At 40.9% G+C, this 110,073-nt stretch overlaps 3 protein-coding genes across 7 annotated transcripts; 2 read left to right on the plus strand and 1 right to left on the minus strand.

Moving 5' to 3' along the window:
* Nucleotides 1-29,999: 29,999 nt before the first annotated feature.
* Nucleotides 30,000-30,862, plus strand: LOC139480319 (dynein light chain Tctex-type 5-like). The gene has a single exon (XM_071263373.1). The coding sequence runs from the start codon at nucleotides 30,052-30,054 to the stop codon at nucleotides 30,571-30,573; it is 522 nt and encodes a 173-aa protein (XP_071119474.1). The 5' UTR covers nucleotides 30,000-30,051; the 3' UTR covers nucleotides 30,574-30,862.
* An 11,370-nt stretch (nucleotides 30,863-42,232) lies between these two features.
* Nucleotides 42,233-79,805, minus strand: LOC139478219 (terminal uridylyltransferase 4-like). Of its 5 annotated transcripts, none has more exons than XM_071260614.1 (27): nucleotides 79,701-79,805; nucleotides 76,954-77,570; nucleotides 76,554-76,624; nucleotides 74,619-74,735; nucleotides 73,599-73,776; nucleotides 72,340-72,480; nucleotides 71,115-71,314; nucleotides 69,013-69,126; nucleotides 67,287-67,349; nucleotides 66,160-66,331; nucleotides 64,964-65,736; nucleotides 63,917-64,064; nucleotides 63,030-63,116; nucleotides 62,760-62,860; nucleotides 62,357-62,518; nucleotides 61,593-61,682; nucleotides 60,309-60,422; nucleotides 59,932-60,009; nucleotides 58,953-59,130; nucleotides 58,713-58,760; nucleotides 57,702-57,799; nucleotides 57,122-57,246; nucleotides 54,987-55,132; nucleotides 54,197-54,336; nucleotides 49,997-50,146; nucleotides 48,663-48,768; nucleotides 42,233-48,102 (listed from the first exon to the last, which is right to left on the minus strand). In XM_071260614.1, exons 2-27 carry the CDS (start codon nucleotides 77,561-77,563, stop codon nucleotides 48,050-48,052), a joined length of 4,263 nt encoding a protein of 1,420 aa, XP_071116715.1. In that variant the 5' UTR covers nucleotides 77,564-77,570; nucleotides 79,701-79,805; the 3' UTR covers nucleotides 42,233-48,049. The 5 variants fall into 5 exon arrangements, with proteins under 5 accessions (XP_071116715.1, XP_071116714.1, XP_071116713.1 ...); XM_071260613.1 differs by having other exon boundaries at nucleotides 49,997-50,365; XM_071260612.1 differs by having other exon boundaries at nucleotides 49,997-50,368.
* A 229-nt stretch (nucleotides 79,806-80,034) lies between these two features.
* LOC139478640 (RNA exonuclease 1 homolog) lies at nucleotides 80,035-97,073 on the plus strand. Its single transcript, XM_071261200.1, has 13 exons — nucleotides 80,035-80,182; nucleotides 81,352-83,285; nucleotides 84,940-85,011; nucleotides 86,334-86,471; nucleotides 87,298-87,474; nucleotides 87,906-88,290; nucleotides 88,894-89,037; nucleotides 89,894-90,007; nucleotides 91,515-91,588; nucleotides 92,308-92,421; nucleotides 92,871-93,125; nucleotides 93,946-94,066; nucleotides 95,295-97,073. Exons 1-13 carry the CDS (start codon nucleotides 80,071-80,073, stop codon nucleotides 95,390-95,392), a joined length of 3,738 nt encoding a protein of 1,245 aa, XP_071117301.1. The 5' UTR covers nucleotides 80,035-80,070; the 3' UTR covers nucleotides 95,393-97,073.
* Nucleotides 97,074-110,073: the final 13,000 nt, after the last annotated feature.

Below are 110,073 nucleotides of genomic sequence, written 5' to 3' on the forward strand. Positions count from 1 at the left end.
GATTGCTGTTGAGAATCATGATTACTACATGCAATAAGAAATAAGGAAGAGAATTTATGGATGTCAACTTCTTTATTATGAGGAACACACACACACAAAAAGAAAAAGAAATCTATTCTTTTGTTCCTCATAATAAAGAAGTTGACATCCATAAATTCTCTTCCTTATTTCTTATTGCATGTAGTAATCATGACTCTCAACAGCAATCTGTAATCCCTCGCAAGATGCGGGTCCACGTTGATAACATTAATTCTCTTCTTGATGTGTATCACTTCTAAATGCCTTTCAAAGTCGTCATAAGAAATGCTATGTTGTGTATAATGCATAGCTCCCGGTAGGCACTGCGGGCATAACCCCATGAGTCGACTAATGAGAATCTGGTGGTTGACTTACCTTGCCTTTACATGTGTTTGTGACGTGCCACCGATGGGTCAGGATACACTTACCTTTTCGCTTATATCTGGTGTCATTACTAGTTGGTAGTGATTCATAAACACATGAAGTAGTCGGAATCGTGAAACTGACACTACTTTTTGCAGAGATTTCTCATGACTTGAGACTCGCGGAGATCCGGGTAGAGAATAGATCTTCAGCACACCATGCTTGTTGTAAGAGGCGACTAACGACTAACTCGTTGACTTGGTTGATGCTTGTCATCGTATACCAATTGCGTGGATCGATGCTCGTGATGTCAATCACTGGATTGTCGATTATTTACAGACCGCTGACAAATGGCAGGAATATTATTGAGTGCGGTGTTAAACAAAAAACAAAGCCAAAAGATATTCTCTGGTAAACACCTAGTTTGCAAGGACGCTCGCTTAGAATATAAAAAACGGTTATTATAAGTAACTGAGTGAAAAGGGTTTCGATGCTGCTTTGACAGCGTTTAAACATAGTCCACCATTTCTGTGAAGATAGATATACAACTTTAGTGAATGATGAAGGGTACATACATGACAACGGACCTTCACACAGAAGGAAACATACAAACACAACACAGTCTTTCACGTTGTACATTTATTATCAAACGAAATGGCGAGTGAGGAGAGAGAGAGAGAGAGAGAGAGAGAGAGAAGGAGAGAGAGACAGCGACAGACAGACAGAGACAGAGAGGGAGCGAGGGAATATAGAAGTAGAAAGTGACGAGAGACAGACAGAGAGAGAGAGAGAGAGGGAGAGAGAGAGAGAGAGAGAGCAAGAGAGAGAGGGAGAGAGAGAGACCATACAGGTACGGAGGCATCCGCTGTACAAAACAACATAAAAAATAGTAAGTAGGTGAGTGAGTGAGTTTAACAGTTTTCCAGTTATATCACGGCGTGTCAGCTTAATATGGGAGGAAAGCGGTGAAACCCACGAGCACGGGTATGGTGCTGACAAACCTAGACACATAACATAAGAAACATAAGCTATAAAAATATTATAATAATTGCAAAACAATGTATTAATGCGCCAGAGGACGGATACGGGTATCTGGTGACTATATACCAGAATATAGCAACCAACACAGTGAGAGAGAGAGAGAGAGAGAGAGAGAGAGAGAGAGAGAGAGAGAGAGAGAGAGAGAGAGAGAGAGACAGAGAGAGAGAGAGAGAGAGAGAGAGAGTGAGAGAGAGAGAGAGGGGGGGAGCGATACCACAAACACACACACACGCACACGCACACACGCACGCACACACACATTTATACGCGTATATACTGACTAAGATTTCACTTTAATTGTCACTGATCTACTTAGCCCTTCATACGTCAGACATAACGGTTTATTCAAATGTTAAATTATGGATTCCAAATGCCGATATGTGTTATATAAGGCACGTTTGTTGAATTAGATAACCCTGAAACATTTTACGTAACGTGAACCTCAACATATATACTACATTAGAAGTGGGGCTTGTTTTGTTCTTTCATTGCTTGACATGTCCTGGCTCTCTTGTGTCGTAGTCATTGGCGATGTCACAGACACTGCAAAGTAAATGTCCCCAGTGTTCTTACTGCCGCCATGTACGCGACATGCGAAAAACCGCAACGCCCCTTAATCCGAGGATCAATATCTTGCCCACGTACATGTGCAGTGAGCCACAGAACCCTTCCTATTGTACTACGCAGTGCTTCGTGAGACCCTTCAGTCTTAGCAAACCAGCAAACGGAGATTCATTTATACATGATTACCCACTAAGTTATGTTTATTTCTGTAAACACGGGATCGGGAACAAAGAATTCGCATATTTTTCAATATATTCCTAGTCTGCACATATTTATCTAAGTAACAGTCTGTTCATTCATTGACGGAAAATGATTAATATAATTAAATGTAAAACTTGTTCAAGACGTGAGTGAGTTGGGTTTAATGCATTATTTCTGTAATAACAAGGCGTGTCAAGGCGAGTGACGCAGGGGCGCATATGGTAGAAGTTTACCGCCCTAGTGAAACTCACGAGCACGGGTGTGATGCTGACAAAGATTCAGGTGCAGGGTGAACCTGAAATAATACCATAATAAAGCGCCTAAGGGACGCAACTCCGCACAACGAATCGGCGTTTGGGGAAAGTGGGCCAATCGTGCACCCCACTATTTGTGGAATACCAAGAAATACATCATTTGATTTAGGTCCAAACCATTTCACCACCATGGTACTTTATTGTGTACATGTATTCACCTAATGCTACAAAGTCTGTAATAGATAAATCACTGGAATCTGTTCATTCCGGAAGTTTGTTTGTTTGTTTTACGCCGCACTCAGCAATATTCCAGCTATATGACGGCGGTCTGTAAATAATCCAGTCTGGACCAGACAATCCAGTGATTGACATCATGAAAATCGATCCACGCAATTGGGATTGATGACATGCATCAACCAAGTCAGCGAGCCTGACCACCCGATCCCGTTAGTCGCCTTTTACTACAAGCAGAGTCGCCTTTTACGGCATGCATGGGTTGCTGAAGACCTATTCTAGCAGAAGCACTGTATGGAGGGTCCATGGTTGGGGACTCAGTTGGGATAGTACTCGCTATGTTTCTTCACATTTTCCTTCTAGTGTGATTATGTGGGTTATTTTGTAGTATTCATGGCTTATCGTGATGAAACGACAGACATGGCAACAAAACGTGATATTCCAGCTGATAGACGTGTTTCATTTTTTAAATGTCCAAATGAAAATACTGCTTCCATGTTTGCTGTACAACGAAGTGTTCAAGCTTTATGTAAATCACGGCGGATGACAACGATTTTACAACAAAAAAAGAAAGACAAAAAGTTGACAATCTTAGTAGTTATTATTACAAATGAAATGAAAGCAGGGTATATGAGTCTTCCTTAATATACGCTGAGTAAATTGATGTATTTACTTCATTATTTGTTGAATATTTCAAGTGATAGGTGACAGTTGTAATAATAATAACTGTAGTTAATCGGGTTTTGCATATTCATATTTTTGTTTATATCATAAGATTTGTTTTGTTTTTAGGGACCCAGGAATTCCTTATGAGTTCTCGTCTCCACCCACGGTCCCCAGGGAGAAAGGGGAAGACATTCTCGTGAAGATCCAAGCTGTCAGTTCCAACAACCCATGTCTGTTTGTCAAGACATACAGACTATATTCAAAGGCATCTGTCCGTGACGTCAGAAGTAAAGTCCAGCAAGATTTTGATCAAATATTTCGAAATGGATTCGTTTTCCTTTGCAAGAACACAGAAGTAATCACAGCAAGGGAGAAAACTCTGACACTGAGTGACATCCTACCGAAAGCAGGACAAGGGCGATCTCAAAACCAATGTTTCCAGTATTCACCAGATGTCACATACAAGAAGGTAGTTCTATATAATTATTTTACAAAAACAATTTTGATGTGAATAGTCTTAGATCCTCTCCTCGAATTGCATATAGTCACAAAATGAAAGACAAGTAAATGCTCACATATTTATTGACTACCTTCCAGCTACCTTTCGAAAGGGACGGGCGGCGTTACTTGGTGACGTGTATAGGACTGCTGTTCCTCTGTGATGCAAGTGGAGTGAGTCACTGGAATCTTGATGCCCTCCGACAGAGGCTGGACGCACGGGGCATGACCGGCTTCTCATTCATACCATCAGACATCACGTCAGCCCGACCTGATGTTAATGGTGAGCTATATTAACGCCACGAAAGGGAATAACCAATTAGCGTATCTATCCTTTATATATTGCACCATGGTAACTTGTATGACTGAACATAGTAGGCACATGTTTAATCTCCTACATCATTTTTGAAGCCAGGAACACATGGCATGATATATTTTCACACTAAATGTAAAAGTATGTTAATAAAGCGACAAAACCCTTTCCGACTACATAATGAGTTTGAGTTTATGAATCACTATAAAATAGTAATGATACCAGGTGTTCGCGAAAAGGTGAGCTTATCCTGCCCAACCGGTGGCATCCGTCACAAACACATGCAAAGGCAAGTCAATTGTTCACCTGAAAAAAAACCATGGGAACATATGGTACAAGTAAAAACAGGGAATTGCATCAGACATAATTTTTGTCACTGATGCGTCAAATTTGGAACTGTCCTCCACATGTCTACCATAAAACTTTTTCAAAGCTTTACTGAGCCTTGAATGTTGTAACCTTGATCAAACAACTTCTTAGCAAGAGTCGTCTGAAACTCTTTGAAATCTTGGTAGAAAGAGCATGCTCGATTGTATCTCAAAAGTTACGAAATGTAAACACCAAAGGCTGAAGTTCCTGGAATATTGCTCGACATGATGGGAATGTTGACTATTGAAAAGTAGAAGTCTTCCCTCTTGTCATACAGACTAGTTTTAAATAATATTCCGTGGTCATCTAGGTATTTTACTGTCCTTTGTTGACAGGCCGTTATTGTTTAAATATATATATTATGTATAACTTTTGGTAGTCACGATATGGCTGAAATACTGCCGATGTGACTATAAATTTTAACTCACTCACTCATGTCATACAGTCATGTGGAGGGTGTTTTGTCACTCTGAATCCTTATGTATAGATCTAAATATAAAACAGATGAGGCGGTCTCACTGGTCTCCTGCATTTCTAGTTCAGGTGGGCAAATCAGTGGAAGGAAATTGGCTGTTTGATTGTTATTGAACGATATCAGATCATCGATATACCTGAAGCATAAGTTAAATTTTTTGGCCAAATTACCTTGTTTTGACTTTGCCAATCCGAACAGAAATTCCGATTCAAATGTATAAAGAAACCGATCCGCCGAAGAGGAGCACAATTGGTGTCCATGGGGATGCCTAAATGTCTTTTCATTCTGGCTTTTCAGACTCGGTGATTGAGGAACTAAATCAGTACGCTTCAGTTGCAAGGACTGAAACAGGTTTGTACGCAGCCTGTGCGGACAAAGAAAACAATTATTATGGCATTTACAAGGAAAAGATTGAGACTTTGCTAAGAGGTGCAGAACTTTCAGAAGAGAAGTTAAAAGATCAGCGGCTGGCCACACCTCTTCACTATGCAGCACAAGGGGGGCACCTGAGCATGTGCCAGTTTCTCTGCATGCGCCTGGACAAGTACAAACTGATGTATGAGAAAGATATTAATGGTCGGACACCACTGCACTGTGCCCTCTATCAGCATGGAATCAAGTCCAACAGGGAACATCTGAAAGTAGCTGCATATCTGCTGTCATTCCAACCTGACCTGGATTCCCCTGACGTGAATGGGATGAGCTGTTACTACATGATCCTAAGCCTGAAGAAGGAAGACACTGTCTACCTAATGACGCAACTTGATCCAGATATCATTGATCAGAAACTGGTGCTCCATTTTACATGCTGTGCTCTTCAGTATAAAGAGCTCCAATATGCTCTCAGGTTCTGTGAGGTGGTGCCAACGGTTGAACCCACATTCCTGCGACCACCTCTACATCTTGCTGCAGAATTTGGCAACCTTAAAATCATCCAGAATCTCTTAAATGGTGGTCATAGTATTCTGGACAGAGATCCAGATGGCCATCTGCCCTTCCACTATGCTTGTCAACATGACAGGACGGAATTTGTGACACTTCTTGTTGACAAGAAAATGAACGGAGCAGATGTTGCTAAAGGCATACGTCTGGCATGCTACAACAGGAACTTAGAGGTAATATCCAAAATTTCTGATCTTGACTTAGACATTGATCTTGACCCTGATTTCTGTCAGACGTTGATAAAGGAAACACATAAAAATATCAAGACATTTGCAAAGCCTCTGCTAGGATGTTTAAAGAAATACCCGGAGCTTCTTGCTCCATTTGTTGGCCAGGCTGCATATCTTGGACTCACAGATTTGCTTGAGTGGTTGCTAAGCATCTGTTCACCAGATACACGGGATGTCATGATGAGAGCACCATTGCATGATGCTGTTCAAGGAGCCATGAGTTGCTCACCTGTGAAGGAAGAGAGGGGAAAAAACTGCTTAGATGCATTCAAGAATCTTGTCATTACTACCAACAACCTGAATGTTGTAGACTGGAGGAATTCAACCCCCCTACACTACGCCTGTATGGATGGCAATCTTGAATTTGTGAAGTTCATGCTTTCCCAACAGGATCTGAGTTTTGCATCAGTGAGAGATTCCATGGGTCGGACTCCTTTGTTGCTTGCTGCACATCATAAGAAAGGTAGAAAGGTCCTGGATTATATGATAAATCATCATCTGGAGCACTTGGATCCTTATGCCATGGATGCGTGTGGGAAAAACATACTACATTATGTTGGATATATGAAAGTTGGATTGATAGATGCACTTTTGAGGAAACTGAAGAAGTTGCCATTCATCTCCGCTGAGCCATACAAAGTTCAGCATGGATTTTCATTAAAACAAGGCGATCAATTTTCCAATAAGACACCAAATGAGATTGGGTATCTGAAAGAAATGGACGATGGTAACTGGACATGTCGCTATTGTGAGATAAAGATGGAACACAATGGGTAAGTTGAATGAGTACTGAAATGTTCATTTATACTTCAGGATTGGTAAATATTTTCATTGCACAAAATCACAATTGATAAAAGCTGTGAAGCTCATTTGTAGATTGATATTTTACAACATTGCTTATGTTTTTTTCAAAGAGTTTTCTTCTGATAAAGGAAAAGAATCAATGTATATATAATCAAGTTTTTGTCATTTTTTTTTCTAGAACTCACTTCTGCCAGTTCCTCTTTCAATCTCTTCCACCATGTACAAGCCCATCGCCGCTTGAAACGCTCATCATCATGAACAAACCAGAAATACTGAAAAGACTTGTGAAAGAAATGCCCAAGTTACTGGAAGGTGATGGTGGTGTGAAAGCTAGGTTCTGTGCAGTGAGACTGTGGAGATACAAGTGTGCTGACGTGTTGATTTCAAAAGCTCCAGATCAGGATCAGTATCTTGACAAGTATCTCTTGGCAGCTCTGGAGATGAAGCCCACAGATGTGTGGTGTGGGGAAGAAAAACAAAAGAAACGTTCTTCCAAATGTCGCCTATCATCTTTGAAAGTGAAAGCAGATGAAAAGGAAACACAAAATCAATACCTCATGGTGGAATACCTGATGAAGAAAGGAGCTGATCCGTATTTTATACCAATACAGGGTGGTTACAAAGTTGATCCCAGAGACAAATTTTGCTTCTTTCAAAGGAAGAATTCGTATGAGGTGATGTCCCCACCTCTCAAGAACAGTGATGTGCCATTATCCTTGAGAAGATTCTGCACTGCTTTGGAGAGAGCAGTTATTATTGGCAATGAGCAGTTAATAGACCTTTTATTAAAACGTTCTAACTCACAGATCAGGGAATCATTTGCTATCCATCTTGCAGCCAAATCAGGGAATGTGGCTCTTTTGCGGAGACTTTTACAAATCTTCAAGACAGAAAAGAAGGTTCATATGGAAAATACTGATCTTTCTTTTGTCAGCAGCTTACCGAATGGAATTTTGGGATCTGCATGTGTTTCGGAAAACCCTTCTTTTGAACTATTTGAAACAATTCATCAAAATGCACCTGAGGTGTTCAAGGGTACAAAACTAGTGACAGCTAAACTCTTAGTCAACTCTAGACCTCCTATGCTTGAGATCCTCCGGATTCATGACATCCTGCCTTTAGTTCTATTCATGCAAAAATGGCAACAACATCTCAGAGCAGAGGTGAAAGAGGCAATTGTTTGCTTCATTCTACAAAATGGGTCGTATCCGTTTGAGTTGAGGATAAAGAAGAAATCATTTATTCATCCTGTGTGCGATCTTTTCAAAACTGCTCAAGCAAAGAAAATGTGGAAAGTGTTAGCAATTTTACTGAAACAATCAGGATCAACTCTTTGGAAATGTCTTCTGGGTGTAAATGACGAGAAAATGAAATGTCATGAGTGCGTATACAACAAATTTGGCAGAGTGGGTTCTATACTTGAGCATGCCCTTGGCCGCTACAAGTCTTCTCCAATTGAAGTCATTAGCATGCTGACCCAAAGTGGGTTGAGAACTATTACTTCATTGGATCGGTGCGTGAAGGAACAGATCATGGAGACCTACCTCTCCAAGCTGCTACCATTCAATGCTTTGAACTCAAATAGTTCAGAAGCATCTGATGAAGACGGACCTGGAAATGACACTGGGGCTGAAAAACAGATACAACAGTTGTTTCAGTCATGGTTATTCCCAAGGCTATGGAATCTCCCACTATGGAAACTGAAACGAAGTGATCGGAATAAGAGGAAAGAGTATTCATTCCAATATCTCGAAAAACAAGTCTGGATGCCAGATACAGTGGATTGTGATACCATGAATGTTGAACAGTTGGGCCAACTAGTTGGTAAAGCACCTGTCTTGCATGAACTTATCAATGTCCGAAAAAATGCAATGTTCCAGCAAAAGCGAGCAAAGTACAGAGCCTTGGAAAAAAAGCTAGTAAATATTTGGCTGTTTGGGATTCAACTTGGTTCTGTTCTGGGGACTGTATCAGTTTCTGGAGATGTTGAATTAATGGAGTATTTGCTCAAAAAGGGCAACAAAGTAAATTTGAAAGCAAATGACATGGAATTACATCCATTGGATATTGCTGCTCTAAGAGGTGACCTTCCCATGGTAAAGCTACTGATGCAGTTTGGAGCAATACCAACTGAATCAACATTTGCCTGTGCATGTCTTGGTAGGTTGATAAGTTAGTGTTCAGACCCTTGTAGATCCCGGTTAGAATAGGTCTTCAGCAACCAATGATTGCCTTAACAGGTGACTTACTCGGCGACTCGTGTGGTCAGGCTCGCTGATGCATGTCATTGATCCAAATTGTGTGGATCGATGCACATGATATCAATCACTGGATTGTCTGGTCCAGACTCAATTATTTACAGACCGCCATATAGATGGAATATTGCGTGTGGCGTTAAACAACAAACAAACAAAAAGTCTTCATCACAAAATATGATATCCTCAGAATTATTAACCAACCTACTGAGTTTGCATCATATGGGTGTAGTGTTTGAATTGGAACTAATTGTTGCTGGTATTCACACAACATACATACATACATGTATATGATATGGTTTTGTATTTGCATGCTGTTCATTGATATAATAAATGAAAACTATATGTCCCGAACAGATCACAGAACTCAGCTAAAAAGATCATTTTTGTGGAAGCAGAATATGTGGATGCAGGATGACATTCACGTTCGCATCCTCAATGTGGCAGAGAAACGCAGGAATAACATGTTTGAAGTAATCAAGTTCATGTTCGAGAGGTATGTTGTTTAAGTTGATCAGCCTTGTTGTTCATTCACTGACTATTTCGTTTCGATTTGATACACTTAAAGTTAATAATAATTATTCTAAATATGTTTTATTAATTCTTTATGATAATTTATGTTTGATGTTTAGGGAATTGGTAGGCAAGTTGTTATTTCGCTTTGAAGACTTGTGTCCCATATAAGTGCCAGAAACCTATAATTGCAGGTTTTAATCATTGATTTAAATTGTTGTGTTTCAAGGCTGCTTTTATTGATGAAGCACCTAGGGTAGTATCAGTGACAACACTGTTAAAGTAAACAACCTGAGATATATTGTTTCATTTGATTTCACGTGCAATGCATTATATATATTATATATATAGTCACTCCATTTCAGCTCATGTGAGGATGATTCATCAACTAAGTACAACACAATGATCCAAATAGCAGCAATGCAGCACGACTGGACTCTTATTGATTACCTTCTTGACAAGGGAGCCCCGATTCTCCAGATGCCAGACCGATGGAAGTTTACTGAACAGCAGGATGGATCAGATCTATCTGATTTGTCTGAGGCAGTCACATTTGCTTGGTGAGTCTTATGAATCGTTATAAGTCGTCAATGCCAGAAAATAATTAGTCTCAATTATCGGCCGAAACAGATTGCATTGGGCGTAAAAGGCAATATAGTGTGAAATTGATCTGAATGGATCACTGAAAATCAGTTAAGACACCAGGTGTTCGCGAAAAGGGTAAGCATGTCCTGACCTACCGGTAACACACTTGCCTAAAATTGTAAGTGTTTGTTGCCACTGCACACCCGTACCTCTGCAATGCAACAGTGGATTGGAAACAAATGTGACAATCAAGTGACGGACCAGAAATCATGCGACAAGGTAGCGCAATTGCTGATTTTGTTGAAACGAAATATGATATGTTTAGTTTTAATAACAACAGAGATTCTGCTGCTTATAATTCAAGATTTATGTTCCTTTTGCAAAAAAATGAAGGTGTCTCGACCAAAACATTTTAGTGTTACTTTGACTGGTGTTGCTTTTGTGGACCCAGCAGACACTCTCATTTTATGAATCAGTAACCTCTGACAACACAGTATGAGAAATTAAATTCTGATCACAAACCATCATAGTAGATTTTGTCCATGTCTTGTTGAGATTTACAGATTGTAATACCATGGCAATATAAGTTTAATGTTCAATGTGTACTTGTATTGTTTCAGCAAAGGTCTTATGGATATTATTTTACATGGTCCTCAAGACCTGGCCCTGAAGGCCTTAGGAAGGACGCACAATGTGGACTGGGAGAAGCAATCAATTCATATGTGCATGTGTGCAGCTGCGAGTTCTGGCAATACTTATGTGATTGGACACTTGTGTAGAGAAGTGTTGTTTCAAACACCATCACTTCTTGACACATCAGAAGATGCACAAGATATTTTGTGTAAGCAATCGAAAACGACTCCATGCACTACAGGCGTCCTTCACATACTGTGCAAAAATGGCGACGTGGAAAATGTACATCTAATACTGAAATATTTGGCAAAAAGAAATGTTCATTTTCTGGATACCCTAGACAAGACTCGTTTCACTCCTTTATGGTATGCTTTAGCGCATCAGCACTGGGACATGGCAGAACTACTTCTGATGAATGGTGCATCTCCCGCTTTGCACAGGGCTGTTCCAGACTTAGATAGGAAAAAGACATGCTATGATGTGCCCGAAAGGAAAACAAAAGTCACAACCAAAAGAAAATTTCCTGGAATACTTAACAATTCAAAAGGCGTTGCTGTTGCATTAGAGTTCAAAAGCATATTAACTCTGAAACAAGAATCAGAGCCAAAGTTTAGAAAAACCTCAATGCCATTCCCTCGCATTAAAGCACCAGGATGTGACACCAAGGAGGCAGCCAAAAAAGATGACATGTTGAAAAGAGTCCAGTATCTGATGGGCTTGGCACGTCTTGGAAAGTCCATGGAAGGTACCATCTTCCATGGAGCTGTTATTGAAGGTGATATCCAGTTGATGAAGGAGATAATGACACAGCCAATGTTTACAAACATGATGGAGAAGGCCCCGGGGCCATCTCCCCTTCTATTAGCGCTGGTTAACCGAAACGCAAAAGCAATAACACTTTGTAAAACATCTTTCGAATTCATGGGAGACCCAGTTACAATTGCAGAAAGATCCAGTCAAGCAATTATATCCTTGTCACAAAACACTGACATTGTCCTAGAAAAGCTGAGAAATCTAAAAAAGACAGCACGAGGTACACAGCTCGGCCAGCATGTTCATGTTTTATTTGAAAACATCAGAGCGTCTTATCTTAAAGGAAAACAGTTACAGCATTTCCATACAGCTGTACAATGCTCTCTTCAAGAACTTACAAAGGGTGTTTTGGACATTGTTCCAACAGCTGAAAAAATTCCACATGTTCTCCTGGTGGCAATGGCACTGCTAAATAATTCTGAAATTTTCACCCACCTCCATGAAAGAGTAAAGAGAAGCCAAGAGGACAGGGATATCTTATCTCGAAGTGTTCTGATGGGTTACACAATCACTGATATTCTAATCGTGCTCACAAGCCAGAGAGGAAATGCTGAACTTTACAATTCCCTGAAGGTTCTGAGCAGAATCGACACACTGGAAATACGGGATCACATCCTCATGTTTTTAGTCAAGATGAATATGAGACCAGAACTACGAATAATCGCCGAAAACAACTTAAAGAAAGCCCCTGAGAGGATGTTGTCCCGGCCATGGCTTGATGTGTTCACATATGCTGCTACAAAGGGTGACGCGCAACTACTAAAGACGATGTTAAAGCTCTTCAAGAGAAAGAAACCTAAGACAATCAATGACATCATCAGCAGGGCTCTTGAGGCCTCTTGCTCAAAGGGATACATTGACCCTGTGGAGGCGCTACTAACGTTCACCATAAAATCTGGATCAGGAAAGGCACTGGATATACTACCTGCTCTACAGATGGCAGCTAGGCATGGAAGGACCACAGTCTTAAAGCAATTACTAAAATTCTGCAACAGGACCCAGTGCTTTAACATTGACATGGTGACAAAAGTTTTGCATTCAACAAGTTTCAGTGGTTCCCTGTCTTCATTTAAGGCCATTTATACTTTAGGGGAAGACACCTTCAGGAAGAATAAAGATGTCATCATCAATGCTGTGCCCACTGTCTTCATGCATGCCATTAAAAGAGGACATGAACAATTCTGCTTGTATATATTAGAGAATATTCCAAGTGTTGACCTTACTGTTACTGACCAAATGCAAGAAACGTCTTTACACTTTGCATGCAAATGGGGTGCCAAGCAACTTGTGATGAAGATGCTTGAGAAGAACATTGAATTAATGGAAAATGAAGACAAAGATGGAAGAAAACCTATTCACTATGCACAAGCAATGGGACAGGTTGGAGTCTTGATGGTACTGTCTGAGAAATATGACTTGAGGCCGACATTACAGTTGAGTGATGAAATCCTACACTGTGGATGGCTGAGATGGATGGATAGAAACATCAAGCGAACAAATAGAAAGCACACTGATACATTGCACCCTGCAATGACACCTGCAAATCGCCATGGAACATGGACAATTGAGTATGCTATGTCTGTAGGAAATGAAGAAGCTGCCCTTGCGATGTTCAATGCAGCAGAAGGTCCAATTGCAGCTGCCGTTAACCAAACTAATCTCACAGGGTTTCTGATTCACATAGCTGCAAAATTTGGTTGCTTTAAAATGATAGCTGTGTTGTTGAAAGCTCTGGAAAGGGAAGAAAGGATATTGAGAAATATCTTGCTGACTGAATTTGAAGGACATATTCCCTTGGCTTTGGCAGTGCGGTATAAACATACAGAGTGTGTAAGGTTGCTCGTTCAGAAAGAGGACACTACAAACTGGATGTCATCGACAACAAAAGAAACTGTGTTTCACATTGTTGCCATATCAGGAGACGTGGCAATGCTTCAGACACTGCTGAAGATGACAAATCCTGAAAAGATCCACATAAGAAACAACCATGGGATGGAAGCAAGTTTATACAGCATTGCTTTGGGCCATCACCACATGTCATCATTGTTCTTTGAAATGGGATTTCCAAACTATCGAGGTCACCTGGCACACAAAGTGACTGATTACACATGTCATCATTGTCTACTGGACTTATGCATTGGGTGGTCAAATCTTTACCTCAGTAGAAAGCACATAAGTGGTCCAAGAAGAGATATTGCAGAAAGACGAAAATCAGCAGCAGGCTATGTTTTGATGCTGGGTAAAGGAATGACTCACACATTAGAATGGCTGTTGGAGTTAGTGAGGGTCTCAAGGCACACAAGTTTGGTTGAAAGAGCACTTACGTGTATGGGTTACACTGGGAGTGTTGATGTTGCAAGGCTATTCCTCCTTCAAAGCAAAGGATTGAGCAACTTCTCAAACATTTCGATTTGCTTATCCAAAGGATGGCAGAGAACAGCTATTGATATACTTCATGCTACTGGTAAAACTGAAACAGAGGACTTTTATTGCAAGGTTTTGGAAATGACTATCACCAACCATTGTGTTGAAGTATTTCAGCATCTGATCAAGACACAACCACAACTTCTGAACAGACCACTTGTGGACTTTACACCTTTTGAAATAGCCATATCACTACAAAGATATGACATCTGCGAGGAAATTGTGTTAAACACACAGTCTTCTGATGTCAACCCCAAAGTCTCTGAAAATCTGAAAGACATTAAGGAGTCCATTCCCCTTGTAGTTCGGTGGATGACTGAAATATCCCATCCAGGAGATAAGGGATGGGCCCAGTCAATTGAGACTGCAAGACTCGCGGATGCAAATTGCCTGATGTTGCATAGACAAAACTCAAACCTCATAGCAAAGATACATGCAACCAGCAGCCTGGACTCAATATTTCCTGACAATGTTCTCAACAAAACTCTTCTGGTTGACATGGACAGCTTCAAGCGTGGGACTCATGTTTCAGATGTATCAGATGCCTGGCTTATGGCTATGGTTGCCAGTCACCTTCAAACATTGACGTCAGTTTTGCAGGAAGCACACAGGATGGAGATTGTGGATGTAGTAGAGGTTTCATGCCTGCCTTCCAGCAGTGTAGCACCTTTCATGGAACTGAGTGGGAGACGTTTGAGAGATCGTGTCAAGCTTGAAACGATAGGATCCAGTGCCAGTGAACCTATCCATTACATCAATGCTTCTGAAAGACTTCCCAACAAACTTCATGAAGATGCATACTTGAAAAAACTTGTTGAAACTGAGGTGATCCCAATAGCTGAGGAACTGGTAAGGTTTAACAATAGTGAATTAAGTAAAATTACAATGCTTTCTGTGTGTCATTTAGTATCTGAACTGATTTTCACTTAAGCAATTGGTTACAAGGTATTTACATATATGATTTTGTTGTACTCAGCTGTTATCATCAACACATTTCCTTAAAATAATTGGAAGAAGTTATTAGTGATAGTTTCTTACCTTATCTTTCTCAGGCTGGAAAAGTAGCTGGACACAAGGTGAAGGTTAAAGTGGACTGGTCCTCATTTAATGCAGAACATTCAGATGAAACACGAACAACAGTCTACAGATTGCTGGCTGGAAAGGACCTTAAACCTGAACTTGGTGGACTTATAGATATTCTTCAACGGTGCAAGTATTTGTGTGATGATGTTCATGATCTTTGTGGCTATGCAACCATGACCTCTATTCAACATTTGCTTCTACCCTTAAAGGAGATTGTAGTGAAACAGTCCAGTAGTTTCACAGCAGCACATCATATAATGGTGTGTCTATCAGATCAGTCAATACCATGGTCAGTCAGTTGTAAAGGTGGTAGATTATCAAAAACATCTTATGCCTTTCCTCTCTACAGTATTATTAGAGCATGTCATTCTGTGTGTGTTAATATATCCAGTGGTCTGTATGAATTGAACAGCGAGGTTGAAAACAGGTCACAATCAGAGTGCACCATTGAACAGAAGAGACTCTCAAGGAAAGCGCATCCCGAATTAGAAGTTTATATTGACTGGACATCTTTTGGATGTGTTGGAGACACAGATGCTCTGTCTACATTGGGAAGAAATGGCATGAGATTAGAGATGCATCGGTTGGCTGCTGGGCTGAAAAATCTTCTGTGGTACAAAGTCGAGCCAAAACAGCTTATTCTGAGGAATGTTGCACTTGCATCTGAAACATCCCTGTCAATTAAGAATGATAGCATAATACTTGCTATGCATGCCTCACATTCTAACATTGGTTGGATGACCAGAGGCCTTGATATTTACACACAGTTTCAGGAAATCGAGGTCAGACACATACTAGAAATGGGAATTGAAGCTGAACCTGACTTCAGACATGATGAGGTATGCCTTCAAATATCCGGATTTAAACTATGTTTGTCCATGGAGAGAGTGAAATGGCTTGAATATTTTGCACGACATGCGAGTCGACAAATGGTCAGTCCCCTAAACCTACTAAAGACCTGTGTTTCACATTTCAAGGACATTGAACGTATGCTGACTCATGAAATTGAGCAAGCCTTGATTCTCTGTTCTGGAGTCTGGCCAGTAGAAAGGATACAGTCAGACCTGAAAATAACCTCTGGAATGTGGTGCTGGGTCACCACAGCTGAGCTAGGCAATGGCATATCTCATGACACATTTTTGGTGAGGTTCAGGGGGACAGCTAAAAGAAAGGATGTGTTTAGCATAATGTCCAAAAGAAATGCCCAAGCTTTAAAGCAACCTGATGTTGGTGGTTTTTGGTACTATCAACCATTTGACATGAAAAGTGATCTGAAAACAATTCGACGACTTCAGCTGATAAGCTTTGAGAATAAACTATATCACATTACAGATCCTTTCACAATTCAAACACTGCTGCTAAATATCCCATCACAAATCAAAATGGGATCACCAAATATTGGTTATGGCAACAAAGACGAGAAAACACTGTTGCTACCTTTTGAGCCATGGCCTGCACATCTAATCATGTACAGGCATCTCAAACAAAGCACTGACAGGGTGTATGTTGATAGTGAAGCTCTTCATGATTGCTGGAAGAAAGGTTTGGAAATGGGAATCAACGTTGTCATTGACACAGAAGACTTAAGAAGATATGGAGCTTATGTGGTGGAACAGATTGCTGTGGGAGTAGCAAGAAGCCTTGAATTGTTCACTCAACAGAATGATAGTTTAACGCAACGTCTGTTTAGGAACAGTCTGTCATCACAGGGAGTTCTTCTGGTTGGCTGTGCAGACGTCATGAAGGATGAGAGGGCCCCTTGGATTGCTGAAGGAACATCGTATGATGACAGGTACTTTTCAATCAGTCCACTTTCAGAAAATGATATCTTCGTGAGTTGTGAAAGAGCTCTTGAAGTTCTCAAAGAAAATGTTGAGAAAGAGGATCGGAACAAAGTTGATGTGTATATGAGATTTCCCAAAGTACTTACCCTTGCCTTTGGTTACAAGTTTGTGCAAACTTCGTGTAGAAGGTTATCATATATGTTGCATGATCTATGTGATCGGAGGGGCGCATTAGTGACAGTTTCGTTTCTTGAACCAACACCAGACAAGACATTTCTTCCAAAATCCAAGAAAGTGTTTGAAACCATCACAGAGGTATTCAAACTAGCAAACACTGTATACGAACTAAAGGAACTGTTCACCAAAGGCCTGAGAAAAGTCCAGTTTGAAGAAACAAACAACGATGAGTCCAGTGTTGTGAAATATGACAATGAGGTGCTTACTGTTCAAGGCGCAAACAAAGGAATCCCAATTGCTGCACAAGATATAATCAAAGCTTTGTTCACAAGATTTGGGGTCACTGAGAATTCCTTGAATACTGATGCTGATGGTTTTAGTAAGCCAGATGTCCTTGATTCCCTATTGAAGTTCATAAGGAGTAACTTACATGGAAGGCGTTTCTCCAGCGATGGAGAAGTGGAAAAACTACAACAAAGGTCAAATGAACAAATGGTATTGATTCGCAAAGACAATCCAATATTCTTCTTGTATCCACACCACGAAGATGCATGTTTAACTTCTCCTGCATTTCCCCAAGATAACCATCTAAAGCATGGGAAGTGTGTCGAACATGTTGACTTTTCCGGGTTTACATTTGAAGTTACCTACACACCCCAATTTGGAACAAAGGAAATGAAAGCCAAATGGTACACCATGAACTATGAGTCAGCAGCAGAAAGTTTGTTTTCTTTCAAAATGGTTCATCCAAGACCCAAGGTTTTCATACGAGCAAGATGTAGGCAGTGCAAAGCTTTCATTGAACTATATACCAAATATGGTAAAGCAAATTCTGGAGAACACTTAGAAGTAGCGTTTGTTCCGGGTGGTAACATGTGAAGGAAAGCTTTGGACATCTATCATCTGTATCCTTGTGGTTGTGTTTATCTATGTCTCAGAGTCTAGACTAGAGGGTGGTATACTTTTAAGGTTCGGATCAAGAACAAGTCAAGTTAATGATTTGTTACTGTTCTAGATGAACAATGTAAACGCAACTTACAGAACTCATACAAGTGTTGCATATTTGTCTATGTCGAGTTTTTGATGTAGAGAAGATGTTGATTATTTGATACGGCATATGGTTGTAGTCTCACTATGTGCTGTAGTGACGTTTTAATGTACACTTACGATCTATTTTGTAATATACTCTCCCAAACTGGAATATGACAAAGTGGATCATTAAGATTAGAGTTACTTCCCTTTATCCACACGCATCATGGTGGGAGTTCGTGTCGGGGTATCTTGTGTTATCACACACACACACACACACACACACACACACACACACACACACACACACACACACACACACACACACACACACTCTCTCTCTCTCTCTCTCTCTCTCTCTATATATATATATATATGTGAGAGAGAGAGGGAGAGAGAAAGAGATTGTGCATACACACATATATGTGTGAGAGAGAGAGAGAAAGAGAGAGAGAGAGAGATTGTGCATACACACATATATATGTGTGTGTGTGTGTGTGAGAGAGAGAGAGAGAGAGAGTGGGGAGTGCATAAATCCGTGTTTATTTGTTTGGAGCTTGTGTTTGATCGAAAAATCCCTTGCTTATATTTTGGTTGTATGTGTATAATACCTCTATTTTCAAGGTTTCCCTTTCACAGGTCAATATAGGCTGTTCATAGTTTGAGCATAGTTTGTAAATATGTACATCAGTTTGGGCGATACCAGTGCATGGAGATTTTTCATCGTTTGTAAATACATGTATGCATTTCAAAATTGACCGTACCGGTCCTTAATCTTGTAGTGTGTTTATCGTTTGTAAATATGCATTTGTTCATCTTCTTTAAATATGCACATCAGTATGAGCTGTTTGAGGTTTATATAGTGTGCACATCAACATAGTGTGTTTTAGGTGTATATGGTTTGTTCATCGTCTTTAAATTTGCACATTAGTAAGAGCTGTTTAGGTGTATAAATTTTGTTCATCGTTTGTAAATATGCACATCAATATGGGCTGTTTGAGGTGTATAAATTTTGTTCATCGTTTGTAAATATGCACATCAATATGAGCTGTTTGAGGTGTATATATTTTGTTCATCGTTTGTAAATATGCACATCAATATGGGCTGTTTGAGGTGTATATATGTTGTTCATCGTTTGTAAATATGCACATCAATATGAGCTGTTTGAGGTGTATATATGTTGTTCATCGTTTGTAAATATGCACATCAATATGGGCTGTTTGAGATGTATATATTTTGTTCATCGTTTGTAAATATGCACATCAATATGAGCTGTTTGAGGTGTATATATTTTGTTCGTCGTTTGTAAATATGCACATCAATATGATCTATTTGAGGTGTATATATTTTGCTCATCGTTTGTACATATGCACATCAATATGAGCTGTTTGAGGTGTATATATTTTGTTCGTTGTTTGTAAATATGCACATCAATATGGGCTGTTTGAGGTGTCTATAGTTTTGTTCTTTTATCGTTTGTAAATATGCACATCAATATGGGCTGTTTGGGTCGTATATATATAAAAAAGATTCATCGTTTGTAAATATGCACATCAATATGGGCGAATACCATACATTTTGGTTAATATATGAAGAATTACTCATATTCAAGATGGGACACTGGTGGCCCAGTCGTCTAAGGCACCGCGATTCGCTGTGCAGAGTTGCGTCCCTTGGACACGCCAGAAACCTATGATTGTGGTTTCGAATCCCGGTTCGTGCCGATTATGTTTCTAGGTTTGTCAGCACCATACCCGTGCTCGTGGGTTTCACCGAAGTGGTAAACGTCTAAGACCTGCATCACTTTGGGCTTTCCTCCCACATTAAGCTGACACGCCGTGATATAACTGGAATACTGTTAAAAGCGGCTTTAAATCCAACTCACTCACTCACTCATATTCAAGATATTAGATTGGTTCGATTCACAAACGATCATACTGTTATGTTGTGTGAACCGACGTTCATGAACGCATCACACGTGACGTCATAGATGACTCGAGATGCACCATTTGTCTTGTGCAGGATTAGCGTGTAAAGTTTGGAAATCACGTGCAGCATATCGTGATAAGAAAATGGCACTCTGTGGTAACAATTGACTGATTGTTAGTGTTTTCATTAAATGGTACACATTGGAAACATCTCAACGTACACACTTCTCTATATGTTTCTATGGTTCGCTTTTCTTTTGATGGTGATTGTATAATTAGCTTGTTTCTCGTATATTAATACACATATCAATGTAGCCTGTGGTCTGTAAACATTATGTGAATAGGCATATTAGTGTTGGATGTAGTGGTGTATATATCTTGTTCATTGTTAGCAAATATACATCTCGGTGTGGTTTGTGGAGGTGTATATAGTTGATTCACTTTATGTCAATATACATGATGATAATATACAGCTGCATGTGGTTTAAACATCATATTTGAATGTCAAGTTTAGTTAGAGAATCAGATACAACGTAAATGTGTTACGAAAACAGTCGAATTGTGCATTACCTATATATCGATAATGCAAAGTAAATGAACATACTTTTTTACTTTTACCTGTCCTCCGTGGCACTGTCAGACTCAAAACCATGCATAAACTCACAAATGGGATGATTCAACTCCGCTAAATGATCTTAACCACAGACTGACGATAGTGGAGATGAATTAGATCTTGTCTGTGGGCTTGTGTCCGGGTGTGCGTTAGAACATTTCCCGTGTCCTGAGCTGTATGTGCGAGCCTCCGTGTGCGTGGGTGAGTACACCGTTCGGTGTGACAGAGGATTGTGCGTGAGGACACATTCTTATGATGTAGTATTGTACAATGGTACAATGGACTCTGCTTTTAGCACAGATTTCCGGAAATGGTTTTGTGACTTTATAATGTATATTTATATGTTTATTATTGAAAGAGTTTTGTCACTGTGTGTGTGTGTGTGTGTGTGTGTGTGTGTGTGTGTGTGTGTGTGTGTGTGTGTGTGTGTGTGTGTGTGTGAGAGTGAAAAGATCGTGATTTTATTACATAAGGCAACTATGGTTGGATTTAAAAGTTATTAATATACAATCTACGCAAACGTAACTCAAAACGTGAGAGGTTGATCTCCGTTTAACCTCAATGCTTTAGCCATGACACAGAGTGATGGACTTTGGTGACGGCATTATATAGACGAACTCCACAAATGACTTAGATTTACAGCAGAAGGCATGTTGTTCTTTTCTGCACCAGGTTTATTCGGTAAGAAGTAATCAAACGCCCAGATGACTAACGGTCGAATTTAATACTCATTCCTCAGACTTGCGTTTACGTCAAAGCTTTATCATTGGGAAAGCGTCATTTTTGAGGCAAGCAAGAGCAATTTCGTGGCCTTCGCGATAAATCGGCCGCATATCAAAACTAAGCCATGGGATTCCATACTTCTGACTGTCCAACTGTATTATTCCAAAACAAATTATGATCATTTACAACATCTAAACGGATAAAACTGAAAATCTTGATGGTGCATAATTATTATAGTCAAAAAGCAAGAACGGAAATGTCAACAGAAATAAGTAGCATTGCCTAATTGAACCGTTACATTTCGCTGACAAATATGATGAAAACATAATATATAAATTAGAAGAGTTCAAAATCATCACAGGAATACATACTATATATTTGAAATATAAATAGAAACATATAAGTAGAAACATTTGAATATGGACGTTCAGGCTTCAGCATTAAAAGTATTTTATTCGTTTTAAGCAAAACTAATGGCATGATACAACCTCTTCGAATCCCCCCAACGAGCATAAAATAGAAACAGATCCTCTCTCCATTTTTACATTTGAGTACAGTGGTGTGGTTCAACATGTTTCGCGTGATAATTTGAATGTACATTCTGTAGCGTGTAGTTATAAACGTATTATTGCTGATATTCAGTGACTATTACACAGTGCTTTTACTCAACAGTTGCATGACATTTTTGCCATGCCTACATCTTATATTTGTAGAAATTCATGATTTTATTATGTATACATTGCCATGTATTTTGTATGATTTATATTCATGCCACTGATTATTTAAGAAATAAGCGACGAGTGGGAGTTGCCACGAGTCGTTTATTTCTCATATGAGATATTAACATTTTGTACAGCCTTTTTGAGAGGGGTTAAGTTGGGTATTCTCACAGTTTTCACGTCGATTATCTGCACCTTTTCTCCCGATACCGATTGTCATATCTCTCCCACTATTGGGTACGATCATTCCGACATTGCGTTCAAATGCGCTGTCCAGCTACATCTATGGGGAACAACTCACCAGACACTTCCCTCTCAAAAGTAACGTCATCCAATTTAGGACGTCATCAGGTTACGAGCGCATGTTCAGAAATGGCGTCATGATAGATCAATGTTTTATCTCATATGTCACGTGTTAAATCTCATTTAGACGAAGCACGTTTGAACCTACCTTTCTGCTCCCAGTATCTCGCAATGATCAATTTAAAGGTTCCTGGAGCGGGGAATGATAGAATTTATGAAATACTTATTTTTTTGTATAAACATTTAGCGTGACAAGGTTGACACAATTTATGGATAACAACTTCTTTGATTATTGCGAAGGCAGTTGTTATCCATAAATTGTGTCTACTTTGTCATCCGTCAACTTCTAAGTAATGCCTATCAAACAAAACATTTAGCGTGTACAGAAGTATTCATCTACACCATATTGATATATCTGTACATGTATAACCTTTTCAAATCGTGTTTTTAATGATATATTGTAAATATTGTCTTCAGAGTCACCAGGAATGTCATTTAAATCATGAAAAGGAGATATGGTGATATACCCTAAGCAGATAACCCCAAACATTGTCATTTTGTGTACATATCGTCTTATTCATAGTTATAAGTTTGTTAGCACCATACCTGTACTTGTGGGTTTCACCAAAGTGGTAAACGTCTAGGACATGCATCACTCCGGTCTTTCCTCCCACATTAAAAGAAAGATGAATGGATGAATTGAAGCATGGGTGGATATAGGATATATTAATGGAGAAAATATATATATGTACGTAGACAAATATATGAAGGGCAGATGGATAAATGAAATTCTGCATGGATGGATAAAGAGAAGAAAGATGGATGGATGAATTGAAGCATGGGTGGATATAGGATATATCAATGGAGAAAATATATATATGTACATAGACAAATATATGAAGGGCAGATGGATAAATGAAATTCTGCATGGATGGATAAAGGGAAGAAAGATGAATGGATGAATTGAAGCATGGGTGGATATAGGATATATTAATGGAGAAAATATATATATGTACGTAGACAAATATATGAAGGGCAGATGGATAAATGAAATTCTGCATGGATGGATAAAGAGAAGAAAGATGGATGGATGAATTGAAGCATGGGTGGATATAGGATATATCAATGGAGAAAATATATATATATGTACATAGACAAATATATGAAGGGCAGATGGATAAATGAAATTCTGCATGGATGGATAAAGGGAAGAAAGATGAATGGATGAAATGAAGCATGGATGGATTTAGGATATATCAATGGAGAAAATACATATATGTACATAGACAAATATATGAAGGGCAGATGGATAAATGAAATTCTGCATGGATGGATAAAGAGAAGAAAGATGAATGGATGAATTGAAGCATGGGTGGATATAGGATATATTAATGGAGAAAATATATATATATGTACGTAGACAAATATATGAAGGGCAGATGGATAATTGAAATTCTGCATGGATGGATAAAGAGAAGAAAGATGGATGGATGAATTGAAGCACGGGTGGATATAGGATATATCAATGGAGAAAATATATATATGTACATAGACAAATATATGAAGGGCAGATGGATAAATGAAATTCTGCATGGATGGATAAAGAGAAGAAAGATGGATGGATGAATTGAAGCATTGATGAATATAGGATATATTAATTGAGAAAATACATATATGTACACAGACAAATATATGAGAGGCAGATGGATAAATAAAATTCTGCATGGATGGATAAAGAGAAGAAAGATGGATGGATTAATTGAAGCATGGGTGGATATAGGATATATCAATGGTGAAAATGCATATATGTACACAGACAAATATATGAAGGGCAGATGGATAAATGAAATTCTGCATGGATGGATAAAGAGAAGAAAGATGGATGGATGAATTGAAGCATGGGTGGATATAGGATATATCAATGGAGAATATTTTTTTTATTTATGTAGATTGCCAAATATGGAGAAAACAGCATACATGTGGATGAATTAATGGGAACAAGCATGGTCGAATAAACCGCTAAGTTAAGGTGAAGTAAATCATAACTGGATTTGGAAGGTTTGGCATGACATATTATGTAAGGATTTAAATAGGATTATATTATGAATAGAATGAAGCACAAATTGTTCCTGAAGAAATAAGGTCGGTTGGAGGGAGGGAGTGATGGGTGGATGGATGAATTCAATGATAGATGAACATAATGAATATAAATATCAGGATGAGACTGCTAATGTCATGTTATGTTGTGTTTATTGTCATATATTATCTACTGAGTGCTGAATATAATTATTTTTTTCTGTGTTCAGTCAATTTACAAATCTGCCCTATATCATGAAGTATGAACATGCGTTTTGTATAGTTCAAATTTACTTTTGTTTTAAGCTTATGTAGCGTTTAGTTAGAGCCTGAATGTACTCGTGCCAACTAACTTATACTTCACTCACCAATTGTAGACTGATCACACGTGCTATTTATTCGGATTGCACCATTGTTACAAGAAACGTCATCACACCTTACGTGATAATTGAGCTAACTGTGATAGTACAATGTGTTTTCGGTGAGTAACAGTCACACAATGGGCCCCTGTTATGACATCCCCTTCTCTCAAATAAATGATTTAAAACCGATCCACACACTGGATTCAGTGACATAGCTGCCTACTGGGTTTTGCTCTATTGGAGTTAAATGATGATGGACTGAGGCGATGTTTATTTATGGATAATATTCCAACATTTGGTGTTCAATTCCAGTCTTGGTTTTCAGTCATTAGCGTCATGTGTCAAAATGAAAAATTATCTCTTTTTAATAAGGCACTCATTAACTGATTGATTAGTATAGATTAAAACATTAGAGTTAGCAGACTCAAGAAGTTGCTTTTTAAATAACTTGGATCAAATTTGCTGGGACTGCACAGTCTCCCAAGCCTAGTCACTTTTTTTACTTCATTTGTCACGTGACACGCTTGTTGAAACACTCGGCATGACGGGGGGCCATTGTCCTTTAATGATGTGCTGTGATAATAAATTCTTTAACATCAACATGTATTGTCTGTTATTTGTTGCTCTGTTCATTGTGCCGCTCGGGGAGCTAAGAATGCAGTATAACTGGACATTGATCCGCCGACCCGAGTAATAAAATACCACACGCTGTGAGCATGCGCCTGTATGGAGTCTGGGGTCAGATTACCACATAACAAACTGGATCAGTGCGTTGTTTAACGCCGCACTCAGCAATATTCCAGCTATATGGCGGCGGTCTGTAAATAATCAAGTTTGAACCGGACCTCATGAGCATCGCTCTACACAATTAGTATACGATGACATACACCAACCATGTCAGCGAGCCTGCCCACCCGATCCCGTTAGTCGCCTCTTGCGACACGCATGGTTTGCTGAAGACCAAATCCAACCCGAGTCTTCAAAAGGCTAAAAATGGATTAACGCTCATGTGAGCATTCGTATCACAGGGTCGGCTTATTGTGGGAGGAAATGCTAGGGTGACGAACTTGTAGACATTTCGGAGAATCACGAGCGTTTTCACGGTGCGTAATTGTCAACTTATTATAGCAGAGAGGGTTCGGACCAACGATCAGCTATTTTCTGGTGAGTGAGTGAGTTGGGTTTAATGCCGCTTTTAACAGTATTCCAGTTATATCACGGCGTGTCAGTTTAATGTGGGAGGAAAGCCCGAAGTGATGCAGGTCTCAGACGTTTACCACTTCTGTGAAACCCACGAGCACGGGTATGGTGCTGACAAACCTAGAAACATAATCGGGGCAAACCGGGATTCGAACCCACAATCATAGGTTTCTGGCGTGTCCAAGGGACGCAGCTCTGCACAGTGAATCGCGGCGCCTTAGACGACTGGGCCACCCGTGACCTCTCAGCTATTTTCCGGTACGGCTAAGGCTAACTTCGGGAAAATCTGACGTAAACCGAAGTCATCATTTTCTCTGACACTCTTTTCTTCTTCGTTAATCGGGTTTAACGTCGCGTTCAATGTTATTGCACTTATATAGCGACGTGCATGCATGTGTGTGTGTGTGTGTGTGTGTGTGTGTGTGTGTGTGTGCGTGTGTTAGTGTGTGTTAGTGTGTGTGTGTGTGTGTGCGTGCGTACGTGCGCGTGTGTGTGTGGCTGTTAGTCCAGACTAATGCCGATTTTATAGTACTAGCTAACTGAGATACCATGCCGCAGTTTAACATGAATACTCCACACAGTATACTGACTCCGAGCCGATCAGTCCTTGTTTTAGCCCTTTAATGCCGAGCGCCAGGCAGGGTAACAACAAGTACCATATTTTAACCTCTTTTGGTATGACGCGGCCGAAGATCGAACCCCGGACCTTCCGCTCTCCGGGCGGACGCTCTACCACTAGACCACGGAGGCGGTCCCCCTAACGCACAAGCCACACAAGAGACCAATAATACATCAAGAAGCCCTGCTTTCATCCAACTTTTTTATCAGATATCATATTCTTTTTAAAGCCAAAGTTAAGTTGTTTTGTCTCTAGATGTTCAAAATGGTCACCATGTCCCATACACCCAACCACACACATCTACACATGTGCGCACACAAGCGTGGATACACGCAAACACTCTCAGACATGCGCACACACACCGTTTTTTTATTATTTGTTTCTTGTTTGTCAGAAATATTCCACCTATGTGACGGAGGTCTGTAAATATGAACACACAATAAGTCTGTAAATAATCGACTAGACAATCCAGTGACTGACATCATGAGCATCGATCCCCGCATTTGGAATACGATGACATGCATCAACCAAGTCAGCGAGCCAGATCACCCGATCCCGTTAGTCACCTCTTACGACAAGCATGGGTTCCTGAAGGCCAATTTTAAGCCAGGTGTTCACGGGTCTTGTCTCTTTATTTGTATAGAATTACGAATTGGCTACCAGATAACAAACCAAATACACATTGATTATTCCCGGTGTGTGTTTTGATGTAAAGATCGTTGTGTCTGTATAGACTCTGATTTAAGTACAGGTCAGGACAATACCGTGACTGTCTGGAAACAAACAGCGACAATCGCTCTGTCACTGACAGTAGACCTCTCACAAACTGCATATGTGTGATACACCCGCATGCAAGCCGTATTCGCTGAACCCAAGTTTGACTCGCGTTGATGTTTCCTGATAACGTTGATTATCATATTCTACTAAAAAAAGTATTGCTGTAGCTAATCTTTCATGGCATTCATTCAGAGCAATAGAATCTACCTTCCAAGACAGTCCTGGACCCACTTGCACAAAACGATCTTAGCGCTAAGACTATTGTAAGCCTATGTTAAAGTATGGGAGTTAAGATCATCTTAGCGCTAAGATCACTTTGTGCAATTGGGCCCTGGTCTCCGTGACCCGCTCACTGCTGTCTAATGCTGAAGTTTATCATTTACGTCAGTTGTTTTCACAACTAAATAAATCACAGATATGTAATCTCAATGCGACGGTCGTCAAAGCAAAACCATTGTTAATATTACCGCATTGTCTCTGATAATTGCTAATTAGAATGCGTGAGTGAGAGACTTTGGTTTAACGCGGCTTTGAACAGAATGTCAGTTATATCACGGCAGGGCAGGTTGATGTTGGAGCAAATCACGAAGTGATGCAGCTCTTAGGCGTGTACCACTTTAGTGGAACCCACGAGAACGGGCATGGAGCTGATAAACCAAGAAACATAATCAGGACAAAACTGAGATTCGAACCCACGATCTTGACTTTCTGGTGCGTCATAGGACACAACTCTAGACAGCAAATTGTTCTCCTTAGACGACTTGGCCACCCGTAGCACTGATAATTAGAGACGCCGGTTTCTACAAAAAGTCGACACTGAATGAAATGTACACTCCGTTAATCATATACATGTATGTTATACAATTTTAGCTGAATCTGTTTTGGGGATTTTGTTTAAAACCTGCAAGTTTTATTTTTTCATCAATGTTCATATAAACATATGAAATAACGCAGTGTATGCAATATCCTGAATGAATATATGGAGAGACGTAGATTCCGTACATCAGAACTGTACGGATGGAGGCATGTAGTGAGTGCTTTATCCTGACTGTGCATCAGGACCAGGAGCTAGCATGAGGGGGGAAATCACAACGCAGCACATTCCGTATTCGGCAGGTCTGAAACTTGGTCATGCCTGGGTAATGTCTGAAGATCATTTTGAGACCTGTTCTACAAACAACTATGGTATTAGTTTTTTTAATACAGGTTAATGTTTGAAATGGGTGTTTATAGAGGAATGTAGTTTTTTCATTAAGCTGAATTTATGCATTACGTTTCATGGGTGTTTGCAGCGTGGTTCCCTGGGTATGCGCAGCTGCTACAGTGAAGCGCCAGCGCAGCATATCCAGGGAACCAGGCCGGAGTGTATGAGGTTTCATAGTATATGCATGTGGGTAAAATCTGAAGATTGTTCGTATCATCAAGAGACGAGGCTTAACGTGATAATATTAAAATACTTTCGCTGACGTTCACATCTCATTAACGTTTAAATGACCTGGTTTATGTATTAAATAAACGTCGTAGTCTCTTTGTCATGAAGTTGATTGTGTTGTAGATCTTGTATATTCTTTTGTAAAATTATTGATGTCATTATTAAGCCTTAAACAAACAGAAATGACACTTGACACGCCCGTGATGCGATTAGTTCAACGCCCATTGTCCAGTTCATGTGATTGGTTGGTTGGTTTGTTGTTTAACCACACTAAAGCATAACGGGAAGAATGAAGGGTAATGAAAATAAGTTTAGATATTTATCCCGGTAACCATTAACATATCCTACCATTAACCGAGGATATAATCGGGGGTCAACGGCACCCATTAAAACCGCCGTGTTTGAAATACCGATTTAAGTTCTACATGTTCATTGCTGGAAGAAACACGATCGTCCAAAGCTGATTCCCCTATGCTTGAAAGCAAACTTTCTGTTGTGAGGTCTTAGTTTAGTTCACACTATAGTGATGTCATTCATGAGTGGTCCTTCTTCGCCCGTCCGCCGTGACATATGAAACGCTTGTCTTATTAGTCGACGGTTGGCAGGAGGGCATTTGTTTACACTGAGTACAGCCTATGCTACTTGAATACACCTGTCTAAGGGTCGTATGAATTTTTATTCAAGGATGAACGAGCTTGCTAATTGACTCCTGAGATCAATTTCTGCTACCGCTTGGTGATCGGGGAACGGCAAGCACAATAAAATCAATCGCATTGGAGAGACATACTCCAGTCGGCAGACAGACTGAAGGATATAAGAATTGCCAACGGAGCCTTATCTTGGAAACCTTAACTTCCTCACAAAGCACTGTGATCACACAAACTTTTTAAGACCTGGTCGATGTGTGTGTGTTAAGTTATTTGATCGCGTTCCTATCATCTTGACGTCCGAAGCTTGCGGGATCAATTTAAATCGATTAAGGGTAATTCTTGTCTTACTGGATAAAGGATTAGACTGAAAGTATTAGAAAAATGAGCACGGCAGTTAGACGCCAGTCAACGGACACTGGACGGGTCAATCTTCGACGACAGTCCGTCGACGTCAATAGGATCGCCAGCAACATCGGTAGATCTTCAATGGACGGGACTAGAGCTGCCATGATTTTGACGTCTGCTCAAAGCCGTCCGCCTCAAGGACCCCGGATGGAGAATTCATACAGACTCGAGCCCGAGAAAGCGTTTCCAAGTGTTTCCGTGAAAAAGATAATTCAGAGTGTATTTGAGGAGATGATAGGTGACAAGGAATATGACCCTGCAGAGAGCACGCTTTTGGCGGGAAAGCTGGCAGACGTTATCAAGCACCGCGTGAAAGAGCTCGGGCACCCCAGATACAAGATTGTTGCAACCGTAGCTTTAGGTCCAGCCGTGATGTCCTCCGTTGCCATGGTGAGCAGGTGTGTGTGGAACCCAAGTATGGACACGTTCGCTGAGTATGCTCACAAAAATGGAAAGATGTACGCCTGTGGGCTTGTGTACGGGTTGTACCTGGAATGATGGTTGTGAACCTAGTTGCATAAGGAGAGACTATACCATTAAGCAAGTGAATTGTGCTAAGGACTAGGATGTGGAACATGTGGAAGGATGCTCACGAATAGTGGACAATGTAGTTCGTTTAAGAGTGATGATTATACCAATAGGGACATTTGTCCAGAAACAACGTATTCTTCAATTACGGATTGGGAACCATTATTGGGATAGAGGCAGATATGTGGTGAGGATGTTTCAGGATCTAATGTCGAACTATGAAGCGTTATGATATGTGTGGCTCATTCTGTCATGTCAAACTGAAGCAACTGTCCTCTATGTTTTAAACTGCTCAGAATCTATGATATAATCAGTGGTCGAAGTCTTTATGTGTGCCTCTTGTGACTCAAAGTCAATACGGTTATGTGCGTCTATGTAAAGTAAACTTGGCGTAACAACACGTTTTACAAATGCTTTGCGATGTAACGCAGGAGGACAAATTCGGTGGTCGGAGGATGGGGTGGGGAGGTGGCTTTTCAGAAAATAATGACCTTGGTTTGGGAAGGGTCTTCTTTTTGTAAAGTCCTGAATGTGAACTGTCCGTCCCTACCCCGTAATGAATGACCTGTGCTAATCAGAAGCAAGTGTAGGGAAGTATGGCTTGGGGTGAACATAATTGACTATTTGCTATACCCGACTTCGTTGTATACGGTGTTGACCGTGTGTTTTTCGTGACAATGCGGGTTCGTTAGTGACTCTGACCAGCCAGTTGGTTGTACAGTTCAACTCTACCATTGGCTCCTGCGTTTAGCTACTTGATGCACAAACAAACCCAAGGTCATACCATACCTACATGTACTCCGCCCTATGGTGGCCCCATACACCTCCACCCCCAACCCCCCACCCCCCACCCCCCACCCCATCCCTCAGACGGAGTAACATCCGGCTTGGTTTTACATTTCGTTATACAAAATACTTTTTCTATAAATAGTCCATCTCAGACTTCACATAATACGTACATCGATGGAGACTGTGGAGAGCGTCAAATATATATATATATATATGTTTATGTTAATTTATCAGGTTTTCAATAAAAAAAACAACATAAAACGTATTCTGTTTTATTTTTACTTACATGGAGACAGTTTAACTGTGGGAAGACACGACACCATTAAGAATTCATCTTCTCTGACCTGTGCCAACAGCTTATACATGTGTACCTGTATAGGTGAGGTGAGGTGAGGTGAAATGGGGTTTAACGTCGCGTCCAAGATTATTGCACTTATATAGCGACGTGCATGCACGTGTGTGTGTGTTTGTGTGGCTGCTTGTACTAGTCCGGACTGATGCCGATTTATAGTGCTAGCTCACTGAGACACCATGCCGCAGTTTAACATGAATACCCCACTCAGACACAGTATACTGACTCCGAGCCGACCAGTCCTTGTTTTAGCCCTTTAATGCCGAGAGCCAGACAGGGTAACAACAAGTACCATCTTTTAACGTCTTTTGGTATGATCGAACCCCGGACCTTCCGCTCTCCGGGCGGACGCTCTACCACTAGACCACGGAGGCGGTCGTACCTGTAAAGTGATGGGCATTTTAATTATTTGTCATTCGACTGATCATCATCTCTTCTACGGCAATCTGTCTCCCAGACGACAGAGAATAAATTGAAAAATGACCCCAATTCAAGTCTAGAATGATTTGGTACGTCTAGATTCCCCCACCTCTAGGAATTAATCATTGTTCTAGGCTCCATTTGGTTTCTATTTTCTATTTTAAAATAAGATAACTTTTTTTACTTGGACTATGTTGTGTTATATCCATACAACGCCAATTTACTTCATAAATACGTTTTAAAGAATTAATGAATGAACGTATTTCGCAGTTTCATCTAACATTTCGGGTAACATAAGTGAAGATATTAATGTTTGTTTGTTGTTTAACGCCGCACTCAGCAATATTCAAGCTTAATGACGGCGGTCTGTAAATAATCGAGTCTGGACCAGACAATCCAGTGATTGACATCATGAGCATCGATCCATGCAATTGGAATACTATGACATGCATTAACCAAGTCAGCGAGCCTGACCACCCGATCCCTTTAGTCGCCTCTTACAACAAGCATAGACGCCTCTAACGACAAGCATTGGTTCCTGAGGTCCTATTCTAACCCGGATCTTCACGGGTCGAAGATACAACTGAACGGGCAGTTATAACGGGTATTGTTGTAGTGTAAGATAAAGGCGTTGGATTTAACGTTGTATAACGGTATGTTGATTATGTTATGGCTGTCAACTTAATGCTGGGGGCGGTGGTGAAGCCTAGTGATCATAACATTCTCTCATCACGTGGAAGGCCGGGGCTCTATTCCCCAAATGGGTACAATGTGTAAAACCCAATTCTGGTTTTCTCCGTCGTGATATTACTGGAACATTGCTGAGCGGCACAAAACCATATTCACTCACTCACTTGACGCTTGACGAGTGAGTGAGTGAGTGAGTATGGTTTTACGCCGCTTTTAGCAATATTCCAGCAATATCACGGCGGGGGACACCACAAATGGGCTTCACACATTGTACCCATGTCGGGAATCGAACCCGGGTCTTCGGCGTGACGAGCGAACGCTTAAACCACAAGGCTACCCGACCGCCCCTGATGGGGCTGGACGAAAGCCTGTGACGCAGGTTGTACACGTCAACTACTTCGGTGAAACCCACGAGCACGGGTAAAGGCTGACAAACCAAAGTTCATAATCGGAGTCACAACAACCAGCGGATCCTGGTAGCAGATAGGGGACGCAACTCTGCACAACGACTTGCGGCGCCTCAGAAAATTTGGTCCTCCGTGTCCACAAATCATAATGCAGATTGGTAGAGTTGAAGCAATTACTAGTATTTCAAAAATTAATTTGCCCAACCCCCTGTGTGAAACATCGCTGAATAAACGGGAGCTACAGCAGTCAACATAGTCAACATCTTCTTTATCTTAATCAATAAGAACATATCGACAGAAGCAACTATCTTTAGTTGCGCGGACACTGATATTTTACTATCGTGTTGAGAATAAAGCTAAATCTTCACTTCAGACCAAATTGAAACATGTATACTGAGTCAAATTAAAAACTTCACATTTTTAAAAGTAATCCCATATATGATATACAACGGACAAATGTATCAGAGAAGGTAATTTTTAATGATTAATGTCCAAAGAAGGATTTTAATTAACGTTGGTAACCATAATTTGTTCCAAGCACCTACGGTATTCGGTAATAACATCAACAGTTTATATCATAAGTCCCAAGTACGAGAATCTAATAATGATGGCACACAAGTTCAGTAGCCTCCGCATGGACCTTGTGATGCTTGTGAACACATGATTGGGAAGACGACGCCATTGTTGCTGCAAAATGGTGCCAAGATCTTGCAAATTCTGTGGTTGGTTCTGGAGAGTGCGCAGACTTCTGCCAAGAGCATCCCAGACGTGATCGATGGGATTGAGGTCGGGAGACCTTGACGGCCAGTCCATGACGTTGACTCCCGCATTCTGAAGGAAATTTATTGTCAAAATTGGTATGTGGGGTCTGCCATTGTCGTGTTGGAAGATCAAACCGGGTCCATGTGCTGCCATAAAAGGCAGAAGTTTTGGTGCCAGTACCTGGTCGCGGTAAGCAGCAGCGTTGAGGTTGCCACGGATGACAAGAAGCCTGGAACGTGCATTGCCACAGAAAGCACCCCACACCATGACACTTCCGCCTCGAAATCTGTCAACTTCCTGTACACAACACTGGGCGTAACGTTCATGACGGCGCCTCTACACCCTCGCCCTACCATCGCAAATCGAAGATTAAATCGGGATTCATCACTGAAGACGACTTGATTCCAATTACTCTGAGTTCATCGTAAGTGTCCCTGTGCCCACAATGGACGTTGACGTCTGTGTAATTGAGTCAGAATCGGCCCGCAGTATGGCCGTCGTGCTTGAAGGTGAGCAGTTCTCAGACGGTTTCGAACAGTTTGCGCACTCAGTCTACCCCTAAACATTTCATTTCTAGTTGATGTAGCCGTAAAAAATCGGTTACGGGGGTGACGTAAGACAATCTGACGATCCTCTGCATGTGACGTCACACGTGGTCGACCAGGCCGAGGGCGATCAGCGGGGGTACCCGTTTGCTGTAGACGCGTCGACTACAACCCATCGTCCTTGCGACTTCAGCTACGGACTTTCCCGTCTGCAAATTGCCGATGGTACGTTCACGTTGCACAATTGAAAGGCGTGGCATGACAAATGGCCGTAAAGACTTTTGTTTTCTTGTGTTTTTCTTTTTTTGTTAATGACTGCTAACAAGTATGGCTGAAAACACGTGCGGTATTATGGCCACGTGACCAGTTGCACGTGAAAAAACACTTTTGCCACTATAGTGCTGTGCACATGATTTTGATCGATTCACCTGCACAAAAACGGGTGTTATCTGAAGACAATACGTGGCCATTTAGGATTGTGAATTTTAGGATTGCTAAGTTTTTAATTTGGTTCAGTATATTATATCAGAGACCTTATGATAGATTATATGGTCTCTGATTATAGTCATGTTGTTTTATCATAGTTATTCCTATATCGGTAGCTACCCCTGTGGGAGTAGAAAAGATCCTCGGTGCCGTTTGCTTGAAGTGAAAACCCACTTTTGAGCTTTGTTGTGTTTGTTTGTTGTTGTTTTACGCCGCACTCAGAATTCCAGACATATGACGGCGGTCAGTGATTGACATCATAAGCATCGATCTACGCAATTGGGATACGATAACATGCATCAACCAAGTCACAGAGCCTGACCAGCCGATCCCGTTAGTCGCCTCTTACGACAAGCATGGGTTGCTGAAGACTAGTTCTAACTTGGCTCTTCACGGGTCGCCGACTTATGAGAGGAATGGGTGGTCAGTGTGTGGCCTGGTTAGTTGATTTTTACTGGTGCTGTAAACCACTGGTTTGCTTCCTCAATTATGTGCAGGCCGTCTTTCTATAACTGTGTGTAAAATAGCATTCACTCTCTCACTCGTCAACAAACTCCAATAACACATGTATTATTTTAAACATGCACTTTTTACGAGGCAGAAAATATAACGTTGTCATTAACATTGTGCAACATGTGGGAATACAGAATATAAAACAAATACGCCCAAACAAGTATGATCGTCCCTTTGAGAGGAGCAATATAGCCCCGACTCACTTGTACAAAGCGATCTTAGCGTTATTACTATTGTAAGCCAATGTTAAATTGCAGAACTTAACAGTATTACCAATCAATCAATCAATGTTTTATTCCAACAAACCACCATAGGTGGTACAGGAACAATACAAATAAAGTTATAACATAAACAATAAATTGTAGTGATCACTTGGTAGATTATAGTGTTGTACTCATCTTCTGACAGCATTATTAATAATTCTTATATTATTTGAGGTAAACAAAACTTTGAACTTTGCGAGATTCGGCCATTTACAAAGATGTGATATATAATGTGATCTCATTGTAAGTCTTTGTTAAAGTATAGGACTTAATGATATTATTTATTTGTAAACCTATGTTAAAGTATGGGACTTAATGATATTATTGTTTTGTAAACCTGTGTTAAAGTAAGGGACTTAACGCTTTAAACAAGTGACGTAACGCTACGACGGCTTCATGCATACGTGCCCTGATTTGATATATTGGACGTGTACACAGAACGGGATAACATATGATCCCATAAACTAAGTGCGTCGGTTCTATTAAAGCACATGTCACAACACTCATAGCTAATTCATACGACGCCCGACACACACCAGTCCAAAGGGGGTATCATAAATATCTCCAGTGTATTGACTAGTTTGAAACCCCCCCAACGTTAATCCCAACACAACAAGTACTTTAACTTGAAATCCCCACACTCCGGGAGCAGTCTGTAACGAAACAACGCTTGCTTCATGGCGCTATATCAAACCCGTCCACGGTAACCTAGGAATACGGAAGATGAAGGCATTGAAGTCTGGGCACTTATGCTTTAAGTGGGACTCTTACATTTCACGTTAACACGACCTCACTTGTTCAAGATAAGATTTGAGACTGTATAAATTGTTGAGCAATTCACTTGTGAATCAATTTTGCATTTTTTATTGATATGATTTTAAGATTTAAGTAGCAATTTTGTTTTCAAGTACGCGAGAACATGTGGGTATATATCTACCCCATGCAAAGAAAATCATACTTACTATGACACGTAGAATGGGCGTGTTTATTGTAGGCATGGCACGGTCGTCACTTGAGGGAATAATAGGTAGCACATGGTCGTCACGACTGAATTATATAGACGGGACATGTTCGTCACATGATTGATGTATGTGGACAATACATGTGTGTGACATGATTGATTTTTAGACAGGACATGCCCGTCACATGACTGAATTATATAGACGGGACATGTTCGTCACATGATTGATTTATATAGACGGAACATGCTTGTCACATGATTGATTAATATAGAAAGGACACGTTCGTCACAAGATTGATCGATATGGTCAATACATGTTTGTGACATGATTGATTTATAGACAGGACATGCCCGTCATGGTCGTCACCTGATTGCATTATAGACAGGGCATGATAGTCACATGATTGAATTATATACAGGACGGGATCTTCACATGATTGAATGGGATCGTCACATGATTGAATGGGATCGTCACGTGATTGAATTATAGACAGGACATGCTCGTCACATGATTGAATCATCGACAGGACGTGAAGTAATGTGTGTTCATAGGCACAAGAGCAATCACTAGTGTTGCCATCATCTTCTTATATATAACATGTCAAATTCAAAAGCATTCCTATTGTATTCCCACCATCTCTTAAAATGTGTCCTAATATATCTTGATGTAGTAAATCGGATAAAATATGTGTCGCTGATGTCAACAGAAACAATTCCTTTGTGGGATCTACGATAATCCATAAGCTAAAAGTTGTAAAATGGATTATTACTGTCAGAAAAAAACCCATTGTCCTTATTCAAAACCACGTGAGTTAAAGGGGAACCCTCTTCGACTGTTGCAGCAGAGTTCTGTGGACTAAACTCAGTAGTTCGAGACAGACAAATCAGTCAGTTTGAGGCTGACCCAGACTTGATTTTTAATGTTTCTTGTGATTAATAACTTTTGAAAATACGGCACAGTTTCTTAAAACGGCCGATCGTCATTCTGATTATTCTTTCAAATGATCTGAATATGTGTGTGTGCAAATATTGGATAGATTGTATCACTACTTTATTAATATGTGTGATAAAGTGACAGCATTATCTTATAAGTGTTAAAATATAATAAATATAATTTAAATAAATCATTACTTCACATAAGTAAGTTACTCATGCTGTCACGCGTACATAACAAATCCTGAGTGAGTGAGTGCGTGAGTATGGTTTTACGCCGCTTTTAGCAATATTCCAGCAATATCACGGCGAGGGACACCAGAAATGGGCTTCACACATTGTACCCATGTCGGGATTCGAACTCGGGTCTTCGGCGTGACGAGCGGACGCTTTAACCACTAGGCTACCCGACCGCCCTAACAGATACTGAGAGCAAATAAAAACTTATATAACAAAATCTCCACATGGCTTGAACATGTGGCTGAGCGGGACGGGCATCTTGGTTACGACTTGTTGACTATTCTCGTCAGTAATTAATCCACCTGTTATGAATTAACCACAGAAGTGTTCAATGACAGGAGGACGTGACGTTAACGATACAGGCGTCTTATCACATACACAGCAATTCAAACTAATCTTGATCACCATGTCATAAACTCGATCAGTTCTGTTATTTACCACCGCAAAGATTTTGAGAAATAATACATTAGGGCCAGAGGGTTAAACCGGTGTTTGCAGGGAATTGTGACTACACACACTCGTGCCAGTCTATGGTACCAGTCTCGGCTTAGCACTATCGGGAATACCATCAGATCGAGGCACCGGGCCATGTGACGGGTTGGCTGATAATCCTAATGCGGCATTGTTGTTAGAAATGGCGACGGGTAGGGTCAGTGAACGCCGTGGGTTCTGGTTCTTGAACTGGCGTTGGTACGAGATTTTAAACCAGCGTCCGAGGATATTAAAAAAATTATGGGAAAGGGTTTTATCCAACTTATTAATCTCTATTCATCATTATTTAAACCGCGATGTGTCGAAGTTACGGTTGTCTCGAAGTCATACTTCCAGCACAATGTTATTCTTATAAGTAGACATTTAATTAATTTTCTAGTTGTTTTGTGTTATTCATTCTTCAGACCAATCGGTAATTGTATGCCGAGTTCATTTTTTTATTGTGTCGAACCTCGGAAAACTCGAAATATGTACGTAGGTCCCTTAAACTTCGACACAACGTTGTTTGACTGTACTTTATAAACGATTAGAATTTATGTAAACATTTTCTTAAAAGAGTGAGTGAATGAGTATGGTTTTAGGCCGCTTTAAGCAATATTCCCGCAATATCACGGCGGTGGACACCAGAAATGGGCTTAATACATTGAACTAATGTGGGGAATCGAACCCGGGGCTTCGGCGTGACGAGCTAACGCATTAACCACTAGGCTACCCGAGCATAACGGTCGCTCGAGCACAATGGTTAATGGAATGATGAATCATAATAGCTGGTTTCAAGTCTTATGTTAAGATGCTTCAACATGAGAAACACAAAAATGACTTAAAAACAAAACGTTGTCTTAAGAATGTCTTTTCCAATGTCCGCGCATTCAAGGCGTGTGTTTATTCATAGATTTACACACTGGCTTTTCTCCACAAATAATCCGTTCTTTTGAACTCTTATACAACAGTAGAGATATCTCGCCGCTACTGTAATGAAACCCAGAATTGGCCCGTAGGAGATACAGTACCAAACGATCAATAGTAAGATAGAGTAAAGTCGTTATGGTGTGGATCACGTGTGATTAATCCAGTATCAGCCCAAACAACAGCCAGGGTTCGGCTTTCCTCGGCTGAAGACGGCGGCCACCCGGGGTGTGGACATACTCTACTGTAACGGGACTTGCAGGGACACTCACCCCGCGCGGGAAGACGTGTCAGCCCACACATGAGTCATCAGGGATCGTTGCCTCTATACAGATCTATTGAACGGATATCGCACTTGTTGATGGAATTACCTCTACAGAGATCGCTAAGATGGTTGCTTCGCATGTGACTGGGCTATAAAAAACAGTAACTTATTGGCGGAACATTAGGTTTATTATCTCGGGTATAGTACCCGTGCTGAAAGACCTGCGCTGTTTATTGAATGACGTATAGGCCTGTGTGGTGTTCGTTACCTGGTTGACATATACCCTGGTATATCATGATCCCTGCTTAGAAACGCTGTCCGCGTGTTCAGTGGTTACCGTTTTTTTTATAGAAAATATTAAATAGATAGGATTTATACACAGATACAGTTATCGTCACGGGCAATTGTCGTCAGACAAGAAGATCCTGTGATCCAGTATTTGGTTGTATTTTTGACTAAGTGAGAGAATGTTGTGTAATGCCAGTCTGCATTATGACCTTGAAAAATCAGTGGTTGAAAAATGACAAGCATGGGTTTCCGGGTATTTTTACCGAGTACCTACAGTGTTGTGGTGGGTCCTTCACCATGTCCTACAGTGTTGTGGTGGGTCCTTCCCCATGTCCTACAGTGTTGTGGTGGGTCATCCCCCATGCCCTACAGTGTTGTGGTGGGTCCTTCCCCATGCCCTACAGTGTTGTGGTGGGTCATCCCCCATGTCCTACAGTGTTCTGTTAGGTCCTTCCCCATGCCCTACAGTGTTGTGGTGGGTCCTCCCCCATGTCCTACAGTGTTGTGGTGGGTCATCCCCCATGTCCTACAGTGTTGTGTTAGGTCCTCCCCCATGTCCTACAGTGTTGTGGTGGGTCCTTCCCTATGTCCTACAGTGTTGTGGTGGGTCCTTCCCCCATGCCCTACAGTGTTGTGGTGGGTCCTCCCCCCATGTCCTACAGTGTTGTGGTGGGTCCTTCCCCATGTCCTACAGTGTTGTGGTGGGTACTTCCCCATGTCCTACAGTCTTGTGTTAGGTCCTCCCCCCATGTCCTACAGTCTTGTGTTAGGTCCTCCCCCCATGTCCTACAGTGTTGTGGTCGGTCCTTCACCATGTCCTACAGTGTTGTGGTGGGTCCTCCCCCCATGTCCTACAGTGTTGTGGTGGGTCCTTCCCCATGTCCTACAGTGTTGTGGTGGGTCCTCCCCCCATGCCCTAGAGTGTTGTGGTGGGTCATCACCATGTCCTACAGTGTTGTGTTAGGTCCTCCCCCCATGTCCTACAGTGTTGTGGTGGGTCCTTCCCCATGCCCTACAGTGTTGTGTTAGGTCCTCCCCCATGTCCTACAGTGTTGTGTTATGTCCTTACCCATGCCCTACAGTGTTGTGTTAGGTCCTCCCCCATGTCCTACAGTGTTGTGGTGGGTCCTCCCCCATGTCGTACAGTGTTGTGGTGGGTCCTTCCCCATGCCCTACAGTGTTGTGGTGGGTCCTCCCCCATGCCCTACAGTGATGTGGTGGGTCCTTCCCCATGTCGTACAGTGTTGTGGTGGGTCCTTCCCCATGCCCTACAGTGTTGTGGTGGGTCCTTCCCCATGCCCTACAGTGTTGTGGTGGGTCCTTCCCCATGTCGTACAGTGTTGTGGTGGGTCCTTCCCCATGCCCTACAGTGTTGTGGTGGGTCCTCCCCCATGCCCTACAGTGATGTGGTGGGTCCTTCCCCATGCCCTACAGTGTTGTGGTGGGTCCTCCCCCATGTCGTACAGTGTTGTGGTGGGTCCTTCCCCATGCCCTACAGTGTTGTGGTGGGTCCTCCCCCATGTCCTACAGTGTTGTGGTGGGTCCTTCCCCATGTCCTACAGTGTTGTGGTGGGTCCTTCCCCATGTCCTACAGTGTTGTGGTGGGTCCTCCATCATGCCATACAGTGTTGTGGTGGGTCCTTCCCCATGTCCTACAGTGTTGTGGTGGGTCCTCCATCATGCCATACAGTGTTGTGGTGGGTCCTCCCCCTCCCTACAGTGTTGTGGTGGGTCCTCCCCCATGTCCTACAGTGTTGTGGTGGGTCCTCCATCATGCCATACAGTGTTGTGGTGGGTCCTCCCCCTCCCTACAGTGTTGTGGTGGGTCCTTCCCCATGTCCTACAGTGTTGTGGTGGGTCCTTCCCCATGCCCTACAGTGTTGTGGTGGGTCCTCCCCCATGTCCTACAGTGTTGTGGTGGGTCCTCCATCATGCCATACAGTGTTGTGGTGGGTCCTCCCCCTCCCTACAGTGTTGTGGTGGGTCCTTCCCCATGTCCTACAGTGTTGTGGTGGGTCCTCCATCATGCCATACAGTGTTGTGGTGGGTCCTCCCCCTCCCTACAGTGTTGTGGTGGGTCCTCCCCCCCCTCCAAACCCCCCATGTCCTACACTGTTGTTGTCATCCCCTGTGACACAACAATGGAGTACCCATCACAACACTTAAGGACAGGGGACTTGCCCACAACAGTGGTGGACATATGGAGCACTAACATGAAGACTGGAGGACACAGAGGAAGAGGTCTCATATTGAGGTCATAAGGCTTCAGTTTCTGCAGGCCTTGCAGACACAATTAACTAACAACAAAGACTTTGTTCTTTCGGTTTTATTTTTTCACCATTTTAAATTAAATTCAAATCGGTTCCATTTTCAATTGCGTCATGTATTTCTACTCTCAAAATTAAGATGCTTATCTAAAACCACTTGACCACCACTTTCACCAATATCCTTCTTCAATATTAGTTTCTGATAAAACAAAGGTACAATCCTAATATCACTACTGCTGTCTTATATCATCAATGTTTCTCTGTTTCTCTGTTTCGCTGTTGTCTTTTCTCCTACACCTAATAGAAAAGAAAGTCCCGGTATACACATACTTCATTTCTCTTTCCTCACGGGTGTGTCACGCTGGTCCATAACACTGTAACATGCTAACAGTGCTAATGCCAATCAGGGCATCGCACTTAATGCATGAGAACTACTAACCTTCAAACTGTCCCAATGTCACTGACAGGGTAAGCCGCTGAGGATTTGAGTCGACCACAACTCTGGAACTATTAAGTAGTTAAAATGAATGGGTACTCATATACCACATGAATAAGTTCTTCGTCAGAACAGTTACCATGGTTACCAGTGTTTTACAAAATGACTTAGAAACAGAAAATCCTAAAGGCAGCCTAACATACTCAAGTTGAGTTTAATGATGAAATATGTACAAGGTCCAATGGTAATTAAAACACATCAACCATATTTACAAACTTTACACACAATATACAAATAACAGCAGAATACAACAACAGTCGAAGCTTTGCCTGATTTCTACAAGAAAGACGGTTAAGAAATTGCCAAATTGGGAGAATATCGTCATTCTCCAACCACAGTGTGAGTTAGGGTTTCGTAAGAAACCAAGAACATGTTCCATCAAAATATGTTGAAAATATAACACTTCATAACAAATGGACCAGTGTATTACAGCTGACTTATAGATGTAGATTGACTGTGAAATAAGCAAATACATTGTTCAGCAGTTGTCAATCATCGCTTGCTGATATGAATAGGTGTCAATTACATTAATGGGCATATCAATGAAGTCTGATTCAAAATAGAATTCCACAAAAAAACCTGAACATTCTGATTTTATTAAAACATTCCTGAGTCAGTGAGTATGTTTTTTACTCCGCTTTTAGCAATATTCCAGCAATGTCACGGCGTAAAACATTCCTGACTCACACTTACAACTAACAAAGATGGTTTTAAGAAACTGTACACAGATTTACAGCTTACATGTTGTTTTCAAGTGAAAAATATGTTTGTAAAACACACTATAATCTTCTCCACACATACGCCCTGCCAGAATATAAAATGATCGGTCCCTTACTAGCATGTCCAATGTCACATTGTAACCATTCTGGATATAAGATTAAACATGGATTTGAAAAGCAATATAAGTACATAATTAATATGATGAGACATAGCAAGGTAATAAAAAAATATAAAAAGATATTTTCACAGAATACTTGAAAGATAAACAGAAAAGAAAGATCATTATATGCAGCTTGTACGGATAGCTGCCATTTTCACTTTCTATGTTTGAACATACAATTTTACAACAGAGAGTTTTGTATTAAAAAAAAAATTGAACAGAAAACTCATAAGATGTTAAAGAACAGCCAATGGTCATACGACAAAAGTTAAACTGTCATGGCTGGTGGTATCGCAACACACAACCTTCTAAATCTGGGTGTTCCTTAACTTGATTTGAGTAGTATATCATTTAACTCACGATGTATCAGTCTGGAACAATTACATCAGATTTATATATAACAACAAGCTTGGCTTTCTGTCAATGTAGCATTAAAACAAATGTGGTTCAATGAGTCAGCACAAAAAGGACGACTATCATCGTAAAAATTTCACAGATTTGTATGTACTCTACATTCCTCTATCACATGGGAATGCATACTGCCTCTATGTAGTACAGTAGTGACGTGTATCGATCTTAATGAAATAAGGCTGTTTATATCTCATGGACGTCAAATGAGTGAGTGAGTGAGTGAGTGAGTGAGTGGGTGAGTGAGTGAGTTGGGTTTAACACCGCTTTTAACAGTATTCCAGTTATATCGCTTAATGTGGGAGGAAAGCCCGAAATGATGCAAGTCTCAGACGTTTACTACTTCAGTGAAACCCAGGAGCACGGGTATGGTGCTGACGAACCTAGAAACATAATCAGGTCGAACCGGGATTCGAACCCACAATCATAGGTTTCTGGCGTGCCCAAGGGACGCAACTCTGCACAGCGAATCGAAGCACCTTAAACGACTGGGCCACTCATGGCCCCTGGAAGTCAAATGAACCTACTGTGCATAAGCCTTGTGAAACCCTATAATTACTGGATTTTGAAGCAATGAGTAGAGAAGATGGCCGCAAAGCTGTGGCACAATTTCCATGAGAAATATCACAGTTTGTGAGATGTAATCTGAGAGATGATTGGAAAGATGTTTGTTTGTTTGTTTGTTTGTTTGTTGTTTAACGCCACACTCAGCAATATTCCAGCTATATGACGGCGGTCTGTAAATTATCAAGTCAGGACCAGACAATCCTGTGATTGACATAATGAGCATCAAGCCATGCAATTGGGATCGATGACATGCATCAACCAAATCAGTGAGCCTGACCACCCGATCCCATTAGTCGCCTCTTACGACAAGCATAGTCGCCTTTTACGGCAAGCATGGGTTGCTGAAGACTGATTCGTAAGACACTGGCTGGTTCTCACTATAACCAGGCCACGGCTTGATTCGTTAGTTAAAATACTGACTACACCTGCATATGATCAATAGTGTGTATTCCCAGGTGATGGAGGAACAATGTGTACAAATCTGGGAAGTAGTGTTCATGCTATAATAGATGTATTCTCCTGACCTAGATCAAACCTGGGAAGTAGTGTTCATGCTATAATAGATGTATTCTCCTGACCTAGATCAAACCTGGGAAGTAGTGTTCATGCTATAATAGACGTATTCTCCTGACCTAGATCAAACCTGGGAAGTAGTGTTCATGCTATAATAGATGTATTCTCCTGACCTAGATCAAACCTGGGAAGTAGTGTTCATGCTATAATAGATGTGTTCTTCCGACCTAGATCAAACCTGGGAAGTAGTGTTCATGCTATAATAGATGTGTTCTCCTGACCTAGATCAAACCTGGGAAGTAGTGTTCATGCTATAATAGATGTGTTCTGCCGACCTAGATCAAACCTGGGAAGTAGTGTTCATGACTATAACAGATGTGTTCTGCCGACCTCAATCTATATCATTTCCTGAAAAGGTGAAAACGACAAACAAAGAATAAGAACAGAAAACTTCACCAAAAATAATACATATTTCAGATTATCAAATGTTTCATACACTATCCATGGTTTACCCATTCAAATTCATAACATAATTATTTCATTACTTAAAACTTGACATAAATCATATATATTTGGGTTTCATTAAACATCAAGATGTTTCTTTTTCTGGGAGAATCAAAGATTTATGACACAGATTAATTGTTCTAAAAATATCAGAAAATAATGAAGGCTATGTACTGTATTTCTTTTGACAACATATTCAAGCTGAGAGTCATTATGAATGAAAGGTATGCAATATCTAAGGCTTTGAGCCCACAAAAAGGTATTCAAACAGATGCTAAAATGAAAATCAACACAATAGAAAAAATTCTAAAAATGTTTCTTTAAAATTTGAATTTAAACAAAATAAATGACTTTGGAATGGACAAGAAAACAAGAACTATCTATCCACAATAAATATATGTGCAAAGAAACATCCCTTGAGTACTGAATCTTTACTATTTACAAGTAAAACCTATATTAAAAATCACAATAAGGTTTTGTTATCATGATTATCAGTGGAAAGTCCATAAGTTACAGCTGTGATAGCTTGTTGCTTGAAAAATGAATAAAAAGTTACCATGATTAACAAAATTTCATTTATGTCATCCACTGAAAATAGGAAATATCTCTATATACAACATGACCTTCTTTGATGAAGTGAGTTTGATTTAACACAGCTTTGAGTGAGTGAGTGAGTTAGTTGGGTTTAACACCGATTTGAACAGTATTCTGGGTATATCACGGCGTGTCAGCTTAATGTGGGAGGAAAGCCGAAGTGATGCAGGTATCAGACGTTTACCACTTCAGTGAAACACACGAGCACGGGTTCGGTGCTGACAAACCTAGAATCATAATCTGGGCGAACAGGGATTCTCACCCACAATCTTAGGTTCCTGACATGCCCAAGGGACGCAACTCTGCACAGCGAATTGCGGCACCTTAGACAACTGGGCCACAAACACCGCTTTGAACATCTATGATGAAACTTCACAATATCATATCAAAGATACTTCAAATAAATATTATACATTTAGGTTTAGAAAAATGTTACATTTCAGCACTTGATTGTATGATTAGCAGTAAGTGAGGGGGTCTGTTTAAATGGAAATTGTGAGTGAGTTGTGTGCTAAGAGGCATCATTTCTTTTCTCTCAAGTTGTACAGTCCTCTCAGTTGAAACTCAAATATAACTAAGTACAAAAGTGTCCTAATAAGTATTTTGAACATTTTGAACATTTTGAATGAAATATGTCACAGGGTCTTTAAGTTTTAGCCAAAAGATTCATATCAAAGAACAGAAAGTCATCAATATCAAGGAGTTTCAGTAATAAGTTTCTTTCTTGTTTAACACTCAGCAATATTCCTGTTACATGACAGCGGCCCGATCGAATCTGGACCAGATAATCCAGTGATCGATATTGTGAGCAATGATCCTCGCCATTGGGATACCAGGACACGCTATCAACTAAGTCAGCAGGCCTGACCACCCGAACCATTTGATGCGTTGTGCGACCAGCATAGCTTGCTGGGGTCCTTTTGTAATCTTTTGTTTACATCAAGATAACTGAAGCCTGTCTCCAGTACAGCTCGAGAAACAACCAGTAAGCCTATCAAGTATATCATACTCATAATATAAGGTGTTGTCACCTTTGAAGTGGCCAATGTAGACATTTTCAAAGGTGCTAAATACCCAGGCACCATTTCAGCTCATGGATGATGGGTGCAAAATGTCACAAGAATACCTTGAGAGAGTAATATTATCACCATACAGGGAACTTGTTAAGACCAAAAGTATCCTTTGAGAAGATCAGAATTTCGAGATAACTAGGACTGACTGACAGTAGGCGGCTACAAAACATCTGGAGTATTCCTCAAACTGTGTTGGATGAGGGGCGGATGACTTGTCCCATCTGATGCTATTTCCATGCAGAATAACCATACAATAAGATACAGTCCAAACTAAGCCCAGAAAGTTTCCAGCCTTCGAGTGAGTGAGTGAGTGAGTGAGTGAGGGAGTTGGGTTTAACGCCGCTTTTAACAGTAGTCCAGTTATATCGCGGCGTGTCAGCTTAATGTGGGAGGAAAGCCTGAAGTGATGCAGGTCTCAGATGTTTACCACTTCGGTGAAACCCACGAGCACGGGTATGGTGCTGACAAACCTAGAAACATAATTGGGGCGAACCGGGATTGGAACCCACAATCATAGGTTTCTGGCGTGTCCAAGGGACGCAACTCTGCACAGCGAATCGCGGCGCCTTAGACAACTGGGCCACCCCTGCCCCCTACTTATATAATGAATTCTTAGTCTTCTAAGTTCTGAATATACTGATATGGTTAATTAAAATGAAGATATGTAAAATCCTATTGTTCATAGTCATAGAAACTTGTCCCATCTGTTTTATATGAGGGTATAGAACTAGTCTCCTTAGTCTTTGTTGAGGGGCAGATGACTTGTCCCATCTGTGTTGGATGAGGGGCAGATGACTTGTCCCATCTGTGTTGGATGAGGGTGAGAGGACTGCTATTGCTGGGGGTGGTTGTAATTGTTATACATCTCATTAGGGACAGTGATGTCTGGAAGAAAGTGAGGGAGTATCAAGGTCACAGAACGGAGGGTCTGCTTAAGTCAATAATCTGGGAGGAAGCTAAAGTGTCATAGGTTTTAGACAGGAAACAGACATATATCACATATCACAGTTATAGAGATTATCATGCTTGTGTGTTTTGTAATAGAAAATATCCTGTATTAGGAATAAATACTATACATTTAGCAAACTTCTACCTCTGTTGTAACATAAATAGCATAATACACACAATGTATTTCCAAATAAAAAATTCTGAAATTACCAACTCCTGACTCCATGTCAGTGATATTAGTGAAATGATTATGGTGTAACACTACTTCTACCAATATCATTGCGGGGAACACCAGAAATAGGCTTCAAAAGTTGTACCCATGTGGAGAATCGAACCCAAGTTGTCGGCATGACGAGCGACTGCTTTAACCACTAGGCTATCCCACATCCCAATTTAAAAATATTGAAATAAATCTTTTTCAGAAACTTTGTAAAATGCAATTCTAATAAACAACTTTCAAGCTCATAGAGATTGCACATGTGTCATTAACTACTCACTGAGGACTAGATTTCCGCCTTGTTGCGGGGAGTGAGAGACCTGCCTCATGGATGCTGCTGCTGCTGCTGCTGCTGCACTCCGCGACCCTGGGGCCTGCACGAAGCCCTGCTGAGGGGAAAGGAGGAGAGTACATCAGTACGGGCTCACAAGCTGGGTTAGATCAACTCAATGGAATGTTTCATTTAACACCAGAAAGGTACGATTCAGTATGAGGTCAACACTTCAATATGGAGGAAATTGGTCATCTCGCCCCAATCATAGAGAACTGCTCTGGGTTCATGACATATCTGACATTCACTACCGTGTAATACTTAGGTCTTTAAATAAAATAATTTGTTTAAAAACATCTACAATTTTAGGTCCAAAATATGTAAACTAACTAAGACAAGGGTCATCTGGGGATGACATATTCCCCGGTCTGGTGCAATTCGGAAATGAAGTTTGGCTGCTATACCCTACTTTTTGTTCATTGCCATTGGATACCTTCAAATCAGTGCAGAAAAAAATAATGCTGTGCAGTCTTTTCTAAATCCCACTAGACTGATCTGTATAGCAAGTTTCATGCCAACTTGTCGTCAGGAAAACATAAAAAAAATATATAAAAAATAAAAACATAAAATCATCATCAGACTGATCTGTATAGAAATTTTAAATAAGAAATATTTAACAGTTTCAGAGTTCTGCTCCAGAAACGCAAAACAACTTGTTTTTATCACGAAAAATCATGAAAACAAAACAAAAGAAAAAGAAAAAATCCCAAAACATTAAAATGCACCTGTTACCCACTAGACTGATCTTCATAGAAAGTTTCAACAAAGAAATATTTAACGGTTTTGGAGTTTTGCTCTGGAACATAAAACGGGCAGACAGACGGTTATACGCAGCTTTGAGCAATATTCCAGCAATATCACGGTGGGGGACACCAGAAATGGACTTCACACATTGTACCCATTTCTGGAACCGAACCACTAGGCTACCCGACCTGCCCTGGTGATCGCTATAAGAAGGAGTGAAGGACTTATCAGGTGTCATAGCACATACAATTTTTAAGCAGTTTTCCAAAACAAGGGGGCTCCTGGGCTCCTTGGGTTTTGCTGCAATGTTGAACCTAGGGACTGAACTTGAACTTAGCCTGAATCTTTTCTTCCTAACACTAAAGCAATGACCCCTTGACTTTAATCTTCAACACTGGTTATACATGTATACTACTCAAAAGAAGATAAAGAACACATGATTATTTGTTGGTCTGTCATGGCATGACTAAATAAAGTAACAAGAAATAATCGGGTGTTCTTTAACTTCCTTTGGGTGGTACAAATGTTCCATCCCTCACCTGTGGAGGTGAATGCATCTGCGGTTGTGGGATGGGCTGGCCATATGTGTACGGCCCCTGGGGCATCCTGGAGGACTGCTTCTGGGGGGAGATGGCCATCATGATCTGCTGCCCGGGGGTGGGAGGAGACTGGGTGGGGACATTGAGCACCTGAGACAGAGGGACTGGGATGTAGTTGTTCTGTCCATGCAATTTCATCATGGGTAGGGAAGACGACGTCATCCCATGATGCATTGCTGAAGCTGATTGACCTTGGTGAGGAGACATCTGGTCCGGCCAGCTTTGGCCAGTGGGGCTGAGGGGGCCGCCTCCTCCTCCCATGCGGGGGATGTTTACTGGGGAGGAGCTGCCCTGTACAAACATCTGCTGCTGCTGAGGGTCATACAAGATTGGAATGTAGCCTGGAGGAGGTGACATCTGAACAGAGACACAGGCCCTGTTACATGTACACGAGCGGCAGTATACAGTGCATGGTCAGTCGGGGCCTCAGTGTATGGGGGAATGTGTATACATGTGGGGGAATGTGTATACATGTGGGGGAATGTGTATACATGTGGGGGAAAGAGTGCATGGTGGAAAGTGTGAACATGTGGGGTGCAACAGTGTATGGGGAGAATGTTCATGGAGTGCCACAGTGTATAGGGAAAATGTTCATGGAGTGCCACAGTGTATAGGGAAAATGTTCATGGAGTGCCACAGTGTATGGAGAGAATGTTCATGGAGTGCCACAGTGTATAGGGAAAATGTTCATGGAGTGCCACAGTGTATGGGGAGAATGTTCATGGAGTGCCACAGTGTATAGGGAAAATGTTCATGGAGTGCCACAGTGTATAGGGAAAATGTTCATGGAGTGCCACAGTGTATGGAGAGAATGTTCATGGGGTGCCACAGTGTATGGGGAGAATGTTCATGGAGTGCCAGAGTGTATGGGGGGAATGTTCATGGAGTGCCACAGTGTATGGGGAGAATGTTCATGGAGTACCACTGTGTATAGGGAGAATGTTCATGGGGTGCCACAGTGTATGGGGAGAATGTTCATGGGGTGCCACAGTGTATAGGGAGAATGTTCATGGGGTGCCACAGTGCATAGGGGGAATGTTCATGGAGTACCACTGTGTATAGGGAAAATGTTCATGGGGTGCCACAGTGCATAGGGAGAATGTTCATGGGGTGCAACAGCGTATAGGGAGAATGTTCATGGAGTACCACTGTGTATAGGGAAAATGTTCATGGGGTGCCACAGTGTATAGGGAAAATGTTCATGGAGTGCCACAGTGTATGGGGAGAATGTTCATGGAGTGCCACAGTGCATAGGGAGAATGTTCATGGGGTGCAACAGCGTATAGGGAGAATGTTCATGGAGTACCACTGTGTATAGGGAAAATGTTCATGGGGTGCCACAGTGTATAGGGAAAATGTTCATGGAGTGCCACAGTGTATGGGGAGAATGTTCATGGAGTGCCACAGTGCATAGGGAGAATGTTCATGGGGTGCAACAGCGTATAGGGAGAATGTTCATGGAGTACCACTGTGTATAGGGAAAATGTTCATGGGGTGCCACAGTGTATAGGGAGAATGTTCATGGAGTGCCACAGTGTATGGGGAGAATGTTCATGGGTTGACACAGTGTATGGGGGGGAATGTTCATGGAGTGCCACAGTGTATAGGGGGAATGTTCATGGGTTGCCACAGTGTATGGGGAGAATGTTCATGGAGTGCCACAGTGTATGGGGAGAATGTTCATGGGTTGCCACAGTGTATAGGGAGAATGTTCATGGGGTGCAACAGCGTATAGGGGGAATGTTCATCGAGTGCCACAGTGTATGGGGGGAATGTTCATGGGGTGCCACAGTGTATAGGGAGAATGTTCATGGAGTACCACTGTGTATAGGGAAAATGTTCATGGGGTGCCACAGTGTATAGGGAGAATGTTCATGGAGTTCCACAGTGTATGGGGAGAATGTTCATGGGTTGACACAGTGTATGGGGGTGAATGTTCATGGAGTGCCACAGTGTATAGGGGGAATGTTCATGGGTTGCCACAGTGTATGGGGAGAATGTTCATGGAGTGCCACAGTGTATGGGGAGAATGTTCATGGGTTGCCACAGTGTATGGGGAGAATGTTCATGGAGTGCCACAGTGTATGGGGAGAATGTTCATGGAGTGCCACAGTGCATAGGGAGAATGTTCATGGGGTGCAACAGCGTATAGGGAGAATGTTCATGGAGTACCACTGTGTATAGGGAAAATGTTCATGGGGTGCCACAGTGTATAGGGAGAATGTTCATGGAGTGCCACAGTGTATGGGGAGAATGTTCATGGGTTGACACAGTGTATGGGAGAGAATGTTCATGGAGTGCCACTGTGTATGGGGAGAATGTTCATGGAGTGCCACAGTATATAGGGAGAATGTTCATCGAGTGCCACAGTGTATGGGGGGAATGTTCATCGAGTGCCACAGTGTATGGGGAGAATGTTCATGGAGTGCCACAGTGTATGGGGAGAATGTTCATGGGTTGCCATAGTGTATGGGGAGAATGTTCATGGAGTGCCACAAAGTATGGGGAGAATGTTCATGGGTTGCCACAGTGTATAGAGAGAATGTTCATGGAGTGCCACAGTGTATGGGGGGAATGTTCATGGAGTTCCACAGTGTATGGGGAGAATGTTCATGGGTTGCCACAGTGTATAGAGAGAATGTTCATGGAGTGCCACACTGTATGGGGGGAATGTTCATGGAGTGCCACAGTGTATGGGGGGAATGTTCATGGAGTGCCACAGTGTATCGGGAGAATGTTCATGGGTTGACACAGTGTATGGGGGGGAATGTTCATAGAGTGCCACAGTGTATGGGGGGAATGTTCATGGAGTGCCACAGTGTATAGGGAGAATGTTCATAGGTTGACACAGTGTATGGGGGGAATGTTCATGGGTTGACACAGTGTATGGGGGGAATGTTCATGGGGTTGACACAGTGTATGGGGGGAATGTTCATCGAGTGCCACAGTGTATGGGGGGAATGTTCATGGAGTGCCACAGTGTATAGGGAGAATGTTCATGGAGTGCCACAGTGTATGGGGGGAATGTTCATAGAGTGCCACAGTGTATAGGGAGAATGTTCATGGAGTGCCACAGTGTATGGAGAGAATGTTCATGGGTTGCCACAGTGTATGGGGGGAATGTTCATGGAGTGCCACAGTGTATAGGGAGAATGTTCATGGAGTGCCACAGTGTTTTGAGAGAATGTTCATGGGTTGCCACAGTGTATGGGGAGAATGTTCATGGGTTGCCACAGTGTATGGGGAGAATGTTCATGGGTTGCCACAGTGTATGGGTTAATGTACATACAGCATTGCAGATTTTAAGCATTGAGTTCATTCAAAAGTCACTCAATTTATCATGAGAAAGTATTTTTCAGATAAAAGATAATGACTGAACACGGCTCTAATTACATTCAAATACTAGTATGTATTGAAAAATGAAGACCCAGCTATTGAAAATCTCAGTCATGATTATCAGTAATAGCATAATAGTTATTTTAAGATTTCAGATGGTAGTGCAAGTGAATATGTTTTAACAACAATTTTAGAAATATTCCAGCTAAAGAAAGAATACACCCATGTTTGATGGTGGCTAAAAACAAAACAAACAAGGAATGGTTTTTCGATGGTATCAAAGTTGTGTTTTACACCTTTAAGTCTGGCAGTGTTTCTGCAACTGTTTTTTTAAGCCTTGTAACATATGGATCACGTATGTAATATTTTGGTCAAATCAAATTTTCAACTGTAGATTTTCTTTCGCCCAGCAGTTTATAATAAGGCTGGGGACATAAAATATTGTCTCGACATAGTGTGCTTAACTTCTTTGATGGGCATTTAGAAGTTGGAGTACTAAGTAAGGATAAGAATTTATGGATGAACAACTGCTTTATACCGTGTTATACAATTGATTGATAACGGTGTTAGAACCTACACTGAAACGTCGCTCTTAAATTGTATAAATAAGTTGTTCATGCATAAATTCTTATCCTTACATAGTGTGCTTATTTGAGAAAAAGAAACAAAAAATGTTCACGGGCTGCATTTACCAGTAGGCTGCCCCACTGCACATCTGAGACAGTCGACTTTGGCAATAAAAAATCAGGAATATTATTAAACAAATTCACGACACGGACACCTATCTCAAACTGACAAAGTCACCTGTAAATTAGCTGCTGTAGAGCTGGCACTTTCTGGCACCGACTGGGATCGCTTCGTCTTCTCCCTGAAGCCTGGGGGTGTGGCCATGTGACTGACAGCTGGGGTGTTGGGGGAGGACTGAGACTTGCTCCCTGGACGAGCTGGAGAGGGAAACAGTCTTACTCCATCGCAAGCAATATCACTGGTATGTGTTAAGATATGCCACTTATGAATGTTTGTGAAGTGAGGTGAAATGGGGTTGATTGTCACTTTCAAGATTATTTCACTCATATACTGTGCGTGTGACTTTTGCCGGTTATATCATAATGCTAGCTCACTTTGACACCATGCTACAGTTTTACATGAATACCCCACTGAGACACATTATAGTACTCTGAGCAGGTCAGTCCTTCTTTTATCCCCTAAGTGCCGAGAGCAAGCAAGTACCATCTTTTAACATCTTTTGGTATGATGTGGTTAGGGGACTGAACCACCAACTTTACATTCATTGGAAGAACGCTCCATCCACAACAACATGGAGTGTTTGTATAGGAGTGGGTTTTCACTGCTTTGAGCAATATTCTAATATTGTTGTTGCCGGGGATCCCAGGATTCACTCATTCTACCCATGCAGAGTATGAGTATGATAAGTGAATGCTTTGACGACGAGACCACCCACTGCTAACTGTAGTGTGAGTGAGTGAGTTGGGTTTTAATCTGATTTTAGCAACATTCCAGCAATATCATGGAGGGGTCAGGCTAAATAGGCTTCACAAGGGGGACATGGGGAGGAGGCTACATATGTACATACCGTTAGGTGACATGCCATGCTGTTGTGCCATGTTCATCGGCTGATCGGGCTTCTTGTTCACCCTCGCTCTCTCCTCTCGTTGCCGCTCATCTCGCAGCCTATCTTCTCGTTGCCGCTCCTCTCGTTGCCGCCGCTCTCGTTCCTCTCTGATAAATACCAAGATCCAGGTTCAACAGGACCAAAAATTCAACCTTATGAAATAATAATAATTATGACGATAACTCAACACTTATTCTCAGCTCCCTAGGGAGTATACAACCCAAGCTGCCTGTTAGGCACTAAAAGGCTAACCACCACATTGTCATCTCATCCTACCGGGTACCCTTTCACTGCTTGGTGAACAGTGTCACATTTCGAACAAAGTCACTTGCCCAAGGAGACACCACATATGTCACATTATCAGTGGTCAGTTCCAGATGTGAGTCAAATGTGAGATGCGAGTCAGATTTATAAACGTTAAACACTTTGAAGACTTTCAAAATATTCAAAATTTGTTTGCTAAGATTATGGCCAGGATTTACAGCTTTGACGTCAAATCATGGAAGGAATAGAATAAACCAGAATAAACCAGAAAAAGTATTGAAAATTAAGTAGCAATTTCTATTTGCTTTTACATCAAAGATTGAGTAAAATATTTTCCAGTTCATTATTTACCGTTATCGTTACGTCATTTCTCTCCTCTAATGTGGAAACCATGCAACGTTAACTAATGTTACATGTGGACCATGCACTGTCTTTAAAAACATATTTATGAAACATGTAAACTCTGTAATAATGAAATGAAATTGACGAGTATGTTGTACAGTCATCTCGTTATCTCAAACCCTGTATTGTCAAACGTATCGATATCTCAAACGTATTTTCCGCTCCCGACCATCTCACTATATAAATACATATAAATTTGGCCGATTATCTCGAATTCAAAACAAAAAACCCCACAGCTTTAACTTGAATTTTGGACTGGTTCCCAACTGTGACTTTACTATAGAATTTTGTTCCTTTATCTCGATGTTGGCATCTGCCACATTAACAGTTTTGAGAGGTGTGAATAAGCATCTCACATAGCGGAAAGCTCTTTCCTTGTTGCGGGGGCCCGGGTGGCCCAGTCGTCTAAGGCGCCGCGATTCGCTGTGCAGAGTTGCGTCCCTTGGACACGCCAGAAACCTATGATTGTGGGTTCGAATCCCGGTTCGCCCCGATGATGTTTCTAGGTTTGTCAGCACCATACCCATGCTCGTGGGTTTCACCGAAGTGGTAAACGTCTGAGACCTGCATCACTTCGGGCTTTCCTTCCACATTAAGCTGACACGCCGCGATATAACTGGAATACTGTTAAAAGCGGCGTTAAACCCAACTCACTCACTCACTCTTTCCTTGTTGCATGTATAGCTAGTGCCTTTCCTCACACGTCATACACTACTGCAAGAGAACTGTGCAATTTGAACCAACTGTTCAACCTATTACGTACATACGTTCTAATGCAATTGTTATGGTAGTTTTTTCACAAATAAAACATCATCAGTAGAAATGCATAAAAAAATGGAGGCATTTCCTGGTTACATCAAAATGTGCTGATCAAAGTCGGATTAAATGAATCAATGCTGCATGACACACAATATCTAAGTAGTGAATTAACAAGTTTGAGGAGAGAGTGACACTGTTGTTGTTTTTGTCAAGTTGAGTGATAAAATAAAAATGGACTTCGCAGTTTATTTCTGATTGCTGATATGCCAAATAAGGTTCATGTGCATCTTTGGCAATCATAAATGTACATATAATTGCACTGTACATGATTAGTCACAATTGTCATTGATGATTACTGCAAAATACATTTCAATTTGTCATCACTTACACATGTTGTGTTCTTATTGTCCCATGAATGCAATGATATTGCTATTGATCTTATTACTGTTACTTGATCAGTTTGGATTTCCATTCCTCGTTATCGTAAATGTCCTGATATCTCAAAGCTATGACATGGTCCCACCAGGTTCGAGAAAAAGTGGTTCGACTGTATATACTTCTTGTATGTTTATATGTTTGTATATTCAAGTACCATAAGATACATGACTCGGTATTAACATGTTGATTCCATTCATTCCTGAATCATTTATGTATCATTCCTGTATCATTACCGTTCTTTCCTGTTTGTGACAATAGGACACTCTTTGGCAATGTGTCCAATCTTCCCACACACTCGACAACCCCGGTCATTAGGGGGAGTGCCCTCTGTCAGTAGAGACCGGTCAAAGAAGTAGTCCTGAGGGAGACAAGTCAATACTACAGGGCTCTGCATCCCTAACATTCGGTACAAGGGTAACAAATATCTAAATATAGGACAAGATTGGAAATTCATTGTCATCATTTTAAGTGATAGCAGCTGCTTGCAGTGATGACACCTGACACTTAGATCTGTCTTCTGTAAGTTTCCATATTTCGTTTTCTACAAAACCACAAACAGCAGTCAGATCTCGCATGAAATCGACTGTCAATTTCTTATGCGGTTTAATGTTGCATTCAAGATTATTGCACTTCTGCTCTCCAGGCAGACACTCTATCGACTAGATCATGTAGGCAGTCCAACAAGGTTGTGAAATAGTTATGTCAAGAGTGCTGATTTCTACAAAATGATGTCACCTAAATATCTGCATCCAGTGCTTATGACCTGATCACTCACCCACGGAGAGTCAGAGGCCTCGATCCCATGTCACCTACCCCAAGTGTCCTGTATATCTGCCTGATCAACTGCTCATCCTTCGCTGTCCCATACAACTCTCGGCCATGAATAAAAGCTTTCAGGATGTAATTGTTCACTGGAATTATACACAAGATTAAGTGGTCAAAATGGCAATTATCCACTAATTTCAACACTAATAATCACGCAATTTACAATGCACTTAGGTCCTGAACAAAACACAGCTCAAAAGCACTCTTGCAAAATTCCAAGTTGGGTGAGATCTACACACTGAAAGCAGGTGTATTTATTAATTAAGGCCTGTAAAATCTGGGACATCTTGCATAATTAATGTTGATTGGAGTAAAGTGAAATGCCGTTAACTTAACGTCTCTAGGAAGGCCATCATGAATATACTACTCAAAAGAAGTTAAGGACCACCCAATTCTTTCATATTACTATAGTCAATCCGACATGGCATGACAGACTATGGTAAGATGAAAGAATTGGGTGCTTCCTTACTTCTTTTGAGTAGTATAAATATCAAATAATGATATATCCAGGCAAGTGGAGTGATGATATCAGACCTCAGATGTGCGATGTACACATCAACTATCTTGATAGAGAATGTCAACAGAGATTGTGTTAATGAAGTTTAAATGTTCCAAAACACAGTGATTTCTCATAACCACCAAAGAAGTACAGACCCAAAGATTGTTATACGAGCATGTTTGAATGATGTCAACAAACTTCAGCTATGATGTCATTTCTAGTGTGACGTCATTCCTACCTTACGGCACAATAAGATTGTAATGATGTCAACAATATCATCTGGATGACGTAAACAATACACTGCTTGTGAAGTGATTTTTGCACTAGTGCACATACGATTTTTTCTTACCATTTGGGTCATAAATGTATGTATGTACTTGTTACCGCATACATGTATCCCACAAATCTGAATGGTAAACTCAAGTGTGATATCTCTGACATCAACAGACAAACAACCCCTTCCACATATCACAACAGTTTCTAGAAAGGAAGCTACTCACTCTTTCTAGAAAGACCAGCACCAAGGTTGTGATTTAAGTCAAATGGATCTGAAAACAAGGAAGTCAACACCTAAGTAAGAAAGGCAGGAGAAACTCTTCTTCTGAATGGTTCGCCACTTTCAACATATTCTCATTATTTATTGACATCCATGGTTAAGTCAAGATAAACAAATGGTGAAGGCAAATTAGATGCCAACTTTATAATCCTCCTATTGTTTGTTGAAGTATGTTCCTGCCTACCTTCAATAGCGAGACACTTCCCATTCCAGAGTTTCTCAAAGCGGCTGAGTGGAGCTTTCTGCCTGATGCTGACCACCTGCTCCTTGTAGTTGAACTCTTCTGTGTAGTAGCGGAACAACCCCAGCCACAGCTCACCGATACTCAGGCTGTTCTTCCCGTAGTCCTTCCACACAGCGGGCTGACAACATGCACGACACAGATACAAGCACTCTGCCTATGTTGTTACTCATCATTATTTCTTTGAGGAGTTAGCTGTTTTATGTTGCGTGGTGGGGTAGCCTAGTGGTTTAAGTGTTTGCTTTTTAAAGACCCAGGTTCAATTCCCCATATGGGTACAACGTGCAAAACCCATTTCTGGTGTCCTCTGCCATTGTATTGCTTGAATACAGCTAAAAGTGGCGTAAAACTCAACTCACTCACTCACTCTGATATGATTTCGGGAATCAAACCCGGGTCCTCGGCATGATGTGTCAATACTTTAACCACAAGGCTATTCATCTTCCTCCTTATTTCTTTGAAACAAATACACAACTCACACCTCATACCAGCTTCCTAAAACAGCACTGCTGTCAAATTTCTAAATAAGTGCATAATGATTTTCTGGAAGATCATCAAGTATTCTAAAATTTGTTAAACTTGAACAATTTAATTTTCAAATTTTCATAATGTTTATAATTTATGGTGTTTTGTGTAAAAAATAAATGGTCAACTTTGTAACCACTGCTTTCCTAAGCGAACACATGGCAATATCTTCAGTATCAAAACCTAGACTGGAAATGGTCCCCAAACGATTGAGATCAGTCTTAACAATACAGTAACTATCTTGTCTTCGGTGAGCCAAGGGAAGACAACTCACAACAATTTCTTGGGTTTCATTCACCAAATATTCGATACAAACAGTTGCTCTGCAACATTGCAATAGTACAGAATTTAGAGAAAGAGCAGAAATGCTTTTGGCAGTTTCTCCCAGTCAACTTACCAGCTGGTCAATGTTCTCAAAAAAGTAAGCATTGCAGTCATCGACCATCCATTCTGGCTTGGTTTTGCCATGGTACAGCTGAAACAATATCACTTGCCATATCAATGAACTCAACATACAAACAAGGCAGCTTTTGGTGATCAGTTTTCCCAAATCAACCAAAGTAATTACGGAGGGTACACGTGACACAACATGTAATGGTAGAGAAAAGAGAAATCGATCTTGCTAAGGCCCTTAAGCTTTCATTTTAACATGGTTGTAGACATCTTATTTTGAATGAAATGTTATTTTTGTAAAAAATGAAGACGGTAGTTATCTAATATACTTGTAATTGAGTCATAAAGAACAAAGGATGAGGAGAAGGAGTGTTTCCTGACCTCCTGAAGCACGGGGATGACAGGTGGCCGGCACTGCTGGAGATAGTGCAGCAGCATCAGGACGTAGGCATACGAGGACAGACTGCCACGGGAAGCATCCCCGATGTCACACACCTACAGGGTGATCATCATCATCATCATCATCATCATCATCATCATCATCATATTGTCCTTTCCATCATCTTTATTATATCTACCTCACATTCAAAGGCCCTCCAAAACACCTACAGTAGCAACCATCAATACTACCACTGTCGAACCTGAGGTCAACACAATGAGCTACCGTATTTTCTTGTGTATAGTGCGCACTTTTTTTCGAAAGAACACAACTGTGTAGAAGGGGGTGCGCATTATACACGAATTAAGAGTTTGGATGTTTTTTTTCCCCCATGGAAAGACATTACCGTGAGCACGAAACAGCGGAAATACCATGTCAACAAATCCATACTGAAGTACGCAAAATAATTATTTAATTACACTGTCTGTCTATAAAAAGTGTTCTTTGTATTTCTGGACTTATGTTTGTAACTTACTTTATTAATTTTATTCAAACTGGTCAATAATATACTATCGGACTGTTAGTTACAAACATACCTACATTTTGGGGAAAATAACTACAGTATACTACAGTCATAACAAACTCAAGGGGACTGCTAATTTTAGTTGGCTATAACCAAAATTTGTTATAAGCATATATACAGCATATATATAGCAAAAGGACGGGACATAAAAACAGTTTGTTATGTCCGTCAGTTCGCTATAAGCGTGTTTGTTATAAATGTAGTTTACCGTGGTTCTTACAACTTGTCATGGAATAACAGACATGTGGCAGTGCTGAAGCCTGAACATCACCACAACTACCACCACCACCATCACCACCACCACAACCACCAAAACACATCACTGTATACTTAATGAGCTCTTTCAGTCTCAGCATGATAAACTGACACATCTGAAATGCCCTATCAATTAGCTGAAATGCCCTGTCAATGAGCTGAAATGCCCTGTCAACTAGCTAAAATGCCCTGTCAACTAGCTGAAATGCCCTGTCAATGAGCTGAAATGCCCTTTTAACTAGCTGAAATGCCCTATCAACTAGCTGAAATGCCCTGTTTACTAGCTGAAAAGCCCTGTCAATGAGCTGAAGTGCCCTGTTAACTAGTTGAAGTGCCCTGTTAACTAGCTGAAGTGCCCTGTTTACTAGCTGAAAAGCCCTGTCAATGAGCTGAAATGCCCTGTTAACTAGCTGAAATGCCCTGTCAACGAGCTGAAATGGTTTCTTACCTTAGCAAAGACCTTGAAGGCGTATCCTAACGCCCTGACTCGTGGGTCGATCTCACTGTAAGTCAGGAGCAGCTTGGTGTTGTGCTGGGCCTACACACAGAAACACAACGCTGTTTAATTCCTGCCTAAATAGTAGCTACATATCTGGAATGATGATGAGATTAGAAGGCCAGGTGGTCTTTCCCGCTGGTCAACCATGAAAGTGTTCGTGTTTTTCTTTCCTCACTCAGTGAATATTCCAGCTATATGACAAGACAATACATTGATCTACATTGTGAGCAACGATCCTCATCGTCAAGGTACGATTGCACACCATCAAGCAAGTCACAGAGCCTGACCACCTGATCCATTTGGTCACATTTTGCAACAAGCAAATGTTGCTGGGGACCTGTATTTTTACCTAGAATCCCCATGGTGAGACAAGCATAGGTTGCTGGAGCCCAACACGTTTCTGTATCACGAAGACATAAATGTTCTCATAACATCTCTACACAAAAACTAAAACACTGTTAGGGAGAACAATGCATAATGCAAACAATCAAATAAAAGTGATTTAGTGAGTGAGTGAGTATGATTTTACGCCGCTTTTAGCAATATTCCAGCAATATCACGGCAGGGGACACCAGAAATAGGCTTCACACACTGTACCCATGTCGGGAATCGAACCTGGGTCTTCGGCGTGACGAGCGAACGCTTTAACCACTGGACTACCCGACCGCCCCTAAAAGTGATTTAAGCACTATGTGTGAGCTTGTTGTGTTTACCAGAGTATTGTAGAGACTGATGTCAGCCTCCAGCTGACTCTCTCGGTGCCGGAACTTGACGATGGGCACCTTGGCCGTGGGGATGGCCACCACCTGGTACAGGCCCCGGTGCTCCTTCAGCTTCTTGGCTAGCCTCTCTATCGTCTCCGTGCACTTCACATCCTGGAACAAACACAACACATGTTTGCATTACAGAACAGAAGCAGTCCTACCCCTACCTCTTCCTGAATGCCCCCCAAACCTTTACTTCAGAAACATGTATTATGAACCATGATGACGTGCTCTCTCTCTCTCTCTCTCTTTCTCTCTCCCCCTCCCTCCCTCTCCCTCTCTCTCTCTCCTCCGTCCCTCCCTCTGTAGCTTCACAAAATCCTACCATTACTACTGAACGACAACAACAAACCTTTGCACTGTTGTGTTGGTTGAAGGTCATACAGATGTCAAGGTCACTCATTCTGAAGCCAAATCCATTACAGGATGATCCAAATAATCGGAGAATAACACCTGAAGCACAAAACAAAGACAGAAACCATCAAAATCATGGAGAACACCAAGTATGTCATTTGACAAACATATTTCTGTACAATCATATACACGTTTCATCTAGCAAATACTAAAGCATTATGGTCATAACAGTGTAACCACTCCTTATAACAGTATTTCCCTTCCTTACCCGGATAGAGCTGCCGAATGAAGTCCTGCAGCTCATGCAGGATGTAGTCCCGCTGTTTCATCTCTTTGTTGGATGGGCCAAAATCCCCTGAAATATAACATGTCAGATGCTTGATTCATTTGTTTACAATAACTTAAACACATCCATCTTCCTGAGGCAAGGGAGTTTACTGACTGTCCCCCATCAGTGGCTATTAAGAGTCATGTCTCTACTATGTCCCTCCTATTGACCAATCAGATTCCACTTCTCATATCACTTGCATTTGCTTCAAACAAAATGGTTGCATCTAGTCAAGACGATCTGTTCGATAATCAAAATCTATATTGTGATAAAATGGGTTTTACTTAGCAAAGTGCATCAAATCACATGAGCACCTCGATTAGAAACACAAAAAGATTTGGAAAATATCCGTTGACTCCTAGTTGGCGGTACACATGCTTTGCAAATCCAGCAATCGACCGAAATCTGCACGACAGTTTACAAACCAGATGTCGATTTTGTTACACAATTTTGATTGGACTATGCATGGACTCGTTAGTTCAGTCAAAATATAACTCCAACTCCATAATTTCAACCTAGTTCGGCAAGGGTGGAAACTGGACAATTACAGTCAGTTAACTCCCTTGCCTCAGGAAGATGAAGTACACCTAAAATACTGAGAACGTAACGACAAACACAGTACACATTTAATTTTCTCATGCAGGATTAGTCACCGCCACTAGTCTTCTAATCAGGAGACTAGAAGAAATATTGAGGAATCATTTGCTTTTTCTCAAAATCTAGTCTTAACCAAATTACCATCAACAGAAAAACCACTTGTTCAAACTGAGCTACCAACCAGCTGGACTGACTCCTAGTACCGGTATCTGGCTCTGTCACAAACTCACTTGGAACTTGTTCAATGGTGACGGAAAGCATCTTCGCATATGCCTTCTTGACGGGAGGAAGGATTACTAGTTTGGGCAACTGGTCCTCAGGACAAGCAGTCTTCAAATGACCTTCCTTCTCACAGTAACCACAGATGATCGCAGGACCCTGGTAACATGGACACAGGAAAGAAGCAGTGTTTCATTGCTTTGTGGTTTTGTCACCAATAACTCATTTGTGGCCTGGTATCTGACACATTCATCAATATTCCAGCAATATTTCAGTATATTGTGGCGGCCTGTAAATAATCAAGTCTGGATCAGACAAACCAGTGGTTGATAGTATGAGCAATGTCCCAGACTGCTGGGTATGATGACATGTAATCAAAGAAGTCACCAAACCTGACCACAAGATTCACATAGTTCGTTGGTTTCTTGTTTTACGCCGCACTCAGCAATATTACAGCTATATGACGGCGGTCTGTAAATAATCGAGTCTGGACCAGACAATCCAGTGATTGATATGATGAGCATCGATCCACCCAATTGGGATCGATGACATGCATCAACCAAGTCAGCGAGCCTGACCACCCAATCATGTTAGACGCCATTTACGACAAGCATGGGTTGCTGAAGACCTATTCTACCCCGGAATCTTCACGGGTCAGATTCACATAGCCGCCTCTTATGACAACCCTTGGTTGCTGGAGACCTGTATTCTTACCAAGAATCCCCACAGGTCTCTGCATCATGAAGATATAAAATCTCCAAAACCAAATACCAAAATTGCTACAAGGGGCAGGAAGGGTCAATATCAGAGCAATATCATTAGCAATATCATGTGCCATAGCCAATTAACAGCTGCAGAAAGATTTGACCACTCAGAAGATACTTGAGATCAATTGAATCCACTTGGTTTCATATCAAAGGAGCATTATTATCATAATCATTATTTGTATTTATCTTTTCAGAGGTAGAAATAATTATTAACCATGACAATCTATGTAGTTACAGGCTTCAAAAAGTTTGCCTAAGTCCTTCAGTAGAATGATGAATCTAAACTCTCACCTTGCCATCAGTTAAAATCTTTGCTGTAAACTCATAGCAACACTCCTTATCCTCCAAGTTCAGTTCCTTTAGCACCGACTCGACCAACATGGGCCCAGACTTAACTTCAGTCACAGACTGTTCACTCTCCTTTATCACAGAAGTTGTCTCCCCTTGGGACTTGTCCCCATCATCACCTGCACCCTTGTCTTCGCCCTGGGACTCACTTGGCACACTTGTCTGACTTAGGGTATTACTGGAAGATACAGCTTGCACAGCACTCTGCACCACCTTCAAGGCAAAGTCCCGGGCGAAGCTGTCAATGTCTGAATGCACTGGTTCTTCTTTGCTGTCATCCAGTGAAATTTTACTAACACCTGCCGATATGATCGACGAGTCCTCCTCGCATAATGTACTAACTGAGCTACAGCTCTCGTTCACTGAAGGGGATAGCAACGTGTCAGATAATTGTCTCTCAGGGGAGGATTCTCCTTCGCCAGTCGTGACGTCTGATGCTTCCTGGTCCTCTGGTTCCACACTGGAGTCTCGGGCAGCATCAGTGTCATCATCCGTGTCCTCTGCATCTCGAGAAGCAAACTCACCCAGATGTTTCTTTCTGCCCCTGGATTTTTCCACGATGCCAGACAGAACTTCATTGCTGATGAGGGATCCTCCTCCTTTACTCCTGGGCAGGCCAAAGTAGTGATAGGCTTTCCGCAGACTGTCTTGGAAATACTCGTATATCTTGGTGTTACTCACAGTCCTAGCCACATTCCTCTTCTGGGAAAATGGATCTGATGCACAGGGAAAGCAACTAATACAGAATGTCATTGCTTAGATACAATTAAATTATTTCTGCAACATGAGGGCTGAGGTTTGAGAACAGACCTGCCTTGAGCAACCTACAACATTTTTTACGAGTACATTTTTTTACATTTTTACTAGTACTCACTCTAAGCTTCTTAGAAAAAGTGAAATATATTTCAAAATGTGAATAAATGTGTTTTGATCTGAAAAAGGAGACAGTTGGAACAAACATTGACATCAATGGTAGGATGCATACCAAGAATTACTTCAGCAGCTATGCTTTCAGAGAAGATAATGTCCTCAAGCTACCAGGTCATGACATAAGCTCACGATGACAAGATAACATAATAAATTCTCTCTGGGGGGGGTTACAAAACTGTCAATCTCGTACAGATATATATCAATATTACCTTCAATGGCTAGTTTCTTGGAATTCCATTTCTTCTCTGCCCTAGCCAGCATCTTTTGTTGCCTCAGACAAACAACAAACATGGCCGTGTCGAAGCCAAGGCTGAAGTATCTCAGAACCTCGAGCCATAGTGTCCCCAGAGAACTTGTGTTCTTGCTCTGCCAACCGATGGCCTGAAGAACACAATGGGTCCGTGACTATTTCAAGCCAATGTCAAGGGAGATAATTCTTCAATTGTACCTCATGTTAATCCTTTTACATTTAACTAAAAAAAATATTCTGGTGAATGTTTTCCTAAATTAGAATGGTGACAAAGGAAACATTTCTCTGTAATGGTTAAAATAATAATCTAATCCATGACAGATGAAATAACAACCTGATTTCCTAACGACAACACTTACTACCTAATGACAACCCTGACTACCTGACAACCCCGACTACCTAATGACAACCCCAACTACCTAATGACAACACCAACTACCTGACAACCCCAACTACCTAATGACAACCCTGGCAACCTAATGACAACCCCGACTACCTGACAACCCCAACTACCAAATGACAACCCCGACTACCTAATGACAACACCAACTACCTAATGACAACCCCGACTACCTAATGACAACACCAACTACCTGACAACCCCAACTGCCTAATGACAACCCTGACTACCTGACAACCCCGACTACCTAATGACAACCCCAGCTACTTAATGACAACTCATAATACCTAATGACAACCCTGACTACCCGGAATACCTAATGACAACCCTGACTACCTGACAACCCCGACTACCTAATGACAACCCCAGCTACTTAATGACAACTCATAATACCTAATGACAACCCTGACTACCCGGAATACCTAATGACAACCCTGACTTCCTGACAACCCCGACTACCTGATGACAACCCCAGCTACTTAATGACAACTCATAATACCTAATGACAACCCTGACTACCCGGAATACCTAATGACAACCCTGACTACCTAATGACAATGCCAACTACCTAATGACAACCCTGTCTACCTAATGACAACCCTGTCTACCTAATGACAACCCTGACTACCTAATGACAACCTAGACTCCCTGAAACCCTAACTAAACATAGTGCCTGATGAACTCACCTCCTCTTGCATCCTCTCCAACCATGCATTGGATACATCAGTGTCAATATTTTTTGGTAGGTTCTGTAGCAATGTAGTAATTGGGTGAATGAATTATGTTACTGTAAGCAATATGACAAATATACAACTGCCTGCAACATATCAAGCCTGAACAAACCAGTCATCAATTGCATGGGAGGAAAGCCCAAACTATGATGTGAAGTCCATGGGCACATTCAGGGGTCTACACTCCAAAATCAAAGGTCGTTTCACACACTCAGCAATGTATGCAATGTATGCAATGTAAGATTAATAGAAACAGCGGCACTTTTAGATTGACAGCTTCCTGACGTATAGCTGCCAAGCATCACAAGTCAGCTATCATATCAGCCTATAAAAACATTTGTTACATGCCGGTAGATTTAAGCCACGCCCAAAAGTTTTCTTTGGGAATCTAATTATGGAGCGTGTGATTTATTACTATTACTTGTACATTTAAATACTTTCTATGAATATTATGCTATATTTTCTATTGGGAATTGAATTAATATATCACCAAAGTCACAATCAATTTTTTCCACTTCACCTCCCCGTTTAAACAATTTTTTGTTATTTGTGACTCTTGTTAAACTTGATACAGTGTCTCAGAGATATGATCAACTGCAAGACTGACTGACTGATACACAAAATAATTGACTTCAATATATTTTATTTTTATTAAGAAATAAATGATGAGTGGATGTTGTTTACCGTACAATAAAACACGGCAGGTAAATAAACCATGAGGTGTTTATTCTCCCTGCAGTGTTTTATTGTATGATAAACGACGACCATGAGTCGGGTTTTTTATATGAGATATCAACATTATTTACAGCCTCTTAAAGGATGATGATAAATGTACAAGCTTCAAAAATATTTACCCATATTTTAATAATGATGACAGAATCCGACCTCGGAAATGTTGGACAAGTCTATTTCAAGCACAGGTGGATATTTCCTGCATATTCTCACAATCCTCACGTCAATTACCAGTACCTTTTCTGTCAATACCGATTGTCATATCTCTCCCTCTTTTGGATGCGATCATTCGGCCATGGCGTTTATCTGTGTACCCCAGCTAAATATAAGGGGAACAACTCACCAGACACTCTGCTCTCAAAAATAACGTTGTCCAATATACAACGTCATCAAGTTGTGAGCACATGTTTGAATCTCCAGAAATGAGGTCATGATCGAACATTGTTTTATCGTGTAATAACCACACTTCGTTCTTCATTGTGTTTGGCAATTTATCGCGAAGCTATCTTACATGTAGCTATAAAATGTAAAAAGCGGTCAGCAGATTCATGTTTACTCCTCCATAAACACAAAACCATATTGAAGTCAACTGTCATAAATAAATTCGTCAACAATAATAACTTAAAAGACTGCTTATTTAATCTTTAACATACAAAAAGGTGTAGACGACAGCAGGAAATCATTCTACTATCTACTGCCCAGTCTATTATCAGCCAATCAGAATAGTAGTCAGTTAGTGGACATGGGCATTATTATTTTTCAGCCCCTAAAATTGATTGGTCAGCCAGACAAATGCCACAGAATCACCTGCAATTTATTTATTTCACAAAATGTCATTTGACAGGTAAACGTCTCAGAAGAACCTGAATCAAATGTGCAAGGACTTGCAAAGCGAAATGAAACTAGTCTTTCATTAAGGTTATGACAGTAAATAATAAATCATACTGACCGACGCCAAAACAGGTAATACTGGTAGCTGCAGTTGTTGAAGGAAGAAAACCGTCATCAGTGACGTGGCATAGGCCGGCAAGGTGCCTTCACTCTGGACATCGAGACGGCACACCTGAAACAGCCATGTCAAGGAGTTGGAGTAGAGGGGGGCTGAATCATTGTGCACAATCACTTTGTCCGAACAAATCAGTCAAATACAAAGATGCTAATCTTTAAGAACCCCTTTTCAGGCTTAAAAAAATAAAAGAATTGGTTCTCAGGCAATGACTTTTTAAAATATAGTGCAGGCGGGTTTGTAACCGAATAGACAGGACCTCCCTTCATAGACAAGCATACAAACTCCTATTGCCGCCATTACCGTAAAGCAGTGCGCATGTAAAGGGAAGAAACTGCATGCTATGTTGGATTGCAATGTTTTTAATTAAAAATTAGGATTTAAAAAAAAAAAAATTAAATGAAAATAAAAACAAACATGCGCCGACTTTATGATGATGCGGGCAGTGCCTGAGAACCAAGACTATTATTTTTTAAGTCGTATGTACTGAAGTTTTAAGAATCTTATTTGAAAAATGAAAATGCTTGACTGGTTGCCTTTTGATGATATGTTTAAAAGTTATGTGTAATCATTTACAGATCAAGGATTGAAGATTTGTTCAGATCAAATAGCATTTATCTCCACAATTGTTCAAAACTGCTTACCATTAATTGTTGTATAACAATGTTACGGATGAATCATCGGAACATGCAATTCAGAATGATTCAAGCACATAATTCGCTCTGTCCATAACAGAGTGAGTGGGGTTTAACGCCACCTTTAACATTATTCCAGTTATATCGCAGCGTGTCAGCTTAATATGGGAGGAAAGCCCGAAGTGATGCAGGTCTCAGACGTTTACCACTTCGGTGAAACCCATGAGCACGGGTATGGTGCTGACAAACCAAGAAACATAATCGGGGCGAACCGGGATTCGAACCAACAATCATAGGTTTCTGGCGTGCCCAGGGGATGCAACTCTGCACAGCGAATCGCAGTGCCTTAGATGACTGGGCCACCCGTGCCCCCGATATGCATGTGAGGCTGGTAATACCGGGTAAGTGTCAAAGGCCTTGTTTAATAAATTGACTTTAGAGTTAAGACAAAATAATTCCCATAGTTTAATATCAATCGTAGCACAAAGATTGCTTTCTGGAATGGTTATATATGTTCAATTTTAGAGTGTTATTGTTTACATACTACAGTGAACTGAAGCAAGTTAGGGTGATTTGTTTGGTTCTTGTTTAAAGTCTCACTCAGCAATATTCCAGCTATATGACGGCGGTGTGTAAATATTCGAGACTGGACCAGACAATCCAGTGGTTGACATCATGAACATCGATCTACGCAATGGGGATACGATGACATGCATCTTTTGAACCAAGTCAGTGAGTCTAACCACCCGAATCTGTTAGTCTCCTCTTAAGACAAGCATAGTTGCCTCTTACGGCAAGCATGGGTTGCTGAAAATCTATTCTAACCCGGAACTTCACGGGTAAAGTTAGGGTGTGTACCAGATGCATTATGGACTTCTGACTGCTTCATGATGTTACAACCCATCACTGACATAAAGTAGACGTCGTCATCGTCGCGTCTAAGATAACTGCACTTATATAGCCACGTGCATGCACGGGTGTGTGTTTGTGTGGCTGCTTGTACTAGTCCGGACTGATGCCGATTTATAGTGCTAGCTCACTGAGATACCATGCCGCAGTTTAACATGAATACCCCACTCAGACACAGTATACTGACTGACTCCGAGCCGACCAGTCCTTGTTTTGCCGAGCGCCAGATAGGGTAACAGCAAGTACCATCTTTTAACGTCTTTTTGTATGACGCGGCCATGGATCGAACCCCGGACATTCCGCTCTCCGGGCGGACACTCTACCACTAGACCATGGAGGCAGTCTATTTCATTAGTAAACGTACATACTTTGAAGTATATACTAAGGTAGTTTAGCTAAATAAAGAAGCTGCAAAAGGAAACAAATCTAGATTCCTTGAGTTACAGGTAAAGCAACAATAATCAAGAGAAGAAAAGAACTGAAAGGTACAATTCTGCCTACCTTGGCCCAGTATCTAAAGGCGACAGCTAGCTTCCTGACTCTTGGGTCCATCTCACTGTACACAGCTAGAAGCTGACTTGTTGCCGTCGCCGGGCGACTGTTGATCGTCATCTTACACTCCAGTTTTGTGTCTGGGTCGATGAAGACAACAGCTGGCACCTTGGCCGAAAAGTCGCTGTGTATGTTGATGAATTGATCCTCTGTAAATGGGTTAGTTGTGAGTAGATAACACCTCTACATACAGCATGTCCTTTATATCACAGATTAATTTTGAAGAAGGCTTTAAGTGGAACAGACATAGATGTTTACAACTCTTGTGAAATCCAAGAGCACAGTTACGGTGCTAAGGATCATAATCTGAGTTCACATCTGATTATGTGGTGCCTTAGACAGTATCAGTGCCCCTGCGCCACTCAAAACAATTCAAGAACAAGTTTGTTTGTTTGTTATTTAATGCCGCACTCAGCAATATTCCAGCTACATGATGGTGGTCTGTATTTGTTTGTTTGTTTGTTGTTTAACGCTGCACTCAGCAATATTCCAGCTATATGATGGCAGTCTGTAAATAATCGAGTCTGGACCAGACAATCCTCTGATTGACATCATGAGCATCGATCCACAAAATAGGGATATGATGACATGCATCAACCAAGTAAGCCAGCGTGACCACCCGATCCCATTAGTTACCTCTTATGTCAAGCACATTCACCTTTTACGGCAAGCATAGGTTGCTGAAGACCTATTCTAACCCGCATCTTCACGGGTCAAGAACAAGTACAATGTAGGATTTCTTCATGTAATGTCAGCAACATTTTGTTCAGATCTTATGTGCAATCAAATCAAGATGTTGGAACCAACTCAGAAACTTTCCTGACACCAAATGTTTGTTGTTTAATGCAGCACCCAACCATATTCCAGCTAGATGACGGCAGTCTCTAAATAGTCAAGTCTGGACCAGACAATCCAGTGGTTGACATCATGAGCATCAATCTACGCAAATGATATACGATAACATGTATCAACCAAATCAGCGAGCCTGAACACCAGATCCTGTTAGCCTCTTACGACAAGCATGGGTTGCTGAGGATGATCTTCACTGGTTGACAACAAATGAGCTCCCTTGTAACATTGATACAACTAACTCTAAAAACATCTCACAAAGAAATATTCAAACATACACAACTCAAGTCACCTGTAATGTTTATTTGAGGCTTGCCAACCTTACCTGCAGTTTTGAGAATGTTGAAAACCTCGATCAGTTTTTTGGGTAGACCTTCCATATCGGCTGCATAGAGATCGATGTTGACATCACTGGACTTGAGGCCGAAGCCAGTGAGGGAGGAGCCATACAGCTGGAGAGACACACCTGAACATAAGAGTGAGTGAGTGAGTGAGTGAGTGAGTGAGTGAGTGAGTGAGTGAGTGAGTGAGTGAGTGAGTGAGTGAGTGAGTGAGTGAGTGAGTGAGTGAGTGAGTGAGTGAGTGAGTGAGTGAGTGAGGTTTTACGCCGCTTTTAGCAATATTCCAGCAATATCACGGCGGGGGACACCAGAAATGGGCTTCACACATTGTACCCATGTCGGGAATCGAACCCGGGTCTTCGGCGTGACGAGCAAACGCTTTAACCACTAGGCTACCAGACCACCCCCTGAACACAAGAAAACAGGTGCTACAGGCCATGCTGCATGAGGACAAAACTAGGACAAAAACTGTCAATACAATTACAAACAGGAACTATTATGAATACATCCTCAATATGCATCGCTCACCACTCAATGAATAATGTTGGTGGCAGAACTGACTTTACTTGTGATGTCATGAACATCAGTGTCCCGCAGAGTGACAACACATTTTAATGTGTCTCTTGCAGATGTGTTAGTGGTGGAGTGAAGGTATGTAAATAAGAAGCTTGATCAGTTTAATAAAGACAAATATTGTCTTGCTGCTGTATAAAAACATTCCTGTCTGCATGTATTAAATTCTTTTCGAAAACAAAACAAAAACACTAAGTCTCACAGTGAGTGACTGAATGTTGCATTAGTGTTTGAGATATCTCACTAGCAAACAGAAAAATTGGTCAAATGCTTCAGATGGCCTTGAAAATAAGGTTCAAATCTGAACCAAATCCCCGCAGTTTCTGGAGATATCTTGCTAAGAAATGATAAACTGGTCAAATGTATGACCCTGAAAAGCAAATGGAAAGGTCAAGGTCACCATTATCAACCATTGGTGTATGAATCAATGAAAAAAAAACGACTATGAGATGTACATACGGACATGTACGGACAGAGCCTAATACAGCGTTCCCTGCGTCACAAGCACAGCGGTAAGGGACAAACAGCAAAATGTCACAAACACCCAGCTGATAGCCAGGCGATTCTGGCAACAAGCATGCAATGTACTTATTCTGACCCTGAATCTCCATATGGACACCCTGATAGATCTTTTCTTCATTTTTAAGAAACTGATTCAAGAATCACTGACCAGGTAACTGCTTGTGAATAAAGTCCTCCACCCTGTTGACAATATCCTTTCTCTGCTGCACCTCCTCCTGGGTCAGGCCGTAATCAGCGTGTATCGTCTCCAGCAGCTCGTCCAGGGCAAGCACCTGCTTCTGGGTGGGAGGGGGCATGTACCGTAGTGTGTTCTCCGATTCTGTCACCTGAAGTACCAACAATGTGACCAATGTGAGCTCAAGAATTGAGTTTTAGCAATATAAATGCAACATTATTCTAGTCTCATCAGACAAGCAATATGATAACGCCCTCACTCTAGTCTAATCAGACAAGCAATATTATAGAGATACCACTCTAGTCTAATCACATTAGCAATATCATGATTATAGTCGCCATAGTCAAGACAGTAGCAATGTCATAGCTACATGACATTCGTCTGATCATACCAGCAATATCAGCTTACTAGTCTTGTATTAATGTTAATTAACAGTCTGAAACTTGAGCCACTATTCCGTAACACAAGTCTATTCAAATTTAGATCAGCCTGGTTCGCTTCGCTAATTATTAACCATATCATAATACCAGAATGTACCCAAAAATGAAACTAAGAGACAAGTTCGAGCAAGAAGAATCAAAAGATTTTGCCACAGACTGATATTCTGACCATCCATGTTGAAAAAGAAGCATGGTCTTTATAGAAGGGCTCTATCAACAGTGATCCAGAAACAAGCATGCAAACTATTTTAACTTTCATTAGTCTAGTATTTGCCTTCACACTGATGAGTGAGTGAGTGAGTGAGTGAGTGAGTGAGTATGGTTTTACGCCGCTTTTAGCAATATTCCAGCAATATCACGGCAGGGGACACCAGAAATGGGCTTCACACACTGTACCCATGTCGGGAATCGAACCCGGGTCTTCTGCGTGATGAGCGAACGCTTTAACCACTAGGCTACCGGACCGCCCCTCACACTGATGAACAGTTGAAACAATTAGGTAACTGTAGATAAGCAAGCCTGACATGGAACCTGGAATATATTGTGACTGTACCTCCTTCCTCCGTCTATGCCGCGGCTCCGACACATGCTTGAGGTAGTCCTGTACCCTGTCCAGATGGTACTCACACAGGCGACAGAAAAACTTGGCTCTTGGGAACTTCACTGATTTCTGAAACAGAAAATAAACAACATCTACATGTGTACATCGGTGTTGATAAACCATCACACACCTGGGCCCACTTGCACAAAGCGATCTTAGCGCTAAGATGATCGCAACTCCCATATTTCATCATAGGCTTACAATAGTCTTAGCGCTAAGATCGCTTTGTGCAAGTGGGCCCTGGCACCACCAGATTCATGAGATGACATGTGATAACTCTGGCACTGATTGGAGAAGAAATATTGCATAGTTTCCGATACACGTATATGCCAGATTCAAAGTCTTCCTTGTTTCCATGGAAATGACAAAACTGGTTTCCTATAAATTATACACTTATATACTTATTCTCTCCGCACTAAGGATTTCTTCTTGATCCCATGTGGAAAAGTTTCTAGCTTCTAAAAAACATACACCTGAATACATCACAGTATCACCATGGATGCCGTCCAACAACTGGGCCACGTACGTTATCCCATGCACAGCGACCCTACATGACCTGATCACGTGTCTATCTCTGCCTCATCATTCTCTTAAGTCAGAGCTAGCTGGCTACAGGAACTGGGATGAGGGGATGGTCGGGTGGGCACATTGCGTGTGAGATATGACACAAATAAATATATAATTTTTAGGAAAATTTCCAAATTTCTCACACTATGAATTTATCCCACAGTGGGATGGTGGGTCCACATACCCTAGCCTGAGAGACTACAACAGTGGGACAACACGAGGAAGCTGGTTCTAAACAGTGAAATTAAAAAAAGATTTTAGAACACTGTCTTGTGTTGTTAAACAACAAGAACTCAAGAGCGGGAAAACACACATGCAGAACATGTTTTCACATATGACATTGTTCAAGGCATTGTCATCATAGCTGTTAAGAACAATCGATGCAGCATATGCCTGATGATCGATCCAGAAGCAGACTCAAGCCAATCGATGTTACAAGACAGACACAGCACTATCTCCCAAGGACCTGCTCAGAAGCTAGCATTCAGCCCCGAGTCTGCAGCAAATGTCAGTAAAATATCCTAATTTGGAACTAAACATTTCCCAATTGATGATACAAAGTATGAATATATTTATGTATATCTAATACCGTATTCGACGTAATAAGCGCCTACGGAGATATTTGCTATTTATTGGCTAGTGAACAATCCCAATTAGCACCCCTTCCGATTAATCAATGTAAACATGACTTATTTATTCTCGTATAATACGCACTTGTGTGTTATATGCACCTTTAATTATGGGCAATTAAATTCTTGAAAAATATATCTGTCCTACATAAAGATTTCAGGCTGTCAGCATAAACCACGAAATTTATCTTTCACCAAAATGATATTCTCATAAGAGCCCCTTATTTCTAATTTTGAGAGCGCCCTTGGCGCTTGTTACGTCAAATACGGTAACTAATTTTAAGACTTTGTAAAATTAACCTGTATTCACCAATAAACCAATAAATAGGAACAGGTTATAATGCTTTGCTTTTTATTCCGATGCCATATGCAAATGCTATACGCCAGGGGCAAGACAAGGGACTGGGGTAGAAATTAGGGGGTGATTGTATTTCATGCTCCTTTCAGCTTTCACACAATACCTGTTATACAGTCGTTTATCATGTTAAAAGTGCTTAAGTGTGCATCAGACACACCAGTGGTATTTCGAGTTATAAAAAACCCCGACTGAACACACAAATATTACTGAAAAATGGAACTGAAAGTTTTTGGGGGCACTTTATGTATATCAATGCAATTATTATAACTCTGCAAAGAGAGAATATAAAACTTTCACAAAACAAAATAAACTGGACAATGAAACAAGAAATACCTTTTTCAAGGGAAACACTTTCTGTTTTTCCATTTCCCTTAGGGTAGAACCATCAACCTTTTCTTCAGAATCTAGAAAGAAACAAAACAAAATTATTAAAACTGTGCATTGCTGAAATTATTATCATCCTTATCAAAGATTTAAATAAACAGAATACTTCTAATAGACACACATTTCATAATTCCTTGATTATTGTTTTACTTTTACATACTTCTGAATAAGCTGAATAAGCTTACCCATTAGAAAAGAAAAATTATATGGCCTGACCCTACTTTCCCTGACCATGATTACAGAGATCTACCTAGACTGATCGGAGGCCAATATTTGACCCCCAAGTCTGCAGGAAATCTCTGTAAATGTTCCCAAATAGAAATTACAAATTTTCCAAAACCTGGCTTACCATCAGCTCCCCCTTTCTTCCTACTCTCCTGCACTGCCTTGTCCTGCTGGCCAACATTCCTGCTTCCACCGTTACTTCCACTAGATGCATTTACTGAACTCTGATCTTGACCCTTAACAGCCTGGTTTCCTTTCAACTTGGGCTGTTGCTGCTGCGGCTGTCGTGGCTGTTGCTGTTTTGTCTGTTGCTGCTGGGGCTGTTGTTGTTGCTGAGGCTGCTGCTGTTTCTCCCTCCCCTTCCCTCTGTTCCTATTCTTCTTCTGCCCACCACCACCATCGTTCTGTGGGTTACTGGGGCCCTGGCTGTGTTGCCTAGGGGGGCCAGGATATCCTGAGTGTTGGGGATGGGGTTGGTAGGGCATCAGAGTCGGACGGCCTGTCCTGGGGTCAAGAGCCAATGCTCTGTTGCCTGGATGGTAGGAAGGTGGATGATCCATCTGGTGATAATGTCCACCCCCTCCCCCTCCTCCCATGGGCTGGTAGGCTCCTTGGTGGTGGGAGTCATCATAGGAACCATTCCTGCTACCCCCATCATCGTACTGTCTCTGATTGGCTGATCTGTTCCGTCTCCTTCTCTGGCCCCCCCTGTGTTCGTTCCCTTGTGCTGCCATCCAAAATCTGTTGATGCAACGAATTAGATAATAATCTGTGAACTACAAGGTTAGGTGAGGTGGAGGGTGAGGTGGAGGGTGAGGTGGAGGGTGAGGTGAGGTGAGGTGAGGTGAGGTGAGGTGAGGTGAGGTGAGTGTGTCTTGCCGACTTAGTGTTAGCCCACTGACATACCATGCTGCAGTTTAACATCAATGCCACACTCAAACACAGTATACCATCTTCCCGTGGCAAGGGAGTTAACTGACTATGAAAGTCCATGGTATGTCAGTGGGCTAGCACTATAAAATCAGCAAAACACACACACCTCATCTCAACTCAACTCTGAGCCAACCAGTATTTGTTTAGATCCTTGTTTAGTCCTTAAATGCCGAGAGCCAGGTAGGGTAACAACAAGTACCATCTTTTAATGTCATTTGGTATGACGTAGCCAGGGATCGAACCCTCAACCTTCCACCATCCGTGCAGACCATGGAGGCGGTCCAAGGAATTACAGATTATCAGTACCTTTTGAAATTAGATTGTAAGTTCCGAGCCTTGGCAGAAACTTTCCAAATTTAATTAATGTTGGAACAATGTTACATGAAATCGTTTGTGATGACATAAGCAATGGATGATGTCATCTTCAATTATTTGCCACAATGCATTCATATGATGTTCCTTCACAAACAATGAAAACAATGGAACAACTGATATGAAGTAGCCAGCATGAAGCAAAAAACATGCTCGAAGACGATGTGTATTCATTACCATCTATATGTCAAAGATAGAATCACTTGCCAATATTATCTAATTGGTCTGGTCACAATCAGGGGTCACATTTATGTTGCACTTTTATTGAAATTTCATGCGCAATTAAATTGCTTAGTGGGGTAAGAAAATAAAAGGTCTATATTAGCACTTTTATGCCCGAAAAGAGTTTTTCTTATTTTCATCCGGTTTTGTCTCAAACTCATCATAAACATCCTATGGGCTACAGACACTACAAAATTCTATATATCATTAAAAAAATAAAAAAGTTTCTTGAAATGGACAGTTTATTCAAAAAGGAATGAGGGAAGGTATGTGTTTTATCTGACTGGACACAAGAAGGCAAGAAACTGCAAAGTAAACAGCCTTTATTCCTGTCTGCGAAAGACAAAACATAATTCAAAATGATGTAAATAAACTATAAGTAGCTGTTTCACTTCTGAAAATACCTGGCAATCAAAATCTAAACATCTAAAAAATTGGGCTACAGACACTTCATATTGTAAAATGTCCCATATGTTCAAAACCAATTGAATGGAGTAAAGGTAAAAGTCAGATTAGTGTAGTTTAACATATTACATGAAATATCTCCTTTGAATACGTTACTAACTGAACTGTTCAGTCGAAATACCATGTATTAAAACAGGGGCTATGGACTACTTGGTGGGAAAGTTATTTTTTTCATGATTATGATTCTCTCTCAACATTGTATAATCTTATCCATGCACTGAAATGAGCATATTTACTCATAGTTCACAAAAACCAAGTAAGCAGAACAGGAAACATTCATTTGGAAAAGTATAAAGCTTAGAAAAGCAGCATAACGATAATAACAGTTAACCAGACAGAATCAATGACACATTCATAAGTACTAATTGTAAAGCATGAGCATGAAAAGAAACCAATAAGATATTGACAATACTTAATTATGTATTGAAGAGTTTTGTGATAATGTTTGGATTCTTATAGTCAAATATCCACAGGCCTCTCCACATTGGCTATTTAGATCTATCCCACATGTTGTAGAGGGTAAATAAGTTTACATGAAACTCCTTTCTGGGAGACTGAATCCACGATATTCCAAACTGGGAAAGAGAATGTGTTGTGAATAGGGATTTCACATTTCAAGTGTAAGGGAATCTCAGCAAAATAGTGACCAGTATTAACCTTTATGAGTGAACTGTTCATAACATTTCAGAACAAAACAGTTTTGATTTGTGGACATAAAATAACTGCTGCAGATATCTATTACATGTTTCAGAAGGTGATGACATATCCTTGTTCTTATATTTCCCGTTTCAAGACAAAATGATGTTTTTGATTACTGTGAAGTCGTAAGTTATCAATTGATACAACGTATGCAAAGTAAAAATAGGAAATACGATATACATTACAACCACGCGACTCTGTCAGAATGTCTTTCTGGGTGGGAGTGTATTTTCTTTACATTTCTTCTAACATTTATTTGGCTTTCAGTTCCGTACCTCTGAGCATGGCGCTTGCTCCTGCGAGTTACCTCCCCTTGTTAATCTTTTTAACTTTTGTTTTTGTCCAAAACGAAAGATATGTTCTGTGAATTGATATTTGGCGATAATTTGATATTACGATATAAAATTATGTTTGCAATGTTAATAGAATATTAAAAATGTTTTCCAACACCTGCGATAATTCGCGAGAATCAATATGGCGGCGCTCTGTAAAAGGGCTGTCAATGCAAATTACACATGATTTCACATCCAAATACATCATTTCATAAGACATGTTTGCAACTTCTGGCTATTTCAAAGGAGTTGACTGTCCCTACTACCTAAGTGGACTATGCGAAAGGCCATATTGTCATTTGAGACACGTTAAGAAGGATGGGTGCCGAGGTGAGAAAAAGGGGCACCTGTTTCAGAAATAGAATGTCAAAGAAATAAACAAAGGAAGTTTTGTTTTCGTTTAAAATAAATGGAGGTACATGATGACGTGACAACATTATGATGGTTCAGAATAATCATATTCTTTATATATTCTAATTTTGTTGTTAGAGACGAAACCGATACCACTATTTGTTTTTTTAACTCTGTAGAATTTAGTGATCAAATCTACAGTAAGCATGATGAGATAACTGAAACTTATTTTATAGTGACCAAATGACCATTTCTGTTTAGACAGTATTAAGACCTTAATGTTCAGATGTCAGTTTATGCTGTGAGTGGTTATGAAATTGTAAATTTCATGAAACTACATTTACCAGGCCATAGTGAAATTGCAGGGTGATTTTGAAAACAGCTTACGCCTTGCTTGCAAAAATGGCACTGTATATTCATACTACGTTTGTAAGATTTTGTATGTTTAAACATCACCATCTATATACAGTAATTGATCCATCTCAATATGTTAGGTATAGAGCTGGGACCGGTAACTCGCGAACTCGGGTCGGGTGGGCACTGAGTGGGACCTGGGTACCCACAGGACTACCCGGACCCGTGGTTAGTCACGTGAAACTAGTATATTGTTTCATGACAAAAATTCACTATATAACTACATTGTTACATGACAATTTTAAGTCTCTAATGTTCGCATTTCTTCATGACTATGAACACGTTCCTTCTGACTTATGTATGTATTAACAAAGCTAAAACTTCAGTCAACTTCGGTGTATGCATGACCACTTCGTTATATACCTGTATCTAAATACATTCTGCCAGGGCTACTGTCAAACTATTCCCAATTGGACATTTTGTACCTCTCTCTTGACACCAACAGCGGGTACCCGGGTAGGGTCGGGTAATTGGGGTGTTGGTACCCGGGTAGTAAATTTGGACTCGTCCCAGCCCTAGTTAAGTACACAACTCTCCCTCAAAATGGTTAATATATCATATACGCTCAGTGATGATTTATTGCACACAAAATGGATTTGTTGTCCCAACATGCTTCCAACACACATAAACCCTTAAATGTTAAGGCCATTTGTCAGACACTGCCACTGATGATTAGCAGGGAAACCGCTTTACTATACCGACATCAACTAACACTGAACTCCCTTTGCTTTTAGATGCATCATCTACATACACATCCTCTTCCAATTATGTGGGAGGAAGTCGACCGTCTTCTCCCATTGATCCTGCCCTCACTCATGGAGGCTTACAGTGCAGTGGCCCAACAGGATCAAAGCCTGTGGGGTCTGGAGGTTACCTAAGCAAATCTGGTCCAACAGGGAATACTTGTGGAGTTCCATTCAAGGCAGACGATGTTGAGGAATATTCTGTCGATGGCCACGATTCCGAAGGACCTTTGTATGAGCCCACACCAAAATATGACATTACAGGTGGGCGGAAGAAAAGGCAGAACTCAACAGACTGTCAGTACAAGCCAGGAGGACCTGCAGTAGAGGTGCCGGAATATGAACCAAATCATGCACCCGGAACCAAACCAGACAAGACACCTGTGTACAAACCTGGCAGTGTGACCAAGAAGTCTAAATTAGACAGTTATGTTCCAAGTGGGTTACCAAAAGTGTCAAAGTCTCAGGCTAAGAAACGTAGAGCTAATCCTCCAGGTGTACCGGATGTCATTCCTGAGTATGTTCCAAGTGCTGTGCCTCAGTATAATCCCACACCTATTAATCAGCTGAAGAGGATGAAGAAGACACCAGATACTGAATCGGAGTATGATCCAGTCAATAACTATATGTACTCCACCAGTCAACCTCCCAATGATGTAGGAGAGGTTGTGTATGTGCCGACAAAACGATCCAAGATAGAAGGGGAGGAAGATATGTTTATGGACGAGTTTGGTGGTTCGGATGATGCTATGTTTAGTGATGATGATCATGAGGATGATTCTGAATTAATTATGGATTCAGGGAGATATGAGTCACCCCTTGAGGAAGAATCAGATGAGGAAGTTAGTGAAATTTTTGCAGTTAAGTCTTTTTTCAAAGACACCATTTCAGATAAACCAGCTGTGGACAAGAAAGTTGAAATTTGCGAAAATGAGTTGAAACATCCAATTCGAAAATCAATGTCTACTGAAAAAAAAGAAGGGGATAAACCATCTGGTGATAATAAGAAAGACAAATGTGAAAAGACAGATATTGATAACAAATTGAAAGACAAGTTGGAAAAATCTTCTAAACATTCTAGTTCATCTAAGTCTAGTTCTAGTGAGAAGGGAAGTGATGCTTCTAAAAAGAAGGACAAATCTGCTAGCAGTAGCAAAAGTAATAAATTGTCTGATAATAAAAGTACAAAACATAGCTCCTCCAGTCATAAAAGAAGTTCCTCAAGTGAAAAATCTCATGGTTCTAATGGTGCTAATCATAACAAATCTAAACATTCAGAAAAAGACAAATCCAGACACAAAGAAAATGGTGTATCAGATAAATCTCGAACAAAAGACTCCTCAGCTAAGCATGATAAGGAGAAACAAAGCTCCCACTCTTCAAGTTCGGAAAAGAAGCATAAATCAGATTCTCAGAAATCTCATAGTAGCTCTCATAAACCAAGATCATCTTCCAAAGACAGTTCACATCAGAGAGAGCACCACCGAGACTCGAGAGATAAGTCGAAGGAAGGTGATGTTAAAAAGAGCCATAGTAGCCACAGTAGATCCTCCACTAGTTCTCATAGTCATGGGCACTCCAGTAAAAGCAGCTCCAAGTCAGAGAAGGAAAATAAAAACAAACATGAAAAGTCGTCATCTTCATCTTCATCTTCTAAAAGTCCCAAGGATAAAGGTGGTAAGAATGATAAGGACCAAAATCTGGCGCATATCAATGCTGATTTGTTTGGTTCAGAAAGCGAGGAGGAAGGGACGTTGGGTAAAAAGTCCAACAATAATTCGCATGACATGACAGATGCTGAGTTGGCCATGTTCCTTGAGGACAGTGATTTTGAATGTGAGACAGACACGTTTGAGGAGTGCTTAAAAATATTCAACGAGGAGGCTGCATCATTTAAGAAACAGCCCAGGGAGAAAAAGGCAGCAGTAAGTTATTTATCTGTTCACTTGAGCTAATATTTACATATGTATTTTGGGTGTCTGGTTCAAAGGGTGTCATATTTCATCATCTCTCAGACAACCGTTTTTAATAACTCCTCCAAGACAACTTGATGTATAGAGCTTAATTTGTTGAAGTGTTTCTAACCAAATGGAGATGAAATATCATCAAGGCAACACAATTGAAGGTAAATATTTTGCTTATTGAATTTTAAAGAAATTTTTTAATATTTTCTTTAGCATGTTCAGTAATCAGACTTCTCAGTAAGTTCAAAGACGAAGCAAAAAGATGGATGTGGTGGTTAGGCTCTGTGACGTTTGATTTACGTCTCATCCTACCCTGAAGGTGTGGGACGTTGCTCACATCATCTGATGTGTAGGGTTTTTACAGGCTCATGTGATATAGCAGGAATAATACTGACTGCTTTGTTTAGCAACATTCATTTTTACAGCTCCTGTTCACATGATACAGAGTTAGAAATTGGCACTCGTCCTATAGTCCTTGCCAAACTGCCCAATAGTTAAGATATAAAGATTAGTAGAAATTTGCCATTTTTGTAGGGTTTGGCTATATGATCAGTGATGATATCATTATAAAGACTAGTGGACTAAAACAGTTTCTATCGCTGATGATACATGACATTGCAACTTAAAGAGATTTTTGTTTTAGAAATAGAATATCTTGGTATAAGTACTCATTATGCTCATGTGCAGTAGACCTTTGTATATGATATGGTAAGAGGATTTTGTTGAAATAACGACTTTGTGATTTTATAGGTAATCAGATGATAATTGTTAAGAGTTGTTTATCAATGGACATCTGTTCATTTTACAGTCATGACCGTTATCAATTATATATGTTATTAAGTATGATACAGATGGACCCTCAGATAGCAAATTTGATGTGTCACTTGATTTTATCAAAAATAATTATTCAGAATGAGAAGCACAAAATTGTTTCTGAATTAATTATGCCTCCACCTTGCTCTTGTTGTTTGAATATGTCGTATGAAGAAAGATAAAGATACTTATTAAATATCTCTAAATCTATCTTTATCTTTCTATTTTCAACATGTTGAAGTTATTATAATGATTAAGGCAATAGTTTGTTGCAACCATTGTTCCAACTTAGTTTTCTGTTAAATGACATGCCATGACAGACTAACTATAGAAATAGGAAATAATCATGTGTTCTTTATCTTCTTTTGAGTAGTATACATGTACAACCAGTGTTGAAGATAAAAGTCAAGGGGTCCTTATCACTGCTTCAATGTTAGGAATAGAAGATTCAGGCTAAGTTCAAGTTCAGTCCCTAGGTTCAACATTGCAGCAAAACCCCAAGGAGCCCAGGAGCCCCCTTGTTTTGGAAAACTGCTTAAAAATTGTATGTGCTATGACACCTGATAAGGCTTTCACTCCTTCTTATAGCGATCACCAGGGCAGGTCGGGTAGCCTAGTGGTTAAAACGTTTGCTCGTCACGCCGAAGACCAGGGTTCGATTCCCGACATGGGTACAATGTGTGAAGCCTTTTTCTGGTGCCACCAACATAATATTGCTGGAATATTGCTAGAAGCGGTGTAAAACCATACTGACTCACTCCAACTTAGTTTTAGAATCATTGTGTACATGTCATGTCTTCAGAGGGAACACAGTGAGTCAAGAGATGCCCAGGTGGTGGGGAAGAAGAGAGTGGCACATGCAGGTGACGTGAGGGTGAGACATGTTTCTGTACAATCATCAGGTATTTATCTAAGTTTCCAAACTTAAAGGCCTTGGCAAGCAACCTGGGGGAAATTAACAGTTAAAGTGTGTTTTTTCTTAAATGAGAAGGTATTTTAATGTTGTTTTCAATGAAATAGTGCAAAGCTAAGCACTAAAGCCTTTTCGATCATCCTTTTTGGTCCTGTGAAACACAAGTTACCTCTACAAAGCCATGACACTGGTAATCATTGGTTATGACTACATGAATTGGTCAATTTGGGAATTCGTACTCACTATTGGTCCAGACTATAGCTGAAATATTGCTGAGTGTGGTGTTATACAACATACGTACACACACAGTACCTGTTTCTGTGAAAAATGCAAATATTGACCAAGAACGAGACCGAATCAATTTCAACATATCAAACTATGTTAGCTACAATAACGTTAGGGAATTCCAACTAAAGGAGACATCTGATTGGTTTAGGATTGAGCGATGCCACTGCTAGATAATTACAGGGGGCAGCCCAGTCAACTGAGGCACTGCTGTGCAGAGTTGCTTCCCTTGGGCACAGGAACCTGTGATCATGGGTTAGAATCTCCAGTTCACCCCAGTTATATTTCTAGGTTTGTCAGCACCATACACATGCTCATGGGTTTCACGGAAGAGGTAAACATCTGAGACCTGCATCACTTCGGGCTTTCCTCCCACATTAAGCTGACAGGCCATGATGTAACAGATGTAACTTCAAAGCAGCGTGAAACTCACTCACTCCCCCTTTTAACTGACACACTAATCACTGCCGAGATAAGTCTCTATCAGTCATCATTGTCTGACAATGGCTGCATGTCAATCTAGACATTATTACCATGATTATTGCACCGATCTGTGGTCTAGTGGTAGGGCGTCCGCCCGGAGAGCTGAAGGTCTGGGGTTCAATCCCCGGCCGCGTCATACCAAAAGACGTTAAAAAATGGTACTTGTTGTTACCCTGTCTGGTGCTCAGCATTAAGGGGCTAAAACAAGGACTGGTCGGCTTGGAGTCAGTATACTGTAATTGAGTGGGGTATTCATGTTAAACTGCATCAGTCCGGACTAGTACAAGCAGCCACACACACACATGCATGCACGTCGCTACATAAGTGCAATAATCTTGGACGCTACGTTAGACCCAATTTCACCTCACCTCACCTCACCTCACCATGATTATTGTGAAATCGATGGATATCAAAGTTTATATCATTTAAAATATTGGAACTGTGATTTGTAGTTTCTTTGAGATTTATGATATGAGAAGTCACAAGCAGTGAGTCCTTTGCCCCTCTCCATGCAGCCATCCAAGCGGGCAGCTCCGAAGCCGGCCGTGAAGATGAGTCCTGCAGAGGTGATGCACAATCGCTTGATGGAGATGCAGCGACGGGCCTTGGAGGCGGCAGAGGCCAGGAAGGCAGTGGCGGATGCCCAAGCTGCAGTATGTAGATACATCAATGCTTCAGTAGTCCATAATAATCATATTGATAGTATTGATACTACACAAACATAGTTAAGAACCCCCCCATTCTTCCATATTTCTATAGTTGATCATACAGTGATCTGTCATGCAAGGACAGAATAACTATAGCACTATGAAAGAATTGGGGTGGGGAGGGGGGGGGGGGGGGGGCATTATATACACCTTCATTTGTGCTCATGGCGCTACTTTAACTGGGGTCAATGGATCATTGTGTATTTCAGTTTTTTTGTCAGCTCCCGAGGGAGATTACAAATCAAGCTTATTTAGTGTGAGAAGGTTATGTATTCACATTACTTTCTCCTCCAAGTGGGTTTGCCACAGCCATGACAATATCACATTATGTAGATGCATGCTTGCTTCTGTATGTCAGAGCTGGAGATTAACTGCCAAATCTGTGAGCACCTTCAGGGTATCTTGTTTAAATCATCTTTTTGGAAATATTTAATCACTAGCCTCAACCCACAGCCTTGAATATCTTTGGATATGTGGTTATTTTTTTTTTCTGAATTAGTAATATTTGGTGAGTTGATGTTGAATGACAATTGATGGTATTGAAGAATTCTTTTTTTATACTGATTATTGTTATTATGTCATCGTGACCTGATGTTGCTCATGCTGTCAATCACTGCTTTGGTTGACAAAGTTTGAGTTGATTGTTTATGGGCATATGTGATATCGCTTTGAGATTGCTGACAGTGGCATAAAAAAATATTCATTCACTCACATATCCTGATCAAAATTGGAATGATGTATCTCTAAAAGTAAATGACAGGTGTTTCTGTAGATTGCATCAGGGTCGAGTTCGTCTCATAGCATGGGAGGGGGACAGAAGCGAACAGCTCATACCCCCAAGATGAAAGCAAACCGACAGAGAAGTGTGGATGACAGGGACGATGACAAGAGAACTGTTGCTATCACAGTGGCCCGAGGGGAGAAGAGGAAAGCCCATGCTCCAACACTGGTACGTTTAAACGTCTTTCTGAAAATGTACTTAAAGTTCACAGCGACTGGCTGATGATTGATTAATTTGTCATAATTGGCAAGCTGATATTTATGCTGTACGACTAAAACAATCTGACCTGTAAAGGTGACTATGCTTGTCGTAAAAGGCGACTAACGGGATCGGGTGGTCAGGCTCGCTGACTTGGTTGATGCATGTCATCGATCCCAAATGCGTGGATTGATGCTCATGATATCAATCACTGGATTGTCTGGTCCAGACTCGATTATTTACAGACCGCCGTCATATAGCTGGAATATTGCTGAGTGCAACATTAAACAACAAACCAACCAACTAAAACAATCTATTAGATTTTGTTTTATATATAAATTTTGAGACTATGGTTTGAATCTGTTTGAAAATATTAACTCAAGGCAATTCTTACGTTCCAGAGTAATGTGAAACGTCCTACGATACCTGCAGAGTTTGGGAGTAAGGTTCCAAGTAACATTCGTCAGCGCTACCTGAATCTCATAATAGACGAATGCCTCAAGATATGTAAGACGGAAGAAGAGGCGTATAAGAAAGGTCAAGAAGAAGAGGCTGCTGTGTACAAACGAGCCACCAATAAAAACATCTACCTCCGAGTTGCTGTGAATGCCATAAAGAGATTACGAGTTGAAGTACAGCAGTCTTGCTCATCACCCACCAAGAGTCCCTCTAAGATTATTAAACAGTCTCACGAGGCAATGTTAGGTGGCAAAAATGCCACAAGAACCACCTACACTTTGCATCGATCAGGAGGCGGAACCAAGACGCACACTGATGATTTCAGAGGTAACTTGTTTTTGAGAAAACTTTTGGAATTTGTCGGAGAAAATTGGAATAATCTTTTCTTACTCATTTTTGTTCAAATCTGAACTTCTTATCAGGAATTTTTGTCATTCTTAGGGAAGTTTAGATTAAAATGTTTAGGATTCTAAGTTCTATTTAGGGTGGTTGGGTATTGAAGAGTTTAATCCCTTGGCCAGTGGTGCAGAAGAACTGGTTTTGTGCTCTACAGAGTGTAAAATCCATTCTTGTGACCACACTCTTTTAGTATGTCAAATCCCCACACCCTCTCTCATATGATATTGTCATAACATTTTGGGGGTAGTGGGGTTAAAGCGTTCGCTCGTCACACCTAAGGCCCGGGTTTGATTCCCCACATGGGTACAATGTGTGAGGCCCGTTTCTGGTGTCCCCTGCTGTGAAAGTGCTGGAATATTGCTAAAAGCAGTGTAAAACCATCCTCACAAACTCATGACATTTTGTTAATTAAAACTACTCTAAGAAGGCTTTGCACGTTTGTCGTGAATGTGTGTACATATGTTTTGTACTGTATTTGATGCTGAATTGCTCTGTCTTGTTGATTTATGGTGTGTGTTTTTTCTCCTACAGGTGCGGAACTGTACAAGCGGTTGTCTAAGTACATCCTGACTGAGGATCAGTTGAGGGAGAATGGTTATCCAAGACCCTCTGACGAAGGAGGATCACATGCCAAGTTCTATGCTGACAGGAAAGAAAAGGATGTCATTTTAAAACGTAAGAAAGTCATTCAGTCTATAAACAATGAAACGCTGTTTGTCCCAACAATTACAATTGGCAATAACTTAATACGCTTCGAAATTGATGCAAGTCCAGTAGCCCGAGATTACCAAATTGTGCTGATAACATGTAGGCATCCAATGATGGTAGTCTTCATTGACTAGTAGCATTTATGGCCTATAACTCTGAACCAGTTCTCCATGCTTCAATTTGCTACAATTTGGAACTGAATAAAACTGACAGAAAATGTAAACAGGACTGGCTACAAATGTCTACAGCTAAGTACATATATACAAAGGGACATTACTCCATGCCAGTTTCTATGAATTATTAATCTGGAAATTGGTTAATCTGGATGATTCTGCTGGTCATGGTAAGGTCTGGATTTGCAGTGTGTCCTTCACCTACAAAAGTTTTCATTCCGTTAAACAGTGAACATGTTAGGCATGCCAGAAACCTATGATTGTGTTTGTAGGTTTGTCAGCTCCATACTTCGGGCTTTCCTCTGATGTTATGCTGACATGTCATGATATAACTCAGATACTATTGATATTGGTGTCACTCACTCACTCACTCACTCACTCACTCACTCACTCACTCACTCACTCACTCACTCACTCACTCACTCACTCACTCACAACCAACCAACCAACCAACCAACCAACCAACCAACCAACCAACCAACCAACCAACCAACCAACCAACCAATCAATCAATCTGTGTCTGACATTTAACATATCAACCCAGTGGATGAGTACCATTTTACAATTCTACCATGAAAATAACATACCTGAATGTTTGTTCTTGAGTTATTAAAAGTCTGGAAGTTAAGTTTATAGAATGTATGTTACAGAACATGAGAAGAACTGTGCACGGTGTGGCAAGAGGTTCATCGTGTTCCCTAACGGTAACTACAATCGAGAGGAGGAGTGTGTCTACCACTGGGGCAAGGCCTGGAAGAAGAGAGGTGAGGGAGGACGCTGTGGTACACATGTTGCACCGAACTATGCTGAAAGAACCCCTTTGTCTGTCGGTCATAAGGTGCATTACCAAACCTTATGATACCAATAGGGGCGGTCGTAGCCTAGTGGTTAAAGCGTCACGCCGAAGATCCGGGTTCGAATCCCAACACGGGTACAATGTGTGAAGCCCATTCCTGGTGTCCCCCGCCATGATATTGATGGAATATTGCTAAAAGCAACGTAAAACCAAACTCACTCACTCACTGATGATACCAATAGCTGTTTCATGAAAAAGCATCTTAACCAACCATCTTTGTCCCTGCTCCCTTTATCTTTGCTTTTGTTTCAGCTTTTGTGGCATCATACAGTACTCCTCATAACCCTTAACACTGTGTATCAGTTTGTGACAACTCCAAAATGTGACATCGTGCCCAACGGCATGGAACATTGCTCTTGTTATCAACCACTAGTTCTGGGTCCAAACTATTCACATATTCACTGTTCACATGAAAATCCTGGTTAGAATTGGTCTTCTCAAGCCCATAGTTGCCAAAACAGGCGACTAATGGGATCGGTTGGTCAGGATCACTGACTTGGTTGATGCATGTCATTGTATCCCAATCTCATGAATGTTTGGGTGGTCGGGGAGCCTAGTGGTTAAAGCGTTCGCTCGTCAAGCCGAAGACCCAGGTTCGATTCCAGACATGGGTACAATGTGTGAAGCCCATTTGTGGTGTCCCCTGCCGTGATATTGCTGGAATATTGCTAAAAGCAGCGTAAAACCATACTCACTCACTCACTCATGAATGTATAGAGGTGTGACAATACACCGATGCATCGATGAATCGCGATATTTGACTTCCCGATACAAGTACTGATCACAGTTGCACACTAAGTAAAAAATTATCGATTCATACCTTAAATGTTTACTTTATTGGTTAAACACTAATTAGTAGTAAAAATTGGTAGTAAAAAAGAAAATATTTTCATCCATTGCGGCATACCTGACACTGCCAACTGCAAATCATCACTGTGCCAGGTATTTGACTATCCTGTCTATGAAAAATATCGGTTACACACTACAGATACGAGCACATACACGTATCATGATACGTATTGGATCTCACAGTTGGTGTATCGTCCCAGCCCTATAAATCAATGCTCAATGATGTCAATCAATGGATTGTCTGATCCAGACTTGATTATTTACAAACCGCGGTCATATACCCATATTCACATCCTTTTCTGATTTAGATGAAATATTGCCGACTGCAGCACAAACATGGCTTAGTCTGGTTAATAGTGCATGTTTATACAGGAAGTGGAGGTACTTCCTGTGATGTATGTAAAATGAGGAATGGCGAGAATAAAAATGAGAAATAGAAAAGTCAGTGGACATTGTTTCTTGCTATGATAAGCTTACAGTTTGGAATACACGATATCAGAGATTAACAACTCACACCTTAAGCAAGTGTAACACGTTTTGACACTATCCACTACTTCCATTTCCAGTTGACCGTGCCCTGGTGTCGAGCTACAACTGTTGTGGGGGGGACCTGGGGGCCGAGGGCTGTCAGGTGTGCAAGGTAAGTGTCCCCTACAGGTATGGCTGGGTTGCTATTGGAAAATATATATCATGTCATTTTGTTTGATAACAATGTTGAAATGTGTGTCTCTAGATCAACTGAATTCCTGAACAATTACGTCAGATATAGAGGATATTATGTGAGAGTTCATATCATACTATGTTTACCACACGAGTGTCTGCATTTCGGTATTTAGACACTCATGTCGTAAACACGGTATGACGTGAACTCTCACGCTTCTTGTATAAACCTGGAACATTTTATTCGTGTTCATGTCATACTATGTTTACCACACGAGTGTCTGCATTTCGGTATTTAGACACTCATGTCGTAAACACAGTATGACATGAACACGAATAAAATGTTCTATTTATTACTAAAGAAGATGTCTTCATACAGAGCGTTTACCTATAAGGACAGCAAGTCGCAACAGCAGTGGAACCACAATTTGTCGAATGGCAGCAACAATCTTCAGCTATGACATCATTTCCAGTGTGAAGTCATTCCGACCTCACTTCACAATAAGATTAGAAGGACGTCAACGTCATGATTGTACATTTTTAACCAAAGAAGGTATTTATAGTTTATATGTATGGTTTAGTGAATGTAGAAACGGTTTCAAGCATTTATAGTTTGACAAGATTGACTTCTTGCACTGAGCATGCTGAGAGTCTGTTAAATATTCAAGTGGTAATCTGTGAATAAATTTGAAATTTCAGAACCATGTATTCGAGTCCAACAAGTCTGAGAGTGTGACAGGATACATGAAAACCATTCCTTCGTCCCCACCAATAGATGGGGATTATGGGGTTTATGCCATGGACTGTGAGATGGTGAGACCTTAACGCTTCTTCTCTTCAGTACTTTAAACAGGACACTGGTAATCACATGAAATCTGTAGAGATATTGTCTGAACAGATTGTTCATTTACTCAGGGGATCAGGTTGTCAGGCTCGCTGACATGGTTGATGCATGTCATTGTATCCCAATAGCGTAGATCCATGCTCATAATGTCAATCACTGGATTGTCTGGTCCAGACTTGATTATTCACAGACCGCCGCCATATAGCTGGAATATTGCTGAGTGCGGCGTTACAAACATACAAACAAACTTTCCATGTTACTCGCTGTGTGACAAAAGTGTTCTCTGCAAAGATATAGTAAAATAACCATCAGCTTTGAACATTTGAGAAATTTGAATATGATGCTACTGAAAGCATGAGATTTTTAGAAACAGATGTTGTAGAGTGGAAGAGGTTATTGAATCTGTGTCTTGATGTAGGTGTACACAAAGGGCGGTATGGAGCTTGCCAGGGTGACAGTGATCGACCCCGAGTCCAAACCAGTGTACGAGACGATGGTTAAACCAGGCTTCCCTGTGATCGACTACAACACCAGGTTTAGTGGCCTCACTGAGAAGGATCTACAGGATGTGAAGACAAGTCTTCGGGATGTACAAGCTGTGCTGCTCAGTCTCTTTACAGACAAGACGATTCTTATTGGTCACAGTCTCGAGAGTGATCTCATATCGGTCAAGGTGACTGTTTTTAGTTCTGATTGAGGTGATGACTGCTTATCAGTCAGTGAAGAAATCCTGTCTACCAAATGAAAGAGTCGAGGGTTGGCATAATTGATGTGGCAGCACACTTTTCTTTAAAAAATATCTTTAATAGTGATGGATTTTCGAGATAACAAACTGTTTTCGTTTCGGGAATAAAAATTAGTTGCATATTTGGGAAGTGCTACATGGTACTTGGATGAGTATAGAAAATACATGGTGGGGTGTAGATACTACTTGGATGGGTGTAGACAGTACTTGGATGGGTGTAGACAGTACTTGGATGGGTGTAGACAGTACTTGGATTGGTGTAGACAGTACTTGGATGGGTGTAGACAGTACTTGGATGGGTGTAGACAGTACTTGGATTGGTGTAGACGGTACTTGGATGGGTGTAGACAGTACTTGGATGGGTATAGACAGTACTTGGATGGGTGTAGACAGTACTTGGATGGGTATAGACAGTACTTGGATGGGTATAGACAGTACTTGGATTGGTGTAGACAGTATTTGGATTGGTGTAGACAGTACTTGGATGGGTGTAGACAGTACTTGGATGGGTATAGACAGTACTTGGATGGGTATAGACAGTACTTGGATTGGTGTAGACAGTATTTGGATTGGTGTAGACAGTACTTGGATGGGTATAGACAGTACTTGGATGGGTGTAGACAGTACTTTGATGGGTGTAGACAGTACTTTGATGGGTGTAGACAGTACTTGGATTGGTGTAGACGGTACTTGGATGGGTGTAGTGGATAGTATATCGTATTTTCTATGTACATTTTCTGTGTTTTAGATCATACACAACACTGTAGTGGACACATCTGTAGTGTTCCCCCACCGACTCGGGCCACCGTACAAGAGAGCTCTCCGCAACCTTATGGTAGATTTCCTCCAGAAGATTATACAAGACGATGGTGAGATCAATTTCTTTGTTCTATGCAGGAACTTTGCTTATAGGGCCTCATGCCATGCTTACAATACATTCAGTGTTTCTTACAGCAGCTGATATATTATTGTTATTAGTTCGTTACTCTGAAATATCTCAGGAAATGAATAGTTTGCTTGAACGACAATCAGGGAGGTGAACAGGTGCCTTACTGATGGTGTTTTATCTCTTGAATGGTCTAGTGATAGAGCGTCCGCCCGGACGGCAGAAGGTCTGGGATTCGATCCCTGGCCACGTCATACCAAAAGACATTAAAAGATTGTACTTGTTGTTACCCTGTCTGGCGCTCTGCATTTAGGTGCTAAGGACTAGGACTGGTCAGTATACTGTGTCTGAGTGGGGTATTCATGTTAAACTGCAGCATGGTATCTGAGTGGGCTAGCACTATGAAATTGGCATTAGTCCGGTCTAGTACACGCAGCCTTGCTCGCAATGATCTTAGGCTGTCTATTCTTTAGCCAGGTTGTCATGGGTTCAAATCAATGATGATCCTTGGTTTGACCATACTATTAGTATCTCAACTAGTTATGGATAGTTAACAGTGGAGAGGACTTTAGTAAAAAATCTAAAGATTTTGTAGTGTGATGACAGCCAAAATAAAGATTTATTGCGATGTGATAGAGGTAGTATGCTTTGAATTATCAACAATCCTAACCATGCTAACTATTGTTTGGTATTCTCCAATTATGATCTGACAATACCATACCTTTCTTTTTGGTTTCACCGAAGTGGTAAACCTCTTCACCCTGCATCACTTTTGGCTTTTGTGATATGTGGAAGTACTGATCAAACTGGCTTAAAACGAAACTCACAAACTCTCTGTTCAAAGCAACAGTATATCAAACATACCCTCACCCCTCACCCCTCACCCCTCACTTCAAAATATATGCTAAGGAACCAACCATTTTTTTTTATATTTGGGGGAGGGATTTTATACGAAATAAATTGTCCCTGAAAATTTCTTGTAAAAAGATAACTATGCTCAGACTGTTGAAACGAAAAGAAAATCAGGCTCATGATTTTAAATATAAAAATATCTGGTTTTGTGGCTGAAGCGAAAAAAAAGTCTAATCTCAGCACAAATATCCAAATGGTTGGTCCCTAAGTCGCTTTGATTTTAGTAGGTAAGGATATTCTGTAAGTTATGCCTGTAAAGAAATATGCCTCAGTAGACACTGAAGCCTTGTATGTTTCAGTTGGTGGCCATGACAGTCAGGAGGATGCAGTTGCCTGTTTGCAGCTTATGCAGTGGAAGTTGAAGGAGGACGCGATGAAGGAGGTCAGGCGTGTCTAGGACTTGTCACCACTGTCATCTGTGAATCTGAAGATCCATCACTCATTTCAACACCTGTTTCAGGAGATCATATATGAAGATCTGTAATCCACTTCACCACTTAAACCACGTGTGTCAGGAAAACATCAGTTTCAGCCCTTGTGGCAGGACAGCAGGGAGATACTTCAGCCATGACATCACTTGTCATCATATCACAGCTATCCGAGTCCATTGTTACAGAAAAAGATCCTTCAGCCATTACACTACTTGTATCATGATATCGTAGCTATCCGAGTCCATTGAAACAGAAAAAGATCCTTCAGCCATTACACTACTTGTATCATCATATCGTAGCTATCCGAGTCCATTGAAACAGAAAAAGATCCTTCAGCCATTACACTACTTGTATCATCATATCGTAGCTATCCGAGTCCATTGAAACAGAAAAAGATCCTTCAGCCATTACACTACTTGTATCATGATATCGTAGCTATCCGCATCCATTGTTACAGAAAAAGATCCTTCAGCCATTACACTACTTGTATCATCATATCGTAGCTATCCGAATCCATTGAAACAGAAAAAGATCCTTCAGCCATTACACTACTTGTATCATCATATCGTAGCTATCCGAATCCATTGAAACAGAAAAAGATCCTTCAGCCATTTCATCAGTTGTGGCATGACAACCATTGACAATACATCTGGAAGATCTGCCACCCATTTTATCCCTGACTTGCGTCTGCTCATCAAGAAGTGGAATCTGGTATGTCACATGCATCTGTATGTGCTATTGAAACATGAATTGGCCTTTTGGGCTTCCCTGCAATGTTAACATCAGAATGGCTGCAATTTTAGAACAGCAACATAAATGCATGGTTAGCTTTGCGCATCTGGAATACTTGGGCATTAATATTTTCTTTAGCATTGCTTGCATGTATACAGTCCACCATCTCAAATAAAATGTGAAAAGATTGTCAGTCTGGTATGATCACACAACATCAGCCAGTATGACCTGTTTGTTTGGTTAGGTTTTGGTAATGTACCAAAATCTTCATACATCAAATATTCATCACCTGATATGTGTTACTAGTTTATTATCGTTAAATATACAAGTACATCAGTTAAAAGATTTTATTTGCCAAATTCAGCAGTATTACAGCCACATTACAATGGGCCAACGCAAAGAATGGGCTTCACAACCAATCAGTTAAACACTGATTGCAGGTTCATGACTGAAAGCTTTACCTAATACTTGAACTACTAATTTAAGACTTACAGTCTATGTACATTGATGTATTGTGCACATTAAACCGAGCAACTCCTTGGAACTAAATATGGTTATGTATGTATTCTTTCCTTACCGTATTCGAGGTAATATGCGCCCGGGCGCTCTCAAAATTGGAAATAGGGGGCTCTTGGCGAGAACAAAAACAGAGATTGTAAATTTATGCTGTTTATGTTGACAGCCTGACATGATACAAAAGAAAAGTATGTGCGTATCATACATGACAGATATATTTTCCAGAATTTAATTTGCACATAATTAAGGGTGCATATAACACACGAGTACGTATTATACACGAATCAGTAAATCTTGTGTACATTGATCAATCGGAAGGGGTGCTAATTGGGATTGTTCACTAGCAAATATATTAGCAAATATTGCCAAGGGCGCACATAAGAGCGGGGCGCTTATTATGTCGAATATGGTATATTGAATAATTATATCGGATTGAAATGTGTAATGTTAAGAAATATTTTGTTGCATTGTAATTTTATAACATATATTGAATAATTGTATTGAATAATTATTTTGGAATGAAATTGCTTATTCATGTATAATGTTAAGAAATATTTGCTTCATTGTAATTTTTATAACATATATTGAATAATTGTATTGAACAATGTTGAATAATTATTTCGGAATGAAATTGCTTTTACATGTATGATGTTAAAAAATATTTTGTTGCATTATAACAATGTGTAAACAATTTCATTCCGATATAATTATTCAATGTAAGGAAAAAAACCAATGTTTTAGAATGTACGACTCATTGAACTTTAGAATATACAACTCATTGAACTTTAGAATATACTACTCATTGGACTTCATAGCATCTGAAAACCTTACGTTATATTAGAGAGAGACATTTACAGATGGAGCTGCTCTATTGTGAGTTCATCCTGCTTATGACAGACATTCTTGGTTTTCAACTTTATAAATAGCATTGAGCAGTAAACCCCTGTTAATGACAATATTGACGTGTATGAACAATGTCCATGGCAGCCAATCATTAACATTATGGAGTCAACACGGCTTCATGATCCCCTCAGTTCTTGATACATATCTTGTACATATGTAAATGATGTGATTGTCTTTGTTATTGTCCGTGGTGTATTCAGTGTCTGCCGAAGCCTCTTTGTTACTTGTGTTGCCGTTATTCAGCATCGTCATATTTGTCATTCTGCTCAAAATACTACAAGGATAGATATACGAGGACTGGTTGACTTCCTGCTATGTGTGTTTTATTGTATTAGTTTAGTTCCTGTTTTGGTGATAGTATTTACTAAATGTTGCATTTATGTCCTGCGACAAGATACAATTATGTTGTGGCGGACTAAATGTTAACTACATGTTTAATTGTCACCTTGTTTGTACTCAGAATTGACAGTCTTGCCAAAGATATCATCAAACAATTTGTCATAACTTTTATACTTCAAATTGAATGTTATTTGTACTTCCTTGGTATTCGTGGAGTATAGTCGTCTAAGGAGCCAAAATTTGCTGTGCAAAGTTGCATCCCTTGTGTATACCAGCAACCTATGATTGTGGGTTCGAATCCTGGTTGCACCTAATATGTTTCTAGGTTTTGTCAACACCGTGGGTTTCACCAAAGTGGTAAATGTCTCCAACCTTAAGCTGACACGCCGGGATATAACTGGATAGTGTTAAAAGTGGTGTTAAACCCAACTGACTCGTTCTTTTGTACTTCCTCTTAAAGAAGTGTGTTTTCTTTGTAAAGCAACTCTGGAACTCTGGTTTTCATGTAGATTATGTTTTCATAGATAGAACTAGGTGACTGCCTTCTTCGTTGTCAATACAATAGGAAAATGTATACACAACGTTCCTCCATCGTGAGAATAAATACATGACATTCCTGCATCACCAGTGTAAAAATACAGAAGATATGTAGTGTCGTAGTAATGTGTCTAGTTTTAGTCATGTATTTAAATGAGGGTGTGTTTCACTCACAGAGGTCAAACAAGCCCAATCCCGTCATGGAGCTAGTACGAACCATTGTTCTGAGTAAATGTCCCGAAGGCTGTTGCACATGTTACGTGAGAATATTATCGATGTAATCTGAGCTCTCAGTAGTCTGAGCACGTTTCCCTCTTGATTCCATGACTTGATTCGTAAACACTAGCACCATCACCACAAATCGTCCATCTGTATTCATGGGTGATGAACGAACGTTGTGTTTACAATCTTATGAAGTATTGACGATGTGCATCCATATTGCTTGTGAGAGAATCTTAATGTTCATTTCTTTGGGATCTTATTGACTGTTGGGGGCACGGATAGCCCAGTCGTCTAAGGTGCCGCGATTCACTGTGCAGAGTTGTGTCCCTTGGGTACGCCAGAAACCTATGATTGTGGGTTCGAATTCCGGTTCACCCCAATTATGTTTCTAGGTTTGTCAGCACCATACTCGTGCGTTTCACCGAAGTGGTAAACATCTGAGATCTGCACCACTTCGGCCTTCCCCTCACATTAAGCTGACACGCCGCGATATAACTGGAATACTGTTAAAAGCGGCGTTAAACCCAACTCACTCACTCACTCACTTATTGACTGTTATTGGGTTAAAGTAGAGAGAGATTAAATATTGCTGTCTTGATTGATCCCTCAAGTCTCCAGAACCATCATTTTTCCTGCCTTCTGTAGGGACCAAGTACTATGCATAGTCAATGTTTGCAGCATTAGTTTCAGGTTAATGTTTCTGAAACTCATTATTTTTATTCTTTTTGGAACCATGTGTATTTTATCATGTATTTATTTTCATTTAAAGTTTCAAACACGGGAAATATCTGATAAATTCACATCCGTCCATGTGCATTCAATAACAGCATGTTGTGTGTCTCATCGTAACATAATGCTGTTATACATACATTTGTATAAAATGTTCTGAACAAATTTTCACCTAACTTGAAATTGTTCTTGTAAAAATAGGGGATAAGTTTCTAAAAGTAATGAACATAAATATGATAAAGTTCTAAATTATTATTTGATGGTAATTGGTGAATACTGTCTTTTCTTTTTTTTTCTTAGCTTATCCCCTCTTGTGTTGATCAGGTATAGTTATCCACAGCTAATGCTTCCAACATGGTTCACATTTATCAAACATCAGGGCCCAAATCAGCAAAGGCCTTCGGCACCGTAACTTGCTGTGCAGAGTCTGTTCCAGGGTTTTTCGATGCACTTATGTACTGAAAATAATTACCTTCCCCTAATGCTTGTCATATTTTGGTATGAGCCTCCCTATGTCCTTTCCAAAAATGCAATAGGACTTTATATTTTATTGTAAAAAAATTTCATGACCCTTCCCAAATATGTGAATTATTTACAAGGGACTGTCATATTTTCGGGTGACCCTAACCTGATGCCCTCGGACACCACAGCCCATCCCCACCCCCACACCCCACAACCCACACCGTTTTGATAAGTGAATTGTCTCTTAGACGGGTATGTGAACAATTACTAAAAACGCTAAAAAAGCTTCCATAAATTCTATGCTCTCAAAATGCTCTCAGATAAGATCACACATTTGCAGGCTTTTCTCTATGTTCAGTGGCAGTTATATTGACTTGTCAGAGATTTGTACAGGCCTCAATATCAGTATTAACACGCTTGCAATAAATCAAATGGAAGTTATGTTTAAAATTAAATATACTTATCCATTGCATTTCATTTGCCTTACCTTTTCTTCGTGTATATAGATGTATATGTATCCTCACACACTCTCCAAGACAAGCTTGTGGGCAGGGAGTGGCCCTGTGCTCAAGGGCACTGCAATATGCTGTGCAGAGTTGCATCCCTTAGTCATGCCAGGATCCACTGGTGGAGGGTTTGAATCACAGTTTTCATCAAGAACCTATGTTGTTTAGGGCCTTCTGACTAAACTGTCACATCATGATACAACTGAAATACTGTTAAAATTAAAGTAGTCATGTTTTTAGCCCTCACCAGTAAGAAATGAAGTACAAGATTTCTTTCCTCAAATCAACTTGGTATGAATTTTCAGCCTTCTAGTCGCTATTGTTTGAGGAATCTCTTTTGTAATGATGTATAGCTTGGTCCCATGTCATGTGGGATGCAATGTTAAATCCCATTTCACTTCACCTCACCTCATGTTGGTAGCGGGGACACGGGTGGACCAGTTGTCTAAGGCGCCGCGATTCGCTGTGCAGAGTTGCATCCCTTGGGCACGCCAGAAACCTATGATTGTGGATTTGAATCCCGGTTCACCCCGATTATGTTTCTAGGTTTGTCAGCACCATACCCGTGCTCGTGGGTTTCACCGAAGTGGTAAACGTCTGAGACCTGCATCACTTTCGGGCTTTCCTCCCACATTAAGCTGACACACCGTGATATAACTGGAATACTTTTAAAAGCGGCGTTAAACCAAACTCACTCACTCACTCACTCACTCATGATGGTATCCTTGTTTCAGCAGAGTTATCCCCCTTCCCTGTCATGGCTGTATAGTAACTGGTCTATGTGAGGCTGGCAATATGCCTCTCCTCACCAAGGATGTCAATAAACTCTACAACAGATAAGCAATGTTGAAGTAATGTTCTGTGTAAATTTTTGTTAGGACTGTCTGGCGTAACATAGTGTGTGTTCCGCAAGTCTGTTTTTTACTGATACATGTTAAATCTGAAAGGATAAAACATCAGCTTTAAATTGCCGTCAAGCATATTTTCCAGGTGGGTAGTAAAATGTGACTAGAACTGTTTACTTGCAAGAGCTGGGTGGCTTTTTTATTCATTCAACAATTATTACATTTTTTAAACTAAGTCAGAGGCTTTAAGAAATAATTTCTGGTGTCTCCGTGATATTGCTTGAATATTACTAAAGCAGTATAAATCCATACTCACATCTGAAGGGTATATTTTCTAGTCAAGAACACATATTGCTATGACATAGACCTCAAAGTTTGATAGGGATATTAGTTTTTATGTCCGATGAAATGTCAAAAGGTATATTCACTTAGTGCTTCAATGTTATTGATGCTATGTAAACTTTTGATAGGGATATTAGTTCTTAAGATTCGTGGAAACTGAATTTGACTTGTTGCTCTGACATATTGCCATATGATGTATATTATATAATGCTTTGAACTGACAAATGTTCGCTTTGATTTCAAGTTCATACAAACATAATAAAACATTTTCATAAATGTCCGATGAAATGGCAAAAGGTATAGTCACTTAGTGCTTCAATGTTATTGATGCTGTGTAAGAAGAACATTCATGACTCTGAATTTCTTTTTATACCCAGTTCCAGAGAATCATGTTGTGATGAACTAAATATTCTCTGAGATGTCACCTTTTAATATTTATGCGATGTACCATCATTTCATTGCCATATTTGATAGAGCATTCATATGTACTACTCAAAAGAAGGTAAGGATAACATGACAGATTAACTAAATAATATAAAAGTAGTGGTGGTCCTTGACTTCTTTTGAGCAGTATATTTCAGTAAAATGCCCGCTTCCATATCTATAGAACTTTGTGTGTTGTGGGCCCGCCCCCCACCCCCCACCCCCCATGTTTACCTGCCCTGCCAGTGTTGTGGGGGTACAGTTCTTACACAACCAACATTCAGCTTCCAGAAGGCCAAGATACTCATTGAGATGTCATCAAGTTTTGTTTATTTCTAGATTGACACTATGTAAATGGTTGGTGTTACATGTATTTGAGTGTTGTGATCGAATAATGTTACTTGTTTCCATCAATATGCTTAAGTGAGCCAGCTTGTACATAGCCATCATCATGTCACAATTAGTTAGATATGTTGTAAGGCTTGACGGGTAACTCGGGTACTCGGGTCGGGTGGGTCCTGAGTAGGACCCAGGTACCCACAGGACTACCCGGACCTGTGGTTAGTCATGTGATATATTGTTTAATGACAAAAAATATCTAAAACTCTACTGTTACACTACAAATCACTAATGTTCCCATTTCTTTCTGACAATGCACCCATTCCTTCTGACTTTTATGTTTAAATAAAGATAAAACTTCATGCAGTAAACTTCAGTGTATGCATGACCAGATCGTTTTACACGTGTATCTAAATACATTTTGCCTGGGCTAAGGTCAGTCTTTTCCAAATTGGACAGTTTGTACCTATCTCTAAATATCTACAGCGGGTACCCGGGTAGGGTTGGGTAATAGGGTGGTGGGTACCCGGCTAGTAAATTTGGACTCCTCCCAGCCCTAATATGTTGGCATGGATACTCTCTGGAACAACCCTGCAACCCTCCCGAGTCCACCAGCTGATTAGAGCTGGGAGGAGTCCAAGTTTCATCCCAATTATCAAAATTCCAATTACCCGACCATACCCCATCTTCCCCAGGCAAGAGAGTTAGCTGACTTTAAAAGTCCAGTTTCCTTCCTTTCGGAATTAGGCTGGAATTCCTGGGCTCGATTGTAGCGCCACCAGTGTTACGCCACGAGTTATGTCGCTTCTATGCCTCTCCTATGGACCAATCAGATTCCACCTCTCGTGTCACATGCATTTGTTTCAAATAAATTGGTGGTGCCAAGAAAAGACGACCTCATCGACAATGAAGATCTATATTATGATAAACGAGTTGGCGGTGCACATGCTTTGCAAATCCTGCAATCGACCGAACTCTGCATGACAGTTTACGAACCGGATTTTGATTTCGGTTCGCAATTTTGATTGGACTATGCATAGACTTGTTAGTCCAGCCAAAATGTAACTCCATAATATCGGCAAGGATGGAAACTGGACTTTTATAGTCAGTTAACTCCCTTGCCTCGGGAAGATGACCATACCCAGATACCCACAGAAAGTCACAAAATTAGGGTACAAAATGTCCTGTTTGGAGTTGGTTTACTGCAGCCCTGGTGAAAAGTATTTAGATACATCTATAAATTAATCTGATGATGCATACACAGAAGTTGGCTGGAGCTTTATCCTAACTTTATCCTAAAGTGTGAACCATAGTGAATTGTCATGTAACCATAGAGGTGTAGGGAATTTTTGTAATTAAGCAACATATCACATGACTAACCATGGGTCCGCGTAATCCTGTGGGTACCAGGTCCTGCTCAGGACCCACCCAACCTGAGTACCCGAATTACCATCCGATCTCAACAGCCCATATCGAAGTCTTCTTTGGTATAGGCTAGTGGACACTCATGCCTGGCCTAAATTGCAACCCCAGTAAGATGTCTGTGCTCTTTCAGAGAGCATTGAAACACTATGAAGGCACCTTTGTTATATCAGTGAAAATATCCAACATACAGATGCAGTCGTAAGTATGTCGAAAGTGACAGGTCCTTCACATCATTGGACTCCACAACCATCAACATCTCCGAGACCCGTTTTGGAGTTGTGACAACCCTTCGTTCTAATCGTTAGCAATTTATGACAGCCTCAGGTTGTTATGAGAGATAGTTCTTTCAAATACTGTAAATTATATGGATTTCAAATGCTTTTGTTGCCTAAAATATTACATTTTCCTAAATAAGACTTTTTTCTCATTAAACACTTTGTCATGTATTGACAAAACAGACTGTTATACTAACATTACAATGATGTTTACATCAATGAAGTAATCAATTTATGATTAGAAAGCAATTAAATTTTTTTCTTATGTTAAAAAGTATGAAAGTTTTATCCCTTTAAATCATGCTATTCCCAAAAATGTCTTTCATGTAAATACAAAAACTAATCAAGCTATTCATTGTCCCCGGGAGACATGAGGACATTAACAGCTTAAAATGCAGTGGTGTAGGCCGTGGTCATTGTAGTTGAAGTAAGAGTACTGTTATGTTAATTCTGTCAGGTTCCTTGTGTATTGTGCTGTTATCAGTGTTTACTAATTTATTACACATCTACTTAGTATAGCCTACATCATGTAAATAAAATGTTCTAATGTTGCCCTTGTTTTGTGTTTTTTGAGACACTCAGTTTGACGCCGCCAACTTGGAGAGATTCATATACTGAACAAAAAAGGTTAGGGATCATGAATATTTTTTGGGATATTTTTAAGAAAATTTAATCCCAATTATCAGAATCCCAATTACTCGACCATACCCCATCTTCCCCAGGCAAGAGAGTTAACTCACTTTAAAAGTCCAGTTTCCTCCCTTTCGGAATTAGGCTGGAATTCCTGGGCTCGATTGTAGCGCCACCAGTGTTACGCCACGAGTTATGTCGCTTCAATGCTTCTCCTATGGACCTATCTAATGTTGCCCTTGTTTTGTGTTTTTTGAGACACTAAGTTTGAGGACGCCAACTTGGAGAGATTTATTATACTGAACAAAAAAGGTTAGGGATCATGAATATTTTGGGGATATTTTTATGAAATTGTGTGCTCAGTCTTCACAACGACAAATATCATGACTCCTAACTTATAAGTTCAGTATATTAACTGATGGTGAAAAGGTAGGCCAATATTTACAGCATGTTGTACATGATAGTGACACAAGTAATGTCATTAGTTCCAGAAAATGGATGTCAGTAATTGACACAAATAAACATGTCATTAGTTCCAGAAAATGGATGTCAGTAATATAACAGCTATATCAAGGTGCAGAGTTAATATACTACTCAAGGTTTGAGAGGCATACAGTGCTATTTCATGCTGTTAGGGACCTGTGAGGATCCGGGTTAGAATAGGTCTTCAGCAACCCATGCTTGCTGTAAAAGGCAACGATGCTTGTCGTAAGAGGCAATGAGCAGGATTGTGTGGTCAGGCTCGCTGACTTGGTAGATGCATGTCATCATATCCCAATTGAGTGGATCGATGCTCATGAGATCAATCACTGGATTGTCTGGTCCAGACGCAATTATTTATAGACCGCCTTCTTATAGCTGGAATATTGGAGTGCAGCCTTAAACAACAAACAAACAAAACATAACATACTGTTAGGTAACTTGGGAGCAGTACTTACTTTTATTAACTTTGATTTAAGCTGAACATGCTCCAGTTGCCTGGCAATATGGGAAATCTTTGTATGACCTCATCTCCAAGTAACCAATCACACATTCAGATCCCATGCTCAGAATATCCCTATCAAAAGTAATGTATGAAACAGTATCTGTAAAACCTGTCACGTATTTAATAATGGCTAAGAACAGGTGTCTCCCTTCGATGGGCTGCACTGCATGTACTTTTAAGTGAGTGGGTATGGTTTTACGATGCTTTCAGCAACATATAGTCCAGCAATACCGCGGAGGTAGACACCAGAAATGGGCTTCACGCATTGTGCGAATGTGGGGAATCGAACAGGGTGACGAGCAAACGCTTCAACCACTAGGCATACCCTCCCAGATCAAAGATACCTAGATTTTAAAGGGAGTAGGCTCCGACGTCTGATATCTACTGCAGTCGCTGCATGTATACCTTGACGTGCCGTGTGTGGGTTGAGCCAGTGCCCGGATGACATTGATAATTCCTCGTGCTATCATATCATTCACTGGTTTGGCTGACCCAGACTCCATTGTTTTGAGGCTGCAGTGATACAGCTTGAATACATCTGACTCCAGCGTCATACAACAAATCATTCACTATGCGTGTGTTACGTTGAAGTTAAAACACGAGCTGATGGGGTAACCTAGTGTTTAAGCGTTCACTCGCCACGCCGAAAACCTGTGTTCGAGTCCACACATCGGTACAATGGGTAAAGCCCGTTTCTGGTGCTCCTCCACCCCACCCACCCCTCCGGATATTGCAAGAATATTACCAAAAAAGGCATAAACCCATATTCAATCATTCATACAGATCGGGCAGTGCTTACATTTACTGTATGTCCGAAGCCGTCTTCTTGTTGACGGAGTATTGCAAAAAGCCACAGAGCCTGACTGTGAACAATGCATCTTTTGCTGGTGAATCCAAACGATAGCGGATTTCGTGGTTAAACGACGCTGACTCATTCGTACCAACACTAACAAGGCGACTGCGAACAACAACAGCCTTGGAGTTGCCGCACACCCTCACACGCATTGTTAACACTGACGTCCACGGTAGCATCCCTGATCTGACGCAGTGAAAATCTGAACATCGGCAAACAAAGCACACCTTGTGCACACACCAGTTGGCCTTGATCACGTCCTGCAGAGGAAATTTTAAGCACCTGTCTTATGTCAATCTCATTGGGACGACTGCAAAACGTTGGTTGAGATGTTACCATTGGGACAATGTAAAGCTTGAAAATCATGATTATGTCCAGAATGTAATGATTCTAACGATCTGGAATATTAACTTCCAACCCCAGCGATAGTTAGAGAAAGTTGTCAAATTAACACCATATCTACGTGTGTCACACATATGACTGTGGGAGGTATGGGAGTTACGATCGTCCTTGCGCTAGGACAGCTTTGTAGAAAGGAGCCCCATCGCTTAATATTTCAACTGCTGTTTTGCTTAATGATAGCTATGCTGTCTTTGTTATTCCGGGGAGACGTAAATTAAATCAAACATACCAGGCGGTTATTGTTTCGTACGCTGCTTCGTACCCTTAGTACTGCGCGCCGCCCATAACCCTAGCGCTTATCAGAAGAAGTACGGTATATCGATAGGAACGGGGGATCTCGCGCGTGTTGCTCTGATTAACTCATCAGCCACAGGCAGGAAAATCAGTGATTGAAAGCATGAGCAGGGATCTACACTGTCGAGGTACGATCACGTAATCACGTCAGACATTGTAACGGCTGTGCAGCTCCCGAATGTGTTTCATGGAGGGAAAAGGTAGTTAAATACCTAAATGGGGTCACACATATGTTTTGTTTGTTTGTTTGTTTGTTGTTTAAAGCCGCACTCAGCAATATTCGAGCTATATGACAGCGGTCTGTAAATAATCGAGTCTGGACAAGACAATCCAGTGATTGACATCATGAGCATAGTTTGCGCAATTTTGATACGATGACCTGAATCAACCAAGTCAGTGAGCCTGACCACCCGATCCCGTTAGTGGCCTTTTACGGCCAGCATGGGTTGCTGAAGACCTATATTCTACCCCGGATCTTCATGGGCATTCCACACATACATGCATGTAGTAATGTGCCCCAAATGATGGAAAATAACTAAATTAGAGGGTATTTTATGGTTTGCAACCACACTAAAGTGAGAATGGGGACGATGTTCAGACCATCTTCCCGAGGCAAGAGTGTTAACTGACTATAAAAGTCCAGTTTCCGCCAAGGGAAGATGTGTTCAGACAGACCAGTTGTGGAAGATGAATGTACTTTTGTTCACAATTAAAATGACCATGAACAGAACACCAATAACCTTTCATTCTCGGCCCACCAACCAGTTTTGAGAAGACGTCGCACGTGTTTTTGTTAGAGATAATGTGTGAGTGGGTATGGTTTTACGCCGCTTTTAGCACTATTCCAACAATATCACGGCGGGGGACACGAGAAATGGGCTTCACACATTTTACCTATGTACGGAATCGAACCCGGGTCTTCGGCCTGACAAGCAAACGCTTTCACCACTAGGCTACCCTACCGCCCCTTGTTAGAGTTAACGAGGTTTCATTGTACATGTATTATATTTGATCACAGGAAAAACTAAATATTTAATGTTGGATGGAACTAATAGTGATGCAGGTCCCCCATGTTTACTACTTCGGTGAAACCCAGGGGCAAGGGCATGGTGCTGACAAACCTTGAACAAAAAACACAAGACGGGCACACCTGGGTTCAAACCCACGGTCCCATGTTTCTGGCACTCTGCACAGCGATATAATGAATCCAGGGATAATAAAACACTAGCGTAAAATCATATCGTAGTGAGTTTTTAACAGTATTCCAGTTATATCGCAGCGTGTCAGCTTGATGTGGGAGGAAAGCCCGAAGAGATGCAGGTCTCAGACGTTTATCACTTCGGTGAAACCCACGAGCACGGGTATGGTGCTGACAAACCTAGAAACATAATTGGGGCGAACCGGCATTCGAACCCACAATCATACATTTCTGGCGTGCCCAAGGGACGCAACTCTGCACAGCGAATCGCGGCGCCTTAAACGACTGGGCCACCCGTGCCCCAGTAAAATCATATGGAAGTGTGTGGGAGTGAATGTTGCATAACGCTGATGCCAGCAACATTCCCCCTGTAACAGGGAAGTCTGTACACTATCAAGTCGGGTCGAGGACAACTCAGGTCAATGAAATGTCTAGTTGTACATGACGAAAAGGCGTTCCATCTTGCTTCTTATATACCTGGGGGCACAGGTGGCCCAGTCGTCTAAGGCGCCGCGATTCGCTGTGCAGAGTTGCGTTCCTTGGACACGCCAGAAACCTATGATTGTGGGTTCGAATCCCGGTTTGCCCCGATTATGTTTCTAAGTTTGTCAGCACCATACCCGAGCTCGTGGGTTTCACCGAAGTGGTGAACGTCTGAGACCTGCATCACTTCGGGCTTTCCTCCCACATTAAGCTGACACGCCGTGATATAACTGGAATACTGTTAAAAGCGGCGTTAAACCCAACTCACTCACTCACTCTTATATACCTAATGTGTGTTAGTGGCTTTGAATCAATATCCATTCATGGTAAAGCAGTCTATTTTCTGAACCCATATTAAAATAGATTTGATATTCAGTTTTGTCACTCATCTGTGATTATAATACAAATATATATTCCTTGTATTCTCTTTCTAATAAAAGAGTGAAATGTTTTGGTCGGGGAGACAGCTAAACTTTACAAATGTTTGAGTGTCATTCATATGTACTTAGAACAACAGTCAAGTATAGTTTATGTTTAGGCTTTCATCAGTAAATGGAATTATATATAAGACATCCTGTTTGCGATCTTGTACATTAAAAATGTTCCATTTCTGTATAGCAATTTAAAGGAAAACATCAAGCGATACCCAAAGGCTTGAAGATCTAAATAAACATGTGACCTAAGTATATTGAGATTCCCTTTTAGCCCATGACACTAGTGTTATAGCTGTAAGTAAGCACATATATAGTGTACACAGAAACCAGCACCATTCTGTAAGCATGTATTTTAGAATAAGACGCGCTTTGAATTAGCGATCAATGGCTGCCTTTAACAACATTAACCAGACGCTTCAAGAGTATTTGTACAGTATGACATTGTAGTAGGGTGTTTATTTAGGCCGCCTGTAGCTATAGTTACTATCCCAAGAGTGTAACACCTGCCCGGGATCATATATATATCTGGGTTAAAATTATTGATCTCCGACAACCTATGCTTGTTGTAAGAGGCGAGTAACGGGATCGGGTGGTCAGGTACGATAGCTTGGTTGATGCATGTTATCGTATATATGACAATTGCAAAGTTCGATGCTCATGATGTCAATCATTGGATTCTCTGGTCGAGGCTCGATTATGTATAGGCCGCCGCCATATAGCTTGAGTATTGTTGTTCACCAACAGCTCCGCTATAGCTGTCTGATGCTCAGTGT

This window comes from Haliotis cracherodii, unplaced genomic scaffold (assembly GCF_022045235.1).
Source record: "Haliotis cracherodii isolate W230 unplaced genomic scaffold, xgHalCrac1.p SCAF_4, whole genome shotgun sequence".
Classification (NCBI taxonomy): Eukaryota; Metazoa; Mollusca; class Gastropoda; order Lepetellida; family Haliotidae; genus Haliotis; species Haliotis cracherodii.

Coding starts and splice junctions, on each gene's coding strand:
- LOC139480319 (XM_071263373.1), top strand. CDS start 30,052: ATGAGCACGGCAGTTAGACGCCAGTCAACGGACACTGGACGGGTCAAT.
- LOC139478219 (XM_071260611.1), bottom strand. CDS start 77,563: ATGGCAGCACAAGGGAACGAACACAGGGGGGGCCAGAGAAGGAGACGG. Junction 72,481..73,598: donor TATTCACAAGCAGTTACCTG/GTCAGTGATTCT, acceptor TCTTATGTTCAG/GTGTGTCTCTCCAGCTGTAT. Junction 63,117..63,916: donor CACCATTGAACAAGTTCCAA/GTGAGTTTGTGA, acceptor GTTATATTTCAG/GGGATTTTGGCCCATCCAAC.
- LOC139478640 (XM_071261200.1), top strand. CDS start 80,071: ATGTTTGCAACTTCTGGCTATTTCAAAGGAGTTGACTGTCCCTACTAC. Junction 92,422..92,870: donor ATGCCATGGACTGTGAGATG/GTGAGACCTTAA, acceptor GTCTTGATGTAG/GTGTACACAAAGGGCGGTAT. Junction 93,126..93,945: donor GTGATCTCATATCGGTCAAG/GTGACTGTTTTT, acceptor TCTGTGTTTTAG/ATCATACACAACACTGTAGT.